The sequence below is a fragment of the Schistocerca americana genome, chromosome 2, assembly GCF_021461395.2.
Source record: "Schistocerca americana isolate TAMUIC-IGC-003095 chromosome 2, iqSchAmer2.1, whole genome shotgun sequence".
NCBI lineage: Eukaryota > Metazoa > Arthropoda > Insecta > Orthoptera > Acrididae > Schistocerca > Schistocerca americana.
Window position 1 is genome coordinate 36,386,134 of NC_060120.1, and position 138,428 is coordinate 36,524,561.

At 43.2% G+C, this 138,428-nt stretch overlaps 1 protein-coding gene across 1 annotated transcript; it reads left to right on the forward strand.

The window, feature by feature from the left end:
* Positions 1-53,467: 53,467 nt before the first annotated feature.
* On the forward strand, positions 53,468-111,290 carry LOC124596175 (UPF0764 protein C16orf89 homolog). Its single transcript, XM_047135213.1, has 6 exons — positions 53,468-53,650; positions 78,700-78,840; positions 91,102-91,382; positions 97,005-97,149; positions 99,046-99,169; positions 111,116-111,290. Exons 1-6 carry the CDS (start codon positions 53,470-53,472, stop codon positions 111,225-111,227), a joined length of 984 nt encoding a protein of 327 aa, XP_046991169.1. The 5' UTR covers positions 53,468-53,469; the 3' UTR covers positions 111,228-111,290.
* Positions 111,291-138,428: the final 27,138 nt, after the last annotated feature.

Consider the following 138,428-nt stretch of genomic DNA (forward strand, 5'->3'; position numbering starts at 1 on the left):
TACCAATATTAGTAAACAGTTCTCATCAGATTTACATTTTCACAAAGGAACAGGAATAATGCCAGACTCCGTAATATTCTGATACTGGGCACCACTAGTAAAAACTATTTACTTGAAGCAGTGGTATTTGGACTTTGGAATTACGAAGGAATGGTCACATTTGCGTTCATCAGCTCAAACGCCTCCCTAGGAGCATTTGTAGAATCCAAAGTTACGTATGGGACACACTTGTACGAAATAAAACTCTGCACTTCGCCCCTCCCCCCCCCCCCCAAAAAAAAAAGGTAGTTCTCCATCAAAGTCAAGCTTTAGAAGCTTTAGTACAAGACATGTAGTTCAAAACGATGATTATCACGCAGACTGCTGTTGGCTCAGAGCAGCAATAGGACATTAAGAAAAGTTGGAATAAAGTAACATTCAAACTTACCTACAGTTTCACACCACACACGCGATAGACATCCGTGTATGATGGGAACATTCATGAAATACTACTCTAAATGGCAGTGATTTATGACTGTTGGAAATTCCAATTCCTGACTGAATTAAATAAATAATTAAGTAGACAGTGTGAAATACTGTGGATCAGGTATCAGTATTAGAGAGGTAATTTACATTTATAAGTTAAGCAATTTTAAATTGCACAATTATGCATTGTGCATAGGAGTTTGTTTAGCTTTGTCGAGTGATGCTGTTTTCCACCTGATGGCAGGAATTTTTTTTGACGGAGGAGTTGCGACCTAGAAACTAGCCGCAAAAAACGACAGATAAACAAAGAAAATACACATAACGGCGAGACGTCTGTTTCAGAAACAAAGTATGTTGTCTTTAAAAACCTAGGCGTCAGCCGGACGTTCAATGTTCCTTCCATCAGAAGTGCACACAGATGATGGGAAGTAAACGATTAAAACTTCAAATTACTGCCCTGCCCGCAACCCTACGCAGATTTCATCTCTGTCGATCGTCTGCAGGACGTTTACGTGCGTTAAATCCACCGTTTAATTTCTGTGCCACATCGTTTCAACACTAAATGGAAGCACTGGAGTCAGCTTCGCTCCTAACACCGTGGAGGTCTGTCCGTGTCTGAGCCATTTGGTTTGGTTTCTTTATGCACTGAAAACGGCTGTTTACCAGAGTACTCAGAGGCGGACAAACTAAATGAGATTACATAGCCACAAAAATTTTTCCGGATCGCCGGTGGCTGCGATGACGCCACGGCGCTGAAGCGATGCTCCCTAGCGGCCAGGTGGCAAACGTAACGTCGATGAGCAAACGCATTTGGCAGTGGGCGGCTTGCGCACCCCTGCAGGCGAGCCACGGGCGATGGCCGCCCCTGAAGGCAGAGCGTGGCGTACCTGCAGAAGCGGCAGCTGCAGCCGTGTCTGGAGCGCCATCCAACCCCACTCCCTTCTCCAGTGCGTGTTCGTCGTCGCCGCAGCCAGTGGTAAGTTAGCTGCATCATAGTTGACAGATGTGAAGACCCAGTCGCTTTGAACAGGAGGAACGTCAAAATCTCGATCTACATACTGTTCATAAGCACCTGTGTCGTACTGTCAACAAACATGTTTACACACAAGGATCACAATTCAGTTTAGTAAAGCAACTGAGATGTCTCGGTGATACAGTCACAAATGTCTTGATAATAACATATTCGCGAGTGCATAAACAGTGCTAGCAACAGCTCTTCTCATTTGTTAGTGAATACAGTAAGATTCTGTGTGGATACACCACTAGCCATTAAAATTGCTACACCAAGAAGAAATGCAGATGATAAACGGGTATTCATTGGACAAATATGTTATACTAGAACTGTCGTGTGATTACATTTTCACGCAATTTGGGTGCATAGATTCTGAGAAATCAGTACTCAGAACAACCACCTCTGGCCGTACTAACGGCCCTCATACGCCTGGGCGTTGAGTCAAACAGATCTTGTATGGTGTGTACACGTACAGCTGCCCATGCAGCTTCAACACGATACCACAGTTCAAGAGTAGTGACTGGCGTATTGTGACGAGCCAGTTGCTCGACGTTTTCAATTGGTGAGAGATCTGGAGAACGTGCTGGACACGGCAGTAGTAGAATATTTTCTGTATCCAGAAAGGGCCGTACAGGTCCTGCAACATGCAGTCGTGCATTGTCCTGCTGAAATGTAGGGTTTCGCAGGGATCGAATGAAGGGTAGAGCCACGGGTCGTAACACATCTGAAATGTAACGTCCACTGATCAAAGTGGCGTCAGTGCGAACAAGAGGTGACCGAGCGTGTAACCAATGGCACCCCATACCATCGCGCCGGGTGATACGCCAGTATGGCAATGACGGATACGCGCTTCCAATGTGCGTTCACCGCGATGTCGCCAAACACTGATGCGACCATCGTGATGCTGTAAACATAACCTGGATTCATCCGAGAAATGACGTTTTGCCATTCGTGCACCCAGGTTCGTCGTTCAGTACACAATCGCAGGCGCTCCTGTCTGTGTTGCAGCGTCAAGGGTAACCGCAGCCATGGTCTCCGAGCTGATAGTCCATGCTGCTGCAAACGTCGTCGAACTGTTCGTGCAGATGGTTGTTGTCTTGCAAACGTCCCCATCTGTTGACTCAGGGATCGAGACGTGGCTGCACGATCCGTTACAGCCATGCGGATAAGGTGCCTGTCATCTCGACTGCTAGTGATACGAGGCTGTTGGGATCCAGCACGGCGTTCTGTATTACCCTCCTGAACCCACCGACTCCATATTCTGCCAACAGTCATTGGATCTCGACCAACACGAGCAGCAGTGTCGCGATACGTTAAACCGCAAACGCGATAGGCTACGATCTGACCTTTATCGAAGGAGGAAACGTGATGGTACGCATTTCTGCTCCTTACACGAGGCATGACAACAACGTTTCACCAGCAACGCCGGTCAACTGCTGTTTGTGTATGAGAAATCGGTTGGAAACACTGCTCATGTCAGCACGTTGTAGGTGTCGCCACCGGCGCCAATCTTGTGTGAATGCTCTGAAAAGCTAATCATTTGCATATCACAGCATCTTCTTCCTGTCGGTTAAATTTCGCGTCTGTAGCACGTCATCTTCGTGGTGTAGCAATTTTAATGGACAGTAGGGTACTTTCTTCACAATATTCAAACCGGACCGCAATAAAGAATTTGTAGAAACATTAGCATGTGTTCCGCATACGCGATTTAGGCCAGGCGCATATTGGGGCGCAGCCGACGGAGGGCAGCACCGGGCACATCGGCGATGGAAATAAGAGTACTTGGTGACAGTGTGTTCGCGCATATTGGGAAGCAGTTTCCATTGTCGCGCTCAGCCCGTGATAGGACGTTGCATGTTATGGTCACCCGTCACCTTTGTGGCGATGGCGCAGTAAACTGTGTCCCGGACACTGCGTAGTTTGTCCAAGAAAGAAAAATTACAACACAAGAAATTAAAAAGGAAAAAGTTGCCATACTGTATAAATTTTGAACATGGTATACGTGTCACCATTCTACACGGAAATTCCGCTTATAAGGGCCTAAGTCACAGACAAAACGAGATGCAGAAGGAAAGTATTTTAGTCACTATCTGGAGAGGGTACGTGACGAGCATATACTACCGTGTGTGTTGCTTCGCATTCCTCGTGGTGATGTGCTGCTGCTTCGTAGGGTACGAGCTACGGACGGAAGTAACGTAGACTCGGCAACGCGCAATATGAGACACTTATTTTCAAATGAGGTGCTTATATGAAGCAAAGAATGTAAATTCAAGTTGTTGCAATACAACGCAATGGTTCGAAGAAAAATGCCCGCCATTGTGGAAACCCTGATGCTAGCAACAATCGTGAATAGAAGACAATCAACGCGAAGTGCTCTGCAAGGGGCCTACATGCGACGGTCGAAACAAAGGGCCCCAGTTACATTATTAACAGTTTCTCAGTTTCACATGTGGAAATAAAGGATAAACACCTCACCTAGATCAGCTCAGTTCCTTCAACCTTAACAGAAGCTTCTAAAGTTTCTTTTTTTGTGTGTCTAAGTGAAACAGTATTTTTTATTGTGGCTTCAGCACCGAAAAAGAAAGAATTGCAAAACGCGGACAGAAATACGGAAGTTTGGAATGAGAAAGAACAGTTTAAAGGATGGTTAACTGCAGATCCCAAGGACGGTTATCGTGCTCGTTGCCGGGCGTGTGATATTAGTTTGTGTGCTGGGAGAAACGAACTTTCGAAACATGCAAATCGGGATTGGCACAAAAGCCTAGTCCCTCAATTTAATAAACAATTATTACTTTCATCGTCGGAGCATCGTCCTACTACAAGGACCGCAAGTCGTAACCTCGAAGTCTGTGCCAGAGCTGCAGAAATAAGATGAGCGACAACATTTGCTCAGTACTCACTATCCTTGTCAACATATCATGTAGGTGAGCTGAAAACACATTTTTGTCTGTTCTAAAATTGCAGGTAAATTGACTGATATTCTGCAAACTCGCAAGTTTTCATTATTTGTAGACGAAGGCACTGCCATTTATAGTAAAAAAATGTTGTGTGTAGTTCTTATTTTTCTAAACACACAAAATATACAGTTACGCAGTTGTTGGAAACCATAACTTTAGATCCATAAATTGTACCGTACGAGCTCTCTCTGATGCAGACTTCAAACGCTTAAACGAGAAAAATATTTCAGCTGCAGGTGTTATTGCGATGGCTACAGATGTTGCAAGCGGGATGGTAGGGGAAAATTCCTCGTTGATAACGAAATTGAAAGCTGAGGCAGATGAGTCATTCTTTGTTATTAAATGTGTACGTTACTCCTTGCACATTATCGCCAGTAAAGCTGCCGAGAAATGTGAATTATTTAATAAGAAACATAGCATACTGCGTTAGCCACAGCTGCAGAAAACAAGTAACGCCCTCTTCATTACAAGAACTCATGAACTAAAAGAAACATAAAATTTAATACCTGCTGGAACAACGTGGCTAGAATTACAGCATTGTATTTCGAGGAATTTAGAGTAGTGGGAAACTCTGCAACTCTTATTTCTTGAAGCCATGTTACATGATAGTGTGATGTTGGCAGAAATGATAAGTCATGAAATGATCAACGTTTACACAAATCTCGAATAAAGAATACGTTCCTGGTTTTTCAACACTCCAAACGCTATTTTTTGTAATAAGCAGAATTTAATAGCGCAATTACGGCCACAAAGCCAGAAATTATTCAGAAAACTTTCTCAAAACTTTATGAAACGCGTCTCCACAAAAAATGGATAAATTAACCCTCAAACTTTGCTTACATTAGATCAGATATACCTCGGATGTGAACGTAAGAAGTTGTTAAATACTTATACTGAAAATGAAAAAAACATATTCATAATTTTAGGCTACGGTGCCTGCAGTCTTGTCAAACTGCTGTAATCGATGAGATACATAGATTACCAGTATCAGAGCCACTATGCTACGAGATTCAGTTTGTTCAGCCAAATGTTGCTCTTAGCTATGAAAAGAGAACAGACGTAATACATTTGCAAATCCTGTCGGAAAAGTATCAGCATTTTTTTTACCGCATCCTGTCTCATTACAGAAATAATGGAGGTCATTACCATGCTGTTTTGACGAAACAGACAACGGGCTCTTACAAAAAGAATTGTCTGCGGTCTTTCAGAGTAAATTGTAGCCAATCAAAGTTTTTGTAGGACAAACAGTTTTTGACAATATTTCTACACTTGTAAAGACTGTGTTAACATTTTCACATTCAGATGCAGAAACAGGACGGGATTTTCTGTGTGTGTGACACTAAAACAAGAAACGGAATTAAATGCGATTTATACTTCTTAACTTGCTGCTATCACTTAAATCGGCTCAGAACAACGAATATATGCGACAAGCATTTGAATCTGCATAAGAAACAAACGTATGATTTTAATTAATATTCAGCAAACGCAGTCACTAACAGACGTCTTCATGAAAAAGAGGTGAGTGTACGTATTTACACATGCCGAATTTTTGTTAAGTTATTTTACTGCATGACTGTGTTTATTCAGTGTTCATCAAGTTCATGAAAGCTTTACTCACTCACCTGTCTAAATTAGCTACTCTTCCCTATTATTAATTCAATAAGTATAAAATTTCTGCCATCATCACACTATCATCTAACATGGCTTCAAGAAATAAGAGTTGCAGAGGTTCCCACTACTCTAAAATAACAAGGCGTTATTATTTTGTGTTGTTAATTCAGGATATAAAGTAATGATTGTTCCCTTTATTTAGTGGCCGTGCACCCTGATACTGATAGCAACTCGTCGACAGAATTCGGAAAATTTCGTTCTGCTAGTAACTAGCGCCAACCAATGGTATCCTAAACAGCAGTAGCCATTTAGGTTCGTACACACAATGCTCTTTTTCCGTTCCATTTCCAGAAGCGCAACTACATATACACATTTGGGCATGCCTCATTTCCTTGAAATGGAGGCCATGCTTAAGGTGTATTCCTTTCCGGTTTCGCTGGGAATCTCTCGCGCTGTTTAGCAGACGACAGGCAGTCGGGATCCATGAGTGTTTCGTAGTGTAGTGTGTTGAGATTATGCTTTAATAGGATCCATGTGCAATAATGGCTCTTTACTCCAAAGATAGACGCTGAAATTTTATAGATGATTGCAGACAAGGAGAGGTCATATGAAATGACGCTTTAAAGATTGTATGAACAAAAAATTGAGGTTCGATGGTATGAGTGTCAAGTATTAGATTTAGTCTTCGATCATATTGCTGTAAATTATAAGACTCGAAGAAGAAAATTAGAGAAGAAACAGCGTATAAATCTTTTAAAAGTATACGTGGATACGATGGACAAATATTAATGTTGTGGTGACTCAATAGCAAAGCATTCGAAGAGCAAGAAAAGAAAACATGTGATAGGTGCAGCTTCTCAACAGGCTACAGCGCCGATAGAAGAGACAGAAATGAAGGGCATCGATAATGAAAGAATACAGAACCAGAAAACACAACCTCCGTACTACTAATTCTGGTGTGTACAGAATTACCGAATTTATCGAGTATGAGGATGTTTACCAGTACATAATCACTCTTGAATGAAGTTGTGTAAACAACTATCATAAAATTACAATGACCTATTAATAGTTGATTAACTTTTAAAGAACGACTAAGAATCTCCCTTAAGTAGCCGTTGTATTATATTTCTCAGTTTCAGGAATAAATACAGAAATGCGTTGTTTTGAAATGCGGAATAAATCACTCAAACTGGCATATAGGAAGCTGGTTGCCAACTACCGAAATGTTATTGCTAATTTCATTGCTACATTTTCCTAAGCAGATATTCATAAATCTCGCTATGACCAGCTTTCCTGGAAATATGGAAAGAAAACGTCAGTATCACTTTCTATTTCTCGTATCTCTGCTGTTTAGATACGAATCGTCTTGTGTTTACACTTTCTGTCACCTTTCATCACAATAAACGCATCACAAATTGCCGAGCAAAGTAATAGATACTAGCAGACTTTTTACACACTGAGGCAACGTCTAAACACGAGAACGCGCATGCCAACGTGCATTCTTTCTACTAATTTTTGTGCCTGCCCTTTTGTTCCTGTGCGTCAGCAAATTGCGCTCGAAGAAAGATGCATCGTCTGGACATACATTTACTTTGTCAAGGGCTTACTGTTTCACCACGAGTTGTACGTTAGCGGAGAGCATAAGACGCGTAACGGGACTAGAAACCGGTGGTGCGAAAAAATAAAAATCTAGAAAAAGCAACAGTTGCATTCTAACTTAGCCCACGTAATGAGACTAATAGAGTACCACAGATGTACATGAAAGTTTCGGTAAGAATAAAAAAACTGTGTAAGTTTGTGAACTTCCGACTCTTTCAGTTGCAACCAAGACTTTAATAAAATGGCAAAGGTAATGTAAATCACAACACTGGGAGGAGTTGTGGTCTAAATATCAATTGATTTATTCATTCTTAACAACACATGACAAAAGATGGCTAAAGAAATGCCACACAAACATTTTTATTTGACAAACGCTTTCAGTATTATGCAGTCTATGGTTTACAAAGTGATCAACTGGGGATCAACACACCACACTCACCAGAACTATTCGCTTTATCTGACTTCATAAATGTGAATCCGTAGTATGGCCGAAAAACTACTCTACTGTCAAGCACCTATATTCTAGTATTCCATAAAGAAAAATATGTTTCCAAAGAACAGGGTGCTGAGAAGCATATATTAGAGCCCTACGGTGTAGCAGCGAATGCTTTTCCCCTCTGCAGGTCAGGGCGGCACGGCACGACTCGCTCGCTGACTGCAGTCACGGGCAGAGATAATGCTATTAATGGCGTGCACCCGCAAATATGCAAGTACGCAGTCTTGCGTTCAGCTGATTCAGAACGCAAATACTTCCCTATGAGCCTCTGAAACCCCAGTGGATTCCAGTGTACAAGTGGACCCGTTTGCTGTTCTGCAAAATAAATTTGGCTCATTGACGGGGTATGTCAAACGTTTTGATCGCCGACCCACGCATATCTCGTGTGTGTGATGCAAGAAGCAGTACCTCTGACAGTTCAGATGGTGACTGGCACAGGCTCTAAGTGGCATACTAGCAAAGGACAATAGTCTGACCTGCCATTCTTTGCTAGCGAAGCGCCACTACAAGAGTGATCTTCTCTTTCTCTACAGCTTTCTCTCGCAGCTCGGTACCATAGCACATTTGCGTGCTTAGAATATGCCCACCTTAGCACAACCCATTCACGAGCTGGAGCTCAGCGTTCGAGGCTGGGAGAATGCTCTCCTGCTCTGCATACACAGATTTGACCAACAAGCGACTTTCAAAATTAATTGGGAGACAAGGAAAAAAGATTCAACTTCGCACCCTCTTTCCCACACGTTTACGCCATGTCTTTGTTAAAAGCATGACTTGAATGGAACTACAGACCTCGATAAAAAGATCGTTATCTCCCCTGTTGCATCCATTTCGAACTTTCCAAAGAACGGCCGTAAACGTGCTAAAAGCCTCAAGCCTTCACAGATATTTCTTGCAGCAGAGTCTGGACGCCTGGGCGCCACTGCTGCAGAAACTCTCAGCCATCTCATCCGCTTTCTACCTAAGAAGGGCCCATACTCTGCTTTATTGCCAGCTATCAGATCCTACAATGCCACTCATAGCTGTAGCGACTCCTCAGCGCTGGTCAGCCTACCTGGGCGTGGTCGCTGACCGACCGGCGCCGGCGAATGTGTCTGCACAATGAGACCAGGAGACTTAGCTGTCAGCAAACCTTTTCACCCACGTTCTGCAGGAAAAAAGCTCCCCTCTGGTGTCAGCAGCCGTGCGCTTTTACTGCAGGCATTTAACTCGGCGCCCTCTTCCTTCGAACGCAAGTAAAGCCTACCGCTATGCCTTCACTAGACCACACAAGCAAGAGCATTAACTATTGCCAACCATTTCATCATATGAATAAAGTCAGGTCGTATCAAATATAGCAACCAAGTAATAAAGATTACCTTCCCTATGAAGCAGCATGACACTGTATCAAAATTGAGAGTGGCCAGCAATCTCTCAAGTTATTAGAACTGCGGAATATCTTGAAAATCTTGGCAGTGGTACTGGTTGCAGAGCTTATCCTGTATCTGTTTTGTTTTACCATCATACAAGATGAATAAGGTGAGCTTTCAGATTCAAATATTTATTTCCTCAAATATGCATTTCGCAGTTTCACAATATAATAATCTGAAGATTGGAACTTTTTAAAAACCCGAAACCAGTCATCTGAAGAATTAAAAATTTGCATCTGGAAGATAACTTTCTTTCTTTGTATAATGGAGAACATCTGTTCCTCGCCGCACCCTTAACCAAATCTCTGCACTTTCCAAATGCCCAGTGGCCAACAGAGAGCCTTAGATAAAGGGAATAGACAATAAAATTAAGAAATATATATATATATATATTTACTACAAATGAGTGGACATAACAGAGACTCAAACGAAGAAAGAAAGACTAAACTGGACAAGGCATACAAAGTGGAGTGGAATCATTACAACAAGAAGTCTATCTCACAAAATGCCAAGTTACGCCATTACGACATGGTGGTGCTCCCCGAGGCACTATATGCAGCAGACCACACTAATCCTAGGGCATACACGTATCAGACAATTAGAAAAAGTAGAACGGAAAATACTTAGGAAAATATTTGGCGCAACTAACAACAATGGAATATGGATCAAGAAACCTACAGAGGAACTGTACAAACATACGGAGACAATCACAGAAAAGATTAGAAAACGCAGACTACAATTCTATGGACACCTATACAGAATGCCATCACACAGGCTGACCAAACAGATCTTTGACTGGGTAACCACTAGAAACAACAAATGGGTGGCAGAGGCAGAAAACGACCTGAACCAACTCAGCATAACAGCAGACACAATAAACGACAGAATAAAATTCAGAAACATCATTAAGAAAAGTAAACTACATGAGATACAATGTGACAAACGAACAGGCATAAAATGGACCCAAGAACGCAAGCAAGATCACAGCCAGAAGATGAAAGAAATATGGGCAACCAAAAAGGCAATCAAGATGAAGCCGAAGACACAAAGCCGACAAAAAGCATGGACACAGGACCGGAAACAGAAACACAGCGAGTGAATGAGGGAAGTTTAGGCAGCAAGGAAGGCAGCAAAAGGAACTGGCCATGTAGTTTAGTCCAAATGCGCTCTTTAAGGGCAAAACACCAATTATAATAATTACATATATATATATATATATGTATATATATATATATATATATATATATATATATATTAAAAATTAAAAATAGAAATGAGTCTTTTCTGTTTAGAAACTTCTAATGGAGAAGAACCGGAAATAGTGTGTCATTTCCAAAAGAAAGGCTCCATTTTGCTGCGCCTGTTGGCGTCTTTAGTAGGAAGCACAAAATGTTGTATTGTTGCACGTGACGTTGAGGCTAACAGCAACAAGCTTTCCAAATAACATTGTGAATATTTCGTTTGAAAACAGTGACCACTGAGTGTATAAAATTTTCAATAAAGGGAAAATGTTACTACCCAATACGCGATTTTACAGAGATTACTCATAAAAAAAAGTTACGTTACGTATAACTTTATATGTCAGCTTCGTAGTGAAGTGTCCATCTTTTCGCTGTCATACTTATTGTGATATTCGCATTTAAGTAAGACGCTGTACGAAATTCACAAAAATTTGCAATGAAAAGTACGGGCCGTCACGATTTTTTGTATGGTGCATATTACACCGTATGTTGCTGCGAATGAAATTTAGGTAACGTATTCAATTTTTCTTTCGACTTGGGAGGAGGTCTCTATATGTGTCCAATCTCGAGAAAATGGAATTTATGTAGACTGTTCACTGCACGGCTGCCAGAATGAAATATTCATCACATACCTCATATCTGCTAAACCACTAGAGATATACGAGGGTCAGTCAAAAAGTAATGCCTCCTTTTTTTTTTTCTACGTTTAATTGTCAGGAAATTTAAATGCAATTACATAGGTTGAAAACCACAACATTGAGGATCATTTTGTCATTTTTCAATGTAATCTCCGCCCATCTCTACAGTTTTGGTCCATCTTTGAACAAGGGCATGTATCTCAGCACGGTAAAAATCACAGCTCTGCTTCCTAAGCCATTGACGCACGGATGTTTTGACGGCCTCCTCATCTTCAAACTGAATCCCACCATGAGCTTCTTTTAGTGGCCCGAACAGATGGAAGTCTGATGGTGCCAGGTCAGGGCTGTATGGGGGATGAGGCAAAACTTCCCATCCAATTTTGACAATCTCGTCAGAGGTGTGACGACTGGTGTGTGGTCTTGCATTGTCATGCAAAAGAAGAACATCTGCCATTGATTTTGTTGGGCGAACTCGCTGAAGACGTGCTTTAAGTTTGTTGAGGGTTGTGACGTATTGAACAGAATTTATTGTGCATCCCTGCTCCAAAAAATCAACCAGAATCACACCCTCTGTATCCCAGAAAACTGTTGCCATAACTTTCCCTGCCGATCGCACAGTTTTGAATTTTTTCTTCCTCGGCGAGCTTGTGTGACGCCACTCCATTGACTGCCTCTTTGATTCGGGTTCAAAAAAATGCACCCATGTTTCGTCCCCGGTCACAATTTTTTTCAGAAACTCATCTCCCTCCAAACGGAAGCGCTGCAAGTGTTGGGAGGCTATTGTTTTCCTTGCCTCTTTATTCTGATCGGTTAACATTCTTGGAACCCACCGTGCACAAACTTTTGAGTACCCCAATTGTTTAATAATCGTGATCACACTGCCTTTACTAAGAGAAATAATGCGACACACTTCATCTGCAGTCACCCGACGGTCACCACGAATGATGTCATCAACTTGCTGAATGTTGTGTGGAGTCACTGCACTCACCGGCCTGCCGCTCCGCTTTTCGTCAGTCAACGGTGTTTGCCCTTCAGCTTCCTTACAACGACGAACCCATCGTCTAACAGTGCTGACATCCACTGTCACAACACCATACACCTTCTTCAGTCTTTCATGAATGCGTATGGGCGTTTCACCTTCTGCATTCAAGAATTCAATCACACAACGCTGTCTCAAACGAACATCGATGTCGGCCATCTTACAAACTTCTGCTGTGCTGCCACCTGTTGACACAGAAAGTTACTACTGCAGTGAATTGCAGAAGAAGGTTTTAGGAACGGCGCCAAATTCAAATTTTTCACTTAACTTAATTTCTTTAAGTAGAAAAAAAATGGGAGGCATTACTTTTTGACCGACCCTCGTAGAAACGAGATTTTGGCAGTGATAGCACACAACGAGGAGAGTATTTTACTGTATGGTTGACATGTGGAACTTTCTTATCTACGTCGATACAGCTGAAGCTACAGTTTTTATTTAATTTTGTTTTAAACCCAGTACTGTAATTTTTACAAAGGTATTGATAGCTAGAGACAAGAGAATCTGCCGATATGAAAGTAAACGTGAAATTCCTTCTTTTATGTTACAGAAAACTGACACGATGAGATTTTCCTTAAGATATTAACTTCTGTGGTCGCCTATTGCTTATTTAATAACTCACTCTGTATTGCAATTTATACTGTTTTTTGGCATATAAAGCAAAATTAAACAAGACAAATGTAGCTGTTCCTCGTAATTGATGATGCTTCTTCAGATGAGAAGCAGTTAACAGTTCAGACAAAAATCATATGGCAACTTCAGAGGAATCCTGTAAACCAGTGTATCTTTATTAATGAAGATCTGGGACTGAAAATTGCCAAAATATTTTCTTTCTACACCTCAGTTATATTTGACATATGAAAAATTACAGCAAATAGCATGCCGTCTTTCCGTTGCTATCGACGCCAGAGGGTGGAAGTCAATCTTCTTGCTACAAAAATATTTCAATTGATCAGTGATACTGACTTTGACGAATAGTTGGCAAGGCTATGCAAGTCGTCAGTGTGTCCACAGCTGTGAGGGAGTTTTATTGGGTCGGTTCTACAGTCCAGCAAAAATTCAGCAGTGTTCTACTACAATTAACAAATTTGGTTCCCGTGTGTATGTTGACAGCAATATAATAATGCAGAGTGGACAACAAGGCTACAGACATGTGACAGTCATTACTTTATGAATTACTTGAGACTACTCATTAAGCTTGAAATAGATTGTAGATGTATGTAACCTATTTTTAAGAGACCAAAAGACAGTTAAGGCAAAGAAGATCGCCACTTCACTCTGAACGGGTATACGGACAAAAAGATGATACACTATTTGCTGTTACTTATTCATATTTTTTGGATGAAGAAAAGGGTGAAAATCCTTTTGCTAAGTTTCCATTCTAATTGTTAACAATTAAAAATGATGACTTACAGGATCCCGCCAAAGTTCAAAGAGAATGCCGAGTTTTTTTTGTCTGAATAGTAAACCTTTCTCATTTGCACAAGCATTGTCAGTTATGGCTCTGAGCACTATGGGACTCAACGGCTGTGGTCATCAGTCCCCTAGAACTACTTAAACCTAACTAACATAAGGACATCACACACACCCATGCCCGAGGCAGGATTCGAACCTGCGACCGTAGCAGCAGCGCGGCTCCGGGCTGGAGCGCGTAGAACCGCACGGCCACCGCGGCCGGCTTGTCAGTTATGATTAAAGGCTATGTTTCTCTTGTTGATAGGTTTAATTTTGCTTCTTTTGCCAAAACACAGCATGATTTGGACACACTGGTCTTGCAGTAGTTGTTGCGACATAATTCTGAAACAGTTACGTGTTAATCAAGCAATTGACGACCAGAGGTCAGCAGCTTACGGAAAACATTGTTTCAGTTTGCAGTAACACAGTAGAAGAAATTCCATGTTTATTTTCATAATAGCAAATTCTCTTCTCAACAGGTGTCAAAGAGTCTCAAAAAAATTCCAGTACTTGATTGAAAAGATAACATAAAAACTACTATATCACTACAGATAAGAAAGTTCCATATGTTAACCATATAGCAAAATATTCTCCTCTTTAAGTGCTATCATTTGCCACAATCTTGTATCGATATCTCGAATGGGTTAGGATACTGACGGATGTTATGAATATTTCATTCTCGTGCACGTGCGGCTGGAAGTGAAGATCCTAAATGAATTCCATTTTCTCGAGACTGGAGAAAGATAGAGACCTTCCGCCAAGTCTAAATAAAAATTCTATATCTTAGCTGAATTTCACTTGCAGCAAAGTATGACTGCAGAAGAACTTTCTGAGCATGTTCGTTTGGAGCCCGGCACTAGATGGTAGTGAGACATCGACTGTGGGACAACCGGAATAGAGGAGAATGGAAGCATTTGAGATGTGATGCAACAGGCGACTGTTGAAAATTAGGAGATTCTGCACAGAATCGGAGAGCAAAGAAATATGTGGAAAACACTGGCAAAAACAAGGGATAGGATGCTAAGACATCTGTTAAGACATCAGGGGGTAGCTTTCATGGTACTAGAGCGAGATGCAGAGGGTGAAAACTGTAGAGGAAGACAGAGACTGGAATACATCCAGCAAATAACTGAGGACGTAGGCTGAAGGTGGCACTCTGAGATGAAGAGCTTAGCACAGGAGAGGAATTCAGGGTGGGCCACATCAAACCAGTCAGACGACTGACGATTTAAAAAAAAAGTGTAATACGCACCAAATGCAAGATCACACCGACTTTTATTTTCATTGCAACTTTTTTTAACTTCGCGCTGTGTCGCACATTAATTCGAAACTCACATCAAGTATGACTGTTATCGAAATTCTGAGCACTTCATCCTGAAGCTGACATACAAAGCTAAAAGTAAAGTGAACATAATTTTTTTTTACACACTAGTTTCTGTAAAATCGTTTGAGAAAGATTGCACGTCGTGCGCCTGGATTCTGTTAGCGCAGCGCGTCACCAACCGGCGTGTCGACAGCGGGAACAGAAAATCTCGTTCCAGAATGAGATTTTCACTCTGCAAGCAAGTGTGCGCTGATATGAAACTTCCTAGCAGAGTAAAATTGTGTGCTGGACAGAGGCTCGAACTCGGGACCTTTGCCTTTCGCAGGCAAGTGCTCTACCAACTTTTTTTTTTTTTCTTCTCGCTTTCGTTCGTTGCATCTGCTCGGGGCGGACGTCGTGACATCAGTTTTAAGTTCGTTGTTGATCTATTAACTCAGTTTTTTTTATTACAGAGGGCAACTAACACTCTGACCGAACACGGTGAGCTACCGTGCATAGCTGATTATGTGGACAAAGCCCTCATTAACGAACAAGCTGGATTTCGACCAGGAAAATCATGCTGTGGCCAAATCCTGAATCTCACACAGTACATCGAAGACGGCTATCAGAGAGGAGAAGTAGCTGGAGTCGCATTCCTGGATCTCAGTGCTGCATATGACACAGTTATCCATAAGTTGCTTACCCAGGAAGTGTATAATGTCACTAAGGACCACACCCTTTCTACAGGTTGTTTCAAAATTGACTGGTATATTTGAAACGGCAATAAAAACTAAATGAGCAGCGATAGAAATACACCGTTTGTTGCAATATGCTTGGGACAACAGTACATTTTCAGGCAGACAAACTTTCGAAATTACAGTAGTTACAATTTTCAACAAAAGATGGCGCTGCAAGTGATGTGAAAGATATAGAAGACAACGCAGCCTGTGGGTGCGCCATTCTGTACGTCGTCTTTCTGATGTAAGCGTGTGCTGTTCACAACGTGCAAGTGTGCTGTAGACAACACGGTTTATTCCTTAGAACAGAGGATTTTTCTGGTGTTGGAATTCCACCGCCTAGAACACAGTGTTGTTGCAACAAGACGAAGTTTTCAACGGAGGTTTAATGTAACCAAAGGACCGAAAAGCGATACAATAAAGGATCTGTTTGAAAAATTTCAACGGACTGGGAACGTGACGGATGAACGTGCTGGAAAGGTAGGGCGACCGCGTACGGCAACCACAGAGGGCAACGCGCAGCTAGTGCAGCAGGTGATCCAACAGCGGCCTCGGGTTTCCGTTCGCCGTGTTGCAGCTGCGGTCCAAATGACGCCAACGTCCACGTATCGTCTCATGCGCCAGAGTTTACACCTCTATCCAAACAAAATTCAAACGCGGCAACCCCTCAGCGCCGCTACCATTGCTGCACGAGAGACATTCGCTAACGATATAGTGCACAGGATTGATGACGGCGATATGCATGTGGGCAGCATTTGGTTTACTGACGAAGCTTATTTTTACCTGGACGGCTTCGTCAATAAACAGAACTGCCGCATATGGGGAACCGAAAAGCCCCATGCTGCAGTCCCATCGTCCCTGCATCCTCAAAAAGTACTGGTCTGGGCCGCCATTTCTTCCAAAGGAATCATTGGCCCATTTTTCAGATCCGAAACGATTACTGCATCACGCTATCTGGACATTCTTCGTGAATGTGTGGCGGTACAAACTGCCTTAGACGACACTGCGAACACCTCGTGGTTTATGCAAGATGGTGCCCGGACACATCGCACGGCCGACGTCTTTAATTTCCTGAATGAATATTTCGATGATCGTGTGATTGCTTTGGGCTATCCGAAACATACAGGAGGCGGCGTGGATTGGCCTCCCTATTCGCCAGACATGAACCCCTGTGACTTCTTTCTGTGGGGACACTTGAAAGACCAGGTGTACCGCCAGAATCCTTAAACAATTGAACAGCTGAAGCTGTACATCTCATCTGCATGTGAAGCCATTCCGCCAGACACGTTGTCAAAGGTTTCGGGTAATTTCATTCAGAGACTACGCCATATTATTGCTACGCATGGTGGATATGTGGAAAATATCGTACTATAGAGTTTCCCAGGCCGCAGCGCCATCTGTTGTTGAAAATTGTAACTACTGTAATTTCGAAAGTTTGTCTGCCTGAAAATGTACTGTTGTCCCAAGCATATTGCAACAAACGGTGTATTTCTATCGCTGCTCGTTTAGTTTTTATTGCCGTTTCAAATATACCGGTCATTTTTGAAACACCCTGTATGTTCGTGCAATGCATGCTACAGAACAGACGCTACTATGTAACCTTACAATCTAAAAACAGCCGATGGAGGACACAGAAAAATGGACTTGCACAGGGTAGTATCTTGGCTCCAATATTATTTAACATCTATACCAATGATCTTCCCATCAGCCACCAGACACGAATGTTCATATATGCTGATGATGTAGCAGTAGCCACACAGGATAAAACCTTTGAACAAGTGGAGGAGAATCTCACAGGAGCCTTAACAGAACTTGCTACCTATTGCGACGGCAATAATCTCAAACCAAACCCTAGTAAATCTCAAGTATCCGCCTTCCATATTAGGAATAAACAAGCCAAACGGAAACTCCGAGTCATGTGGCAAGGGGAAGAGCTGAAACATACAAACAGCCCAAAATACCTGGGAGTAACATTGGACAGAGCACTTACTTTTAAGCAGCACTGTCACAACACTAAAAAGAAAGGTCTGTGCCAGGAACAACATACTGCGGAAGCTAACAGGTTCTTCGTGGGCAGCTCAACCACATGTTTTGCGCACCACGGGTCTGGTGCTGAGCATCTCAGCAGCGGAATATGCGGCGCCAGTTTGGAGGAACTCTGCCCACACTAAGCAAGTTGACGTCGCCGTAAACGAAACTGTACGTATTGCCACAGGATGCCTCAAACCAACTCTCACAGACATAATTTATCCCATCATAGGCATAGCACCACCCACTATCCGCAGACAAGTAGTCGCCGAGATCGAAAGACCAAAATAAAAGAATGATCCTCGACACCCGATGCATATGCACCGAAAACAACGTATCCGGCTGAAATCCCGCAGGAGTTTCATTGAAACTACTGAAGAGCTCGCCACCAAGCCCGCCGCAAGGCGGCTATCTCTTTGGGAAGAAATGATGCCACACTCCTCAATGGAGCTACTTGAGGAGGGATCTGCAGGATTTCAACTACCTCTTACAACTTGGAGGTCATTAAACAGGCTGCGCACTGGAGTAACTGGGTGCAAATCAAACCTATTAAAATGGGATTACAGTGATAGCGATAGGTGTGAATGCGGAGCAATACAGGACTTGGACCACCTACTGATTTGCCCAGATATGTTTATAACATGCACTAAAGATGATATTTTGAAAGTCAATGACAAACCAAACTACGCTGCTAATTGCTAGGAAGGGAAGATATAATTGGTGCATCCGGATACGGAAGAAGAAAAACCGTGTCGGCACCAACTGAGCTACCCAAGCACGACTCACGCCCCGTCCTCACAGCTTTACTCCGGCCAGTACCTTGTCTCCTACCTTCCAAACTTCACAGAAGCTCTCCTGCGAACCTTGCAGAACTAGCACTCCTGAAAGAAAGGATATTGCGGAGACATGGGTTAGCCACAGCCTGGCGGATGTTTCCAGGATGAGATTTTCACTTTGCTGCGGAGTGTACGCTGATATGAAACTTCCTGGCAGATTCAAAATTCTGTACCGGACCGAGACTCGAATTCGGGACCTTTGCCTTTCGCGGGCAAGTGCTCTATCAGGAGAACTTCTGTGAAGTTTGGAAAGTAGGAGACGAGGTACTGGCGGAAGCAAAGCTGTGAGGACGGGGCGTGAGTCGTGCTTGGGTAGCTCAGTTGGTAGAGCACTTGCCCACGAAACGCAAAGGTCCCGAGTTCGAGTCTCGGTCCGGCACACAGTTTTAATCCGCCTGGAAGTTTCAGAACTTCTCGTTCACTGCGGCCCCGCTGGAAGGCGCTGTCCCACGCCAGTCGGCGCCGCCAGCCGCCTGCCAAGGTGTGCAGCTGCCTCATTGGGTAACAAGGGGATGTTTTCTGCGTTAGGTCAGGCCGCCTCGCGCTGGGCCCTCCTGCGAAGGTAGCCCGCTGTCTTTCTGTGAGCACCGTTTATAGTGAGACGGCAGTGCGCACACATCCTGGCGAAAAAAAAGCTTTCCACAGTTTCTACGAAATTTCGAAAATACAGTAAAATACTTGGGTCGAAGGAAGTCAAATGGGAGCCCTACAGTCTGTAGAAAATCAAAGGGCCCAATACTAAATCAAATTACGAAAAGGTTAACCATAGATACTGAAAAGTAAATAAAACAGGTAAAAGTGTGAAATTATTATAGTAAACATGAGAATATATGGTCATAAAAGTGAGATAAAGTCAAAATAGTTTGGAGATGGGATTTTTTTAAAAAGAGAGAAAGGTTAAGCTGGTGATTTCAGTGTGTCACATGTTCTACATAGTCTCCCACCCCCTTCCCCACTGAAATACAACGCATAGAACGTTCAAACAACTGTGTGAAACTGTCAGAAAAATCCTTCTACATCTACATCTACATCTACGTCTACATGGTTACTCTGCAGTTCAGACTTAAGTGCCTGGCAGAGGGTTCATCGAACAATTTTCATACTACTTCTCTACCATTCCATTCTCGAATGGCGTGTGGGAAAAAGGAACACCTAAATCTTTCCGTTCGAGCTCTGATTTCTCTTATTTTATTACGATAGTCATTTCTTCCTCCGTAGGTGGGTGTCAACTAAATATTTTCTGATTCGGAACAGAAAGTTGGTGATTGAAATTTCGTAAATAGATCTCGCAGCAAAGAAGACCGCCTTTGTTTCAGTAACTGCCACCCCAACTCGCGTATCATATCAGTGACACTCTCACCCCTATTGTGCGAGAACACGAAACGAGCTGCCCTTCTTTGCACTTTTTCGATGTCCTACGTTAATCATACCTGGTAACGATCCCACACCACGTAGCAATATTCCAGCAGACGAATATACGCTTACTGTACATGCAAATGCATATCTATTACATATTTTTTGTTTGCTAGGCTGTACTATACATGTTCCTGCGGTATTTGCCTTTATAAGAACATAACACATTAATGTTATTATAAACATATGGGCTTTTTATTGATAAATTGTTAAATAAAAGTATACATTTGTATGATCGGAGTTAACGGGTTTGCCGAACGCTCGTGTTCCCCAATTACAAGTGTAATGCGCTGCGAATACATAGAAAAATGGATCCCTTATCATTTAGCTACAATATAGCAGGTCAGCAACTGGAAGCAGTTAATTCCATAAATTATCTGGGAGTACGCATTAGGAGTGATTTAAAATGGAATGATCATGTAAAGTTAATCGTTGGTAAAGCAGATGCCAGACTAAGATTCATTGGAAGAATCCTAAGGAAATGCAATCCGAAAACAAAGGAAGTAGGTACACTTGTACGCCCAATGCTTGAATACTGCTCAACAGTGTGGGATCCGTACCAGATAGGGTTGATAGAAAAGATAGAGAAGATCCAACGGAGGGCAGCGCGCTTCGTTACAGAATCATTTAGTAATCGCGAAAGCGTTACGGAGATGATAGATAAACTCCAGTGGAAGACTCTGCAGGAGAGACGCTCAGCAGCTCGGTACGGGCTTTTGTTGAAGTTTCGAGAACATACCTTCACCGAGGGGTCAAGCAGTATATTGCTTGCTCCTGCGTATATCTCGCGAAGAGACCATGAGGATAATAAAATCAGAGAGATTAGAGCCCACACAGAAGCATACAGACAATCCTTCTTACCACGAACAATACGAGACTGGAATAGAAGGGAGAACCGATAGAGGTACTCAGGGTACCCTCCGCCACACACCGTCAGGTGGCTTGCTGGGTATGTGGTGTCTCCGCCAGACACCACACTTGCTAGGTGGTAGCCTTTAAATCGACCGCGGTCCGTTAGTATACGTCGGACCCGCGTGTCGCCACTATCAGTGATTGCAGACCGAGCGCCGCCACACGGCAGGTCTAGAGGGACTTCCTAGCACTCGCTTCAGTTGTACAACCGACTTTGCTAGCAATGGTTCACTGCCAAAATACGCTCTCATTTGCCGAGACGATTGTTTAACATAGCCTTCAGCTACGTCATTTGCTACGACCTAGCAAGGCGCCATTATCAGTTACTATTGATATTGTGACTGATGTACCGTCCAGACCGACGTTCACCACTAATGGATTAAAGTTAAGTATTCCACCAGCTACGTCCGTTTTTCTAAATTCTAATTTCCTTGTCCTGTTCCAGACCTCACGCCAGCCCGCATGAGCTAAAACGCGTGCCTTTCGGCCTCCTCTAGTAACACGGTGTTGGCTCTCCTGCCAACCAAAACAGAGTATGGATGTAGATGTAGATGCAGATGTAGTTCGGATAATTGACGCTCTACTGTACCTCATTTCCTGTCCATTCGCGAATGGTGCGCGGGAAGAAAGATGTCGACAGCCCTGCATGAGGTACGGTTTTCCCTTCTTGATCATACTGCAAGATGCAATATCGCGAAAAATAATGTGATGCTTGTCTCTTCTTGGAATGTACGTTACAGGAATTTTGACAGTAGACCTTCTCGTGACGCAGAACGCTTTCGTCATGGCGTCTGCCGCTGAAGTGCGAAGAGCAAGGCAGTAACGCTCTCACGCTTACTGACCCGAGCAAATGAAGAACCGTGCTGCTTTTCTTTGGATCTTCTCTATCTCCTCCATTAACGCTACCTGGTAAGGGTCTCAGACTGACGGACAATAATCATAAGAGTCGATCAAAAGAGTGTTTTACAAGCCACTTCTTTGTGGATAACTCCATTTCCTCTGGATTCATCGAATGAATCTCAGACTAGCATCTGCTTTTGCTAAGAATTATTGTATGGTTTCATTTTACTTTTGGTTCTTCTTTGTGATGATGCTCAACTTGCGTGTTATTTTGTCTTGAATGTCGGTTATGTTGTCAAAGTATTGAGCCTTCGTCTGAATTGGTCGTTTTGTGGTAGATTCGTGTTGTCAACACCAAGTCATGTCATCCGTGAGGATTTTTTCCAGCAAAGAAATGTCCGCGGTTTGCACACCTGTCGAGTGGCGGCAGGCGTCCACTCGTCGTCGTGCTTGTTCGGGAGTAAAAGTGTGCGGGACAAACTTTCCACACACTTTTGTCCTCTTCAGAACTTTCTGCAGAATTTCTTGAACACTTTATTTAGAGATGTTCCACTCACTGCTCCATGCGATTTCTGACAAAACTATGTTGACACACTACAGCCTCACGCCCACTACTGAACACTGTCTGCTCGCAACTGATTGGTCGAATGACGTCTATTGTTTACAGTTGATAGTTCTAGATGCCACCATAATTACTGTGCCGACGTCATTTATATGCCAGGTAAGCTTTCTGGACGGACGGTGTACACTACGCAAGCCACCATTCGGTGTATGGCGGAGAGTGCTTCTCACACTACCATTTCCCCGGTTCCTGTTCCATTTGTGAATGGTACGAAGGAGGAACGTCTGCTGTCAGTAACCTCGGTATGATTTCGATTATCTCTCAGTTTTCCGTTAGGGTAACTTCGCAAGATTTATGTGGAAAGAAATAATATGTTGTCTGACTCCTTTCGGGCATAAGCTTGAGAAATTTTTACCGTAAACTTCGCCATGATACGCAAAGCCTCGTTTTGTCGTTCCTGAATGGAATTAATAAGCTTCCTTGACCCTCTTCCGACTTTTAAACAAATTCGTGTACAAAATCTCCGCTCTGGTTTGAATATTTACTGTCTCCTCTAGTACTCCCACCCAGTAAGGGACCAAATTTTCAACGGTTACCTACATCACTTCAAGTGAATGAAAGACACAGTTTCTGTAGGAACAACGTTGTCAATATTCTGCTCTGTTCTGGTCCAACGGAGCTTCTGGCCCGTTTCTAATGGCTTCGACCTCGGCGCTTTCAGTTTCTTCCATTCAGTTCATAATAGTTCATACTTCCAGGTTACTTTATCCGTTTCATTTGAAAGGAAAACACGATGCTTTTTTTCAAATATGAGATCTGTTTGAAAGGCAGTGAGACAAAAGTTATCTCACCTATAGAGGTGGTTTAAAGCATGTTTGGTTTTCTTTCCAACATTTACAATAGTCGGCTGCGGCAACCAATATGGACGAATTCGTTTAACCGAGACGGATTCGCTGCTGGTAATACTGCTGCGAGTAACGTTGTTTGCATTGGTTTCCACTCCTCCAAACTCTACAACTTGGGTGATATGGCGCAGCAGCCCTGGTGAACCCAGAGATGTGCATCAGGGTGCCAGGGGCCTACACTTCTGACAAAATTAAAGGAAAACAAAACAAGTTTGCCTGTGATACAGGTACAGTAGCATAGTGCAATGTGGTATAGTGTAGTCAAGTGCAGAATTACAAAACACAAAACCCGTGAGTTAGCAATGGGGCGCAAAACAGTAGTACAGTACCATTCCGGATGAGCATACGAGTATATCTGTGTGCCACACGGCCAAAGGGTAGTACGTAGATTCTTTTCCTCTCAATATGTAATTACTCCTTATCTGTTTGTCTCTATTTCTCATTTTTTCCTTACTAAATACTTCCCCTAAACAGGGCAATGCTGAGACACACTGATATGTTTAACTTTGACATTAATACATTGTGCGTTACAGTAATATATACTACCGATATCTTGCATGCAATATCTGTTCTGTTTTTCTAGCTAAATTACAGACTAAAAGGAAATAGCAAATAAATTTATAGTAAATAATTTCCACAGCTTTTGAAGGTAGTCTGAAGGAGAATTCACACAGCGATGACTAGTATCGAGATTTTTCGTTAGATAAGCTGGGTTAAGATTTGTGAAACTATCCACCAATGAAGTACTTTGTTGCCTTGTGTGCGCTCATCTGCGCGTTTCGGGTTGTTCTAGCCGTGTGGAAACAATCGCTTACCAAATGAGACATCTCGTCTTCCCCACGGAACACAATTTTATCTCCAAGCAAGAATCATAGCCAAATTGGTCGCGAATACTTTTCATGTAGACTGACGGTACTAGAAAATGCACGTCCTCATCATATCTGAACATTGATTGAAGAACTGGACTTTCTATCTGGACACGCCGATGGAAATGTCGTGTGGCTAGGGCCTCCCGTCGGGTAGACCGTTCGCCTGGTGCAGGTCTTTCGATTTGACGCCACTTCGGCACAGGTGTCTACTCATCATAAGAAGTAGAAGGCATGACTCACAGCGGAAGACAGCGGGCCGCCATTTAACAGAAGGCCAGCTTTGTTGCAACCGAGTAAATTATTTATCTTCGGTGCTCCGCCGTTAACACGTGCAGCCGGCATCTGTCTGCAACGGAGGACCATAAGCAGCAAGGTTGTAGTAGGCACTACCCTGGTTGTACCCTGATTTGCTGTACTAGCGAGCTGTTCCAGTGCAGCGCGTCGATCGACCTTCAGGTAACGCCAAAGTCGACGTTCAGCTTGCTTGCACATCAATGGTTCGTGAATCCCTGCAGTTAGACATACTGTGCATTCGGGTTCGAAAGCCCGTGATCAGCTACTTTTTTTCCTAGACGGATTAACAGCTATCTTGTTTTCTGTGGCCGCACACTCCCGGTCCCACTGACAAGGGAACCTCCCCATCGCACCCCCCTCAGATTTAGTTATCAGTTGGCACAGTGGATTGGCCTTGAAAAACTGAACACAGATCAATCGAGAAAACAGGAAGAAGTTGTGTGGAACTATGAAAAAATAAACAAAATATACAAACTGAGTAGTCCATGAGCAACATAGGCAACATCAAGGAGAGTGTGAGCTAAGGAGCGCCGTGGTCCCGTGGTTAACGTGAGCAGCTGCGGATCGAGAGGTCCTTGGTTCAAGTCTTCCCTGTAGTGAAAAGTTTATTTTCGCAAAGTTGTGATCTGTCCGTTCGTTCATTGACGTCTCTGTTCACTGTAATAAGTTTAGTGTCTGTGTTTTGCGACCGCACCGCACAACCGTGCGATTGTTATTGAAGTCGCGAGCTATATTTGCTGGATTCATATTGCCCACGGAACACATCTCACGTATTTAATGCACTCTCGTGCAAAGTAGCGAACAGTCAGCTGCCAGCCAGGGAGCCTCGTTAGCAGGAATACTCTCTCTTCCGTGCGCTGTAGTCGACTGACGTCGTGTGTTTCGATGTTTGTTTAGGTGTAGCGTCCCCATACTACGACGCAGTTGACTCGCATCGGACGGACGGACCGTCAGATAATAACTGTCTGAAAATACAAAATTAAACTTTTCACTGGAGGGAAGACTTGAACCAAGGACCTCTCGATCCGCAGCTGCTCACTCTAACCACGGGACCACGGCGCTGCATAGCTCAAGTTATCCTTGATGTTGCCTATCTTGCGCATGGACTACTCAGTTTGCATATTTTGCTTCTTTTTTCATAGTTCCACACAACTTCTTCCTGTTTTCTCGATTGATATGTGTTCAGTTTTTCAAGGCCTATCCACTGTGGCAACTTATAACTAAATCTGAGGGGGTGCGATGGGGAGGTTCCCTTGTGAGTACGAACTCGCACTTGGAACAAGCTGTTATGAGGCATACGTGGTAGAATATATTACACGTTTAACAAAATAATAATTAAGAAGTCGATTCCCAGCCCCTATATTGTGCAGCTTTTCTACGCTGTAATTATATTTTCTTGTGAATCCTTTCTTGTATAGAGTTTCCTGTTTTACAGTGTTTATGTCAAACTAAGGATGTCTGAAAACTACCAAAATTGAAAAATTAGCAAAAAAAGGAACCACACGAGATTAGTTTTCAGAGTGAACCTTTGGTATCAGGACCAAAACCACGCGACTTGATAAGGAATAAGATTTCGATAAGTTTTTAGAAGTCATAACAGCCAGTATCCTTCTGAGATAAGTGTAGCTTTACGATATTTGTGCCCCGGTGGGTAATAAAACACCCATTACCGGACATTAGCTACCGACGATGGCAGCTGCTACTAGCTCTTACTGCTTGAGAGTAAGACGTGATGTAGGCCTATACAGGGTGGTCCGTTGATAATGACCGTGCCAAATATCTCACGAAACAGGCATCAAACGAAAAAACTACAAAGAACTAAACTCGTCTAGCTTGAAGGGGGAAACCAGATGGCGCTGCCATAGGTCAAACTGCGTTTTTTTTTTTTTTTAATAGGAACCCCCATTTTTATTACATATTCGTGTAGTACGTAAAAAAATATGAATGTTTTAGTTGAACCACTTTCTTCGCTTTGTGATAGATGGTGCTGTAATAGTCACAAACGTATAAGCACGTGGTATCACGTAACATTCCGCCAGTGCGGACGGTATTTGCTTCGTGATACATTACCCGTGTTAAAATGGACCGTTTACCAATTGCGGAAAAGGTCAATATCGCGTTAATGTATGTGGTTATGATCAAAATGCCCAACGGGATTGTGCTATGTATGCTCCCGGTATCCTGGACGACATCATCCAAGTGTCCGGATCGTTCGCCGGATACTTACGTTATTTAAGGAAACAGGAAGTGTTCAGCCTCATGTGAAACGTCAACCACGACCTGCAACAAATGATGATTCCCAAGTAGGTGTTTAGCTGCAGTGGCGGCTAATCCGCACATCAAAAGCAGACAAATTGCGCGAGAATCGGGAATCTCAGAAACGTCGGTGTTGAGAATGCTACATCATCATCGATTGCACCCGTACCATATTTCTATGCACCAGGAATTGCATGGCAACGACTTCGAGCGTCGTGTACAGTTCTGTCAGTGGGCACAAGAGAAATTACGGGTCCATGACAGATTTTTTGCACGCGTTCTATTTAGCGACGAAGCGTCATTCACCAACAGCGGTAACGTAATCCGGCATAATATGCACTATTGGGCAACGGAAAATCCAGGATGGCTGCGACAAGTGGAACATCAGCGACGTTAGCGGGTTAATGTATGGTGCGGCATTATAGAGGAAGGATAACTGGCCCCCATTTTATCGATGGCAATCTAACTGGTGCAATGTATGCTGATTTCCTACGTAATGTTCTGCCGATGTTACTGCAAGATGTTTCACTGCATGACAGAATGGCGATGTACTTCCAACATGATGGATGTCCGGCACATAGCTCGCGTGCGGTTGAAGCGGTATTGAATAGCATATTTCATGGCAGGTGGATTGGTCGTCGAAGAACCGTACCATGGCTCTCACGTTCGCCGGATCTGACGTTCCCGGATTTCTTTCTGTGGGGAAAGTCGAAGGATATTTGCTATCGTGATCCACCGACAACGCCTGACAACATGCGTCAGCGCATTGTAAATGCATGTGCGAACATTACGGAAGGCGAACTACTCGCTGTTGAGAGGAATGTCGTTACACGTATTGCAAAATGCATTGAGGCTGACGGACGTCATTTCAAGCATTTATTGCATTAATGTGATATTTACAGGTAATCACGCTGTAACAGCATGCATTCTCAGAAATGGTAAGTTCACAAGGGTACATGTATCACATTGGAACAACCGAAATAAAATGTTCAAACGTACCTACGTTCTGTATTTTAATTTAAATAACCCACCTGTTACCAACTGTTCGTCTAAAATTCTGAGCCATATGTTTGTGACTATTATAGCGCCATCTATCACAAAGCGAAAAAAGTGGTCCAACTAAAACATTCATATTTCTTTACGTACTACACGAATATGTAATAACAAATGGGGATTCGTATTTTAAAAAACGCAGTTGATATCCGTTTGACCTATGGCAGTGCCATTTCGCGCGTCAACCATAGCGCCATCTGGTTTCCCCCTGCAAGCTAGACAAGTTTCGTTCTTTGTAGTTTTTTCGTTTGATGCCTATTTCGTGAGATATTTGGCCCGGTCACTATCAATGGACCACCCTGCATAGGCCTACTTTGATGTTTATTTCGTGAGATATTTGGCCCGGTCACGACCAATGGACCACCCTGTATACGAAAGAGTAGGAGAGATCGGTGCACAACAGAGGTTACCAGTCAATGCGCACACAAATTTACGAGTGTTACTGGCTAAACCGGTTTCGACACATACGTCGTTTCCAATAGAGGACCCTACGTTCTGACGCAGACATTGGCTAAGAAGTAGTACAGGCTCTTTAAAATGACTTAAGTGTCGAAACCGGGTTACCCAATAACGAATATGTGTGAATATTGACTGATAACCTGTGTTATCAACTTTCCTATGCTCGTACCCTCTACGCCAACAACAAGGCAAATATGAACATATTAGAGGTATCCACAGACTGAAACACTATGGAACAGAGGTAAGCCTACAAATATTCAATGCAGCAGAAACTCTTCAACTGACTGTGAAGGGAAAGCTTGAAAAAATTAGAAAGAATTGAAACCTAAGAAAAATACCTGGCCCCAAAAGCAGCAATGAATCTGAGTAGAGGTCAAGGTCAATTGCAGAACTATCTATGAAAGTTGAAAAAGTAATAGATGTAATGAGAAAAAAGAGATTAAACTTCCATGGACAAATATGCAGGACATAAAAATAAATAATTACTAATCCAAAACCAAACGAGTGCGAGAAGAATAAGAAGGTATGGAAAATGTTGGAATCGACTTGAACACAGTAAGAATCAGAACACTTTTTAAAGAATCAGTAGGAAAGTACACTTTCAGGACAAAAAATATTAAGAAGAGAAGGAACGACACTCTCGCAAAATGGAAGAAGTGTGAGCCCAAAGAAAACTACAGCTGAAAACAAAGTAGCTGCAGCATTGTTGATTTATGGCTATTCGAAATGGAATTAAAATTAAAATCTTGTTTGAGTCTTGACTGGTTACCTCTGCAGTTCAGAAATGGTTCGAAATAATGTACAAAGATATATATTTTTAAGTCGAATGATGTACTTATTCATCGGCAATCCACAACTACTGAAAAGTGGAGTACAGTCATACGGCAGGGAAACTTTTTGCGAAAAGACTGCCTAGAAGAGGCAGTTTCACTTCCACTGGTAGGGCAACACCTCGTAATGCGGCATGAACTGCGCTGATCAGACACGCTTGATCTCCTCTTTCTCTAGTAAAGTTTGAGTGCAAGCACTGACAAGCGTACTATTACTATAGGTTATTCGTCTTGATCTGACTGCAATCTAAGTAAAATTTGGCTCTTTTGTTGTAGGTTGGCAGGAGAGCCAACACCGTGTGACCAGAGGAAGCCGAAAGGCACGCGTTTTAGCTCACGCCGGCTGGCGTGAGGTCTGGAACAGGACAAAGAAATTAGTATTTAGAAAAACGGACGTAGTTGGTGGAATACTTAACTTTAATCCATTAATGATGAGCGTCGCTCTTGACTGTACATGATTCATAATATCAATAGTAACTGAACATGGCGCCTTGCTAGGTCGTAGCAAATGACGTAGCTGAAGGCTATGCTAACTATCGTCTCGGCAAATGAGAGCGTATTTTGTCAGTGAACCATCGCTAGCAAAGTCGGTTGTACAACTGGGGCGAGTGCTAGGAAGTCTCTCTAGACCTGCCGTGTGGCGGCGCTCGGTCTGCAATCACTGATAGTGGCGACACGCGCTCCGACGTATACTAACGGACCGCGGCCGATTTAAAGGCTACCACCTAGCAAGTGTGGTGTCTGGCGGTGACACCACACTTTTTAATTAGGTTGCAGTCAGCTCAAGACTGATAACCTGTGGTAACATATTGTAACAGCTGCTGTGGAAGATGGCCACGCAAACAAATATACAGGGTGATTCAAAAAGAATACCACAACTTTAAAAATGTGTATTTAATGAAAGAAACATAATATAACCTTCTGTTATACATCATTACAAAGAGTATTGAAAAAGGTTTTTTTTCACTCAAAAACAAGTTCAGAGATGTTCAATATGGGCCCCTCCAGACACACGAGCAATATCAACCCGATACTCCAACTCGTTCCACACTCTCTGTAGCATATCAGGCGTAACAGTTTGGATAGCTGCTGTTATTTCTCGTTTCAAATCATCAATGGTGGCTGGGAGAGGTGGCCGAAACACCATATCCTTAACATACCCCCATAAGAAAAAATCGCAGGGGGTAAGATCAGGGCTTCTTGGAGGCCAGTGATGAAGTGCTCTGTCACGGGCTGCCTGGCGGCCGATCCATCGCCTCGGGTAGTTGACGTTCAGGTAGATACGGACAGATAAGTGCCAATGTGGTGGCGCTCCATCCTGCTGAAATTATGGAATTTGCAGCTCTCTGCTAGCTCTGCGAGTCGATTTTCCTAGGCTGCGAACAAATGTTTGCTGGATGCGTGCTACATTTTCATCACTCGTTCTCGGCCGTCCAGAACTTTTCCCTTTGCACAAACACCCATTCTCTGTAAACTGTTTATACCAACGTTTAATACACCACCTATCAGGAGGTTTAACACTATACTTCGTTCGAAATGCACGCTGAACAACTGTCGTCGATTCACTTCTGCCGTACTCAATAACACAAAAAGCTTTCTGTTGAGTGGTCGCCATCTTAGCATCAACTGACGCTGACGCCAAGTCAACAGCGCCTCAAACAAACAAATGTACAACTAAATGAAACTTTATAGCTCCCTTAATTCGCCGACAGATAGCGCTTAGCTCTGCCTTTTGCTGTTGCAGAGTTTTAAATTCCTAAAGTTGTGGTATTCTTTTTGAATCACCCTGTATATTGACAAGCCTTGTATCGTTGTCGTCTTCTTCTTTGGAGCTTAGCTACAAAACGAAATGCTCAGCCCTTTGCATGATTTCACTTGTACAAAACTTTAATATCGTTTCCTGAACCACTTCTGACCCCTCAAGTATGTCCACGTTATTTGGGGCACCATGTCCACAATGAACCGACCAAAGTCAGAAGGTTATTAAAGGCTCGTATGACTAATTCACTAAAATCCACAAACTTAACGATGCGTAAATTCCATTAGTATCATGGACGCTCCTGAAAACATAGACATCCTTACCGTCTCGTTAAACACGCTCGTAAAGCTTCAGTTCACTGAAGTCCACAAACTTTACGTTGCGTGGATTCTAACAGTGTGCCGAAGCCATTGGAAAATACAGCGTCCTTATCAACTCGGCAAACACCCGTAAGTGAGTGGTATTTCCATGTGGAAGACTCGAATGGATCGTTAGAGCATATTAAAAAGAAATTAGCTGGAATCATTTTTAATCTAGTAATTGCCAAAATCGTTCGTAAAAAATATTAGCTTAATGATTTTAAAGCCAATGAAGAAAATGGAGCATTAGTGTTAAACGTTCGTTAACAACGATGTCTTTAGAGAGGCAGACCAATTACGAATCGTGTTTAATATCTGCATCTGTATTTTCTAAGTAGCTGAAAAGTATGAAGCAAAGAATAATTCTAATTATGTAATCTATTAAATTTCATGAAGGTGGCATACTTATACTATCTGATCAAAAGTATCCGAACACCTATTGGTGGACTTTAATGTGGAGTGTGTCCCATTCACCGATATAACGCCTTGAATTCTCCTGGCAACACTTTCATGTATACGATGTCTGAGGAGGAGTGGCTACCCATTCTCGTCTCGAGAGCCGAAACCAGAGATGTAGTGCTGTTAGACGCTGGAGCCCAGAGCGAAACCGGTGCTCTGACTCATTCCAGAGGTGTTCCACTGTGTTCATGTGGGGCGCTGTGCAGGCCAATCCATTTCAGGAATATCATTGTTCACAGACAATTGCCTCACAGGTGCTGCTTTATGACAAGGTGCATTCTCATGGAGTTACAGACACTCATCGTCTCAGAACTGTTCCTCTCCTGTACGCAGTTGACAATGCTATTAACGTCTTCATATACTTCCGCATTTGGGGTTTTATTAAGCGCAAGAAGGGGACCGCACCCTAATCACGAGAAAAACCACATACGGTTGCCAGAACTCTGCCGTGTTCGGAAATACGACCGGCAACTTGCTACGAACCTCATGGAGAGAGCAAATAAATTCAGTTGCCAGTGCTACCGTTGCAGATCAGAAACCGGTAGCATTTCCCCTTGAAACACTAAGAATGATTATCAGTATAACAGTAACGCTTGAAGGAAACGTTAATTTAAATCCTGATTTTATGAGAGGGCCTCACTTTAGTAGGCAATTTAATTATAAAGCTCGGTTACGTACTTGAGTAATAGAGTTTGATCTGCTAATAGCATACGTATATCAGTTCATAAATAACGAACATATATTCCTTAGATCAAAAATGATTCAAATGGCTCTGAGCACTATTGCACTTAACATCTGAGGTCATCAGTCCCCTAGAACTTAGAACTACTTAAACGTAAGGACATCACACACTTCCATGGCCGAGGCAGGATTCGAACCTGCGACTGTAGCGGTCTTATTCTACACTTTTTTGCACTCCAAAGCTCCACTACTACCATGGAAGTTATTCCCTGATGTCTTAATAGCTGACCTATCGTCCTGTCCCTGCTTCTTGTTAGTATTTGCCACATAACCTTTTCCCCTCCGATTCTGCGCAGAACCTTCTCATTCCTTACCCTACCAGTCCAACTAACTTTCAACATTCGTCTGTAACACCATATCTCAAACGCTTCGATTCTCTTCTGTTCTTGTTTTCCCTCTGTCCATGTCTCACTACCATAAAATGCTGTTCCTAAAGTACATTCTCAGAAATTTCTTCCTTCAATTGAGGCCTGTGTTCGATACTAGTAGACTTCTCAAGGCCAGGAATACATTTTTGCCAATGCTAGTCTGCTTTTGAAGTACTCCTTGCACCGTCCGCCATTGTTTATTTTCCTACCTACGTAGCCGAATTTCTTAACTTCACCTACTTTGTGATAATCGATTCTGATGTTAAGTTTCTCGCTGTTCTCATTTCTGCTACCTCTCATTACATTCGTCTTTTCTCGATTTGCTCTCAATCCACATTCTGTACTCATTACACTGTTCATTCCATTCAACACATCTTGCAGTCCTCCACTTTGACCGAAGATAGCAATGTGATCAGTGAATTTTATCATTGCTATCGTTTTACCCTAGATTTTAATCCCACGCTTGAATCTTTCTTTCACTTCCCTCATTGCTTCTTTGATGTACAGATCGAACAGTAAGGGCGAATGACTGCATCCCTGTCTTATCCCTGTTTAATCTGAGCACTTCGTTCTTGGTCTTGCACTCTTGTTGTTCCCTCTTGGCTCTTGTACATGTTGTATATTATCTACCTCCGCCTATAGCTTACCCCTATTGTCCTCAGAATTTCGAACATCTTGCACCATTTTACATTGTTGGACGCTTTTTCCAGGTCATTATATCCTATGAACATGTTTTGATTTTTGTTTAGTCTTGCTTCCATTACTAACCGCAACTTCAGAATTGCCTCTCTGGTGTCTTTACCTTCCCTAAAGCCAAACTGATTGTCATCTAACACACCCTAAATTTTCTTTTCCATTCTTCTGTATATTATTCTTGTCAGCAACGTGGATACATGAGCTGTTAAGCTGATTACGCGATAATTCACAAAATTATCAGCTCTTGTAATCGTCGGAATTGTGTGGACGATATTTTTCCGAAAGTCAGATGGTATACCGCTAGACTCATACATTCTACACATTAACATGAACAGTCGTTTTGTTGCCAGTTCCCTCAATGATTTTAAATATTCTGATGGAATGTTATCTATCCCATCTGCCTTATTTTATGTTAAGTCTTCCAAAGCTCTTTTAAATTTTGATTCTAATACGGCAACCCCAATCTCTTTTATATGCACTCCTCTTTCTTCTTCTATCACATCAGTTAAACGTCCCCCTTCATAGAGGCCTTCAGCGTACTCTTACCACCTATCTGCTCTCTCCTCTGCATTTAATCCCCATTGCACTCTTAAAGTTGCCACTCTTGTCTTTGATTTCATCGAAGATTGCTCTGACTTTTCTACATGCTGAGTCAGTTTTACTGACAATCATTTCTCTTCCGATTTGCTCGCATTTTTCATGCACCCACTTCGTCTTAGCTTCTCCGCACTTCCTGTTTACTTCATTTCTCAGCGACTTGTATTTCTGTATTCCTGAATTTCCCTGAACATTTTTGTACTTCCTTCTTTCATCGATCAACTGAAATATTTCTTGTGTTACCTATGGTTTCCTCGCAGTTACCTTCTTTGTACCTATTTTCTTCTTTCCAATTTCTGTAACTGCCCTTTTTAGAAATATCCATTCCTCTTCAACTAAACTGCCTACCGAGATATTCTTTATAGCAGTACCTATAGCCTCAGAGAACTTCAAGCCTATCTGTTCATTCCTCAGTACTTCCGTATCCCACTTCTTTGCTCACTGAATCTTCCTGACTAGTCTCTTAAACTTCAACGTACTTATCATCACTGCTAAATCGTGATCTGACTCTGAATCTGCTACTGGCTACGCCTTACAATCCAGTATCTGATTTCGGAATCTCTGTCTGACAATGACGTAATCTAACTGAAATCGTCCCTTATCACCCGTCCTTTTCGAGGTATACCTCCTCCTCCTGTGATTCTTGAACAGCGTAGTCGTTATTACTTGCTTAAATTTATTGCAGAACTCAGGTAGTCTTTCTCATCTCTCATTCCTAGTATCAAGCCAATATCCCCCGTAAGCCTCTCTTCTAATCCTTACCCTACAACCGTATTCCACCCCTCCATCACTATTAGAGTTTCATCCCCATTTACGTACTGAGTTACCAGTTCAATATCCTCATACACTTTCTCTATCTCTTCATCTTCAGCTTGCGATATCGGCATGCATACCTGAACTATCTTTGTTGGTGTTGGTTGCTGTCGATTCTGACGAGAACAATCCTATCACTGAACTGTTCGCAATTCACAAGGAATCCTACTCCCATTATACGATTTCCTGCTGCTCTTGGTGTTATCCGGTACTAATCTGACCAGAAAACCTTGTCTTCTTTCTATTTCACTTCACTGACTCCCTCTATATCAGATTGAAATGTCAACACCTTTTACATGTTTAAATACTTTTGTGATACTTAAACAGAACAATTTAAATGTGGAATTATTTGAATTGAGGGTGCAATGTGCTTTACCCTGAAAGTAGGCCTAAATAATTATACTCTTACAGTAACTCAGATTGCCTACTCAGTTGTGTGGCTACCTACTTAACGTAGCTCTGTACCTAATATCTATACTCTGCCTATTCAGCTTAGTGTCGATCCTTTAGACCAAACTTAAAATGTCAGCTGTCTGTTTATCACGATATTTGTGACTATTTCTGCATGGAAATAACTTAATCACATTTTAGGCACCAATTTAACGAATGTGTGTATGTATATGTGTGTGTGTGTGTGTGTGTGTGTGTGTGTGTGTGTGTGTGTGTGTGTGAGTGGGTGGGTGGGTGTGAAATTAACCTTGTAATACTTGGTGTAAACATTGCACTTTATTGCGTTACTGATAAATTTTTGTAGACATTTTAAACGTTGAATTAATGTTGTGACGCTTGAAAAGCATCTTAAAATAATTAAAATGTGGAAAATAATTAATTTGATGTTCCGTGATGCACTACACCAGACGCGGTATGCAGATAAATGTATGAATGCTGCCATCTGTCGGTGACGACAAGCAACAGGACCATATTTTAAAATCTTGTAGAACAGTAGTTAAAGTAAATCTTATTTTCAACAGCTACGCATCTGTATTTCGTTAAGTACACTTCTTAGGCTATTTATGGAGACTATGTTTTTTGCTCATTCTTGTATTCCATAGCGAATGCAACATAGTTTCCAATGAAATTTAGAGGTGCGACTGGCAAGACAGTCAATAAACAATATTTTTTTAGTGAGGCATGAAAACATAGCTGGCAAAATTTTTTTAAAATGTGGCGTTATTTTACGCAGTTTAGACGGAGTTTACATATTCATTTTGAAGTGTGTGTGTGTGTGTGTGTGTGTGTGTGTGTGTGTGTGTGTGTGTGTGTGCAGTTTGCTGGTATATTTTAGATGTGGAAAAAATGCAAACATTATTTTTTAACAAATAAGTCACATTATTTTGATAGTTTTGAGTACAGTGCAAATTTGAATACAGTCCTGGGGGTACATAACGATTAGCTGCTCCATTCTAATGAACAGTAAAATACTGGGATGTGATTGGAGGTGTGCAGGGAGGAGGGGAGGAGGAGCGGCAGGGTAAGGATTAAAAACCACAACTGGGCTAGTTCCACCATCTTGGAATTTCTTTGAATTTCCCACTAACACAACTGCTTTAATTCCACCATCTTGTATTTTGATTGGCTGGAGAGAGCCAGTGGGATGGGTGGGTAGAGCGAGGAGGGGAGGGGGTTGGGCTACATTCGTTACATGAGAAATAGGAGAGGTATGGCATGGCATAGATAAGGGGGGCATGGCTTATGACATCATGAGTTTGCCTCTGCCTGTAGGCAGCCCAATGGCCAAAAGTCAAGACGTTCTGGAATGTATCTTTATATACTATTCACGTTTTAATTCATTTACTAATTATTGAAGAGTCTTACGTGATGACCCTGGAACCTCCATGACTTGTTTCATTTTGTCACTGGGTCACAGTATAACTCTTCAAAACAATGAAAAAAATTTTAACAGCCTATGGCACTCATCTTTGCCGATTCCAATGAAACACGTGGCACTGAACAGTAAAGATAGCTTTCATCACGTAACTGTGTTCTGTGATGATGTGACAACTTCATATTCCTTTTCTTCCAGGAAACGTCTGTCAGGAAAACTGAGTTTTTATTAAAAATAATTTTATGAGGACGAGGTATTTGTATGAGTGCTGTTCGCAAAGTAAGATCCATTTGGTCGCGAAATGGAAGCCACTATCCAAATCAAAAATATTTTATTTGCAACTGTTAGCTACACCTCCCAGCTTCTTCTCTACGTCGTCGCCGCTCCAACTTACACATCTGTCGTCACGTTGTTCCAACTTTCCAATACCCTCGTCATAGAAGGCTTTCCTTCAATTCTCTATCCTGGTCTACAGCTCGTTGTATGTGCTAAAATGTTGTCTTCATAGACAGCGGTTAATGTGAGCAGAGATGGAACTCAGGGGAGCCATTTACGGGCTGTATTGTAGTTGATCGAACAATTCGCATCGAAAACGCTGCAGGAGCATCTTCATTGCCTTGCAGTGTGTGGCCAAGAATTGTCATGAAGAAGGAAACGCATGGCAGTTATGTTATGAGGGCTGCCTGACTGCAGGCGAAATCTTTCACCAGCCCCTCATACTTGATGGGAGACACTACTGTTCTAGGCACCTCTGCAAGCTCACTGTGTGCTCAGAACTGAAAAGAGCGACGTGACGCCATCGATGGGAATACTAGAGGCACTGTCCAATATATCTGTGCAAAGTGTCATAGGATTTTCACTGTGGTTTCCATTTTGCGGCCTATTGGACTTTACTGTCCGAACTGCCCTCATACAATGATACTCTATACAAACTCTAAATTTCCCCACATACTTGTTCTCGGAAAAAATATCAATGAAGGTGCCACGTTACACCTCCACCTATATAATGTTGGTTAAACAATATCGTTAAGGAAAGCACCTTTGCGGGGTTGATTGGAGACTTCATAGTTAAGACAGAACATTTTCGAACCCTGTCAAAGTATCAGCCGTGGTAGATCGGGTTCGAGCCATAGTTTTTCAGCTGTTCTTCAGAGACACAAGCTAAACAGCTGGCTATGTGATCGATATCTGAGTATTGTAGAGGAGGGAGCAGAGGGAACTTTGGAGAGCGGATCTGCGGACAGAGCGGCGAGCACGAGGGTGGCGTGACTGCGGGCAAGGTGCTGTGGTCACCAACACAGGGCGAGCCGAGTGGTACTACTGGGCGCTGAGACAGCCGGTGGATAGCGCGAGGACGGAAGCTGTGTCCGTCACCTGGTTCTCGATTATCTTGTATCACAGTGCGTGTATAGATAAGGCTTCAGCGAGGAGACAGGAACATGCAGCTGATGTTCGACTACGTGTTAAGCCAGACGGTACGTGAATTTGCGGAATCGGCAAATTCAATAACCACTTAAGCGACGTTCTTGCCGTATGATAGTGCTCGCGAACATTATTAAAGTGTAGTACAATTCCATTCAATGCAAGTAGAATATGACTGTCCAGTTAGTGAACTCTTGTCTCACTGTAGCTGACGTTCGGTAATTTGATAAACTATGTCCAGTTTTGATGTCTTGTTCACGTAAAGTCAGAGAGAAAGAGTAACGTTGTCTGAGGTTTGCAGAAACAGACCGGTCAAAGGGGTGGGTTGTGCTTAAGAAGGAAACTGGTTTTAGGTACCAGATTTAGGTTAAATGTTGAGTGCATGTTTTATATGTATTTTTAAATGGGTATATGCGCTTGATATATATACCCATGCGCTTGATCCCCCCCATGAACCATGGACCTTGCCGTTGGTGGGGAGGCTTGCGTGCCTCAGCGATACAGATAGCCGTACCGTAGGTGCAACCACAACGGAGGAGTATCTGTTGAGAGGCCAGACAAACGTGTGGTTCCTGAAGAGGGGCAGCAGCCTTTTCAGTAGTTGCAAGGGCAACAGTCTGGATGATTGACTGATCTGGCCTTGCAACAATAACCAAAACGGCCTTGCTGTGCTGGTACTGCGAACGGCTGAAAGCAAGGGGAAACTACAGCCGTAATTTTTCCCGAGGGCATGCAGCTTTACTGTATGATTACATGATGATGGCGTCCTCTTGGGTAAAATATTCCGGAGGTAAAATAGTCCTCCATTCGGATCTCCGGGCGGGGACTACTCAAGAGGATGTCGTTATCAGGAGAAAGAAAACTGGCGTTCTACGGATCGGAGCGTGGAATGTCAGATCCCTTAATCGGGCAGGTAGGTTAGAAAATTTAAAAAGGGAAATGGATAGGTTGAAGTTAGATATAGTGGGAATTAGTGAAGTTCGGTGGCAGGAGGAACAAGACTTCTGGTCAGGTGACTACAGGGTTATAAACACAAAATCAAATAGGGGGAATGCAGGAGTAGGTTTAATAATGAATACGAAAATAGGAATGCGGGTAAGCTACTAAAAACAGCATAGTGAACGCATTATTGTGGCCAAGATAGATACGAAGCCCACACCTACTACAGTAGTACAAGTTTATATGCCAACTAGCTCTGCAGATGACGAAGAAATTGAAGAAATGTATGATGAAATAAAAGAAATTATTCAGATTGTGAAGGGAGACGAAAATTTAATAGTCATGGGTGACTGGAATTCGAGTGTAGGAAAAGGGAGAGAAGGAAACATAGTAGGTGAATATGGATTGGGGGACAGAAATGAAAGAGGAAGCCGCCTGGTAGAATTTTGCACAGAGCACAACATAATCATAACTAACACTTGGTTTAAGAATCATGAAAGAAGGTTGTATACATGGAAGAACCCTGGAGATACTAAAAGGTATCAGATAGATTATATAATGGTAAGACAGAGATTTAGGAACCAGGTTTTAAATTGTAAGACATTTCCAGGGGCAGATGTGGACTCTGACCACAATCTATTGGTTATGACCTGTAGATTAAAACTGAAGAAACTGCAAAAAGGTGGGAATTTAAGGAGATGCGACCTGGATAAACTAAAAGAACCAGAGGTTGTACAGAGATTCAGGGAGAGCATAAGGGAGCAATTGACAGGAATGGGGGAAATAAATACAGTAGAAGAAGAATGGGTAGCTTTGAGGGATGAAGTAGTGAAGGCAGCAGAGGAGCAAGTAGGTAAAAAGATGAGGGCTAGTAGAAATCCTTGGGTAACAGAAGAAATATTGAATTTAATTGATGAAAGGAGAAAATATAAAAATGCAGTAAGTGAAACAGGCAAAAAGGAATACAAACGTCTCAAAAATGAGATCGACAGGAAGTGCAAAATGGCTAAGCAGGGATGGCTAGAGGACAAATGTAAGGATGTAGAGGCCTATCTCACTAGGGGTAAGATAGATACCGCCTACAGGAAAATTAAAGAGACCTTTGGAGATAAGAGAACGACTGGTATGAATATCAAGAGCTCAGATGGAAACCCAGTTCTAAGCAAAGAAGGGAAAGCAGAAAGGTGGAAGGAGTATATAGAGGGTCTATACAAGGGCGATGTACTTGAGGACAATATTATGGAAATGGAAGAGGATGTAGATGAAGATGAAATGGGAGATATGATACTGCGTGAAGAGTTTGACAGAGCACTGAAAGACCTGAGTCGAAACAAGGCCCCCGGAGTAGACAATATTCCATTGGAACTACTGACGGCCGTGGGAGAGCCAGTCCTGACAAAACTCTACCATCTGGTGAGCAAGATGTATGAAACAGGCGAAATACCCTCAGACTTCAAGAAGAATATAATAATTCCAATCCCAAAGAAAGCAGGTGTTGACAGATGTGAAAATTACCGAACTATCAGCTTAATAAGTCACAGCTGCAAAATACTAACACGAATTCTTTATAGACGAATGGAAAAACTAGTAGAAGCCAACCTCGGGGAAGATCAGTTTGGATTCCGTAGAAACACTGGAACACGTGAGGCAATACTGACCTTACGACTTATCTTAGAAGAAAGATTAAGGAAAGGCAAACCTACGTTTCTAGCTTTTGTAGACTTAGAGAAAGCTTTTGACAATGTTGACTGGAATACTCTCTTTCAAATTCTGAAGGTGGCAGGGGTAAAATACAGGGAGCGAAAGGCTATTTACAATTTGTACAGAAACCAGATGGCAGTTGTAAGAGTCGAGGGACATGAAAGGGAAGCAGTGGTTGGGAAGGGAGTAAGACAGGGTTGTTGCCTCTCCCCGATGTTGTTCAATCTTTATATTGAGCAAGCAGTAAAGGAAACAAAAGGAAAATTCGGGGTAGGTATTAAAATTCATGGAGAAGAAATAAAAACTTTGAGGTTCGCCGATGACATTGTGATTCTGTCAGAGACAGCAAAGGACTTGGAAGAGCAGTTGAATGGAATGGACAGTGTCTTGAAAGGAGGATATAAGATGAACATCAACAAAAGCAAAACAAGGATAATGGAATGTAGTCTAATTAAGTCGGGTGATGCTGAGGGAATTAGATTAGGAAATGAGGCACTTAAAGTAGTAAAGGAGTTTTGCTATTTGGGGAGCAAAATAACTGATGATGGTCGAAGTAGAGAGGATATAAAATGTAGGCTGGCAATGGCAAGGAAAGCGTTTCTGAAGAAGAGAAATTTGTTAACATCCAGTATTGATTTAAGTGTCAGGAAGTCATTTCTGAAAGTATTCGTATGGAGTGTAGCCATGTATGGAAGTGAAACATGGACGATAAATAGTTTGGACAAGAAGAGAATAGAAGCTTTCGAAATGTGGTGCTACAGAAGAATACTGAAGATTAGATGGGTAGATCACATAACTAATGAGGAAGTATTGAATAGGATTGGGGAGAAGAGAAGTTTGTGGCACAACTTGACCAGAAGAAGGGATCGGTTGGTAGGACATGTTCTGAGGCATCAAGGGATCACCAATTTAGTATTGGAGGGCAGCGTGGAGGGTAAAAATCGTAGAGGGAGACCAAGAGATGAATACACTAAGCAGATTCAGAAGGATGTAGGTTGCAGTAGGTACTGGGAGATGAAAAAGCTTGCACAGGATAGAGTGGCATGGAGAGCTGCATCAAACCAGTCTCAGGACTGAAGACCACAACAACAACAACATATGCGCTTGATAATGACAAGAAAAGCTTTATAAATTTTCTACCTTATCGTAAAACTAGTATGCTTAGAGCGTAGTTGTTCACAGCTTTGTAAAAGCCTAGCAAGACAGTTAACAGCATATGAACGTTTTTTATTTCATGAAGTTGAAAATATGATTAACTCGTATTCTACATTAAACTGAAAAGAGAATTTACTTGTGTAGACAATTTTTCGAGAATTAATCTTTTTGCTAAGAATTAAGCAATGCGATAGAACACAGCACAACTGTGGAGCAATGTTCGGTTCTTGTTTCTGTTACTGATGTCAGACACACTTTTTTAAAAGTTTGTATCAACATTCAGTACCCCTTCAGTACGTTCCACTTCCCTACATCCGTATCCTGTCATTGTTCGATTTGTAATCCTTGACTCTTCGATATTACATTTTTATACAAACATATACCACACTGTTACAGAGTAACTTGGTATGCCTGGTAGGGAATAAAGAACTTTCATAACTGCCATAATCATATGTCTGATTCCTTCTGGAAATCAATGAAGTAGTCTTGGCCAGTCCCCTGATAATGACTTTGATTTTTACAAAAGCTCGTTCTACTGTGTTAATGAACCTCGTTCTCGTTCTACGTTTGTATGTGTACGAGAAATCCTCTGACGTCTTCGTCACGGCATGAGTCTTTCAATCTTAGATCCAGAAATTAACACAACGGAACAAAACATTTCTAAAATTCCTGCTCGTCACCTCTGCATGATTGTGGAACCGCATTATGTTCTCATTATTCGATGGTTGGAACTTAAATAGTGGCAACTATTTATTCACAACCGATAGAAAAGAGTTACATCTTTGCACCTGTTACTGTCCTTCAAAGTACTCAACAGAATTGTCTGGAATCCGTTTCCAGCGATGTGGAAGGCGTAGTATACCGTTAGTAGAGCCTGTTCTGTTGATGGTCCGAATGGAGCGGTCTACTGCTTGTCGTATCTCTGGAACAGTTCTGAAGCTAATGCCCGAAGTGGTTCCTTCATCTTAGGAATCAAATCAAAGTCACAAGGACTTAAGTCCGGGGAGAATGGTGGATGGTACAGTAGTTCCCAGTCCCATCGACCGAACAGAGCAGCCAAAGTTTGTGTTATGTGCGCCCGCACATTGTCGTGCAAAATAATGGGTGGGTTGCGTAGAAAGTGTCGCCGCTTCTTTCGCAAAGCTGGTCGCAGGCGATGCTCCAAAAACGAACAGTAATACTGTGCGTTGGCGGTCTGCCGTGGAGGAACGTAGTGCGTTAGGATAACACCGTCACAGCTTTACACGAGAATCACCATCAACAGAACAAGCTCTGATGACGGTATATTACGCCTTCCACACCGCTGGCAACGGGTTCTACACAACGCAAGTGCAAACAAGTAACTCTTTTCTATCGGTTGTGAATAAATAGTTGCCACTGTTTAAGTTGCAACCCTTGTACTTAGAGTACTGCCTGAGCAGCAACAGTCTCCAAGCGTGAGTTGCGTAGAAAAAATGTGAACCTGGTGTATGATCCTAGGTTTCCTTGTGTTGACAGGAAGAGAAAGAGAACCGACGTACCTGGTGCCAGGGAGTGGCACGGTTTTTCCGATACTTACGATCATAGTTGTCATTCGCAGCTAGAGCAATAAACGGACGCGAAAGATGCCTCTGTCCCCACGTTCATATTACCAGGCGGTCTCTGAAAGAATAAAAATTATTTACTTCTGCATAGCACATTCTAACACAGGGAATAATGAAATACACTCTAAGAAAAAAAAGAAAAGAAATGCAAAGAAAACGACGCACTACGAAGGAATTTTCAGGAATGAGACGGAAGTCGTAGATGTGACGTTCATGTACGACAAACAACTGATTACAGTTTCAGAAAAATTGGATGATTTATTCAAGAGAAAAAGTTTCAATTGCTTAGCAAGTCAGTAACGCATTGGTCCACCTCTGGCCCTTATGTAAGCAGCAATTCGGCTTGATATGGATTGACAGAGCTGTTTGAAATCTTCAAGAGGGGTATCGCGCCAAATCATGTCTTTCTGGAGCCTTGGATCGTCAAAATCCCGAGCTGCTTGGACGACCCTGCCCATAATGCTCCAAACAGTCTCAGTTGGGGAGAGATCCGGCGGCCTAGCAGGTCAAGGTACGGTTTGGACAGTAAGAAGATGAGCAGCAGAATCCCTTGCCGTGTGTGGGCGGGTATTATGTTGTTGATATGTAAGCCCAGGATGGCTCGCGATGAAGAGCAACAAAACGGGGCGTAGAATATCGCCGAAGTACCGGTGTGCTGTAAGGGTGCTGCGGATGACAAACAAAAGGGACCTGCTACTAAAAGGAATGATCATCAATCCTGGTTGTCGGGCCGTAAGGTTGGCATTCCATCGCTGTCCGGGGAGTCTCTAGACACGTCTGCGCTAGTCTTTGGGGATCTGTTCGAAGTGGGACTCATCACTCAGTACTAGTACAGTCAGTGAGATTCCAGGTCCTCTATACTGCCTATACAGGACTATTACAAATGATTGAAGCGATTTCATAAATTCACTGTAGCTCCATTCATTGACATATGGTCACGACACACTACAGATACGTAGAAAAACTCATAAAGTTTTGTTCGGCTGAAGCCGCACTTCAGGTTTCTGTTGCCAGAGCGCTCGAGAGCGCAGTGAGACAAAATGGCGACAGGAGCCGAGAAAGCGTATGTAGTGCTTCAAATGCACTCACATCAGTCAGTCATAACAGTGCAACGACACTTCAGGACGAAGTTCAACAAAGATCCACCAACTGCTAACTCCTTTCGGCGATGGTATGCGCAGTTTAAAGCTTCTGGATGCCTCTGTAAGGGGAAATCAACGGGTCGGCCTGCAGTGAGCGAAGAAACGGCTGAACGCGTGCGGGCAAGTTCCACGCGTAGCCCGCGGAAGTCGACGAATAAAGCAAGCAGGGAGCTAAACGTACCACAGCCGACGGTTTGGAAAATCTTACGGAAAAGGCTAAAGCAGAAGCCTTACCGTTTACAATTGCTACAAGCCCTGACACCCGATGACAAAGTCAAACGCTTTGAATTTTCGGCGCGGTTGCAACAGCTCATGGAAGAGGATGCGTTCAGTGCGAAACTTGTTTTCAGTGATGAAGCAACATTTTTTCTTAATGGTGAAGTGAACAGACACAATGTGCGAATCTGGGCGGTAGAGAATCCTCACGCATTCGTGCAGCAAATTCGCAATTCACCAAAAGTTAACGTGTTTTGTGCAATCTCACGGTTTAAAGTTTACGGCCCCTTTTTCTTCTGCGAAAAAAACGTTACAGGACACGTGTATCTGGACATGCTGGAAAATTGGCTCATGCCACAACTGGAGACCGACAGCGCCGACTTCATCTTTCAACAGGACGGTGCTCCACCGCACTTCCATCATGATGTTCGGCATTTCTTAAACAGGAGATTGGAAAACCGATGGATCGGTCGTGGTGGAGATCATGTCATGGCCTCCACGCTCTCCCGACTTAACCCCATGCGATTTCTTACTGTGGGGTTATGCGAAAGATTCAGTGTTTAAACGTCCTTTACCGAGAAACGTGCCAGAACTGGGAGCTCGCATCAACGATGCTTTCGAACTCATTGATGGGGACATGCTGCGCCGAGTGTGGGAGGATCTTGATTATCGGCTTGATGTCTGCCGAATCACTAAAGGGGCACATATCGAACATTTGTGAAAGGCTAAAAAAACTTTTTGAGTTTTTGTATGTGTGTGCAAAGCATTGTGAAAATATCTCAAATAATAAAGTTATTGTAGAGCTGTGAAATCGCTTCAATCATTTGTAATAACCCGGTACAACCGGCGCTCCCTCGATTCTGATAACAGTTCGCCGCTTCACTTCCAAAGATGTGTTCCGCAGCTGCGGACGTCAGGGGAAAGTTTTACACACCCACCACGGCCTATCAGTCCGTAAGCTTAAAGATTAATATCGGCTGCGAAAGCCTACCTTGGATGATCAGTTCCTGTAATATTCTAAACCGATTGCGACAGACAAGACACGGCACTCGTTTCCGGTCCCCGTCAGTTACTTTTTTCCGGCCGCTGTTCTTACGCTGCGTTACGTGCCTCCATGTTGTACACATTCCGTGCAGATATGTTGAACAGTCCGCGTCCATACACAGATAAATCATTCACGGTGTTCTCATGGGTACACACAGGATGTTTCAAAAATGACCGGTATATTTGAAACGGCAATAAAAACTAAACGAGCAGCGATAGAAATACACCGTTTGTTGCAATATGCTTGGGGCAACAGTACATTTTCAGGCAGACAAACTTTCGAAATTACAGTAGTTACAATTTTCAACAACAGATGGCGCTGCGGTCTGGGAAACTCTATAGTACGATATTTTCCACATATCCACCATGCGTAGCAATAATATGGCGTAGTCTCTGAATGAAATTACCCGAAACCTGTGTCTGGCGGAATGGCTTCACATGCAGATGAGATGTACTGCTTCAGCTGTTCAACTGTTTCTGGATTCTGGCGGTACACCTGGTCTTTCAAGTGTCCCCACAGAAAGAAGTCACAGGGGTTCATGTCTGGCGAATAGGGAGGCCAATCCAAGCCGCCTCCTGTATGTTTCGGATAGCCCAAAGCAATCACACGATCATCGAAATATTCATTCAGGAAATTAAAGACGTCGGCCGTGCGATGTGGCCGGGCACCATCTTGCATAAACCACGAGGTGTTCGCAGTGTCGTCTAAGGCAGTTTGTACCGCCACAAATTCACGAAGAATGTCCAGATAGCGTGATGCAGTAATCGTTTCGGATCTGAAAAATGGGCCAATGATTCCTTTGGAAGAAATGGCGGCCCAGACCAGTACTTTTTGAGGATGCAGGGACGATGGGACTGCAACATGGGGCTTTTCGGTTCCCCATATGCGCCAGTTCTGTTTATTGACGAAGCCGTCCAGGTAAAAATAAGCTTCGTCAGTAAACCAAATGCTGCCCACATGCATATCGCCGTCATCAATCCTGTGCACTATATCGTTAGCGAATGTCTCTCGTGCAGCAATGGTAGCGGCGCTGAGAGGTTGCCGCGTTTGAATTTTGTATGGATAGAGGTGTAAACTCTGGCGCATGAGACGATACGTGGACGTTGGCGTCATTTGGACCGCAGCTGCAACACGGCGAACGGAAACCCGAGGCCGCTGTCGGATCACCTGCTGCACTAGCTGCGCGTTGCCCTCTGTGGTTGTCGTAAGCGGTCGCCCTACCTTTCCAGCACGTTCATCCGTCACGTTCCCAGTCCGTTGAAATTTTTCAAACAGATCCTTTATTGTATCGCTTTTCGGTCCTTTGGTTACATTAAACCTCCGTTGAAAACTACGTCTTGTTGCAACAACACTGTGTTCTAGGCAGTGGAATTCCAACACCAGAAAAATCCTCTGTTCTAAGGAATAAACCATGTTGTCTACGCATACTTGCACGTTGCGAACAGCACACGCTTACAGCAGAAAGACGACGTAGAGAATGGCGCACCCACAGACTGCGTTGTCTTCTATATCTTTCACATCACTTGCAGCGCCATCTGTTGTTGAAAATTGTAACTACTGTAATTTCGAAAGTTTGTCTGCCTGAAAATGTACTGTTGTCCCAAGCATATTGCAACAAACGGTGTATTTCTATCGCTGCTCGTTTAGTTTTTATTGCCGTTTCAAATATACCGGTCATTTTTGAAACACCTTGTAAAAACACGGTAACTCCTTTCTGCCTTTCTGTAACGCCTCTACGTCGACCCATGTTACTGCAGTGATGCCACGCAACCAGCGCACACACAGCACGCCACTGCCATTACTGACGTCATCGGTGGAGGGTCACGTGACCGCCTGATACCAGCTCTGCACAACCTACAGCACCCCAGAGCGACCACTGAGGTTCTTTAAGATGATGACTAATACACACACCAAAAAAAGTTTTTTATCACCCCAGTTCCCACAACTCCTGGAGATAGATGTGTTGACTGTGGATATTGTATCACAGACGTAGTCCCTTTGACTGTTCAGAGATGTCACTAAACCAGCCCAAAGATGTAAACAACCACACATGAGCAGCGCCTATTAGACGGAGGGGTCCGACAGCCGATCAGTTCCAGTCATTCCACCATGATGGAGGTACACAGTTCGTGTTATCTGTAATTCAATCATGCCTACAAGGTCAATAGCGTGGTTCGGTTGTGTCCGCATTGTTACTTTGTGCCAGGAAGGGCTCTCAACAAGGGAAGTGTCTACGCGTCTCGGAGTGAACCAAATCGATGTTATTCGGACATGGAGGAGATACAGAGAGGCAGGAACTGTCGATGACATGCCTCGCTCACGCCGCCCAAGGGCTACTATAGCATCCATCTTTGCAACCACGACACATGCAGCGCAGTACAGATGGGCCCAACAACATGCCGAATGGACCGCTCAGGATTGGCATCACGTTCTTTTCGCCGATGAGTGTCGCATATGCCTTCAACCAAACAATCGTCGCAGACATGTTTGGAGGCAACCTGGTAAGGCTGAACGCGTTAGACACACTGTCCAGCGAGTGTAGCAAGGTTCCCTGCTGTTTTGGGGTGGCTTTTTGTGGGGCCGACGTACTCCGTTGGTGGCCATGGAAGGCGCCGTAACCGCTGTACGATACTTGAATCCCATCCTCCGACTGCTAGTGCAACCATATCGGCAGCGCACTGGCGAGGCATTCGTCTTCATGGACGACAATTCACGCCCCCATCGTGCACATCTTGTGAATGACTTCCTTCAGGATAACGACATCGCTCGACTAAACTGGTCAGCATGTTCTCCTGACATGAACACCATCGAACATGCCTGGGTTAGATTGAAAAGGGCTGTTTATGGACGATGTGACCCACAAACCACTCTGAGGGATCTACACCGAATCACCTTTCAGGAGTGGGACAATCTGGACCAACAGTCCTTCGATGAACTTGTGGATACTATGCCACGACGAATGCAGGTAGGCATCAAATCAAGAGGACGTGCTATTGGATATTAGAGGTACCGGTGTGTACAGCAATCTGGACCACCAACTCTGAAGGTCTCGCTGTATGGTGGTACAACATGTAATGTGTGGTTTTCGTGAGCGATGAAAAGGCCGGAAATGAAGTTTATGTTGATCTTATTCCAACTTTCTGTACAGTTCCGCAATTCTCGGAACCGAGGTAATGCAAAATTTTTTTTTGTGTTTGCATTTTGTCCTGTGAGGGTATGAGAGATTCAAACTATGTGATGCACAGGACACATTTAATTATATGTTAACCATATAGTCCGCAAACAAGTGTAATTAATGATAGAAAGCCTTTCATAGAGTGCCAGTGGCTTAATTCGTTTCAAAATTGAAGAAAATTAGACATGTACACTTGATCTGACATTCAGTACTGGCAGTATGTTCTTGTATAAAGTATGACAGCACGATGTTGATTCTTCATGATCAACGATTTATTTTACACCCAAGCGCTATTTTTGCACATCATCCACTTTTAGGCGAACATTTGTCACTACTATTTAGTACTAAGGACAGCTGTATTCCCACATATCGCGTAGTGACAGTGACCTCGGAACAAATCACTCAATTTGGCACCATGTTTAAATGTGTGTCGCCAGAATTTTAGCTGGCACCGCTTAAGTTGTGTGGGGAGACCTGACGTTAGAGTGTAACAGGGGTAGACTTAGAGCTTGAATTATCACCTCGAAAAGATTGAGGTATGGCCACGAAATCCGCTGATGGTGTTATTCCTTCTCTACACATTCGCTCTTCAGTGCATTTCTGCCAATCATTATGACTTGGCGGAGAACTTAACTGTAGAAGTCTGCATTTTTGCTCTTCAGTCCCACCCTCAAAATCGCCTCGTCGTCTTTCTGGAAATACACGGGGGCAGGGTGGTCAGCTAAAATTTGATAACCCAGAGAAGCAGTACGTGTGACTATGCAGAATGAGCTTGAACGTTGTCGTGGAGCAAAACCACTGGCTTGGACATCTTCGCTCGACTTCGTTTTGGCGGCATCCCGTGTCCTCGTCATGAGATTTCACTAGTATCCGCCTGTGCTTGTTTGCCCCTTGTGACCGTAATCTGCTAGCAGAACGCCATGGTATTCCCATAAAACATTCAGTATCATCTCGACCAGTGGTAACTGCATCTACGCCTTTATCGGCTGTGGTGAATTGACATTTTTCCATTGCTCGCTTTGCTCCTTTGACTTGGGACCAGCACTCGTCTGTGGTGACGAGGCGGCTATGGGCGTAATCCAGATTAGCCTGACACAGTTGCAATTTCTCTCCTGCTGCCTCGGTTTCATGTGCGTTTTGAATAACTGATATGAGCAGTCGCGGAACCCAGTGAAGGGCGACTTTTGTCACGTCCAGAATGCCGTGTAAAATGCTGAAACTGGTCCTTCACTGACCTTTTTTCCACTGTCGGCTCGATTGTGATATGCCTGTGCCCGAGCGCTAAGGTCTATCTTGCTATTCCTGCTTCTGCATAGAGACAGAGGCTCTCCCATGTAGTTCTTTGCCGGACGGTGTGGCCGAGCTCTTCTAGGCGCTTCAGTCTGGAACCGCGCGACCGCTACGGTCGCAGGTTCGAATCCTGCCTCGGGCGTGTATGTGTGTGATGTCCTTCGGCTAGTTAGGTTTAAGTAGTTCTAAGTTCTAGGGGACTGATGACCTCAGATGTTAAGTCCCATAGCGCTCAGAGCCATTTGAACCATTTGTAACTTTATGTTTTCGAGGAGCCGCGCGGGATTAGCCGAGCGGTCTAAGGCGCTGCAGTCATGGACTGTGCGGCTGGTTCCGGCGGAGGTTCGAGTGCTCTCTCGGGCATGGATGTGTGTGTTTGTCCTTAGGATAATTTAGGTTAAGTAGTGTGTAAGCTTAGGGAATGATGACCTTAGCAGTTAAGTCCCTTAAGATTTCACACACATTTGAACATTTTTTTGTTTTCGAGGTGGCGGTTCGAACATGAGAAAAGCGTATTGGTGACGTGAGCAATACGTCTTCCGGTGTGGAGTTCAAATTGTCTTTGGCTAATCTAACGAGCGAGAAGGTCAGGTGCGTGGGTGGGTACCGACTGCGCGCGGAAAGGTTTGCTGTTTGTCCAACTGTGCGACGGCAACTTCAGCATTACCTCAGCAAACAGGTCGACTACGATGAGGTATGTTATAACAAGACGTCTGCGCTCGAGTATTTTATTTGCTACTTCGTACTGTTCGCACTGAAATGATGCTAGGACTGTTACTGCCCTATTCCTTGCAAGTAAGTAGCAAGTTACAAACGGATTGTAAACTTACTGTGGAGCAGCCGTGTGAGACGTTTCACAGGGCTTTCGGCCTGGATTTTCAGAGAGCGCTTTCACACATAGTATATAACTTTGTTTACGGTGTCGTCGAAACATTAAAATGAGTGATATAGACAGGCATCGTCGGTCTAACAAGGAACTTGAAAAACATGATCAACGTATACAGGAATTGATTTTAAAGTGCAGGAATGAAACTACGACCGTTTGAATAAATTAAGAAGCGGTTCTTATTATTTTCGTGAGCAATGAAAATAGTTTCCGTGCGCATTTAAAGACGTTGACGAGTGCACCATTATGGGCATGACTATTTTATCAATCATCTTTATCCATAACTACACTGCCGGCCATTAAAATTGCTACACCGCGAAGATGACGTGCTACAGGCGCGAAATTTAACCGACAGGAAGAAGATGCTGTGATATGCAAATGATTAGCATTTCAGAGCATGCACACAACGTTGGCGCCGGTGGCGACACCTACAACGTGCTGACATGAGGAACGTTTCCAACCGATTTCTGATACACAAACAGCAGTTGACCGGCGTTGCCTGGTGAAACGTTGCTGTGATGCTTCGTGTAAGGAGGAGGAATGCGTACCATCACGTTTCCGACTTTGATAAAGGTCGGATTGTAGCCTATCACGATTGCGGTTCATCGTATCGCGACATTGCTGCTCGCGTTGGTCGAGATCCCATGACTGTTAGCAGAATATGGAATCGGTGGGTTCAGAAGGGTAATTCGGAACCCCGTGCTGGATCGCAACGGCCTCGTATCACTAGCAGTCTAGATGACAGGCACCTTATCCGCATGGCTGTAACGGATCGTGCAGCCACGTCTCGATCCCTGAGTCAACAGATGGGGACGTTTGCAAGACAACAACCATCTGCACGAACAGATCGAAGACGTTTGCAGCAGCACGGACTATCAGCTTGGAGACCATCGCTGCGGTTACCCTTGACCCTGCATCACAGACAGGAGCGCCTGCGATGATGTACAGAACGACGAACCTGGGCGCACGAATGGCAAAACGTCATTTTTTCGGATGAATCCAGATTCTGTTTACAGCATCATGATGGTCGCATCCGTGTTTTTCGACATGGTGGCGTAAGCACATTGGAGGCGTGTATACGTCATCGCCATACTGGCGTATCACCCGGCTTGATGGTATGGGGTGCCATTGGTTACACGTCTCGGTCACCCCTTGTTCGCACTGACGGCACTTTGAACAGTGGACGTTACATTTCAGATGTGTTACGACCCGTGGCTCTACCCTTTATTCGATCCCTGCGAAACCCTACGATTCAGCAGGATAATGCACGACCGCATGTTGCAGGTCCTGTACGGGCCTTTCTGGACACAGAAAATGTTCGACTGCTGCCCTGGCCAGCACGTTCTCAAGATCTCTCACCAATTGAAAACGTCTGGTCAATGGTGGCCGAGCACCTGGCTCGTCACAATACGGCAGTCACTACTCTCGATGAACTGTGGTATCGTGTTGAAGCTGCATGGGCAGCTGTACCTGTACACGCCATCCAAGCTCTGTTTGACTCAATGCCCAGGTGTATCAAGGCCGTTATTACGACCAGAGGTGGTTGTTATGGTTATTGATTTGTCAGGATCTATGCACCCAAATTGCGTGAAAATGTAATCACATGTCAGTTCTAGTATAATATATTTGTCCAATGAATACCCGTTTATCATCTGCATTTCTTCTCGGTGTAGCAATTTTAATGGCCAGTAGTGTATTATGATATAGCTTAGAAGTAATGGAGAGTGCTAAGTCTCTGAAAATGGGATGGAATTTGCTGCAGTGCGACCGTTGGTTTTCCCCCGCTTGCAGTTAACTTCAGCATCCGCAGTGCAGCTATTTCGAAAAGTGGCCGAAAGAGCAGTTGACCACTTCAAGAGCAGGTGAAATTTGGTGTCTGCGCGCAGTCGGCATCACCCGTGACTTGTCTCCGAAGCTATACTGCAGCACGGTGTTGTTTATACGGCGTCTTCGGTGTACCCAAGTGTGCGCCGGCTGCCGCGTGCCTACGTCACTGGCAGGGCTGCGCAGGCGCCGGCTGCGCACGGAGGACGCGCCTGCCTCGGCCGCAGGTGTCGGCAGGTGGGACGCCCGCCCTCAGAAGCCATGCAGACGCGCAGCCAGCTGATTCTGCTGGCGCTGCCGCTGCTGCTACGGCCGGGCGCCGCGGCGGCGGCGGATGAGCTGCAGCAGCGGGCGCTGCTGGCTCTGTCCGACGCACTCGCCTACCTGGAGGGCCAGTCGCAGGCGCTCCTCGACTCCGTGTTCGCCGTCGCCATCGCCGACGGTAAGCTGTCTGCACACCAAAGAGTCCCCTTTTTTTCCTCCTGCTGGTTACGCAGCCACCGCCTGGTGTTTTAGGAATGTTATAGTATGTTGGAAGGTAAGGTTACTGTTGGGTTGGCAGAAGAGCCAACACCGTGTTACGAGTGGAGGCCGAAACGCACGCGTTTTAGCTCACGCAGGCTGGCGTGAGGAGGAAAGGACTATACTGACGTGTGGTCTGGAACATGACAAGGAATTAGAATTCAGAAAGCGGACGTGATTATTTTGATACTTAACTTTAATCCATTAATGATGAACGTCACTCTTGACGGTACATGATTCACAATATTGTCTGTTCAGAATTCATTCTAAATACTGAATATGGCTCCTTGCTAGGTCGTAGCAAATGACGTAGCTGAAGGCTATGCTAAACTATTGTCTCTGCAAATGAGAGCGTATGTAGGCAGTGAACCATCGCTAGCAAAGTCGGCTGTACAACTGGGGCGAGTGCTAGGGAGTCTCTCTAGACCTGCCGTGTGGCGGCGCTCGGTCTGCAATCACTGACAGTGGCGACACGCGGGTCCGACGTATACTAACGGACCGCGGCCGATTTAAAGGCTACCACCTAGCAAGTGTGGTGTCTGGCGGTGACACTACAGTTACATTTAATCGGAAGCGTCGTAGCTTTTCTTAAAAAAAAAAAAAACTATGGTATTTCGACGAAGGAGAATTCCTATAACAGTAGCTAGTGGTTGATGATAACTTATTAACAGTGCAAAAATTCCGTCTGCTGATTTCCGTAGAGTGTAAATGCGAAGAGGAGGAGGAAGAGCAGATTAGCGTTTAACGTCCCATCGACAACAAGGTCATAAAAGACGGAGCACAAGCTCGGATTAGGGAAGGAAATCAGCCGTGCCCTTTCGAAAAATCATCCCGGCGTTTGCCTCCAGCAATTTAGGGAAATCACGAAAAACCTAAACCAGGATGGTCGGACGCGGATTTGAACCGTCGTCCTCCCGAATGCGAGTCCAGTGTGGTAAATGCGAAGAATTTGTGACTCATATCTCCTGCTGTTTCTCTAACATATTCGCAGTAAGTATTTCAGAATAAAATTCCGTCGTCAATTGCACAAGTATCTTTTTCTTTCGCTTTACCGGCTTCAACAGATTAATCTGTCATCTTCAGAAACTTACAAAATTTGGGATATTATAAATCAGTAGAAATTGGCTATGCATTTATGTAAACTATAAGAAGTGTGTTACAGAGACTTACTTACTGTTAGTATTGATTTAGAAGACGTCAATATCTTCTACATAGAACCATAATACTGCGACATGTCCAAAATGTACATAATTTGTATGATAATTAAAAGCACAGACTGATAATTTGTAGTAAATGAATGACACTTATGTACATAGGGAAGTTGTGTTAGCGGCAAGAAACACATATAAAAGCACGTAGAATCTATAAGTAACGTATATAAGTCAAGTTATATACGATACATTTTATATATGTTCCTTGGTGTTAGCACACAGAAACTTAACTACGTACATAAATGTAACTTATTTACTGTAAATTATCAAATTGTGTTTATAATTATCACAAACAATACGAGTATATACATTTTTGGACATTTAATGGCGTTATACTTCCGTGAAGACGATATCCTCCGTGGTTCAAATGGCTCTGAGCACTATGGGACTTAACATCTGAGTCGTCAGTCCCCTAGAACTTAGAACTACTTAAACCTAACTAACCTAAGGACTTCACACTCATTCATGCCAGAGACAGGATTCGAACCTGCGACCGTAGCAGCAGCGCGGTTCCGGACTGAAGCGCCTAGAACCGCTCGGTCACAGCGGCCGGCTACAACCTATTTTTCAGGTCTGACGACAGTACTTTGACATTTTAAATTTATTCTTTGGAGCGAATCTTACCACAAATAACCTTGTTGCTGTTTAGATTATGTTGTCTCGAAATGTCGAAAAAATATTTCGGCACAGTTTTATTTTTGCCATAACTGCAACACCTCTACATATACACCTACACTCTGCAATACAGCGTGTACTTCCCGCTCCACCAGTTACTAAGGCTTTTTTCCGTTCCATCCGCGCATGGAAGGCGGGAATAATGACTACTGAAACGCATCTGTGTGTGGTGTAACCAGCCTGGCCTACGCGACACGTAGGGGGTTATAGCACAGAGTGGTTATAATTAAACTTTCGCTACTTGAGCCAGTGTAGATGGAACCACCTTTATAGGAAAGATGTTCAGACTGAGCGCTGCAGGATTTGCGTTTTTGGAAGTTTATGTTATGACTTGCGGTTAGGTGCCAGTACTGGCACGGCGACATAGGGCTGAAACAAGTATCAGCGTGCATTACAGTTGCAGACAGCCAAAACTGGTCTGGACAATACGAGCAGGGTTTTACTCGTAGGGCTTTTTTTATCAAAACAATAGCAATACTACTGGTGCTCTTCGCGAGTATAGACTCATTAACGGAACACGGAGAGGCCCTCTTTCCGCACGGGGTTGAAGAACATCATTCAGAAGTCCGAGTTAACTGCCGATTTGGGAATTGCTCCTGGGAGAGGCCAACGGCGAACTGCGCCACAAATCGTTGAAGAAGTTGCTGTTGTTATGGCTGAGAATGCTGGACGCAATGTGCGATCTTCCAGCTTCGTCACTGCAACTGAAAATTCCGTGATCCTCCGTTCGAAAAGTGCTACGAAAGAACTCTAGTGCGGATCCAGGCCATCGTGGTCGCAACATTCTGCAACGCTTGTAACCAACCTTAAACGTAAACATGGTACGCAGTTAACAGAGTTACTCTTTCACATACAAATGAAAATGTATTTCTTTCAATGATGTATTCGTTATTTCACTTCGGCAAGTCCTTACACATGTTTCCACGAAGTTTCATTGTCCTTTGATCACTGGTTTTTCGTGGGAGCCCTCTGTAATAGCGATACTTTAATTGTAACCTCATTGTATATTCCTTGGTTCCTTACCTGAAGCAGCTGGTTGCTCAAAATTTGCAGGTAGGATTTCACGAGACAGTTGGCATCTGTCTTGAAGTCTCCCAGTTCTCCTACATCTCCATGAAGCTGTCATGTGATTTAAGCAAACCTGTGACCATTGGCACTGCCCTTCTGTGTATACGTTCAACAGCCCTCGTCATTCCCATTTGGTATGCGTTCCATACACTTAAGCGATAGTCTAGAACGGGTCTCACGAATGATTTGTAAGCAATCTCCTTTGCAGACTGATTGTCTTTCCACAGTATTCCACTAATGAACCGAAGTCTGCCACCTGATTTACCAACGATTGAGCCTAAGTGATAGTTCCGTTTCACATCCATACAAATTGTTACACCCAGATATTTGTGTGAGCTGTAGTCATGGCCTCACTGACTATTTGTGCACTTTTACAGCTGTGCAGCTAAAATATACAGCAATAAATAACAAGCCCCTACACCCTTCCATGGGACACACTGTGACGTTACTTTTACGTCTGTCGGCGACTCTTCATCCAAGATAACAAGCTACGTACACTCTGTCAAGAAATCTTCAGTCCAGTCACAAATTTCGCTTTATACCCACATACGACCGCACTTTCGACGAAAAGCGTAGGTTTGGTGCTGAGTCAAGAAATGCCAACTGCCTTAACCTAAGGCTTTCAAGCAATCGTGTGAGAAAAGCGTATGTTAGGTTTCGCATGACGGATATTTTCGGAATCCACACTGGTAGGAATGCTTGAGGTCCTCCTCTTGGTGATTTTTTTTTTACATTTGAGCCCAAATTTTCTGAGGTTTATGACTTTCTTAAAGTTTCCTTCTATTTTTATAAGAGTAATTCGACTTGCGTTTTACTTCACGCGAAGAGAAAGGAAATGGAGCTACAGGTAGGTTTTAACACCTCCGACAACGCACTCGTTACAGAGGGAATACAAAGTCCGATAGGAGAACGATGGGAATGGAAATTGGCTATCTTCTTTTCAGTGGAGCCATGTCAATATTTGTGTTAAAAGATCTGGGTAGCCACGATAAATCTAAATCGGGATGCATGGAGAGTGATTCGAGCTCCGAACCTCCTGAACGTGAGACGCTGAACGAGAATGGGCCAATTTGTCTAGTCAGTCTAAACAGATTCCTGCTTGTGCTGGTCAGCACTGACAATACAGTCACTGAATAAAAGGTTTTATATTTTCGCCTGCCATTATGAGTGTTCATCAATAATCTGAGTCAGCGTCCACACTATTCTTATAAAACTCTTCTCTCTAGCAACATTCGCATTTAACACGAATAAAAAGTGAATAGTTTAGACGGACCTGTCTGCAGCGCCTTCCACACAGCTATAAACGAATCTCTCTCCACGACCTTACATAATGTGAGCAGGTGCCTAACTTCCTCAATTGCAGCATGAACTCGCTAACTGCTCATTAACAACAGCACTTATCGTGATGTAAAAAGTTCGCCCAATTATAGTCACAAATTATTTATTCCTACTGTGTCACATTTAATACTTCCATTATTCAAAATATTGAATCGTCTACTACTTGAACATTACAGGTTGAACTGACAGCTGAATAATTTTTGTGTATTAAACGAAGTAAATTATATAGAGGTATGTGCTACGCAGTAAAGTGACTTACAAGCTGGAAATAATAAACGACTTCTGAAGAGATATGTTGAAAACAACACCACTAAAATATCAGCGTCATAATTATGTAACGTATGAGGCCATATTCAAAGAAATAGTTCAAAGTTCTCTAATGGGTTTAAATGTTGTTTCACGATTATTCCCGGGAATTTGTGTGCTGCTGCGTACTTCGTAATTGCGTTATTTTCTAGTACTTGCCGGTTAGAAATCAAAAATCGCTACAAGTAACGGTGTAGTCTGTAAAATTAAATGCTTTTTTCGTTGCGGATGCTACGTTTGATCCACAAGACTGGGTACAGTGTACTAGAAGTGAGCGTCTCGACGGAAAGTGTCCTCTGTAGACAGGATATGACTCTTTGTGTTGTTCCGGACTTACAAGCGTCGTATTGACATGGGTCACAAGCTATACAAAATAAAGGAGTAAGTTGGCTATCTGATTCGGCTGCATTTTCCGAATGAGTCTAATTACGACCGTAAGAGTCACATGAGACGATTCTTTTATTGTGTGACTACTTTTGTGTTCATACACGCAACAGCGCAGCAGTATTGCACTCACTGTCTCTTTATCGCCATACGCGTTGTTCACAGAAAGCAGCCAGTGTGTGATGTTACGCAACAACGCGAATCCTTCATGAGAGATTCCACAAATAAGCTCGTGTTTGCTGCGGCGGGAATCAGATGGTTACCGTTCTCTAAGCTGACATGGTGCTCCGGAAAAATTGCCGACCATTGCGGGCTGGTGCGAAAATATTTTTCCACACAAGCGACGTATCTGTCGCATCCCCCCCTACTCCCAGACATTAGTTGCCTTTCCTTGGGCTCTTGTTAAGACCTTTAAAAATAGATCTAAATGTTTTGGTCTTGGAAACAGATTGTGTTTCCCTCTGAAATAAGTAGGAGTAAGTTTTGTACCTAGAGGACAGTGTACCTAGAAACACACGATATTGTTTGGACGTTACTTCAGACTACTAAATTACAGGTCCATATGCAGCAGGATTTTGGAACATATATCGCGTTCGAACATTGTGAATAACCTCGAAGAAAGCGGTCTATTGGCACACAATCAACATGGGTTTAGAAAATATCGTTCCTGTGAAACACAACTAGCTCTTTATTCACATGAAGTGTTGAGTGCTATTGACAAGGGATTTCAGATAGATTCCGTATTTCTGGATTTCCGGAAGCCTTTTGACACGGTACCACACAAGCGGCTCGTAGTGAAATTGCGTGCTTATGGAATATCGTCTCAGTTATGGGACTGGATTCGTGATTTCCTGTCAGAGAGGTCACAGTTCGTTGTAATTGACGGAAAGTCATCGAGTACAACAGACGTGATTTGTGGCGTTCCCCAAGGTAGTTTTATAGGCCCTTTGCTGTTCCTTATCTATATAAACGATTCGGGAGACAATCTGAGGAGCCGTCTTAGGTTTTTTGCAGATGACGCTGTCATTTATCGACTAATAAAGTCATGAGAAGATCAAAACAAACTGCAAAGCGATTTAGAAAAGCTATCTGAATGGTGCGAAAAGTGGCAGTTGACCTTAAATGACGAAAAGTGTGAGGTCATCCACATGAATGCTAAAAGGAACCCGTTAAACTTCGGTTACACGATAAATCAGTCAAATATATAGGCCGTAAACTCAACTAAATATCTAGGTATTAAAATCAGGAACAACTTAAATTGGAAGGAACACATAGAAAATGTTGCGGGGAAGGCTAACCAAAGACTGCTTTTTAGTGGCAGGACACTTAGAAAATGTAACAGACCTGCTAAGGAGACTGCCTACACTACGCTTGTCCATCCGTTTTTAGAATACTGCTGCACGGTGTGGGATCCTTACCAGATAGGAATGACGGAGTACATCGAAAAAGTTGAAAGAAGGGCAGAACGTTTTGTATTATCGCGAAATATGGGAAGGAGTTTCACAGAAATGATACAGGATTTGGGCTGGAAATCATTAAAAGAAAGGCGGTTTTCGTTGCGACGGAATCTTGTCACGACATTCCAATCACCTACTTTCTTCTCCGAATGCGAAAATATTTTGCTGACGCCGACCTACATAGGGAGAACGATCACCACGATAAAATAAAGGAAACCAGAGCTCGTAGGGAAAGCTATAGGTGTTCGTTCTTTCCGCGCGCTATACAAGTTTGGAATAATAGAGAATTGTGAAGGTGGTTCTATGAACCCTCTGCCAGGCACTTAAAGGTGATTCGCAGAGTATCCACGTAGATGTACATGTAGTGATTTTACTGTCATAGGAAAGAATGCACAGTAGAGACCACCATAAGCACTTACCACCGTTTTCTCTACATGTTCTGTTGTTGTTAGACATGAGGTTGTGCTGTACATAGCAACTGTAAGTATTTTACGATCTACACGTATAACTGCTGAACAATACATAAAACTGTTGGAATATACTGTTAATTCTTCTGGTGCAGGAGTTTATGGTGAGAAAAACGCTATGCCTTTTTAGAACTATTTATATAACATGAGAGCAGTTAGCCACACTTTCTCGGTCACGCTCCACCCTGTACCTTGAAACAGAAGAAGGTCTTTTATCGAGCAACATGTGATGCTTGCAAACGAAACTGAGTTTGAACAATGTCTTAACAATTTTACCTGTCTTGAAAATGGACATTGTATTAGTTTTCAATAGCTTCTGTTTCGAAATATATTTAACTTGTAAGTGGTTGCTATTAGTAGCTTACTTCTACTTACTTTCGCTTAACATAGTGATTATTGGTGTGGTAGCAGAAGAATAGTGAAACAGGTAGAGCAGTAAATCGTAGCATTGATAAGATTTTCTCGACTGCAACAATTTTAAATTTCGACCGAAAACTTGTTCCTAGGTGCATGGTAATATTACACCTTTGAACATGTTTCCACATTTGAAAAACTCTTAATTTTTCAGAGTAATTTGTGTAATGGCAGAAATTGACTGCATGACATAAAAAGTGAATGCCATAATTTAAAAAAGAAGTAAGAAAATACAGTGTGTTTCAAAAAGAATGAGCTGATTTCAAAACTCCATATTTATTGATAAAAACATACAACAAACGTGGTATAATTGCAAAATACTCAGAAAATCATAAAGTTATAGCTACGCTAAAACGAATACTATATGTGTTTGCCATCAGCAGCACGAACAAAATATAGACGATAGTCAGATTTGTCATAAACTTTTCACAATGTATCTGCTTTTACAGAAGTTATGGCAGCTGTTATTCTGTTCTTCACTTCTTCTATGCAACGAGGTAAAGGGGAGATGAACACTCTTTCCTTGACACATCACCACAGGAAAAAACCGCATGAGGTCATGTCTAGCGATCTTGCGACGCCAAGAACGCAGGAGTCCACAAACCAAAAGAGTTTGCACTAATTGTACTCTGTACCGTTTATACATCAAATGACGCCTTAATACACACCATACAGTCATATGAGGCATTGCCAGTTCTCTGCTTGCGCGGCGAGTAGACTTTCGTGGTCTCTGCTCAAAAGAATTTGGATGCAGTTGGATCAGTGCCCATTAAAAGCACGCTCGATGGAAACCACTAACTCAGTCTTTGCAAACTGCAACACACAAAACGATTTCTGTTGAGCGGACGCCATCTTACTCTTGACTTACTGTAAACTGAAAAGACACATTGACTGACATATAACGGCGATTTTCTCAAACTTTCGGTCACGTTGATTCAAACACACATATTTCCTTGCTCGCACGTCCCATGTTTCGTAATTATTACAGTCCAAAATCAGGTCATTCTTTTTGAAACATCCTATATAAACTTCCGTTACAGCACTAGCTAGAGGCGAGAGTCTGAAGAAGTGGCTGGTTCAAATGGCTCTCAGCACGATGGGACTTCCAGAATGGGATTTTCACTTTGCAGCGGAGTGTGCGCTGATATGAAACTTCCTGGCAGATGAAAACTGTGGCCCGACCGAGACTCGAACTCGGGACCTTTGCCTTTCGCGGGCAAGTGCTCTACCATCTGAGCTACCGATAAATATGCTTAAAACTTTTATGTCTGCAACTGAACAGGAAAACATAATTTTTGTTTGATACGAAAGAGAAGTAAATAAATTCATGTATATCGCCATCTACATCTACATATACGTTCAATAAATCAATATGAAGTGCATAGCAGAGAGTACGTCCCATTGTACTCTTTATAAGGGTTTTATTCCCTTTACATTGGCGTACGGACAGCAGGAAAAATGACTGCTTAGATGCCTCTGTGCGTGCTGTAATTAGTCTAATCTTGTCTTTGCAATCCGTGGGGGAACGATACATAGCGTGCTGTAGTATATTCCTAGATTTAACAGTTCAAGTCGGTTCTAGAAACTTTCTAAGTGGGCTTTATCGGGGTAGCTTGCACCATCCCAAGCTACAGCCAGTTCAGTCCTTTCAGCATCTTCGTGACTCTCTCCCATGGGTCAAATGAACCCTTGATCATTTGTGTTTACCTTCTTTGCATCCGTTCAATATCCCCAAAAATGTTCAAATGTGTGTGAAATCGTATGGGACTTAACTGCTAAGGTCATCAGTCCCTAAGCTTGCACACTACTTAACCTAAATTTTCCTAAGGACAAACACAAACACCCGTGCCCGAGGGAGGACTCGAACCTCCGCCGGGGCCAGTCGCACAGTCCATGACTGCAGCGCCTGAGACCGCTCGGCTAATCCCGCGCGGCTCAGTATCCAGTGTTAGTCCTATTTCGAATGGTTCGCACTCACTTGAGCAATATCCTACCAAGGGTCGCACGAGATTGTTGTACGCTGTCTCCTTTGCAGACTGGTTGCATTTCGCTGGTCTACCAATGAACACAGTTTGCCACGTGCTTTACCTACGACTGAGCCTAAGTGACCGTTCCATTTCATATTCCTACAAAGTATGACATCAGGGAACTCACATGAGTTGACAGGTTCCAATTGTGAATCATTGATATCATACACTGAAGCGCCAAATAAACTGGTATAGGCATGCGTATTCAAGTAGAGAGAAATGTAAACAGGCAGATTACGGCGCTGCTGTCGACGACGCCTATACAAGACAACAAGTGTCTGGTGCAGTTGTTAGATCTGTTACTGCTGCTGCAAGGGCAGATTATCAAGATTTAAGTTAGTTTGAGCGTGATGTTGTAGTCGGCGCACGAGCTATGGGATACAGCGTCTCCGAGGTAGCGATGAAGTGGCGATTTCCCCGTACGACCATTTACGAGTGCACCGTGAATATCAGGAATCATCAGAAAAACATCAAATCCCCGATATCGCTGCGGCCGCAAAATGATCCTTCAAGAACTGGACCAACGACGACTGAATAGATTCGTTCAGCGTGAGGGAAGTGCAACCTTTCTGCAAATTGCTGCAGAGTTCAGTGCCGGGCCATCAACAGGTGTCAGCGTGCGAACCATTCAACGAAACATCATCGATATGAGCTTTCGGAACCGAGGGCCCTCTCGTGTACCCTTGATGACTGCACGAAACAAAGCTTTACGTCTCGCCTGGGCCCGTCAACACCGACATTCCGCTATCGATGACTGGAAACATGCTGCCTGGTCGGACGAGTCTCGTTTCAAAGTGTGTCGACCGGATGGAAGTGTACGGATATGGAGACAACCGCATGAATCCATGGACCCTGTATGTCAGCAGGGGACTATACAAGCTGGTGGAGGCTCTGTAACGGTGTGGGGCGTGTGCAGTTGGAGTGATACGGGACACCTGATACGTCTGGATACGACTCTGACAGGCGAAACTTACATGAGCATCCTGTCCGATCACCTGCATCCATTCATGTTCATTGTGCATTCCGACGGACTTGGGCAATTCCAGCAGGACAATGCGACATTCCAAACGTCCAGAAATGCTACAGAGTGTCTACAGGAACACACTTCTGAGTTTAAACACTTCAGCTGGCCACCAAACTCCCCAGAGAACAACATTATTGAGCATATCTGGGATGCCTTGCAACGTGCTGTTCAGAAGAGATCTCCAACTCCTCGTAATCTTACGGATTTATTGACAACCCTGCAGGATTCATGGTATCAATTCCCTCCAGCACTACTTCAGACACCAGTCGAGTCATGGCACGTCGTGTTGCCACACTTCTGCGTGATCGCGGGGACCTTACACGATATTAGGTAAATGTACCAGTTTTTTGGCTCTTCAGTGTAGTTTATTGGGAGAATTTCAGGCAACGGTTGTTGATCTGTAAACGAGGCTGCATATTGGACACTAGTGCAACCCATAATTGAGTACTGCTCGGGTTTTTGGATCCGCGCCTGGTCGAATTAAAGGAAGACATCGTAGCAGTTCAGAGACGAGCTGCTAGATTTGTTACCGGTAGGTTCGAAAAACACGCACGTATTATGCATATATATATATATATATATATATATATATATATATATATATATATATATATATCTGCGGGGGGGGGGAAGAAAAATAAAAGGGCTGGAGCTAATGATATTAGCTGCATCAGGACTTTATGCGAAATCACCGACGACGAGTGAAAATGTGTGCCGAATACAGAAGGTTCTACTGAAGGGGGACGTTGATGAAAAACACATACTATTTGAAAAATGCATCCACAGTTTTGGAGATATGTCAATGAAATTTTGTATCACTCTTTGTATGAAACTAACACATTTACATATAAAATCCTTTGATTATATATATTCAACTTATTTAAATAAAATTTGAAGTTTTATTTTCAAAAAATAATGTATGTCCCTTTTTCTCAGAAAGTATTCAAGAGATTTCTACAAAAATTTCTCTGTTTCATCTCTTTATATGTTGTAAGATTCTGTCACGAGGTTTTTGTAATAGGTGAAATAGGAGATTTTCATATTTTTTAAATTATAATCACACAAGTACAATTTTAAATTCATGCAAAATACTAAGCACCTTTCCCCATATCTCAGCTTGCAATCAGAATTTCAAAATTTGCTCTTGAGACGACGTTTATTAGGTTTACAGAAATATGCGTACAAAATTTCATAACTCTAGCATTCATAGAATCTGAGGAAAATGTACATAAACTTTAAAAAACAAGCTTTTCAGGAAACGCAATTTAAAGTTCAACCTAACTTTTTTCCCTTATGTATTTTTAGGGCATCGTTTACTTGTGAGTGAATTTATAGACTCATTTGGATTTTGGGTTTTACCATCATCATACTTTTTGAGAAGTGCAGGATCGGCCAAAGATAATCTATAAATCCAAAGAGTTTGTATCACGGCCTTCTAGATGCATCACGCCCATGTTTGGTTGAAAGTAATACACAGAATCGTTGTTCGCTGAGCTGGTATTGAAGTGCTGCTTCAAACTGTGGGCGTGGCAGGGAGGCCACGTCACACTTTTAATTAATTTTCAACATTGAAACTATGGGAACATACTGTCCACGAGTTGTACTAACAAATAAAAAATAAATTGAAAACTGACGTTTTTGGTCAATTTCGTCAACGTCCCCCATTAATGGGCAGTTGCCTAAACCCCTGCACCACCCAGGCACAATGGTTATCGCAATTGTGCGGAATATCTCGGCACACTATATAAATGATTCACCTCGCTGGGCGGGTGCACATTTACGCTCGACCTCGGACGGAAATCTAAAATTGGGGAACACGGAGGACGTGGACGGGGACAGCAGATAGGTGGCGCTGGGTGGCGTGCCGAGACAGTCTGCGCAGCTGCGATGAAGTTTGTGTCCGGGTGGCGCAGTGAGCAGGACATCCTGGGCTAGAGTCCCAGTGAGGCAGATTTTTTTTCCACTCGTCACTACTGATTCCGCATGAACTCCCGATGCAGCTGATCTCATTAGTTCCATTCCTCTCCTTTCCTTCTTCCCCCTCCACCTTCAGTTTACATAATATCTATCACAGATGTGGATTCCACGTGATGGCTATTCTTACGCATTCGTATATTACGGAGGTGCTTCGTGACCTCAAATGGAAACCCCTGGAGGGGGGGGGGGGGGGGGGGGGGGGAAGGCGACGTTCTTTTCAGGGAACACTACTGAGAAAATTTAGAGAACGGTTACTTGAAACTGAATACAGAACGATTCTGCTGGTGCCAACGTACATTTCGCGTAAGGACAGCAAAGACTAGAGGAATTAGGGCCCGTACAGAAGCATACAGGTAGACGTTTTTGTCTCGCTCTATTTACTAGTGGAACAGGAAAGGAAATGACTAGTACTGGTACAACGTACCCTCCGCCACACACAGTACAGTGGCTTTCGGAGTAAGTATGTAGATGCAGCTGTAGATGTAGATATGCCTGTATGTACTTCTACATCATATTTTTGATAAAAGTGATTTCTGGTAGTCAAATATTTGATAGTCCAATCAGTCTACGACACACTTCACGCATTATTGTTTTACTGGGAGAGACTTGTATATTAAGTTACAGTACTCACTTAACATAAATGTAATCGAGCTGTGTTTGCGGTCATTCGGTTTGTAATTTCATCAGCGTCAGAATCTGTGATATAAATTGAATTGCTGGATTTACAATACGCTCTTTCTCTGTTTGGGCTAGGTGTAATGGTTGCATTACTGTCACCAATGTGAGCATGGAATCGCCCTGGAAAAACTTATGATCTACACATTGTCTATTGTTTCTTCAAAAATACCACTGTTGCAGGCAGTTGTTTGTTATGAAACGCAAGTAATATACTGACATGAGCCCTAGAATAATTACTCATAGGCCTTTAGGAAGTCACACCGCTTGAAATACTAATTTCAGATACTTACTTCCTACCTCAACATACTCTGGAGAGGATTCTCTATCATCTACAGTATACAATTTTAACCCTGACTGTTTGGAACAACCGTGTCTCACAAAATTTGTTATTTTCCTTTTTGGTAGAAACGCATTAACTTTTTCAGAAGCGTAGATATGTTTGAGTATTATTTTTAAATTTTACGTGTTCTTTAATTTCCTAAGTTACTCTTATATTCACACAAACCTTCACATTCTATAGTTCAACAAAGCTGATGGTGCATTCGGCGCCAAAAACGTTGCTTAACACACATGCTTATGGCTTAAAAATGACTCCCCATTACTTTTATTCCATTTATTATTACTTCCTAAACAACATTATCGGCGTGTAACTACGAGAAAGGTCCGCTTGATATGCTTGTGCGTTGAATTCTTACGAGAGATCGATGCTCCTCCGGAATCGCTGTGAAAATTTTACCACGACTGACTCTCGAGTGCAATTGCCTCTTACCTCAGCGACAGCTTGATTCGTTCCCGTCTCTAGTTCCACTCTGCGGAGAGCTCGAAATGAATAGCAAAGCTGCCCATGTATCACCGTAACACCTGCTGGCACCCGAGTCTTGGGTCTGCATTCTAAATTCACGCCTTGTGTCTACAACCGGGCAAGTCGGGATATATACGGCGTGCTGTAACTATTGCTTATACGACACGCGATATATTGTACATGCGTATAAAAAAGGTAGCTGCTATCGTTACATGGGCGTAAATTTACACAGTCCATTAATTTTCGGTTAATATAAACTCAATCTTTTAACTTATTCTTCACTAAATCATGAATAGCTGAAAATGTATACGTGACTTTGCATATTTTATCTCCTCTCTTCAGCAGCAATTTTCTTGCAAGTATATTTCAGTTCGTAGAAAAATTATACAATAACAACAATGTAAAAATCATTCGTCTCTGAATTTTATAAAAACGAATTATTTACTCGTCGTCACTTAAATACAAACCGCAAAAGTGCTGTGACTCAGTTTACAAGTGACAATTATTTGTGAAACACTGCTAACGCAATAAAAAAATATATTTTTAAACGAAGAATCAACCGAAGTTAAAAATGCTTTATTTTGATGTATTTTTTTCCCTACCCTTAACAGCAAATACACTTGATTTTTACACATCACAGATGGCAACCCAAGTAGGGAAGCAGTAACAGCAGACTGATTCGTGAGGAGAGCGTAATGACTTCGTGTGTGAAGCAGTCATTGGATATAACTTGAGTAACGAATTCATCTGAGACAGTTCAGCCCTTTTATTTAGGCCCACGTCGACTCTTGGTGGCGTGATTGTTAAGTGCAAACGAGAAGAAGCAGTCATATCTGTAACAAGACGAGGCAGTTCTCACGCACTGACGCACAGGAATCGATCAGCGTTGCGGAGGATGGTGGTAAAAAAATTGCGTGAAATCAGCGGAAGGAGTCATTAGTGAGTTCCAAAGAGCTACCAGTGGTCCAGCTACCACAGTGACTGTGCGTAGGGAGTTAAAGGGAATAGTGCACAATGGTCGAGCAATTCCTTACAGGCCATATATTTCTATAGTCAATGCTAAGCGACCTGCTGTGGGCTGAGGCCCCAAACACGTCTGTGAGCCTGTGGGAAAGTCAGAAGGACGTCAACATCTGCAGACGTTAACAGCGACAAATCGTCTGCGGTCTCCCGCCTGAACGACGCATTACACGCTAATAGCTTTTCCGAGACAGTGCAGCACATGACCTTCACCGTTTCTAACAGTTTTTTTCTAACAGTTTCTCTTACCTTTAACAGCAGTAACCAGGCAGCAGACTTCCCCATTTAATGAAGTGGATATAAGTTCAGATGTTTTTAGCTAACGTTACCGATTTGTGGCGTACGCCATTGTAAACGTTTGTGTGTTATATACAGGGTGTTTCAGATGACACGTATGCCCCTGTAACTTACAAAATAATAGGTGACAGGAAAATTTATTGTGGTAGGTCCACATATGAAACGTTACACTTTCTGCGGGGCTATCAACATAGTTTACTGATTTATTTTCCAGAGACTTACGAGGCGTGTTTTTTAAGTAAGTACCGTTTTGAAATTAAAAAAAGACGTGCTAAGATATCTCAATAATTTTATTTTTACATGAAAACTTGTACCTTAATCTACGCACTGACGCCATTACAGTCTGATTCTTCCTCGTTTACGTTGTGTACTGAGTGTTTAAGATGCCTCCGACAATCGTGAGTCCCGCCGACTGTGAGGTACGGGCTGTTATAAGATTTCTTAGTACTAAAGGCCTAAAGGCGATCGATATTCATTGTGAGATCTGTGCAGCTTACGGAGAAAAAATTATGAGTCACGGAATGGTAAGAAAGTGGGTGAGAGCATTTAAAGATGGCTGCACAAATGTGCATGATGAACAACGGACTGGGCGTCCTTCGGTCCTTAATGAAAGTTTTGTGCAGGAAGTGGACAATAAGATGAGAGAAAAGAGACACTTTACGATTTTCTCCTTGCGGGAAGACTTTGCGAATGTTTCTCGTACTGTTTTGTATGGCATTGTGACCGAGCACTTGAATTACCGAAAACTGTGCGCACGTTGCGTACCGAAAATGTTGACGGATGTGCACAAAACCAAACGTTTAGACAGTGCATTGACTTTCCTTGAGCGGTACCACAACGACGGTGATGATTTCTTAAGCCAAATTGTTACGAGTGATGAAACATGGGTGGCCTACGTCACACCAGAATCAAAGCAACAGTCCATGGAAGTTGAGCAAGGGCATCGTTTTGTTGCAAGACAATGCCCGTCCGCATGTGGCGAATCAGACCAAAGATCTCATCACATCTTTTCGATGGAAAACTATAGATCATCCTCCGTACAGCCCCGATCTTGCGCCCAGTGACTACCATCTGTCCCTGCACAGGGCGGTCAGCGTCTTCAAGACGATGACGAAGTCAAAACAGTGGTTAACAAGTCAGGCGGCAGACTTCTATGAGGAGGGTATTCAAAAACTGGTACAACGTTATGACAAGTGCCTCAGTATTAACGGAAATTATGTAGGAAAGTAGATCAAGGTACAGGCTTTCGTGTAAAAATAAAATTATTGAGATATCTCAGCGGTCTAAGGCGCTGCAGTCATGGATTGTGCGCCAGATCCTTGCGGACGTTCGAGTCCTCCCTCGGGCATGGGTGTGTGTGTTCGTCCTTAGGATAATTTAGATTAAGTAGTGTGTAAGCTTAGGGACTGATGACCTTAGCAGTTAAGTCCCATAATATTTCACACACATTTTTTTTAGATATCTCAGCACGCCTTTTTATTAATTTCAAAACTGTACTTACTTAAAAAAAACGCCTCGTACAGCAACCAGACACAATTTTTAAAGAGAACATTAGTTTTTCCTATTATGTAGCTGCTGTATTTAAATCAGTTCTGTACAAATCAGTTTAAAACACATTTCTATCGCGTGGGAACTAGAAACTTTCAGAAACTTAGGGGTGGATGCAACATGCTGTACATAATACTTGGCTACGCGCTGAAGAATGTTCTGGTGGCGGAATGTTGACGTAAGCTAGGTGTTCCAATGTGAGCCCGTGTTCCTGAGTGCACAACGCAATGCGTCCTCTAAATGACCTGCTGACGAGACGTAACGTCGACGGTGTCACGGAGCGACAAGCTTCGTCGATGTGTCATCTGAAGTCATTTGTGGTTGTGAGCTCGGTGATACAAACACGACTCCTTGGATATGTCCTAAAAAACAAATCTACTTGTGTTAAATCGGTCGCACGTGCGCACCATTCCTGAGGACCTCGGCACCCCAATCATCTTCCAAGGAATCGTTGTCCAGTTTCTGCACAATATCACGCACAGAACAGGATGGGTGACCATAGTGCTGCATCCTCATATGACCTCCAGTGTCTAGATAGGCATTTTCAAAGGCAGCACCTAAATTTCGACGATGAAAGGTCGGTACAACTCACCTGTCAGTCTCTCTGCGAAGTTGTATAGACCGATGATTTTATCCCCAATAATTCCACAACAAGCAGTAATGGCCGTTATTGATCGACGGAACATACCGACCTAGGATTTTCTATGGCCCAGTAATACGTATTATGACGTTCACTGCACCATTGCTTGTAAGGCGTCCAGAGTGAAATTATCCAAGGCCCCTTTGCAGAAAGTAACTCTCTACATCTACATCTACATCTATACTCCGCGAGCCACCTTACGGTGTGTGGCGGAGGGTACTTATTGTACCACTATCTGATCCCCCCTTCCCTGTTCCATTCACGAATTGTGCGTGGGAAGAACGACTGCTTGTAAGTCTCCGTATTTGCTCTAATTTCTCGGATCTTTTCGTTGTGATCATTACGCGAGATATATGTGGGCGGTAGTAATATGTTGCCCATCTCTTCCCGGAATGTGCTCTCTCGTAATTTCGATAATAAACCTCTCCGTATTGCGTAACGCCTTTCTTGAAGTGTCCGCCACTGGAGCTTGTTCAGCATCTCCGTAACGCTCTCGCGCTGACTAAATGTCCCCATGACGAATCGCGCTGCTTTTCGCTGGATCATGTCTATCTCTTCTATTAATCCAACCTGGTAAGGGTCCCATACTGATGAGCAATACTCAAGAATCGGACGAACAAGCGTTTTGTAAGCTACTTCTTTCGTCGAAGAGTCACATTTTCTTAGAATTCTTCCTATGAATCTCAACCTGGCGCCTGCTTTTCCCACTATTTGTTTTATGTGATCATTCCACTTCAGATCGCTCCGGATAGTAACTCCTAAGTATTTTACGGTCGTTACCGCTTCCAATGATTTACCACCTATGGCATAATCGTACTGGAATGGATTTCTGCCCCTATGTATGCGCATTATATTACATTTATCTACGTTTAGGGAAAGCTGCCAGCTGTCGCACCATGCATTAATCCTCTGCAGGTCCTCCTGGAGTACGTACGAGTCTTCTGATGTTGCTACTTTCTTGTAGACAACCGTGTCATCTGCAAATAGCCTCACGGAGCTACCGATGTTGTCAACTAAGTCATTTATGTATATTGTAAACAATAAAGGTCCTATCACGCTTCCCTGCGGTACTCCCGAAATTACCTCTACATCTGCAGATTTTGAACCGTTAAGAATGACATGTTGTGTTCTTTCTTCTAGGAAATCCTGAATCCAATCACAAACCTGGTCCGATATTCCGTAAGCTCGTATTTTTTTCACTAAACGTAAGTGCGGAACCGTATCAAATGCCTTCCTGAAGTCCAGGAATACGGCATCAATCTGCTCTGCTCCGGTTGAAATCCTCGCCAAACAGCATTGCTGACAGGTGGTACGGGTGAAACTTGTGACCCTGTACTGTATGCCACACAGGCATAAATAAGGCTGATAGCAGTGAATGCGGCAACGTCTCGTAGGCTGAAACGAGGATCCTGGTGTATTGCATCTACAATAAACACCTCCATCTCTTCACTTCTCCCTGTTCTTCATCTGTTACCGCCGCGCCTTCTCAAACCACTTGTTTGCCGAAGTCAGTGTTCAGCACTTAAGAACGTAATGGCATCCGGAACTTCTCGACCAGGATGTCTCACAGCAAACGCAGTGGCTGCTTCATTAGCATCACGTCGGCATTCGCCGAGCATCAGCAACATGTCAAAGTGCTGGTTGGATGTGTATGCCATTTTTATTCGACGCCGGTATCTGTGGCGCACTGAACCCGTTTGTTTGTGCGGTATGACCTGCCGCGTATATGACAGTGTAAGGCGACGGTCAGCAATCCCATCCATAGGCCGTTTAGATGAAGCGTTGTGTTGTGATTTCAAGAACTTGGGCACACATTTGAACCCGCCAGCAGAACATTCATCTACGCACAGCCATTTCCCGCCTGTCACCCATTGTTTTGTAAGTTACAGAGGTGTACATCTTATATCAAACACACTGTATACACTGGGAATAATTTTTGGCATAATAGCGCACAGATTCAAAACTTAATGAAAGATAGTTTTTATCATTAATGCCAGAGCAATTAAGGCCGACATAGATTTACTTTTAAAAACTTATTTTCATTGGAATTCCACATTTTCACACTGCAATTAGTTTCAGCTTACAGTTAGTACCTAGTTGTAATGAAGCTACGTACTTTATCGAGAAATGAAAGAAAGAAACAATGTTGTGTGCCCACATGGCAGATTAAAGTTGTGTTCTCTAACTCTTAAATTTCATGCGTAATGTTCTTACCTACCGAGCTGTTCAGACACTACATTGAAAATTTGATAAATTAAAACGCTGAAGAGCAAATTAATAACTGACGGAAGTATGTCCGTCTTACAATAAAGTATAATTTCAAAATTTGCGTCAGCCAGCCCTCGAACCTGGTTCTTAATAATCTGGAAAGAAGGTTGAACAAGTCAATACAATCTTAAAATTCGTGCCTCATTCCTCCGTCATTCATTAAAACAGAGACTGTATTAATTTTTTCTCTTGGGTATAGTTATTTTTAAAATATTTTTTAAAACACGAGGTACCGTTATCAGTACGCCACAAGCGCTACACTTGAAATTTTCTCTCGACGGAGAAGGAATCGATTAGAATGAGCCAGGTACGGATGCATACTAAGGGCACTTCATCTCAGGTACAGTGGTTTGGGCTCTAAGTTGTGGAGGTGCTTCATGGTAAGGATATGGGCCATTAAGTGGAATAAGAAAAGGGCTACGTATGGATTAAACAGTTTCTGGTTCAAATGGCTCTGAGCACTATGGGACTTAACATCTGTGGTCATCAGTCCCCTAGAACTTAGAACTACTTAAACCTAACTAACCTAAGGACATCACACACATCCATGCCCGAGGCAGGATTCGAACCTGCGACCGTAGCAGTCGCGCGGTTCCGGACTGCGCGCCTAGAACTGCTAGACCACCGCGGCCGGCAAACAGTTTCTGTATCGGTCCCTTGTTTATTACTCTAATAAGCGCATCAGTGTCTCTCGCTGTTATTTTCGGTTGGAAAATAAGGAAAATTACATTCATTGTAGTGCTTAGTAATGCACATATCGCTTTTTGAAGGCTGGAAACCAAGTATTAAACACACAGCAATATGTCACCATCAGTCACCTGCCATGCTGCTAAAAAAAAAAAAAAAACCTCCTGTGTTACTTAGTCCCACAAAAAGAAAGTAATTTTTGTTATTTAATATGTGAATATGATATATAACGCGTATAAGGATGGCAGAAAGATGAGAGCAAAGCCTGTGTTAATATGTTGAAGACTTCTGGGACACGTTTTATGTTCACGCATTGTGGCGGTTCTGGAGACCAGAAAATTCTCTGAATGAATCAGTATGGACAGTGCGAAACCCCACTGACGCCGTCTATTCACGAGATCCAGAAGGCAGCAGATACCGGCACCAGGTTGATGCTGTGTTCCTTCATTTCTGGATGTCGTTTGATACGCTACCACATAGTCGCTCAGTGAATCAAATACGTGTCTACAGAATATCTGACCAACTTTGTGTTGTAAACGTTTGTGAAGAGTTCCTTGCAATGTTTTCCGGGAGGAATGGTCAATATTTATGGATATGTCATGAATTATCATTCGAAGCAAGCCCGCATCTCGTGGTCGTGCGGCGGGGTCAGGAATTTTCTCTGCCTCGTGATGGCTGGGTGTTGTGTGCTGTCCTTAGGTTACTTAGGTTTAAGTAGTTCTAAGTTCTAGGGGACTTATAACCACAGCAGTTGAGTCCCATAGTGCTCAGAGCCATTCGAACCAATAATGTATAGTAAACACGAGCTCTAAAATGCATATCTTAAGAGGTATGGGCACTTCTTCATCTTTGATACGTGAAACAAATCTCTTCTATTGCAAGCTGTTTGCTTTCAGTATTTTGAGAGGTGGTAATGTGGACCAAAACAGGAAAAAATTCAATAAACATGGGCTCTAAAGAACATACTTTAAGAGCTGTGAGCACGTGTTCATCTTTGCTACTGTGAAACACATCTCTTCTACTGAAGAAGTGCTCATAACGGCATTTTAGGGCCCACGTTTACTGGAATTTCTTGTCGTTTACGTACATACTACCTCTTCCAAAAATATGGAAAGCAAAGAGCTAGCTGTAGAAGAGGTTTGTTTCATGTATCAAAGATGAAGAAGTGCCCATAGCTCTTAAGGTATGCATTTTAGAGCCCGTGTTTACGATACCTTTTTTCTCCGAATGAACTTCCTGTCCTATCCCTGAACGTTGACCACTCCTTCTGGGGCAACCTGCAGATCAGAGCATGTCATTCCTAACAGAGGCAAAGCTTCCTCCAAGGGAGTCCTATAGTGCCATTACCGTTCACAATATTTATTAACGACCTATCAGATAACGTCGGAATCCTCACGAGGCTGTTCCCGGATGTTGTCTTCGTATAGAGAGAAGTAGCAACGCTAGAAAATTGTAGCACAACGCAGGAAGACCGAAAGACGATTGGCACTTGTGCAGGAATTGACAGTTGATTCTCAGAGTAAACAAATATATTGTGCACAAATAGACGGAAAGATTCGTTATTGATTACACGATTTCCGAACAGTCACTGGAAGCAGTCACATCCTTTAAATATAAGGGATTATGCGTATGGAATGATTTAAAGTGAAACGGCGTAATAAAATTAATCACAGGAAGGACAGATATCAGACAGAGATTTACTACAAAAATCCTCAGGCAGTGTAGTCCACCCACGAAGGGGGTAACTTACAAAATTCTCGTTTGATAGATAGATGAAAACTGTTCGTCAGTCTGAGATCCTTGACAGAAAATAGTAAAGACCCAAAGAAAGGCAGCGCGTTTCGTCACGGTTTCGTTTAGTTAGCTAGCACCCACAAGAGAGTCGTTGTGCATCATGATGTGGTTCTTCTTCTTCTTACTTTCTTCCTAGGCTAAAGCCTGTTTCCTTCAGTACCCGGCGGTCTACCCTGAGGTTGTCGCTGCATATTTTCCTTGGATGGCAATATTTCTTTGACCAGTTCGTGATTTATTTCTTACGATTTTCACAATCTTCCATTTGTCGATCTGGTCTATGTGTTCGTTCCACTCAAGCTTTCTCTTATGTACCCATTCACTGATGGAGCGAACGTTACATACTTTTCTAATGCTTTCACTTCTCTAACTCTCAGTCTTCCCTGTAATCCTTTGCAGAATTTTCATTTTCGTTGCTTCCAAAAGTCTTTTTTATTTTTCCGGTCTTGTCTCAACTGTGTTTATTGTACTTGGTCTTGCTATTCTTTTGTATTTCTTGCCTTTCCTACATACTTGTTTTTCCAAATAGTATCATTTAAACACCCTGCCACTTTGTTTGCTATTTCTATTTGTTCTCTAACATCCTTTCCTACATTGACACTGCCGGACAGTTCAATACCATGACATTTAAATGTCATTACCTGTTGAATAATTTTTCCATCGTCTTCCAGTTTGTATGCAATTGGTTCCACAGATATGGGTATACATTTGATTTTTTGCGTGTGTGTGACCATGTTTAGGTTTTTGGCTGCCACGATAAATATATGTAAAGTCTCTGCAGGTTATCTTCCCTGTTTGCCAGCAGAACTGCATCATCAGCATAACAAATGATTTTTATTTTTACGTCCCCCCATTCTCTAATCACTACCAATCAATAACCTCTTTATCCCCTCGTCCATGGCTACTTCAACAAGAGAGTCAGCTTGTGTAATACCACTATTAACTGCTGTGTAGCTAGTTAACACGAAACCCGTTTTTGCCTAGATATGGTTAACTTTTAAAATTCCAAGAGTGTACCTTCGTAGAACAGTCAACCAATATATTGCTTCCTTTATTCGAGCTCGCTTAGAGGCTTACCAGCAATCGTTCATCCTGCACACCATTCACGATTGGAACAGGAAACGAGGGGGGGGGGGGGGGTGAGGAGTTACTGTGCTACACAGAATTCTCTCCGTAATATACCATAAGGTGGCTTGCAGACCACTGATGTAGATCGTGGGCATAGGGGTACATACACTCCTGGAAATTGAAATAAGAACACCGTGAATTCATTGTCCCAGGAAGGGGAAACTTTATTGACACATTCCTGGGGTCAGATACATCACATGATCACACTGACAGAACCACAGGCACATAGACACAGGCAACAGAGCATGCACAATGTCGGCACTAGTACAGTGTATATCCACCTTTCGCAGCAATGCAGGCTGCTATTCTCCCATGGAGACGATCGTAGAGATGCTGGATGTAGTCCTGTGGAACGGCTTGCCATGCCATTTCCACCTGGCGCCTCAGTTGGACCAGCGTTCGTGCTGGACGTGCAGACCGCGTGAGACGACGCTTCATCCAGTCCCAAACATGCTCAATGGGGGACAGATCCGGAGATCTTGCTGGCCAGGGTAGTTGACTTACACCTTCTAGAGCACGTTGGGTGGCACGGGATACATGCGGACGTGCATTGTCCTGTTGGAACAGCAAGTTCCCTTGCCGGTCTAGGAATGGTAGAACGATGGGTTCGATGACGGTTTGGATGTACCGTGCACTATTCAGTGTCCCCTCGACGATCACCAGTGGTGTACGGCCAGTGTAGGAGATCGCTCCCCACACCATGATGCCGGGTGTTGGCCCTGTGTGCCTCGGTCGTATGCAGTCCTGATTGTGGCGCTCACCTGCACGGCGCCAAACACGCATACGACCATCATTGGCACCAAGGCAGAAGCGACTCTCATCGCTGAAGACGACACGTCTCCATTCGTCCCTCCATTCCCGCCTGTCGCGACACCACTGGAGGCGGGCTGCACGATGTTGGGGCGTGAGCGGAAGACGGCCTAACGGTGTGCGGGACCGTAGCCCAGCTTCATGAAGACGGTTGCGAATGGTCCTCGCCGATACCCCAGGAGCAACAGTGTCCCTAATTTGCTGGGAAGTGGCGGTGCGGTCCCCTACGGCACTGCGTAGGATCCTACGGTCTTGGCGTGCATCCGTGCGTCGCTGCGGTCCGGTCCCAGGTCGACGGGTACGTGCACCTTCCGCCGACCACTGGCGACAACATCGATGTACTGTGGAGACCTCACGCCCCACGTGTTGAGCAATTTGGCGGTACGTCCACCCGGCCTCCCGCATGCCCACTATACGCCCTCGCTCAAAGTCCGTCAGCTGCACATACGGTTCACGTCCACGCTGTCGCGGCATGCTACCAGTGTTAAAGACTGCGATGGAGCTCCGTATGCCACGGCAAACTGGCTGACACTGACGGCGGCGGTGCACAAATGCTGCGCAGCTAGCGCCATTCGACGGCCAACACCGCGGTTCCTGGTGTGTCCGCTGTGCCGTGCGTGTGATCATTGCTTGTACAGCCCTCTCGCAGTGTCCGGAGCAAGTATGGTGGGTCTGACACACCGGTGTCAATGTGTTCTTTTTTCCATTTCCAGGAGTGTATTACTAATAGTGATATGGTGTGTTCGGCAACAAAGCAATAGTATAATGAAGCCATAATTTATAAAAAAAAATGCAGAAGTTTCGAGTGGGAAATACATGTGGCAGTTGATGTATGTGAGTGAGTGCCTGTGAGAAAGTCTGAAATTCTGTGTTTCTTGTGTCTTCACCTGTTAGATAAACTCCACAGAGATTCATTGTGTGTGTGAGCTGTGGTGTGGTGGTGTCTGCGCAGGGCAGCTGCAGGACATGGTGGAGGCTGCCCGCGACGCCGGCCTCAGGAGCACCCTGCAGCACCTGGAGGCGCGAGCCGCCGCCTTCGTGCGCGACAGGAGCCGCCAGCTGGCCCGCGTCGCCGACCACGCGGGCGCGCAGAGTAAGTGCTACGCTGACAGACTAGCCAGTAAGAGCGACGACTCTGTAAAAATGAGATGTGGGCAGTTCTCTACTAAACATTTTGAGGGAATTTCTGTAGGGGCTACGAAGTCAGCATAGGGAGATAGTGTCCACTCCTGTCACCTGCTCCTACAGGGAGTTTATTGTACGAGCCACTTGAAAGATGATATAAACGCTTAGGCTCAAAATTACGGAGACTGCAGAGCACCCTAAACTGATATTTCAGATAAAGAAATGAACAAGAATTTTTTATGTACTTTTCATGCGCTATCCTTAAAGGTACAGCGGGGCTGTTCGAGTAATGACCCACTGGAGAGGCATGGCCTTTTCAGACAAACATCAGTCGAGTTAATGGCGGGGCAAAAGGGGTGCCAGTTCGAAATATAGCATGGATGTAATTAAACTTTCGCTACTTCAGCCAGTGTAGACGGAAAACTGTTTACCATATGGGAACCCAACTTTGTAACTACAAATATATGTATATGTAGGTCAAAAATGGTTCAAATGGCTCTGAGCACTATGGGACTCAACTGCTGAGGTCATTAGTCCCCTAGAACTTAGAACTAGTTAAACCTAACTAACCTAAGGACATCACAAACATCCATGCCCGAGGCAGGATTCGAACCTGCGACCGTAGCGGTCTTGCGGTTTCAGACTGCAGCGCCTTTAACCGCACGGCCACTTCGGCCGGCATATGTAGGTCAGTACCCGACATTGCGCAGGTATGTATTCACTCCAGCTGAGAGTGTTATTCCACTCGTCTATCAGCCCAGTTCCACCTCCTCCATCTGTCTGTCCATCTTCTCCTTCCCTCTTTCTCTGTCCACCACCTTCTCCCACATCTCCATGTTCATTTCCTCCTCTTTCCTTTCTATGTCCATTACCTCCTCCCACTCTCTTCGTTTATCTTCTCCTACCATCTCTCTGCCGATCCCTTCTTCCCCCTGTGTTTGTCCATCTCCTTCTCTCCCCTTTCTCTCTTCGTTTCCTCCTCCTCTTTCTGCCTGTCTCCTCCTCCCCGTGTCCATTTCCTCCTTGCCCGTCATTGTCCATCTCCAAGACCTCAATGCGAGGCTGGTGGTTCTTACCCTCACAGTATTTCTCTCCATATCGTAAACAGCTTGTGTACCAAATTTGTTTCAGATTTGTTCCAGGGATTTATCGTGAGCTTTCTACCCATGTCTTTACTTACTCTCACACATGTCAAATATATTTGACATATTTCTCAGTTTTACACTTATTTCACTGCTATCTCTAGCGAATTTCACTTGCAGTTTCATTTTCACACAACTCAAACTCTATCCATCTCTTTTTCTCTCCCCTATCTCTGTCCATTTCCTCTTTCCCCTCTTTTTTGCGCTTCTCCTCTTCCACCCTTCTTTCTTCTTTTTCTCGCCCCTACTTCAATAGGGGGCTGGTGGTTCTCACCGCCATGGTATTTCTTTCCAGATTGTAGCTAATATGCGTACCAAATTTGGTTGAAATCGTTCCAGGGGCTTAGGACGAGCTTTCTACCCGTGACTTTGCTCGCACACACACATGTCAAATATACTTAACATATTTCACACGAATTTTTACACATATTTCATTGGTGTCTTTATCGAATTTCACCATGCAATTTCATTTTCGTGTAGCTCAAAGTTTATGGCGTCGTATCTGCTTAACTATGTGTCGCACAATGATATATTGTTGTACGTACATTCAGCGGAAGATCTGGATACTATCTGTGAAAAATGTTCGAATAGAGTTAGTAGTAACATAGTAATAAATTTAAACGTCTTACATGATGCTGCAGTTTTTCACGCATATCACTGTTCATGACGTCATATCTCCTGAACTATACGTCTCACAATGACATAATGTTGCTGGTACATTCAGTGGATAAAAGTCGCGGATACAGTTAGCAGTAAAGATGTAATAAATTGAAAAGTAATACTTATATGGCAGTTTTACTGCAAGAACTGTGAAAATGTAGTAAGCGAAAAACATTTTCCTGTCACCATTTTGTGGGAGTCGTCAGCGAGAAGAAGTTTCGTAAAGATTTGAAATTATGTGTAAAGTTTGTTGCAAGTTACTAAGTGCTCTCATTTTCAAATACTGGGAGTATGGATATACGCGTGTCTTGGGCTACACTGCTTTTCGCCCTATGATAGGTAGGTGGTTCTTACCAGTCTGTGCATTACAGTTGCAGACAGTGAACATGGCTCTGGAGAAGGTGAGTAAGGCTCTAGTCGTAAAGCTGTTTTGTCAAAACAACAGCAAAACTGCTGCTACTCTTGGCGAGTACCGGCGCATTAAAGGAACGCGGAGAAGTCCCCTTTCCGCATTGTGGTTGAAGAACATAATTCGGAAGTTAACATTAACTGGCGATTTGGGAATTACCCATGGGAGAGGCCGACGGGCAACGGTGTCACAAATGGCTGAAGAAGAAGTTAGTGTGGCCACGGCTGAGAATGCCGGACGTAATGTGCAATATTGAATCAGTGCACAAGCTGTATCACCATAGCTCAACATTCCATTGTCCACCGTTCGAAAATGCTACGAGCAGTTGTGAAATGGTATCGGTATAAACATCCAGTCTGTCGTGGAGCAGATGGTCGTCATACGTGGTACAAAAATATCAAACGCAATTAACATACGTTATCCTCTGATGTGGAAATTAAAATGTGTTTCTTTCAATGATTTATTCTTTTACCTTCCGCGAGTACTTACAATAGTTTCCACGAAGTTTCATTGCCCTACGATCAATCGTTTTTCATGGGGCCCTCGCAAGTAGCGGAAGTTAAATTATAACCTCCCTGCACTTGGAAGGGAGCTGTGAGTTCAGTATTTGCCCTACAACCTAGGGAAACCTCCCAGAAACTTTTGCCAGGACCAGCGGATGGGAACTGTTTTTAATTTGATTCTGGGACATTATTTCCCAGACAAAAAATATGAAATCTAAGGTATATATAGATTCAGTTGTATCGACGTGTGTAGGGGTTCAGAGAGACATCGATGTTTCTAGTTGCAAGACATCGATGTATCGATGTTATTTTGAACAATGTTTTATATCTATGTTTTGTATGACATTTAGAACAATGCCCTTGTTTATCAACTGCTATTCACAGTTGAGGATTTCATGATTCTTTGCTGTTTTGATACTTGTTTGTGAAATTGATGACCTAAAAACTGAGTATGTCTGCGATAAATTGATTGGTTAACAGAAACTTAATCTACTAAATTTGTGAAAACTATGAATTGGTGGTTTAATCTTAATTCTAGACAGGTAAATAAATGCATTCTTTGTTGCTCATTATAGATTAGTTGTTGTTAGAGTTTGTAATACAATTATTCCTCAAAATTACTCAATTATGAACTAAATTCTAGTGCATTCCTCTCTTACTCCATGAAATATTTTATTGTTTCGTTTCTTACATATAGTGATGGATAAGTTTGTATATTCGAGTAGCGTATAAAAAAAATTACTACAACGGCTCGTATTAGGATGACATTTGGCACGCAAGAAGACCATGAGCTGGACAAATGAGTTTCCCTGGGGTATTTCCGACTGCCGTGAGCAACTGAGTTATCTGTAACTAGTTAATCCAACTAATGGCCTACCTGTCTGCCTGTAAATTCCCTGTATGAATCCCTTAAAAATGGTTTTCCAAAAGATACGATTATACTCTAGTTGAAAAGTGAATTAAGGGAACAAATGAGAAGGTGGTTTGAAAATCAAATGTAGCTCGATTATGGGACTGCTTTCTGCGTGGGTCTCAAGGTTTAAGTTATCACACTTTAAAGTGGTCACATACTTAAATGAATTCGCAAAAAACGGCAAAAATATCAGTAATAAATACGACATACGACTCTTCCGACGAGTCAGGAAAAAAGATAAGACTATTGATATATGGAAGTATAATAAACATATAGTACGATACATAGGAACATAAAGTTCAGCTCTTTGTCATTTACAATTGAGACCGAAGTTCAGATATATATTGGTTCACTGTTGCTCCGATAACTCTAAATCCTATTGGCATGTGGGAAGATGTAAAATCTATGTACCCGGGGCTACATAAGTAAGCCATGATAATTACCAGTTGTAAGAATATCGATAATAACTCAGCAATGTAACCGTTAATTCAGTTAATGAACAGTAAAGTACAACTTCAAACCCTAAAAATGAAAAAAAAATACTGATTACTGATCACAGCGATTATGTTGTTATATACTGTAATTGTGTTGAGATTTGTGTTAGTTAAAAGTTTATAATAAAAATATAGAACTGTAATCTGATGTCATTTTATCTAAAATTGTAATAGTAATTAGTTGATTTCTTTCACATGTACACTTCATAGTGCGGTAAAAACCCATAAAGCAATAGTTTTTCCTCGAATTAAAAATTCGAAAAACTATCAGTCTTATCATACATCGATGTTCCCCTCGGAACATCAATACATCAAACTATTGATGTTTATCAGAACGATGTATGTATCGCTAGACGCGTGCAATGTGAGAGGTTCATTCTATGCAATGTATGTCAGGCACATATTTATAAACTGCAGTTAATTACGAACAACTGTGCGCAGCATGACATTGTTGGCGCTACGTTGAAAAACAATAGACAAACGACTGTGCCGAATACTCGGTGAAATTTACGATCATTAACAGTTCGTGACTGATTGTCAATATCGAGCGTTACTCATCACCAGAATTTACGGATATGCATGTAATGTAAGGTGCAGCCACATGTACAGAGAAAAATTTCGCAGTAGACTTCGTCCAAATAGCAATAAACCAGTGAACACCCGATTCTTTAAAGACTCAAACTCCAATGAACAACACAGCTTCTAAAATCTAATAACAAGTGAGTTAATGTGTTAAATATTTGACGTTAAACATGTAAGCGAGAAGAAGTTAGGGAAAGGTTCGAAGTTACGTTTAAAGTTTGTTGGAAGTTCTCATTAGGAAACACTGAATGGATATAGTCTGGGTAATTTGCGCTCCATTTTAAGCAAAAGCTAATTTTTCACGCCTCTCGGTGTTCATGACGTCATATCTCTTGAACGCTTTGTTGTAAAGTGATTTAATTTTGGACGCACGTTCAGTAGTATGTGTGGAGGCAGTCTAAAAATTTGTTGTGAATAGTTAGTATTAGTACAGAAGTAATAAATTAAAACACAATGTCTGCTGCTAACATTTTACTGCGTGAACAGTAAAAATGCAGTGAGCGATAAAGATGGGTGTCAGCGAGAAGAAGGTCCCTAAAGGTGAAATTGTGTGTAAAGTTAATTGCATGGTGTCAAGAGATCACACTCTCAAATACTGGATGAATGAAGGCTGCCTCAAAGCAAACACACACTTTCTAACTGTAATGCTTGAAAATCAAATTCTTGTTGTCTCTAGAAGCCTCTGGATAGGTAACCTGCAACAGGTTCTGAGTTTCGGGATGTACCGGCTGTGTCGTCAGGTGCATTTTCGTTGATGTTTCGGCAGTTATTTGCAATTTCGTTATTCCAATATGTAGATTGTATCAACCCAAACGAATACAGCGTATCACGCATTTCACGCGACACCCAGCGTCGACGGAAAGCGTCTCCGTGTTTCCCATAGCACTAGACTAATTTGGGGTCGCATTATCAAATGGGCACGTAAAATTCCACTTTAAAAATCATTTTGTTTCCAAACGGCACCCAAACTGACGCTTTCTGTCGACGCTGGGCGTCGCATGAAAGACGTAATGATCAGTATTTGTTGTGGTGACATTATCTACATATAGCAAAAACTAAATTGCAAATATCTGGCGAAACGCTAGAAAAAATGCGCATCACGACTTTTAAGAGAGACACCCTGTATATGACAGTAGCCTGTGGTATTATTGGCTGGGAGACCCCATCTGGGGTAGTACGGTCGCCGGGTGCGTCTTTTTAAGTGAAACCAGTTAGGCGAATTGTGGGTCGATAATGATGAAAATGATGTAACACAGTACTCAGTCCTCGAGCGGATAAAATCTCTTACCTAGTTGCGAACCGTACACTGAACGAACTATTATTTAAAGCATTTTCTCATTGATTACAGTTACACTAATGGCCATTAAAATTGCTACACCAGGAAGATGACGTGCTACAGACGCAAAATTTAACCGACTGGAAGAAGATGCTGTGATATGTAAATGATTGGCTTTTCGGAGAATTCACACAAGGTTGGCGCCGGTGGCGACACCTACAACATGCTGACATGAGGAACGTTTCCAACCGATTTCTCATACACAAACAGCAGTTGACCGGCGTTGCCAGGTAAAACGTTGTTGTGATGCCTCGTGTAAGGAGGAGAATGCGTAACATCACGCTCCTGACTTTGATAAAGGTCAGATTGTAGCCCATCGCGATTGCGGTTTATCGTGTCGCGACATTGCTGCTCGCGTTGGTCGAGATCCAATGACTGTTAGCAGAATATGGAACCGGTGGGTTCAGGAGGGTAATACGGAAAGCCGTGCTGGATCGCAACGGCCTCGTATCACCAGCAGTCGAGATGATAGACATCTTATCCGTATGGCTGTAACGGATCGTGCAGCCACATCTCGATCCCCGAGTCAACAGATGGGGACGTTTGCAAGACAACAACAATCTGCACGAACAGTTCGACGACGTTTGCAACAGCATGGACTATCAGCTCGGTGACCGTGGCTGCGGTTACCCTTGACGCTGCATCACAGACAGGAGCGCCTGCGATGGTGTACTCGACGAAGAACCTGGGTGCACGAATGGCAAAACGTCATTTTTTCGGATGAATCCAGGTTCTGTTTAGAGCATCATGATGGTCGCATCCGTGTTTGGCGACATCGCGGTGGACGCACATTGGAAGCGCGTATTCGTCATCGCCATACTGGCGTATCATCCGGCGTGTTGGTATGGGGTGCCATTGGTCACACGTCTGGGTCACCTCTTGTTCGGATTGACGGCACTTTGAACAGTGGACGTTACATTTCAGATGTGTTACGACCCGTGGCTCTACTCTTCATTCGATTCCTGCGAAACCCTACATTTCAGCAGGATAATGCACGACCGCATGTTGCAGGTCCTGTACGGGCCTTTCTGGACACAGAAAATGTTCAACTGCTGCCCCGGCCAGCACATTCTCCAGATCCCTCACCCTCTGAAAACGGCTGGTCAATGGTGGCCGAGCAACTGGCTCGTCACAATACGCCAGTCACTACTCTTGATGAACTGTGGTATCGTGTTGAAGCTGCATGGGCAGCTGTACCTGTACACACCATCCAAGCTCTGTTTGACTCAATGCCCAGGCGTACCAAGGCTTTATTACGTGAGAGGTGGTTGTTGTGGGTACTGATTTCTCAGGACCTATGCACCCAAATTGCGTGAAAATGTAATCACGTGTCCGTCCTAGTATAATATTTTGTCCAATGAATACCCGTTTTTCATCTGCATTTCTTCTTGGTGTAGCAATTTTAATGGCCGGTAGGGTATATGCAAGGGGCAACGACCAATAACAAACTGACAAACGTAAGTTAATTATACCATACATTGACGGAACACAAAGCTGGGAACATCACAGAAGAGAAATACAAGAGTAGAAACTGGCAAGCGGTATGGATCAATACTCAGAACCAACATTTGACAACGAGTGTGGGGGTCCAGCGGTACACCGCCCGGACTTCCCATATGGCAGCCGGCTACGCTGGCCTTTTTTTTTTTTTTTAACACAATTTTATTTATCATTCGTCCGCATAACTTACATGATTATTAACTACTCCATGTAAATAACATAATTATTCTTTAACATAAAGGATATTTGTCTTTAATATTATTACTAAATACAACTTTTCCTTGAGACAATGAATAAAAAATTGGCACATTCAGCTTCATAGTTTATCATCCGTTTAGGTTTTCGATGGTCTGGTACGAGGTACGCACAAAAGTCCTGTTGACTCTTTTCCTCATTAATGAACGGTCAAAAAATTCCCCTTTGAGGGGGTTGCTGCAGTGTATATGCAACGTAGAGCGACTCCGTTGTGGGTATATAAACACCGACATGATGGGGAGGAACCCAGGCAATCACGGTAGGTCGGCGCCTTCCGGCTCCTTGATTTCTCCCTTACCATCTGCGCTCGTCCTGTCCACCTCTCCCCCACCCTCACCTACCTTGGGCTCACCACTGACCGACACCTCACCTGGATCCCTCATCTCCACCCTATCCAGTCCAAAGCCCACAATCCCTTCCGTCTCCTTAAACTCCTCTCTGGCCGGACATGAGGATTGAACTCCTCTACCATCCTCCACACATACAAATCCTTAATCCATCCCATCCTCTGTTATGCCAGTCCTGCCTGGACATCCGCCCCCCCCCCCCCCCCACCAAATTGTATAAGTCCCTCCAGATACTCGAATGTCATGCACTCCGCCTCGCATTCCACATATGCCTCCTGTCCCCCATGCAAATCCTCTGTGACGTGATTCCTTTCCCCCATCTGCTCCTTTTCCTCGAACATGTCCACTTCCTCTGCATCTCCTGCCAACTTGATTCCCCTCATCCCCTGGTTGCTCCTCTCCTCTCGAACCCCCACCCACTGCCACGACATCACCATCCCCCCTATCCTCCACCTCTATACCCTTCATCTCCTCTCCGCCCCCCCTTCCATCCAGTTTTTTCTCCACCTACCCACTCCTTGAACCCATTCTCTCTCCCCAGGTCCTTTTTCTTTCCCCTTCACTGCCTTCCCCACTCCTTGTCGCTTCTGCCCTGCCCCCCTTTTCCTGTGTCCTCTCCCTCCATCGGCTCTCCCCTTTCCTCTGCTCCCCCCTTTTTTCCCCTCATCAGTCCGGGTCCTCCTCCCCCCCCCCCCCAATCTGCCGCCGTGTCTCCTCTATAGTTCTGTTTTAAGTGCATGTTCAGTGTTGTGTATCCCCTGTCATTGTTGCGAACGGACTACATACTGTCGCTAGGTCTGCTTTTAGAATGTTGCGAAGAGAAAGCAAACTGTCGCCTTGTTTTTTCAATTGTACCTGTCTATATACTCTGTGTTTTAATCAGCATCACCGACCCTTTGTTTTTATATTCTCTTTTCAATTTTTCACCTTGCTCCAGTTTTAATCAGACGCCGTTTTATCGCCTGTTTTTATTTTTATGATATCTCCTAATTTTGTTTTTAACTTTTCTGTAGGTTGCAGAGCTGCATGTTATGCTGCTGCCAGCCCCTCGCCCCCCCCCTTCCCCAGCCTCAGCCCTTCTGAGGGGAATCGAAATCCAATAAAGGACAAAGAAGGGAGGGACCAGTGCAGCGCTAGTGTAGTTGCGACGTGCGTGCGATAAATGCGGAAACGTGAACTATGAGGCATTATTACCAAATGCGTCCGAACAGGACTAACGTGTTTTTACTATTTTCTTGTCTGCCAAAATAAACACCATTAGCCATCTGTCGGCCAATGAAGAATGTGTATGGGAGAGCTTGTCTGTCGAAAACCACCGTTACAGAATGGTGTGCGAAGGTGTGTTGCTGCTTCATGATAACGCGCGTCCCCATATCACAAATGTAAGGCAATAATTACGCCAACTCATACGGCAGACACAGGAGCACCCGCCCTCTAGTCCTGATCAGCCCCCATGCGATTGCCACACCTTCGGCCCCCTAATAAAGGCCTTGAAGCGTCGATGATTCCTGAAAGACAAGGCTGTGCGGCAGGCAGTTGCAGACTTCTTCGCGCAGCAGACACGGAGTCTTACCAGACAGGTGTCTTCGACCTGATGCATCAGTAGCATGAGTGCTCCCGATGATTTCGCCGATTGGCGTACCGACTCTGGAGTGTACGCCCTTCGAATGGAAGCTTTTTGATGCCCCCCTATAACACACAATATGATAGTTTAGACAGTTCACTGCGTTCCTCTTCACTCTGGAAAACCAGACATCGATTGGGTTGAGTAAATCTGCTGTTGTTACTGTACAGGGTGCAATCCACTTGATACTCGGCAGCACCGTTCCTATTCCATTCAATGTTCCTTCCTCGTTTGTACATGTAAATCTATGTTCTTCACTGTCGATAAGATTACATGTGGAGCGCAAGAGCGAATCGGTGAGGTATATTGTGTATAATTTGGAATTAGTTGGAATTTTACTATTGATGGCGGTGTACCGCTGGACCCCCACACTCGTTGTCAAATGTTGGTTCTGAGTATTGATCCATACCGCTTGCCAGTTTGTACTCTTGTATTTCTCTTCTGTCATGTTCCCAGCTTTGTGTTCCGTCAATGTATGGTATAATTAACTTACGTTTGTCAGTTTGTTATTGGTCGTTGCCCCTTGCATATAGCCTACCGGCCATTAAAATTGCTACACCAAGAAGAAATGCAGATGAAAAACGGGTATTCATTGGACAAAATATTATACTAGAACGGACACGTGATTACATTTTCACGCAATTTGGGTGCATAGGTCCTGAGAAATCAGTACCCACAACAACCACCTCTCACGTAATAAAGCCTTGGTACGCCTGGGCATTGAGTCAAACAGAGCTTGGATGGTGTGTACAGGTACAGCTGCCCAAGCAGCTTCAACACGATACCACAGTTCATCAAGAGTAGTGACTGGCGTATTGTGACGAGCCAGTTGCTCGACCACCATTGACCAGCCGTTTTCAATTGGTGAGAGATCTGGAGAATGTGCTGGCCAGGGCAGCAGTCGAACATTTTCTGTATCCAGAAAGGCCCGTACAGGACCTGCAACATGCAGTCGTGCAATATCCTGCTGAAATGTAGGGTTTCGCAGGGATCGAATGAAGGGTAGAGCCACGGGTCGTAACACATCTGAAATGTAACGTCCACTGTTCGAAGTGCCGTCAATGTGGACAGGAGGTGACCGACACGTGTAACCAATGGCACCCCATACCATCACGCTGGGTGATACGCCAGTATAGCGTTGACGAATACACGCTTCCTATGTGCGTTCACCGCGATGTCGCCAAACACGGTCTCTGTAAACAGAACCTGGATTATTCCGAAAAAATGAGGTTTTGCCATTCGTGCACCCAGGTTCGTCGTTGAGTACACCATCGCAGGCGCTCCTGTCTGTGATGCAGCGTCAAGGGTAACCGCAGCCACGGTCTCCGAGCTGATAGTCCATGCTGCTGCAAACGTCGTCGAACTGTTCGTGCAGATGGTTGTTGTCTTGCGGACGTCCCCATCTGATGACTCAAGGATCGAGACGTGGCTGCACGATCCGTTACAGCCATGCGGATAAGATGCCTGTCATGTTGACTGCTAGTGATACGAGGCCGTTGGGATCCAGCACGGCGTTCCATATTACACTCCTGAACCCATCGATTCCATATTCTGCTAACAGTCATTGGATCTCGACCAACGCGAGCAGCAATGTCGCTATACAATAAACCGCAATCGCTATAGGTTACAATCCGATCTTTATCAAAGTCGGAAACGTGATGGTACGCATTTCTCCTCCTTACACGAGACATCACAACAATGTTTCACCAGGCAACGCCGGTCAACTGCTGTTTATGTATGAGAAATCGGTTGGAAACTCTCCTCATGCCATCATGTTGTAGGTGTCACCACCGGCGGCAACCTTGTGTAAATGCTCTGAAAAGCTAATCATTTGCATCTCACAGCATATTCTACCTGTCGGTTAAATTTCGCGTCTGTAGCACGTCGTCTTCGTGGTGTAGCAATTTTAATGGCCAGTACTGTAAATTGTGGAGAGAGATCAAGGAATGGTTACAGTAAGGAGGTTCAAATGGATGTTAGTTGCAGGAGTTACTACTCAGAAAGGAAGAGGCTTGCATAGACTAGACTAGAATGGAAACTGCATCAAACCAGTCTTCAGACAGAAGATAACAACAGAATTTATCTTCGTTTATTTATTTATTTCACGAACAAGTCTAGATACTCATTAACGGTTGGGGTATGAGATTTCATCAGTGTTCCTTCCCCAACTTCTAAAATCTTTTGCTTTTAATTTGTGTGGTAACAATAAGATGAAGGAGGTATCCCTAGATGTTAATGAATTAAAGTGGTCGAACTTACGTCATTTCAGGGGTCAAGGACTATGCTAAATACACCCAACAGGAAGTGGTGGTGTCGCAAGTCGGATGTATACGACAGACTTGGCTGCGCTTCCAATGTTTATATTCGTATTAGTTTCGAAGATGAGGTGTCGTGCGACTTAGAACAGCGCTACCACGGCCCAGTGTGGGAGCAACCTGATCAGCAGCGAGCACGCGTGTTGCAGTGCTGCAGCTCGCGCAGCCACGGCTGTGGCGAGGCCTGGGTCGGTACGGCACGACGCCGCTAGAGGCGCCAGCGCAGCCAGGCGCGCTCACCGCCAGCTCACTGGCGAGCCTGCTGGTGCAGCGCTGGCCCTCCGAGGCCGACTCCGACCTGTGCCTGCGCGGCCTGCTGGACGGCTGCGGAGTCTCCGGCGGCTGCTGGAGGGTCGAGACCAGCAGCGTGCCGGTCCCCAGGGGCTACTCCACCACGCACCGCCTGCTCTTCTACTCGGTCGCCTGGAGGGTAAGCTCTACTTTCCACGCATTACCACTTTGAGGACTGAGCGCGAGTGTGGACGCTCAACCGGCTGGTACTGAGCGATTTCGCAGTTTTTCTGAATTTTCTACAGCAGATTCTATATCATAGAAAATAGATTGCTCTTTTGCATTTAAAAACTACGTCCATTCTCTTCCGAGTACTGCAAAGAAATAAACATTTACGTTAGTGACAAGGGTTGTATATTAATTTGAGAGCATGCTGTTTCCACAGTGGAAAAAAATTTTTTTTGGGTTTTAGGACCTCTGAGGGACATAGGATTGAAGTTGTTAGTTTTAAATGAATAACTGTTGAAATATGAACTTCTACACTCCTGGAAATTGAAATAAGAACACCGTGGATTCATTGTCCCAGGAAGGGGAAACTTTATTGACACATTCCTGGGGTCAGATACATCACATGATCACACTGACAGAACCACAGGCACATAGGCACAGGCAGCAGAGCATGCACAATGTCGGCACTAGTACAGTGTATATCCACCTTTCGCAGCAATGCAGGCTGCTATTCTCCCATGGAGACGATCGTAGAGATGCTGGATGTAGTCCTGTGGAACGGCTTGCCATGCCATTTCCACCTGGCGCCTCAGTTGGACCAGCGTTCGTGCTGGACGTGCAGACCGCGTGAGACGACGCTTCATCCAGTCCCAAACATGCTCAATGGGGGACAGATCCGGAGATCTTGCTGGCCAGGGTAGTTGACTTACACCTTCTAGAGCACGTTGGGTGGCACGGGATACATGCGGACGTGCGTTGTCCTGTTGGAACAGCAAGTTCCCTTGCCGGTCTAGGAATGGTAGAACGATGGGTTCGATGACGGTTTGGATGTACCGTGCACTATTCAGTGTCCCCTCGACGATCACCAGTGGTGTACGGCCAGTGTAGGAGATCGCTCCCCACACCATGATGCCGGGTGTTGGCCCTGTGTGCCTCGGTCGTATGCAGTCCTGATTGTGGCGCTCACCTGCACGGCGCCAAACACGCATACGACCATCATTGGCACCAAGGCAGAAGCGACTCTCATCGCTGAAGACGACACGTCTCCATTCGTCCCTCCATTCCCGCCTGTCGCGACACCACTGGAGGCGAGCTGCACGATGTTGGGGCGTGAGCGGAGGACGGCCTAACGGTGTGCGGGAACGTAGCTCAGCTTCATGGAGACGGTTGCGAATGGTCCTCGCCGATACCCCAGGAGCAACAGTGTCCCTAATTTGCTGGGAAGTGGCGGTGCGGTCCCCTACGGCACTGCGTAGGATCCTACGGTCTTGGCGTGCATCCGTGCGTCGCTGCGGTCCGGTCCCAGGTCGACGGGCACGTGCACCTTCCGCCGACCACTGGCGACAACATCGATGTACTGTGGAGACCTCACGCCCCACGTGTTGAGCAATTCGGCGGTACGTCCACCCGGCCTCCCGCATGCCCACTATACGCCCTCGCTCAAAGTCCGTCAACTGCACATACGGTTCACGTCCACGCTGTCGCGGCATGCTACCAGTGTTAAAGACTGCGATGGAGCTCCGTATGCCACGGCAAACTGGCTGACACTGACGGCGGCGGTGCACAAATGCTGCGCAGCTAGCGCCATTCGACGGCCAACACCGCGGTTCCTGGTGTGTCCGCTGTGCCGTGCGTGTGATCATTGCTTGTACAGCCCTCTCGCAGTGTCCGGAGCAAGTATGGTAGGTCTGACACACCGGTGTCAATGTGTTCTTTTTTCCATTTCCAGGAGTGTATTTTATTAATAATCACACAGTTACATTGGCTTTTGTATGAAATATTTCGAAACATTTTAGAAAACAAAGCATTACGTCACAGTTTTCACAATAATGTCGCGTGTCTTTCCTTGAAACTTTACCATATGTGGCCATGCTTGTTTCTGCCCATACTTTACACCTTCTCTGAGGCCACTTAGACAATTTTGTGGGTGGAATTAATTTTAGAAAATGTCTTTCGCTTAGTCTGTTGATGGGTGAACTATTCTGAGAAGTGCATGAGTATAAGAGGCCACCTTTGTGAACCAAGTTCTCTGCTAACTCTGTAATGTAATTAACCAGATGTTTGCTTGTATTTCGCGACGTTTTGTACAAAATGTGTGAATTTACAGTCATGAGCATGAAAATGCGAAAGAAATTTTTTTCCACCGCTTTAATTGTTTTCGTTCAAAAGGATAGTACGCCATTAGCTGGTCGCTATGATCCACACCAGTTTTTTTACTATTGTAGTCCAAAACACAGTCTGGCTTCATTTTTTCCACCATTCCAAATTTAGTTTTTACACTGACATTTGTTGCCGTTATTTTATGCTTTGTCGTCAAAAGAAAAACGTCTCTGTTGTCCTTCCATTTTACAAACAGTAAGTGATCTCGTCTGCGAAACGAAAGTTCATTTTTTTTCGATTTCTGGCCAACAAGATCCCTTGGTAGGCGTTTTCTATTTTTCTGCACAGTACCAACTGCCTTAGTTCTTTTCCCCCACGAATAATCCAGTAAATCAGGGCTGGTGTAGAGTCGGTCCATGTATAATGTGTGACCTTAATTATGAAACGAATGACACAATCTGTCTACAATGTGTAAAATGCTTTTATCGGCATTAGACTGTTTCCCAGAATAAATTTCACAGCTCAGGACGTACCCACTTTCACTTTCACATAGCATAAAAAATTTTACGCCATATTTATTAGGCTTATTTTTCATATACACTCTAAAACTCAGTCTACCACGAAAAGGGCAAATTCCTTCATCTATAGTAATATTTTCGCCTGGCTTGTAAGCCTTTCCACTTTGGGTCACGCATCTGTCGAATATAGGTCTTACCTTATGAATAGGATCGTGACATACCTGGTTTTTAGGAGTATACGTTGCGTTGTCTACGAGATGTACCATTCGTAGAATTGACAAAAACCTATCTCTTGGCAGACACTTTGCCGCAAATGAGGACTGCAACACGGGATTTGTTGACCAGTAGTCAGACAGTTTTGGTTTCTTGACTAGGCACATATGCAAAATAATACCAAAAAATTTATACAGTTCACTGAGTTTCACTGTTGTCCACTTACGCCACACTGACTGAGGCTCCAGTTTTCCTATAGCACTTACGTGTCTATTGTCATTCTAGCGTAGCGGTTTGCTTCTCGTTTGATCAGTCTCACCAGTTCTTCATCGAAAAAGTACGTGAAACAATCAAACACTGAAGAATGTTGGTCAATCCCATCTTGAATTCCACAGGATTCAGAAAAAACAGGAAGCTGGGGAGTGATTGGATCGTCATCTGTCCACTGGCCAGAAGAATATGGCAAATTGCAATGACCAGTTGTGTTTGTTGTGACAAAGATGTCAACAGCCTCATCCTCAGGTCTTCTTGACGGTTCACCGTCCGAGGGATCGTTTTCATCTATAAGAAAATTCGTAAAAATTATCTTTTTTCTGACCAGGAATCAAACCACAGAATTACGTAAAATTCGGACAAAAAATAGCTTACCTTCACTAATGTCAAAATCTGCAATTTCTTCATCTAATTCTGAACCACTATTGTTCAATGAAAACTCTATTTCTTCATCTCGCAAGACCATGACGAAAATAAAGCGTAAAGCTATCAGCCGAAAACAATCTAAAGTTTCGAACTGCCGCGCGCCTGTTGTAAGTCGAGCGTGAGCGCGGCAAAGCAAATGACTCAAAATATACTCCTGTACCACCTCCAACAGTGACATATGCTGCCATCTATAATTTTTTCTTGGTACTAGGGTAACCAGAGAGTACTTTTAAACCTACAGAATATGAAAGTCATGCGCTGGGAGTCGTTAACATCGCTGGTAATCGGCCGACGTAGGAGCTACGTAGATCGTCTTTTTGGGGTACTGTCGGACCGGCGTAGGAGCTACGTCGCTCGTCTCGAAAGTGTTAATTGTATTTTCCTATTTCAGTTTCGATCTCTATTGGAGGGGGCTGTGTTCATCTATCATAAAACACATTTCTTTCTTTATTGATCATTTACTTCCCACTGCACGGGTTGAGTGGTGGCAGCAACCGTGTTGATGCTCTTCAGTCAACTGCTTTTAAAATATATACATCGTCATCGCCCTCTTATATACAGTGATTGGGACTGTCTGTTCCGCCTTCACACGTTTACGCTGAGGTGACAAAAGTCATGGGATACCTCCCAATATCGTGTCGGAACTCCTTTCGCCCGGTGTAGTGCAGTAACTGAGCATGTCATCGACTCAACAAGTCGTTGGAAGTACCCTGCACAAATACTGAACCCCTCTGTAGCTGTCCATAGCTGTGAAAGTGTTGCCGATGTAGGATTTTGTCCACGACGTAACCTATCGATTATGTCCCATAAATGTTCGATGTGACTCATGTTTGGCAGTATGGGCGGAAAAATCATTCGCTCAAATTTTCTAGAATGCTGTTCAAACCAGTCACGAATAACTGTGGTTCGGCGACGTGGTGCATTGTCATCCATAAACGTTCCGTCGTTGTTTGGGAACATGAAGTCCATGAATGGCTACAAATGCTCTCCAAGTAGCAGAATATAACCATTTCTAGTCAATGATTGGTTCAGATGGATCACAGGACCCAGGCCATTCCATGTAAACATAGCCCACACCGTTATGTAGCCAGCACCAGCCGTGTTGACAGATTGGGTCCATGGCTTTGTGAGGTCTGTGCCACAGTATAACCCTACTATCAGCTCCTGCAACTGAAATCGGGCCACAATTTTCCAGTCGTCTAGGGTCCAACTGATATGGCCGCGAGTCCAGGAGAGGCGCTGCAGGCGATGTCGTGGTGTTAGCAAAGGAACTTGCATCAGTCGTCTGCTGCCGTAATCAATTAATCCATTAACGCCAAATTTCGCCATTTGTCGTACGTCTGCAGTTATTCAGGTTGTGTTGCTCGCATGTTAGCACTGTCAACTCTAAGCAAAGGCCACTGTCCTTGGTCGTTAGGTGAAGGCCTTCGGCCACTGCATTTGGTAAGTGGTAATGCCTGAAATTTTGTATTATCCGTACATTCTTGACCCCTGTGGATCTGGGAATACTGAATTCCCTAACGAATTCCGCATAACAAACTCAAAATTGGCTTACTGAATAGAAGGCACTGTACGTGTATTGTTACTTGTATCTCATACTTTTCTTATATCTGTGATAAATTTTGTATTATATGGCAGTTTGTTGTGTAGTTATATCCCTTTGTGGAAGCTTTCTTTTCGGGAGCGGCCAATGTTTGTACAGTAACGTTTTCAAGATGTACGTACAAGGCTTTCGTATAATTTAGAATAATCCATGCACCGATCTTTAATTCTAACAGCTCTCTTTCGTTTTAGTAAGAAAGGGTTTGAAGCAGAAAATGTGTGTATTTTTGTGAATTTCACATGACTGTTCAGTTCTCAACCAATGCCATTGTACTAAAGACAAGCGTAAGTTGCGCGCGGGTCATTTCATCTTCATCTCCATCCATATAGCCTCCTTCAGCCAACACTGAACTTTCAATCAATGTGACGCGTTGCACTATCTTGGTAGGAAACTACCAGTACGTCAACCGTACCGCTTGTCTGCTGTAACCAGCGTGCCTTCACAGACCATTCCCTTTCAGCTCGGCTGCGCCAACGCCACGTCCTTCGCTGATACGGACTGGGGCAGCCGGATCCCTGAGCTGTGTGCCAGCATCTTGCTGGACGCCGAAGAACTCGCCGCGGGCGGCTACCTATCACCCACCAGGGACCTCTTCACCGAGCAAAGTAATCAAGACATTTGAACAGCTTATAGTGTGCAGTGTGACTTAATAAGCGTTGTCCACAGTGCAGCATGAAACTGAGCTGAGCACCAGAGCAGAAGGAATTTCTGGTTTGGAAGAAGATAACACCACAGCAGCAGTTCGTAACAACAGGCACGAGGAAAGAAATTTTGGAACACCCAGTACTTCACATGATTCACACGGTGCTCGTGCCTCGTTGTTGACCTCTATTGAGTATTGCTAAGCGCCGGGCGCTACACGAGGGCAAAACGACACAACACAACACGATAGTACATTCCGCACGATCACTACATGTATACTTCGCAATCAGTCTCACAATGTGAGGGTATAGTACTTCGGGTGCTACAATAAATATGTGAGCACATTCTTATTGTTAAATCAGATGTGTATGGAACTTCTTTGTGCGCAGATTACACTCCAGTTACAACACATTGTCATTAATCTGCGTTTCACAGATGGAATATACGAGGGCGTACTGAAAGTAATGCCTCGGAATTTTTTATGTGAAAACTCTTGAAGTTTCTTAAACAAACAGACGTTAGTAACATTCTACATATTTATTCTTCATGTCTAGATATTTATTTCTCAATATAATTACTCTGGCGGCGTATACATTTCTCCCAACGAGAGACCAGTTTCTCGAGACAGTTACTGTAGAATGTTTGACATTGCTGACGGAGCTACAACCTCTCCTCTGCTTGCAGTGCTTCATTACTATCGGAGTGAAATCCTCGAGGGTGTTCTTTAAGTTCTGGAAACAGATGAACATCGGGTGGGGCCAAATCGGGACTTTATGGAGGATGATCTATGACAGTGAACTCAAGGCGTCGGACTGTTGCAGATGTTTCAGCGGTCGTGTGTTCCGTCTTTGTCCTGCTGAAGGAAAGGATACTCCATGCGTCCACGAACCCTTCGAATTCGAAACTCGATTACATCACGCTGTTTCTCGTACACAGACATGGTTATGTTACACGTTGCAATTCGGAGCCCTGTAGCGAGAGAGAGTTGCAAATATGTAGACATGAACAATAAAAATGTAGAATGTTAATAAAAATTTATAAAGCCTTAATTGTTTTCGCAAAAAAATGGGAGGCACTACTTTCCAGCATGTCCTCGTACATTCAGTTAACAATGGCGTACCTTGGTTGTTGACTCAGAATTCATTTGTACACTTTCTCTCAAGTACTATATTTCCGCAAGACGCTGTATGAACGTAAAGCACAGGGATAATGCTTCGGAAACTGAATAGAAGACAAGGCATTTAATTTAGTGGAAGGAAGGAGGAAAAGAACATTAGAGTTGAATGTCCCATCAACAACGAGGGGATGGAGACGGTGCACAAACTCGAACTGGACAGAAAATCAGCCATGGCCTTTCAACAGGTGCCAACCTGTCAGTCTCCATAATTGAGTTATATAAACTACAGAATCACTAAATCAGGACAGCTGTATGGAGATCTGAAGTCCGTTGAACCTTTGCACTATCTCTCTCAATCCTGTACTGAATTGCTATGCTGGATGTTGTAATTTGTCCTTGTATCCAGCGTTTCTAGTCACTAAGAAAAGGACACTAATTTATTCGTTCAGCTTCTACTGTAGATAAATAACAATTTATATTTGAAGCTGTTGCTCTAGAAACTAGATTTATTTTTTAACCGACAAGAATATTCTTTTGTACTCTGTTGAATTCTGGTCCCGTAACATATCTTGTGCCTATTACTTGGGATACAGAAATTTATTCAGAACCAAAACATATTCGTGGTTTGATTCTTCTGATATCCTGTGGGCCAAATAGTAGGCTTTATTCATAAAGTTGAATATCATCTGCAGTTAGTTTACGTTAGTCCTATTACAACAAACTATATTTTTCTCTGTTCCAGTTGTCCTTTGTGGTTTAGAGGGATTTAAAGAATTTATAAAACCTTCGTGGCTGGAGAAGATACTATCATGGCAACGACCATTTGGCTGTTACGGAAATCTGCATAATTCTATACTACGCAAAAGGTAAGTAAATTTCTCGCAGTCGGTTGGTAAAATAAAGTAAATGATGGGGCGTCCTTTGATGGAGAACCCCAGAGCCGTAAAACATACATCCGAAAACGGCGCTGTCAAAAGTTATAAGCAAGGAACTGTCTTCCCCAACACCTCCCCTCCATCGCCCTAACATAAACAATATGAACTCATAATATATATACAGGGTATCACAGTCCATTTCTAAGAAAGGACGGACAGATTTACATAACATAATTATGATGTACCAGCAGAGTACCCAGTGTTGCCCGGGTAGTGCTTATTCCAACCCTGTGTTACGGCTTCTGCACCACTTGTCAGCAGCAGACACAGTGGCTGCGCCACAGACTGAGACAGCGTGCAGTTTTACAATTATTTATTGAACTTTCTTTACAATTTCTCCCTCGTCTTCGCTGCCCAGCCCTGCGGATCCCTCCGCCTGGCTGCTGCTATGTAGATTCTCTGGTAAAGCGAGCAACGCGCGCCGCTGATCGCACTGGGGAGCCTCAGGCCACCAGTGCTCCGCTGAAGACAGGATGCCCCGTGGTTGAGGTGAACTCGTCGCCGTGAGGTCAGCTGCCGACGCCTGCTGCACCGGCGGCTGGGAAGCCGTCAGTCGCGATGTCCGCGAGCTTCCGTCATGGACGGACCACAAGCCGTGGGGCCGGGTTGCCGTGAAGTCCGGGCGTCAGTCCCCGGTGGCGCCTGTGACCAAGACCGCGCTGCGGCCGGTCCTGCTGCAAGTTCTCGCTGTAGTTAGTCAGCCATGGTGCCGACCTAACTTGGGCCGACCTCCAGAGCCGAAGTTGACATCTGGCGGCGAACGGATGACTCCTGCGAGCTGGAACAGACTTCCAGAATCGTCACCTACGAGGACTGAACATTCGGACACGGACCACGTCCGTCCTCAGATCCCAACTGCTTCCTAATTACTTCTGTCTGTTGCTGCCTGCGTTCCACTATTTATATCCAGCAGAAGGACGCTTTTTACCCTCAGTGGTAGCTTTTTGTTATTACTCCCGGAGTATATTGCAGCGTAACTTAGCGTGCTGGCCTCACTTCCCCTTACTCAGCACCCTCCAGGCTTCGCTCGGCGCTCGGTCCGTGTGCGTCTTTGCGTCAGTCTGTTGGTAGACTGCTGCTGTCAGCAAGGCTATCTGTGCCTGCCTATTTCGCAACGCCTCGGTCGCCGGCGTGCCTCTGTTTTGCCATTCTCCACTGCGTGAAGCAACGCTTACTACATGTGGCTGCAACACTTGTGTTAGTCCATTTCCCCCTGTCCATTACCCTTACCCCTCCCTCCGTTAACCTCCTCCATTCCCAGTCTCTCTCCATCTCTTTCTGCTCTTCTGTCTGTCTATCTCCTCCTACCCCTTTCTCTGTCTATCCACTTTTCTGCCCTCTCTCTGACCATCTGCTCGCCCCCTCCACCTTGTCCATTTATTCCTTCCCCCCTCTGTCCATCCCCCCCTCTGTTAATCTCCTCCTCCTCTCCCTCATCTAATTCAATCTCATGATGCCCTCTCTATTTCCATCCCCTTCTCCCCCCTTCGCTGTTCCTTTCCTCCTTCCTCTTCTCTCTCTTCTTCTCCACCCGCTTCCTTTCTGTGACTATTTCCTTCTCTCCCCTCTTTCAGCCATCGCTTCATCTTCCCTTTCTCTATCCATTTCCTTCTTCTTCTCTCCCTGCCCATGTCCCCTTCTCATCTCTCGGTGCCCCTCTCTTCTTACCCTCCGCCACCCCATCTCTGTCCATCCCCTCCTCCTTCTTTTCTCTGCCAATCTCCTCCTGTCCCCTCTGTCCATTTCCTCTTCGCCCTCTTTCTATCCATCTCTTTGTCTCCCCCCTATCTGTGCCCATTTCCTCTTCCCCTCTTTTTCTGCCCTTCTCCTCCTTCAGCCATCTTTCTTCACTTTCTCGCCTCCCCCACCCCAATAGGAAGCTGGTGGTTCTCACTGTTACACTATTTCTTTCCAGATTGTAGTAATTATGCGTACCAAATTTGGTTGAAATCGTTTGACAGGGTTTAGGATGAGCTCTCTACCCGTGACTTTGCTCCCACAAACACATCTCAAAAACATTTCACATATATTTAACATATTTCACACATATTTTCACACATATCTCACCTGTATCTTTAGCGAATTTCACCATGCAATTTCATTTTCATGAAGCTCTATGTTTATGATGTGGTGTCCCCTGATCTGTCTGACGTACAGTGATGTACATCATGCTACATCCAGCAGAATATATGGACACTGTCTGCGAAATGTGATGCGACTAGAGTTACTAGCAAAAAGTTAATAAATTTAAATGCCATGCATGATGCGGCTGCTTTTAACGCACCTCAGTGTTTATGACGTCATATCTCCTGAACCATGTGTCGTACAATGGCATAATTTTGCTGGTGCATTTAGTTGTGTATGTTAATACTGTCTGCAAAATGCGTCGGGAATACAATTAGTTCTAAAGAAATGACAAATTAAAACGTCGCCCTTCATGCTGCAGTTTTACTGAGTGACCAGTGAAAATGTAGAAAACAATATTTTTTTTTTCCGTTCATAATTTTGTGAGGGTTGCCAGCGACAAAAGTTTCGTAAAGGTTTCAAATTATGTTTAAAGTCCGTGACACGTCAATAAAGCTCTCATTCTCAAATGCTCGGTGAGTAAATTCTTTTTCGCGCCTCTTTTTCATCCTCACCTCATCCCTCAGATAGGTGTACCAGGTGTGGTTGAAATCGGTCCTGTGGTTTAGGAGGGGATACGGAACATAAATACATACATACAATCGTACGTCCATTTTTATAGTATGTGTCGATTTCTGTGATAATTTGCGCTGTTGTTCTTTTCCATAAAAAACGATATAAGAAATGTGGTTGTTGTTAGTGAAATATTCCGCAATTCCTTGGTTATTTGAAAAACGAACACCAACAACAGCAACCATCTGCTTACTCTTCAGCATGTTCCAAAGAACTGCAAACGTTGCCGCTGTTCATCCTCTGTTAAGTAGGGCAAGTAAACAGTTCCTTTTCCCTTCCTGTGCCTCTTCCCCAAGATTTTTGTTTTCCCGGATCTTCCTCTTTTGTTGGCTGCGAAGTTCAAACCTTGTTTCAAAGCTAGACAAGGGTTTACAAATTTTTCCATCATTCCAGCGGTTGTGTCTCGTCAGACCACTTTTACCTTCTCCTATCTTTTTATTTCATTCCCAAAGACCCAGAAAGTCTGATATTTTGACTTCCACTTAAAACTGGTTGACGGTATTCTATACGCTGATGAGCCCAAACTATATGACCACTCCCTGCCACGAGACAAAATAGCCGCCTGATGGATTTGCGTGAACTGACACGGTAAGGAAAGCACACTCAGGTGACAACAGTCATGAGGTACTATGACACCTCTACGTACGTTGTGCCAAATATGACGTTAACGTACAATAAGTGTTACCCTCCAGGAGGAATTTTGAAGTTTGACAGTATGTTTACCTAATGGACAGACAGATCAAACATGAATTTCGCATAAATGGCAATTAGTAGAAAGACTTTAATTTTGGATGGTAAGAAAGTAGTGAAGTTCTCGTGAATGAAATAATAAACGGTCGCAAGCCTAATTAGGCATAATAATTTGAAACATGACGTTCAAGGAATTCAGATATAATTTTGCAAAAGGGACTTTCATTCTTTTTCTCTTTGTGAAGTCCAATGAACACACACGACCACCAGACGAACTGAACAGTGTGTAGCAGTAGTTATCATTTGCATAAATTGGCAATCACAGAAAAATAAATGGCATTTTACTCCTATTGATAACAATTACTATCTCAATCATTAATTAATTCAGCACCAAAATGTTATCAAATGTTAGTCACGAGACTAAAATTGGGCATGGAAAAAGTCCTGGTTTAACTAACACACACACACACACACACACACACACACACACACACACACACACACCACAAATGCAAATTAATAACACTGTACAAACATTTTTTTACCCTCTCTCATTTATGGAAATACTTCAGATTTCTTTAGCAAAAGCAATATTTAGTTTAACTTTCTGGTAATTGAAAAAAATATACTGGGGCCCATAAACTGTCACTTACTCTGCAGGCAAATGCTGTAATTATTTCAGAGACAAATTGCATTACACTAATGTGGATTTCTAACACCACTTAAATTTGTTTATATTTCAACACCATATAGTAATTTATTCAACTGTTATTCTCAAATAAAAATTCAGAAATTAGTTCATGGTAATAGTCAAAGCAAAAATCTAATTTCCTGTAAATCAAATTATGTGCCTTTTTCATTACCTGTGAAGCGGGTGGTTTACCTAGCAACGTTTATACACTTCAACACTGAAACTTTAGCACATTCAAATTAGAAACAATTCAATGGTTATTCAGAAACAGGATACTCGATCTTTTGCAGGTTTAGGATAGGACCCTAAAACGGTTTTACGATCAGGACAATTTCAAAGTTCACATACATGTTTTTATCACTTGAATTACAATTGAAAAACAGCACACACAAACATACTGGTCCATACTAAGATACATATCTGATTTCCTGATGTTGGCGGAGCAGTGGCGCAATAGTAGTGGCAAGCACATGGCGGCTATCTGGTCTTACCTCTTGCTGTTTAAGGCTCTTTTCAAATTTCTTCTTGTCGACGTATTAATCATTTTAGAGCCATTCCATAATACAAGAGCACCATATTACAGCCGAAACCACATCCGAGGCAATTTTAACATAAATCGGCTTCCGAATGCCTCATTTGGCACCCACGGTATTGACTGTATAACTCTTGGCCACTAACTGCGTAATGTGCTCCTCACTTGCCGCCCAGATTGTCCGCCAATTTCACCTTTTCCCTCGCGCCACACCACTTCCGCTTAGATTAGATTAGATTAATTATTCATTCCATAGACCCATAAAAGAGGGAATCCTCCTGGGTGTTGAACATGTCAGATAAACACATTACAAAAATGTAATTAGAAAAACTTGAGTTTCATTAATTTTAGTGATCCTCAGTTAATAAACAGTAAAATTATGTACATGAATTAAATTTAAACTTCTAATATTTACAGGTTTAATACTTACATCTGCTTTCATTAAATCCATCATTCAGACATTTGCAGTTTCTTGGCTATTACAACCAAGTATTGTCAAAAATTAAGGTATAATAAATTTTCATTAAAATGGTCTACTGCACTTGTTGAGAAACTCATAGACGGAATAGAAGGAGTTGGCCACCAAAAATTCTTTTAAATTATGTTTAAATTGTGCCTTATCTGAAACTAAACTCTTTATGCTTGCCGATAACTTATTGAAAATATGCGTTGCTGAATACTGGACTCCTTTCTGGGCAAGAGTAAGTGATTTTAAGTCTTTATGTATGTTATTCTTATTCCTAGTATTGATACTGTGTACTAAGCAGTTAGTTGGAAAAACATATATATCATTTACAACAAACTTCATTAAGGAATAAATATACTGAGAAGCTGTGGTTAATATGCCCAATTCTTTGAACAGGTTTCAACATGATGTTCTTGGATTTACACTACTCATTACTCTTATTATACGCTTCAGTACTCTAAAAAATTTTTCTCTGTTTGTGGAGTTACCCCAAAATATGATACCATATGACATAATGGGGCGAAAATAAGCAAAATATGCTAGTTTTTTATATTTATATCTCCTATGTCTGACATCATTCGTATTGCAAACACAGACTTGTTTAGGTGCTTTAGCAGTTCGTTAGTATGTTGCTCCCAACTGAATTTATTATCAAGTTGTAATCCCAAGAATTTTACACTCTCAACTTCTCCTATTTCCATGTCATCATATTTTATACACATACCAGAAGGATATCCCTTGGAAGTTCTGAACTGCATATAGTGGGTCTTTCCAAAGTTTAATGACAGTGAAGTGACTATGAAACCCCTTAGCGGAGGGTGTTCCCTACACTTTTTCCTTCCTTATAATACAACTTCCCTAAGTATGAACCAGTTTTCTACGTACAATTTCTCTTACATAAACAGGCATATTTTATAAAGTTTCATGATTTAAACTCACTGTTAAGGTTTTTCAAAATATCCATCACAAACTTCCACTTCCCTTTGGCAATTGAAATACATTACTCAGTAAAGACCAAACATTTCATAGTTACATGCATAAAATTACACAGTATAAATTGGAATGAAAGTAAATCTAACCTAATCTAATCTATTTTTAATCGATGTTAATGTTACAGTACCTCCTAACATTGTGTCGGATCTCCTTTCAACCGGTGGAGTGCTGCGACTCGAGGTGGCGTGGACTCAACAAATCGTGGAAGTCCTCGGCAGAAACACTGAGCCATGTTGTTCCTATGGACGTCCATAATTGCGAAAGGGTGGCCGGCGCGGGATTTTGTACACGAAATCACCTCTCGACTGTGTCCCTTACACGTTCGATTGGATTCAAGTCGAGGGTACTGAGCAAACAAATCATTTGCTTGAACTAGCCAGAATGTTCTTTAAACCCGTGACACGGTGCATTGTCATTCGTAAAAATTCCATCGTTGTTTGGAAAAATGGTCCATGAATGGCTGCAAATGGTCTCCAAGTAGCCGAACATAACCATTTCCAGTCAATGGTGTGTTCAGTTGGACCAGAGGACCCAGTCCATTCCAGGTAAACACAGGTCGCACCACAATGGAGCTACCACCAGCTTGCACAGCGCCTTGTTGACAACATGGGTCCATGGCTTCGTGGGGTCAGTGGCACACTCGAATCCTATCATCATCTCTTACCGACTGCAGTCGAGATTCATCTGGCCACGCCACGGTTTTCCAGTCGTCTAGAGTCCAACCGATATGGCACGAGCCCAAGAGAGGCGCTGCAGGTGACGTCATGCTGTTAGCAAAGGGACTCGTGCCGCTCGTCTGCTGCCGTAGCCGCTTAACGCCAACATTTGCCGCACTGTCCTAAAGGGCACGTTTGTCCTACGTTCCACATTGATTTATGTGGTTATTTCACGTCTGTTAGCACTGACAGTACGCCTGCTTAGCTGGGTGGTAACGTGCTCGCCTCCCATGCAAGCGGGCCCTGGTTCTATTCCCGGCTGGGTTGGAGATTTTCTCCGCTCAGGGACTGGGTGTTGTGTTGTCTTCATCATCATTTCATCCTCATCACTGGCGCTCAAGTCGCCCAATGCGACGACGAATGAAGTAAGACTTGCACTTGGCGCCTGAACTTCCCCGAATAGGGACCTCCCGGCCAACGACGCCATACGCTCATTTCATTTCGCTTCAGCACTGACACCTCGCTGCTCTCGGTCATTAAGTGGAGGCCGTTGGTCCCTGCGTTGTCTGTGGTGAGAGGTAGTGCCTGATATTTGGTATTCTCGGCATGATATTGACACTGTAGAAGTCGAAATACTGAAATCCCTAACTGTTTCTAAGACCAATTACCATTCCGCGTTCAAGGTTTGTCAATTTCCGTCGTGCAGCCATAATGACGTCAGAACGTTTTCACCTGAGCGGAAATAACAGCTCCGTCAATGCACTGCCCGTTTATCCCTTGTGTACGCGATACTAGTGTCATCTGTATACTCGTATGTGTATATGACTGACTCATGACTTTGGTCACCTCATTGTACACAATGTAGCAGGTACGAGTGGAGACTCATCCTAGCGACGACACGGGCCGGAAATACATCGACATAAGCGGCTTTGGTATAATGCATAGTGTTATGACCCTGCGACGGGGCACGAATTTAGCTGATCAGCTGTTCACGTTCTGCTGTCGTAAGTATTTATGCAAAGTGGTTTGAGGACGGCGAGACACGAGAAGGCGACAAGACGTCAGTACCTCATCACAGAACAGGCTCCGTACTGCAGCACAGGCGGCGATTTGCGGCAGACATGGAGACAGAGCACAATATTGATGTAGGAAAAAACTTTCGGCCCACACCCTTCAGCGCACACTGTTGAATCTGGACCTCCGCAGCAGATGAGCCCTCCGTGTTCCCACGTTGAACCAACGAGATGATCAATTACGACTGAAGTGGAGACGGGATCGTCTACATTGGATGGCGGATCAATGGAAAAGTGTCGCTTGGTAGCATGAATCATGTTTCTTGTTATACGAGGTCGATGGTCGTGGTCGGACACGCCGTCGTTCAAAAGAATGATTGCTCGAAACATGCACTGCGTCATGGACAAAGACAGTTGGGAACAGTATTTTGTTATGTGGGACATTCACCTGGGCTTACATGGGACCAGTGGCAGTAACTGAAGGCACTTTGACAGCAGTGGAGTACGTTAACGCTATAGGACGCCACCTGCATCCGTTCATACTTTATGCCCTCCCCGAGAGCGAGGGCATCTTCCAACACGATATCTATCCCTGTCACAAGGCCGGAATCGTGCTGCAGTCGTTCGAGGAGCGTAGGAGTGAACTCATGTTGATGTCTTGGCCACCAGATTCGCCTAATCTGAACACGATGGAACACACCTGGGGCACTGCCGGGTGGCACTTCTGCACCCATTAAACGCTGGTCCCTAGTTCACGGAAACTGCGTGGCCCAGCATAGGCTACTGAGCACGTGGTCGTGTTAAGTAGGTTGGAACTTAATAGTGGCAACCATTTATTCACAACCGATACAAAAGAGTTACATGTTTGCAACTGTTACTGTCCTTCAAAGTAGTCACCAGCGTTGTGTAGAACCTGTTGCCAGTGATCTTGAAGGCGTGGTATACCTTCATCTTCGTAGTCAAATCAAAGTCACAAGGACGTAAGTCCGGGGAGTATGGTGGATGGTACAGTACTTCCCAGTCCTAGCGACGGAACAGAGCAGTCACAGCTTGCGCTGTATGCACCCGCGCATTGTCGTGCAAAATGATGGGTTCCCGCTTCTTTCGCAAAGCAGGTCGAGGTGATGCTCCAAAAACGAACAGTAACACTGTGCTTTGACGGTCTGCCGTGGAGGAACGTAATGCGTTAGAATAACACCATCACAGTCGTATACGAGAATCACCATAACTTTCACCATATTGGGGCTCTGACGCACCTTCGCCTTGTGCGCCGACCCATAACGACGCCATTCGTGGCCCGTGTCTCATCCAGTGTTACGATATGGCGTAAGAAAGCGTCTCCTCCGCGCTCATAGCGCTCCAAGTGCGTCTGAGCAGCGTCGTAACGCATCCGTTTCTGCATTTCCGTCAAGTCATGCGGAACCTATCGTGATGCAATTTTTGGCATGACCAGGCATTCCTTCAGGATGCGAAGCACAGTCATACGTGCTAGTCCGGTTTTGTGAACGATCTCACGAATCGTATTGCGTCGATCACTGTCCGCTAATGCGGCAACAGCATGCACTTCTTCTTCAGCTTCTTCAGAGACGCTAGGACGACCTGCCCGATGCATGTCTGCCACAGTTTGCCGATCTACGTTGAAGGCTTTTACCCAACGTGCCACTATTCTGTACGGCAATGCCGATTCCCCGCACGCTTCTTGAAGACCTTGATGACACTGTCGTGCTGTACGACCTCTGGCACATCCAGTCTTGATCCAACTCCGTTGTTCCTGTTTCGAAAACATAGTGACACCGTTACGTTAGACAGCTCGCTCGCGAGTGACTGTGCTTCCCTCGATTGTACCCACGCCGGTGACGTGGGACGGGCGAGTCCATTTGCTCAGAGGTAAGGTAGGTATGTCAACAACGTGTGCTATCAGTGACAATAGTAGATTCCATTGCATAGTGTGTCCACAGCAGAGTTGCCACTATTTAAGTTCCAACCTACGTATATTGGCTCGGTGGTGTTTGTCTATAATGAAAAAAGTTATGGAAGTATAAGGGGCTATCAAAAAGTTTCTGTTCGAAGGTCGTACAGTTCAGAATCGGTATGTTAATCAGAAAAAATCACCAAGAGTGTTGAGACACTTCATCCCACCCACGCAACATGAGGGAGATAATCGTTTGGTAAAACACGGTGTTCTCGTGGGTGAGGAAATCCGTAAGAGCCTGTTGCACATTCTCGTCCGACAGGAATCGTCAGCCCTTCAACGCTTTTTAAGGGATAATCACACGAGGAGAGATCAGGAGTACAGGACTATAGGGCGGGTGCTCGTCTGTATCCCACTTTGATTGGCGTAACTTCCGCATTACACACCTACGATATGAGAAAGTGCGGTACCGTGAAGCAACAGCACCACATGCCGTCCCTTTCAACAACAGTGTTTTTCGACTGACATGTTGCCGCATACACATTCTCCGTTCTCCGAAATGTCTACGGGTGTTTGCCCTTCAGCAGCCAAGAAAAGAATAACAGCACATTGGTCTTTGTTTGTTTGGTAATAATGTCGCCACAGTCCGCCTCCGTAGCGCAGCGGCAGCGTTACCGCCTTCCACGCAAGGGGGCTCGGGTTCGATTCGCTGCAGGGGACTACGTGTTGTGTCCATCATCATCATTTTCATTATCACTGACACGCAAGTCGCCGAAGTGGCGTCAACTAAAAAGACTTACAATACAGCGGTAGAACCCCGAAGGTGATATCCCGGCCAATAAATGCCATACGATCATTTCATTTCAGTTCACGTTTCCGTATTTGCCGCAGGCACCTCACAAAGAAACGAATACCACACTAATGCCTTGCCTACATGTCGGTGCCCATATACCCTCATCGAAGTCGCGCTACGTTCCGTACAGGGTGTTCGGAAATTCCCGTTACAAATTTCTAGAGAGCGGTTCTAGGCGCTTCAGTCTAGAACCGCGCGACCGCTACGTCGCAGGTTCGAATCCTGCCTCGGGCATGGATGTGTGTGATGTCCTTAGGTTAGTTAGGTTTAAGTAGTTCTAAGTTCTAGGGGACTGATGACCCCAGCTGTTAAGTCCCATAGCGCTCAGACCCATTCTGAACAAATTTCTACAGCTTGCAGAGGGAAGTAAATATATAATATTTTGAGTAGCAGCCCATGTCCGGGAAAGTACCCTTTCCGTTCTTCGACGGTTTCAATTCAAACGTTTAACTCATCCACTTCTGCTTGAGGAATTGAATTAGGCGTGACGCAGTACAATTATTAGGTACCAATTCGAAAGGAAAGATAACGAAACATCCGTTTATCACTTAAGTACATTTGTTTGTATTAACACTTAAACTTTACATGTTTTCATTATTCCAAAACAAAAAAGAACCAACATTTTGTACGTACATAACAGTACCGATGCATTACAACAGCGCCTCGACGTAGCGACAACAATGTCGCTACAGGCGCTGTACCTACTACGAAGCATGTTCTGGTACACACTCTACATCGCACTTGGTGTCTCATAAATTTCTAATGCAGCGGCCAGAACTCGTGCCAGCAAATCCTCCTCTGTCCCTACAGGAGTCTCGCAGCAAGGCAGGCGTCAAGTGACATCAGCACGTGAATGTCTGACGTAGTACTCGTTATCCTGTCTACCCTACTGCATACTGGGACAAGCAACTCTTGAGATTTTTTTCTTTCCCTCAGCAGACGAGGACGCGTTACACAACCTGAATTGAAATCGTCATAGAACGGAAATGGTACGTTTCCGGACATGGGATCTTGTTCGAAATATCATGTAGTCATTCCGCTCTACTAGCTTAGAAGTTTGTAACGGGAATTTCTGATGATCGTGTATACACTGCAGCAACGCCCTCGAACTGAACCTCTTTGATCACCCTTTATAATGAAAAGAGTCTTGTATATTTGCAGCAATAAACTACAGTGGACTGTTTCAGACTCTGATTTCTGTGTATGGCATTTCAGCTCTTCGTTACTTACATGTCTCAAAACTTTCGTCATATGGCCAGCAAAGGATTCATATAGGAGTGTAGCTTATATATTTTAAGTAATACTGTAGCGTAAGTTATAGTAAACCACAAAATGTGTTAGTATTTCAAAAATTGTGCATTTTCATGTTCACAGGCGACGGAAGAGGACAGACATCGCAGGAGACTACGACTGTTCGATGCACTTCACTGGCTTAGCCGTCAGTGGAATTACGCTGTTTCTCCGTGACATGATAGAAACGAGATAACCAGAGACTATATTGTAATTTCTCTTTAAAGAACTTAATAAAACTTCGTTGAAATAATTAAAATATTTGTGATCATTGTATAAAATCTCTACATATTCTCGCCAGACAAAATGTTAGCCATTTAGCGTATCAAAGCCACTAGTTAAGAAGCAACTGACGAAACTTTTGAGAGTGTGGACTCGCGGTCAGAAAGTCTAAGGAGGGTGTACAGTACAATATCTGTCTTGTAACATGTGGCGCACGACCATTGTCACGCAGTGACTAAACGGACGGATTGGCTACGCGAGAAAAGTCGTGTGTTAGGTATCGCAAATGTTTCATCGTAGATTGATAGACATAAAAAAGTAAAAAATGGAAAAAATCGGTGCACCACGCAGAAATTATCCGAATGCGACGAAAATCAGTAGATGTGATGTACATGTAATGACAAACAAATCAGAATACTAGATGATTTATTCGAGAGAAAGAGCTCTACAAACTGAGCCAGTCAATAACATGTTGCTTCCGCAAGCAGTTATTCGGCTTGATATTAACTGATAGAGCCAATAAAATTGTTCTGGGTTTGAGGCCGCATTGTCATCTGTAAAATCCCGACATTTCGGCGACTGTCGCAAGGCGCCTTCCTCAGGGTGTATTGCCGAAACGTCGGGATTTTACAGATGACAATGCGGCCTCAAACCCTGAAGAATTTTGTTGACTGTGACAACGGCCGCGGAAGCCTACGTTTACACTTAACTGATAGAGTGGTTGGTGTCCTCCTGAGGCACAGCGTGCCAAATTCAGTCCAATTGGCGAGGTTAGATCATCAAAAGGCAGAGTTGGGTAGAGGGCCCTGCTGGTAATGCTCCAAACCTTCTCAGTTGGGGAGAGACTGAGCGACTTTGCGGGGCAAGGTACGAAGACAAGCAGTAGGAACTTTCACCACGTGCAGGCGAGCATTATCTTATGAACTATAAGCCCAGAATGGTTTGCCATGATGGGCAACAAAATAGGCCGAGGAATATCGTCGATGTACCGCTGCGCTGTAAGAGTGTCGCGTATGACAACCGCAAAGGTCCTGCTATGAAAAGAAATGGCAAGCTGGACCATCACTCCAAGTTGTTGGGCTGTATGGCGGGCGACAGTTAAGTTGGTATTCCACCTCTGTCTGGAGTGTCTCCAGATATTACTGGTCATTGGGGCTCAATTCGAAGCGCGTCGCATCACTGCAAACAATTCTATTCCAGTCATTGAGACTCCAGGCCGAAGACGTATCTGAAGATGCTCCAGACACCGGTTGGGTACCAACCTGACAGTCTCCCACCATACAGCCTGATAACCAGAAGTGATGGTCTGGGGCGCTGTTTCTTTTCATACCAGGACCCGTTTAGTTCCCATCCGCGGCATCCTTTCTGCATAGCGATACGTTGATGATGCTCTTTGCCCCATTTTGATGCCCATCATGGCAAGCCATCCTGGGCTTACATTTCAGCAACATAATATCCGCCCCTATACGACGAGAGTTCCTACTGATTGTGTTCATGCTTGCAAAACTCCAACTTGGCCAGAAACGTCGCCGGATCTCCCCCAGTTGAGAATGTTTGGAGAGTTATGGGCGCGGCCCTTCAACAATCTCAGGAGGAGCCTGACAATCTAACGCTGCAGTTGGACAGAAATTGGCAAGACATCCCTCAGGAGGACATCTAACAACTCTTTATCAATTAATGCGAGGCCGAATAACTGCTTGCATGACGACCCGAGGTGAACCAACACGTTATTGCCTTGCTTAAACTGAAAAGCTCTTTCTCTTGAATAAATCATCCACCTTTTCAGAAACTGTAATGATTTATTTGCCTGTACGTTTAAATCACACCTACCGATTTTCGTCCCATTCGGATATTTCCTTTGTGCTGCGTTGTGTGTGTGTGTTTGTGTGCGTGTGTGTGTGTGTGTGTGTGTGTGTGCGTGTGTGCGTGTGTGTCTGTGCTAGAGTGTATGTATTGTCAATGGCTACAAGAATATCAGAATCGCAACTGAAAAGAAGGACAGGGTATACGGTTAAAAATAACTTTGTTACGAGGCAGGGATTGCAGTAGCAAGTCAAGGAGCGAACGCCCAGTCAACTCCGTCTCGAGATGACATCTGTCTTCCAAAATAATAATCCTCGCGTCCGCTGACCTACAACCGAGGGCTCAGAAGAAAACTGAATATCGGCATTCATACATTTGGACTGTCTGTTTAAGTCGCTAGAATTGATCCTCTCTGCAAATACGGAGGATCATTTGTAACAATGCACTCGGTGTCAGGCATAGTTACACGCAATCTGACCAAACTATGCGACTTTATATTGCGAAAGTGGTTCGATACTGGTGTCTTTTACATTCAGAACAGTGTCCAATCCATGCCACATTTATTATCGAAATTCGTGTAAATGTCACACACTATCAGGACAAATGTGGCAGATTTCTTTTTGTCTGGCGGGCATAATTATACTTCTCAGTCATATCAACAAATATGTTGATGGAAACAAAGTAATGTAATATGACTACGTAATGTGTCGTGGCGTATTAATTCATTATATTCCTGTCGGGTCTGCAGCCGAGTCATACAGTCAGTTTGTGTAATCTGGCTGCAGACCCTGCAAGAAAATAAGAAGGTAATGTGAGACATGCCAACTATAAAGTACAACAATCCACGAAAGGAAGCTTTACGATGTATGGCGGGCTAAATCTCCCTGTTTTAATTTCGTAGTTTTGTAAGAGGTGATATTAAAACTGAACAGCTAACACCGTTATGTGCTCATGATAGTTCATGGAGTAATTTCAACGTCACTGCACGAAACATTTAGTGGTTTGTCATTTCTGTTTGTCAGTTTGAACATTTGCAGTTGCCAGGCTACAGGTCCCATTCTGCTGTTCACAATGCTGAACAAGCAAGTTGGGACTTATCCCCTCCAATTTCCTCCGCTTACTCTGGAATTCGTGCTGCCGGTGATGCTTCCATGCCTCCAGCCTTTGATAAGCATCAAAGAGAAAGTGCACAGGCAAGCCTGAACCACAACAATATAAGGCACTAAAATGTTGATCGTAGTATCAAAACTGGAGGAAGAAGAAGCTTAATCCCTTGGAATGTGATGTTAAAAATGAAGAGGGCGTATAACAGCGAAGGAACCAGGAAAAGGCAGCGTAGTTGGATATCTGCTGTCGCTTCGCGGAAATGTTAACTCGGTCCCGGAGGAGAGCAGTAGAGGGAAGATACTTGGGTAGACAGAGATTGTCATATGTGGGACTGATTATGAAAGATGCTGGGCGTAACGGATATGCAAAATAGGAAATATTTGCATGAAAAGAAAAGATAAAGTATAGCATCAGACCCGTCAAGACACAACACTGGAATAGCTTAGAAACACATTCCATCCTCGTATCGACGACTGCAGCAGCTGGATACATCCTCATAAACACGGAATGGGCACCAAGCAGTTAACCATGGTAAATAAAAACAACAAAAAATACACTGATTTGATGTGTTACTGACATTTTGTCTGATAACTGTTTAAAAGTTTCGTTCCTCAGCAAGAACATATCCAGAATCTGAGTTGGGGAGGAAGGGGCAGCGAAATAGGTGGGAACTCATATTAGTTTCATGGTGAATCGCGAAATAATTTTGAGATTTCATGACGAATGGTTGTGGGTGCACTTGCTTACTAGACAGCATCTATTACATGCTCCACCTTTCTTCAGAATGTTACTGAACCGACTCATGTGTCTGTGGGCAGCACAGGAGGCTTGTTCGGCTTACAAAGATTATTTTCCTAGGGGAAGGCAGCTGTCCGCCATCCCAGGAACCCCCACTCCCCCACCCACCCCCCGCAGCCACCGCCGCTGGGTAGGCCCATGTTCAAAACCCTTACTATACCTAAGCCTTACTATGGCTGAATAGTAGTGTAGTGGCGGTGTCACTCCACTTTTGACATCAAATTGATATGCAAATTAATTAAATATATCAATTAATCAGCCCCACCGCCGACTATCCCCGCCGCAGACCACACCCACCCCTACATCCAGATGACGTCACGTGTTTTTCTCAGCCTGCACGTGTGAACCAGACCCTCCCCCTCCCCCAATCTACCCTCTTGGCCGGAATTTCGAATTTTGGCAGGAATTTTGAATTTTAGTGGGATTTCTTTGTCCCAGGGCTGTGCTGACATTCCAGCAACCCCTCTCCCCTCCCCGCCCAGGGGTTGGCGGGAAATTAAAATTGGCGCTGTCCTTTCCGAAACTCGAACCCTGGTCCTCATGGGCGGAAAGCCCAAGGGCACCCCCCCCCCCCCCCCCAACACAATTAAACCGCCAGACATGCTTGGAATTGACGAATAATTAAAAATGGCGGTGTCCTTTCCAGGACTTGAACCCTGGCCATCCTGAACGGAAAGACCAAGTGCATCCCCCAACATGTGGAAACTGTCCAGATGCGGGAGAGAAAAGTTTGGCTAGAGTACTCTACCTATTTTGGTCTGGAAACTGATGCAAATATCGATCCTAATTACATAATTAATCACAGACATTGGACCTAATTACACAACTATATGCATAGCGCTACACAAGGACGGCATAAAAGAGCAATACAACTCAAAAACTAACGTTACCATACAATGGTGTTATGCTGCAGGGAAAAAAATTCGCAAACCACTCGAAACTAGTGACAGACACACTCAAACTCTACCCTATACCAACAAGCTGGCGGGAAAAAGGCAAGAGTGGAAGATGCCATCTTTATTCTTTTTTGGTGGGAAATAAATTCCACTGACGAGATGCTGGTGTTGGACAGAGAGGGGGTTAATAAGTGTATTATCTGTAAGCATACAGCTGAGGCCAGTATTTATAGTTGTTTGACACCAGAGTTCGCTACAGGTGCCTGCTCAAAACCATACTGCAGCCCAGGTAATCGTAGCCAATACACGATACCACAACTGATGGAAAAAAATGCGTCACAGATTTAATTACTTTCGAAATTGTCGTGAAAAATCCAGCATCCGTAATGAACGGGTCATGATGCATCACATATACTGGGGAAAATCGTCGTTCTAAAAGACTGAAAAGGGGGCGGTACTTGAATGTGCGTTCTCCTCGATAGGCGTCCACAAACTGCCGAAAATCGAGGCCCTCTTCCTCCCTCCCTCCCTCCATCCACCTACGGGGAGGGGACAGGGGTTTCTTGAAACAGCCGGCTGCTCTGCCTACCGCCTCGCAGCACGGGCAGGCCAAGTCTGCACTCGGCTTTCCACCATCTGGCCGCCGCCTTAAGCCGATGGTCTTAGACCATGCAAAAGGGAAATTTAGTAGCATAACTCCACCCATCTGGAGAACGCTCCAGGCGGCTACTTGAAAAGTTGGCTGCTTGCGAAACAGAAAGCCCCTTCCGTTTGAGGCGAGCGTTCCCTCACGCCAGCATCCCTCAGATCCGTGATAAATGACTGCTATCCCGACCGAGGGAGAACCACGTCTGTTAGGGAGCTCATCCGTCATTCTGTGCTGAACTATTTAACATAAACGCGACTCCTACAATAAAGCAACTTGTCCTCGTTATTTCGAAACTTGTCATCAGAGTAAAGAAAAAGCGAGAATTTGAACTCCAAAGAAAAAATAATAATAATCTATCTTAAAGGCTAATGTAGGTCGCTGTCTGGTATACTTTGGTGGATATGTTCGATAATTAACAATGAATGAAGGTACTGTACAGTCATCTACTTACATTCACGATGGTTCAAATGGCTCTGACCACTATGGGACTTAACTTCTAAGGTCATCAGTCCCCTAGAACGTAGAACTACTTAAACCTAACTAACCTAAGGACATCACACACATCCATGCCGGAGGCAGGATTCGAACCTGCGACCGTAGCGGTCGTGCGGTTCCAGACTGTAGCGCCTAGAACCGCTCGGCCACACTGGCCGGCACATTCACGATGGTACTCTAGAAGTAGTAGACGGGCTGTTTAGCAACGATACAGAAATTGGTAAGCATGCTACCGCGTCATTGATCAGTGTTGAAATTACGATAAAATTGCTAAACTTGATCGCACTATCAGCTATGCTGCTTATTATTACAGTTCATCAACGGTGTCTTTTCCATCCCAACAGTCCACTGGTACGCTGTTGATTACCACATAATGTGATTTACAACATGCGGTGTCTAGTTTCCTGGGGGAGACAATGGACCAAACGTGTTAATGTCAGTTTAGATAAACTCCCACAACATATAAACTAATTTCAAACGTTTGATTACTTTGCAAATAAGTTAATTTGTTAAAGCTACATTGACGTCTTCAACTTTTGTAGTCCTGTCTTCCTCATTTGCGTGTAATATTATGGTATATTGATAATTTTTAGTTATGGACTGTCTGACAGCAACTGAAATTTTGTTTTATTCAGTTGCTGTCAGACGGTCCATAAGTAAAAATTATCAATATACCGTAATATTGTTAAAGCTAGTTTCTCATGCATATCAATAGGCCTATATTTAAAGTTTTTTTACTTGTTCGATGTCGATGAGGACCATTTCACTTGAGATCCGTGTTTTTACATTAGTACATCTGTTTTCTTTGGTAAACATTTATCGTGTATTAGTGTTTCCTGTCGTATTCTAAATCTTGGAGAATCCCTTCACTGCGAATCTACTGCAACGAGAAGTATATCTAATCTAATGTAATCATCTATGACGTCATATGCCTTGAACTATGAGTCATACAATAATATAAATTTGCAGGTGCATTCAGTGTTGTGTGTGGATACTGTCAACAGCGTTAGTAGTAAAGAAGTAAAATTTTAAAACGCCGTGCCTGATGAAGTCTGATTGCATGAATAGCGAAAATTTAGTAAGTGACAAACCTTTTCCTTTTCATTATTCTGTGTAGGGTATCAGCGAGACAAAGTATCTAAAAGTTGTGAAATTGTATGTAAAGTTTGTTGGGAGTCTCTAACTGCTTTGCTTCTTAAAATTTTGCGCACTATCAGATACACTGCCTCAAGACTATACTTAGTTTCTAACTTTAGTACTTGACTTCCTGTGAAACCTATAACGTACGATTGTACCTCTTAATGAGGAGGCGATGACAGCATTTTAAATTTTTAATTTCGGTCAGTAATTGTATGAAATTTACGGTAAAATACAGGGAGCGAAAGGCTATGTACAATTTGTACAGAAAGCAGACGGCAGTTATAAGAGTCGAGGGACACGAAAGGGAAGAAGTGGTTGGGAAGGGAGTGAGACAGGGTTGTAGCCTGTCCCCGATGCTATTCAATCTGTATATTGAGCAAGCAGTAAAGGAAACAAAAGAAAAGTTTGGAGTAGGTATTAAAATCCATGGAGAAGAAATAAAAACTTCGCGGTTCGCCGATGACATTGCAATTATGTCAGAGACAGCAAAGGACTTGGAAGAGCAGTTGAACGGAATGGACAGTGTCTTGAAAGGAGGATATAAGATGAACATCAACAAAAGCAAAACGAGGATAATGGAATGTAGTCGAATTAAGTCGGGTGATGCTGAGGGAATCAGATTAGGAAATGAGACACTTAAAGTAGTAAAGGAGTTTTGCTATTTGGGGAGCAAAATAACTGATGATGGTCGAAGTAGAGAGGATATAAAATGTATACTGGCAATGGCAAGGAAAGCGTTTCTGAAAAGAGAAATTTGTCAACATCGAGTATAGATTTAAGTGTCAGGAAGTCGTTTCTGAATGTATTTGTATGGAGTGTAGCCATGTATGGAAGTGAAACATGGACAATAAATAGTTTAGACAAGTAGAGAATAGAAGCTTTCGAAATGTGGTGCTACAGAAGAATGCTGAAGATTAGATGGGTAGATCACATAACTAATGAGGAGGTATTGAATAGAATTGGGGAGAAGAGGAGTATGTGGCACAACTTGACTAGAAGAAGGGATCGGTTGGTAGGATATGTTCTGAGGCATCAAGGGATCACCAATTTAGTACTGGATGGCAGCGTGGAGTGTAAAAATCATAGAGGGAGACCAAGAGATGAATACACTAAGCAGATTCAGAAGGATGTAGGCTTCAGTAGGTACTGGAAGGTGAAGAAGCTTCCACAGGATAGAGGAGCATGGAGGCTGCATCAAACCAGTCTCTGGACTGAAGACCACAACAACAACAATTGTATGAAATACTGAAAAATCAAATTTCCATTGCCCCTGGAATTGATATGGATGGCTGTACCAGCGGCACCAAAGCGGTTAAAATTTATTGAAATTGGGAGGAAGAAAGCTGAGTAGATAAAAATATTACACTGCCTGGACTAAAGTGAAGCACCCAAAAGACATGGTGGTATGTCGAAGTAATTTCATTCCCATACACAGCATGAGTGGGTATGTGAATGATTATACTGTACCTGCAGCCCCTGGCGAGTCTACACACCAGCAGCAGCAACACACAAGATTACTTCAGTTCTTTTGTTTCGCGTACTTATGTGAAGAAATGATCCGCATTTGTGTATTTTTCTGTGTTAAGTAGTGTGTACTAAGGTACATAAGTATATGGATAAATTTCAGTTCATTTGCATTGTGGGAGGTGACTTTGGAGGGCACTAAAGGAAGAAAACACAAGTAACGCCTTCCGATTCGCAGGTCCTGGCCAATCGACGCTTACCTGACAGTGAATCGTGGACAGAGGCGGTGGACGGTGTCACGTGTCTCTGGGTGGAAGTCGAATATTTGTATTGGCTGCAAAGTTGTTCCCCATACACTTTAAAACAGGTCTGGGGTATTGCTCACCATTGAAATAACATCTGAGCCACCACGGGTGCCTCGTTTGTTGGGAGCTGAGCTCCATAAAAGTCCTGAACAAGTGCAAAGGGTGGGTTTGGTTTTGTTTGTCATTGGGAGCTCCAACGTTAGGCGGGTGATAGTGTCCCTTCGAGAAATGTCAGGCAGGTCGGGGAACAATGTCAGTTTACTCTTAGTTTGCTTGCTGGTGGGAAGGGGGAGGGGGAGGAGGAGAGGGAGGGGGTATAATGTCCACTCTGCCAGCAGCGATTGAATGCACTGGATGCATATGGCTGTAGATCGTGGTTATGTCGGCATGAATGACGCCTGCCACTTTGGTTCAGAGACCATCCTCCGTTCCTACAGGGGGCTGTCTGCTTTGCTGAAAGCTATCCTCACATGAATGTCGGTATCAGATCTAGCGTTCCTAGAACTGATCGCCCTCGTCTGCTTTGGAGCCGAGTAGAAGGCCTAAGCCAGAAGTTCAGGCGACTCTGTGGCGATCCTGGATGCGGATTTCTTGACCTCCGCTATCGGGTGGAAAGCTGTGGGACTCCCCCTCACCCTTAAATTATCACACAGGCGCTACATGCGGGGAGCGGCTACTAGGGCAATGGAGAATCTTTGGTCTGCACATGTGGGTTTGGCTGGCTCTGAGCACTATGGGACTTAACTTCTGAGGTCATCAGTCCCCTAGAACTTAGAACTACTTAAACCTAACTAACCTAAGGACATCACACACTTCCATGCCCGAGGCAGGATTCGAACCTGTGACCGTATCGGTCGCGCGGTTCCAGACCGTAGCGCCTACAACCGCTCGGCCACCCCGTTTCTTAGGATAGAGGAATCCCTCCATAGGCCCGACAATTTAATTAAAGAGAGTAGTACTCATCATGGCAGAGTGGTGATAGAAAATGTTAATGTAGTGTTAGTTAACTGCAGGAGAATCGATGGCAAGGCCCCAGAAATAGTCTCTCGTACAAAAGGTAACAATGCCCACATAGAACTAGGGACAGAAACTGGAATTCTAAATTCAGATATACCACAAATATAGGTTGAACGCCAGCGATCATAAGACCATTACACGATCACTGAACATGGGTGTAAATGTAAATATAGGGAAAGGCAGGAAGATAGTTCTGTTTAACAAGAGTGACAAGAAACAAATTTCAGATTACTTGAGCAGTCAACAAGAAAATTTCATCTCCGGCATTGGCCACTTTGAGCATGAATATGCAAAAGTCATGAGTAATGTTACAATACGCTATAGACAGGTATATTGTGAAGGATGGGGAAGTCCAGCTGTAGCTAGACAGCCGTTTTAGAAAGCTACTGCGAAACAAATAAAAACTGAATGAAGCCAAAATTAGCCGAGGGCTTGGTGCGTTCAAAGGGTTCTAAAGTAAAATTCTATCTACCGCCACGATAGAAAATTCGAAGAAGCTTTGGTTTTATAAATCAATAAATGGATCGAGATGATCTGTCCAGGCATTCTGCAACCATAATGACAACGAAAAGGAGGATGTCACAGAGATAGCTCAAATACAAAAACTCTTTTTCCAAAACTGTTTCACTGAGGAAAATCACAAGGCAATTTATACTTTCAATTTTTGCACGAACATCAAAATGATTGGTATCGAAATAAGTGACGAGATAGAAAAGCAACTGAAATTGTTCAACAGAGGAAAGCCCATTGGACCTAACGGGACAACAATACGATTCTACATAGAGCATGCAAGAGAATTTGCTCCTTTTCTAGTAGCAGAGTGCCATAGTTCGCTGGAGAAGCGAAGCTTTCCTAATAACTGGAAAAAAGCGCAGGTCATTCCTTTTTTCAAGAAGGTCATAGAACATATGCACAAAACTATCTGTGGCGTCGGTCCGTTGCAGAATTTCAGAACTTGGTTTTACGCTCACGCATTATGATATTTCTCGAGACCAAAAGTTTCGCCTGAAGCATTCAGCATGGATTCCGAAAAAAAAAAAAAAAATAACGATCATGTGAAATTCAAATCACTTTGTTCATCCACAAGACCCAGAAAGCAGCAGGTAGGTTGACGCTGTGTCACTTGAGTTCCGCAAGGTGCTCAACACAGTTACACACTGTGGGATAATGAACAAAATACGAGTGTATGGAACATCGAACTAGCTCCGTGTCTGGACTGGAGCGTTTCTAGATGGAGAACATAGCATATCATTCTAAACGAGGAAAAATCTTCAGACATAAGAGTTACTTCGGGGGTATCCCAATGGATTGTTATTGGGCTATTTATTTTCACAACATATGTAAATAAGCTAGTAGATAACGTCGGAAGTTCCGTGAGTCTTTTTGTGGATGATGCTGTGTAGCCTACTGAGGAATGCAGTGCTAGGAAATTGCTGCGAAATGCAGGACGACCTGCAGAGGATCGACGTTTGGTGCTGGGACTGACAGCTGACCCTCAGAATAAGCAAGTCTACCATATTGTGCATGAGTAGGCAGAATGACCCAATGCTGTATTATTACATGAGTTCAGAACAATAATTGGAAGCAGCCGCATCCATAAAATGTCTGGGAGTATGCATTCAGAGAGATTTAAAGTCAAATTGCACATAAAACTAATGACAGATAATGTAGATTCCAGAGTAGTAGGACAATGGGGACTCTGGTGCTCAGTTAAAGTATCCGCTGATAATCTACACTGCAATCACTAAAAAATACAATAAGGCACTGGTCAGAAATTCAAAAACACAAGGTGGGAGTGTGATAAACTAAAAAAATGTAACATGGTGGTGATAAACCGAAAAAATGCAAGATGATGGAGCTAGCTCAGTCGTGCTTTGCACTCCCTTCCCCTCCCCTCTCCAGCCAATAACAGTGTAGGATGTTAGTGGGTATAAGAACGAGGCGGCCAATCACAATGTAACTGAGCCACGCACGATGTAGTTGTCAGATTACGTAAGCTTCACCTGAATTGTGTAAAAATGATGTCATGTTCAAAGATATTTGTCAATACTACAATATTTCCATATCGACAAATGTGTGAGTTTCACTTGAATTGTTGCCATAGTCATTGTGTGTAAATTGGCACCTTCATATTTAATGTTTTGATACATGAGTCTTGTTATTTACACATCTACTTAAAGTCTGTGTCGTATATCAAAAATGTAAATGTTTTGACTCTTCTAGTATAATATACAGGTTAAGATATGCTTGACACCTATCACATGCGTATATATTCCTGTTATTCCCACATCTATAAAATACATAAGGATATTCACTCTATTGGTCTAACATACAGATTCAGATTTGCTTGATGCCTAAAACATGAGCATGTACTCTTGTTATTTCTACATCTACAAAACGATAGTAAAGAGAATAAGAATATATGCCAAGAACATTTAAAAGCCTATCTCATGCAAATGTAATCATATCCTGAGCTGGTTATCTGATCAAAAAATTCTGGTCTGCTTTGTATATATTTCATGGGAGCTGTTCAAAAGAAAATATTCTTAAGTGCACAGCAGAACGGATGCGGTAACTGTCACATCTTTCAATATAATGGCAAGTTTGCATGTTACCTGCAACAACAGTACAGCTTTCATATCAGAGACATGAATCACCTGCAGTGACTAGAAATACAACAGTATATTCCTTTTCTTGGGAGAATTATGGACCCCGCTGGAACTGGGCATAGAAGAGATTTGATAGTAAATACTGAAAATTAGTGCCAGACTCGGATTGAAACCCAGATCTCTGCTTAGCGTGAGCGGTTGCCTTAACTGTGTCAGTCATCTGAACATGCTTCCCATCCATCTCCGAATTTCAGCTTGTCACAGGTTAGTAGCGTCCACTGTTCATTCACCTACTTGCTCACAGTGAGCCCTTTATTCCTGCAAGAGGCTTGGATCCTGTTGTGCATCCACATTGAAGTTATTGAGGCAGTCATGTCTAGCAACTATGCGTAAAGAACTAAGATTCAGAATGGAAGGGAATACTGCATAAATATCAATTGATCACATTGTAATGATTAGTCATTGCATTCAATCTCATCAGCAAAATACCTGGGGATGAAGTTTAGCAACAATATAAGGTAAAACCAGTTGTATAAAAAGGGAAAATAAATAGTTCAGCCGGGCGGTGTGGCCGAGTGGTTCTAGGCGCTTCAGTCTGGAACTGCGCGACTGCTACGGCTGCAGGTTCGAATCCTGCCACAGGCATGGATGTGTGTGATGTCTTTAGGTTAGTTAGGTTTAAGTAATTCTAAGTTCTAGGGGACTGATGATCTCAGATGTTAAGTCCCATAGTGCTCAGAGCCATTTTTAAACAGTTCAGTTATGTGAGAAACTGTATCACATCTACACACCAGCCGTTATACTATGTGGGAACACTGTTCCATGAAATAATATCACTGGGTCCCACACAGGGAACTCTTTTACAGGCAGTTAGGCTGGTGAATTGGTTGCATTCAATTTGTTGTACAGCTATGATTATACTGTCAATAAAAGCGTTGTACACAGTGTATGGATGAAGTGATTATCCATCATACTTGTTTCCTGTACCTGTGGATCCACATTGGTGATTCCCAGCAATCTTGACCGCATGCAAATTTCAAAATTCCGGACTACAGCACAAAAACAATGCTCTCGGCATGCCCACATTGTGCTGCTTGATCATCACCTATGGGCAATGTTTCTCAAGCCATGATGTAAGCTGTTATGGATAACAACCAACGTACAACGCGTGCGATAAAAGGTGACGGTGTCGCTGTCCTGGACAGTGCTCCGTTAATGTGCAACACTGCTGAACAATGGAAGATAAGAAACTATATACTTCACAATCAAGCATGGGTCCCTGTTACTATTGCAAATTGGACTACACCCATGCCACATCACTCCAACCAGTTCGATCTGTGTTCAGTTGCTTTTGAAGAGACCTCAACCAGGTAATGCCTGAATCTGGTCACTCTGCAGCCAGCTACATCGCCTTCCACCTCATCCAACACACAGCATGATGTGTTATCTATGGACAATACTTGCTCAATTGCTCTTAAGCTATGAACATTGTCTTGCCAACCTATGTCACAAAATTTGTTACCCTACAAAGCCACTTGGGGGAACATCCTTACACAATAAGTGATACCATCCTTTCCCTCAGCAGTCAACAGGTATGACACTGTGAAAGCTGCACTGCTCAGCACCTTCTACATACACAGGTCTACAACACTTGCTGTTGATCATTTGTTACACAAAGTTTCAATCTGATTCCACCTGTCTGCTTTGACCCACGATGTAATGGTGTTGTGGTGTGATGTCATTTGCCATGGTATTTTTTAGTTGGTGCATTGTTGTATTTGATGGCACCCTCTGGTGGTGGGTGTTGGGTTTTACATATGATACTAGGTTCATTTCAGTCTTGGTTATCACCATGGTGACACAGGTTTATTTTTTTGTGTATGTATGTGTGGGGGGGGGGGGGGGGGGGGGTTTGTTGCTAAGTTATTTTTATTTTTGTTTTATTCTAAAGTAATTCTGATGTTTTGGCTGTTTTGTATTTATGATATTTCGGTTGTGTTTTAATTTATCTAATGAATATGGGGGTTTCCAAGTTGCTGGGGTTTTGTTTTAGGTAGTGTTTTGTGAGTTATGTAGGTGTGTGAAGTTTCTGATAGTGCTCTTTTTATGTTTGGTTTGCCGATAGGTATCTATTGCAGATGGTATTGTAGTCTTTGTTTGAGCTATATAGGTCATCTGAAGTGTACAGTTCTTGTCGGTTTTGTGGCTGCAGCATCATGTTGTAAGCTGAGATATTTTATAAAATTTGTTTTGGGATGGTGTGGTGTTTTGTATTGTTACATATTTAGCTTGCCCCACCTTAAACCCCCATTTCTTGTGATTGTTCTGTTAGTATCATTTTATTGTTGGAGTGAGATGTTCTTGTGTTGTTTTAATTTTTGTCCACGTTTTTGGCATGTGTGTCTGGTCCTGGCATTGTTCCCATTCTGCATTTTGTATATGCTTGAAGTAGGTGTTTCTGCCACATTGATGACATCATGGGTCAAAGCAGATGAGTGGAATTGGACTGTTCCCTAATTCCATGTGTTATGTATGCCACTTGGAAGTGTTATATTTCATACATTATATGCCTGTAGTTCTTGTGTAAGTTATAGGATACAAGTTCTGTGTTCCATACTGGCAGGAAAATTTATAAATACCAATAAGAAATGAAAGACATGTTCTAATTTCCCAAATGTGAGAAGCTGAGAAATTGCTGGCTCACTTAATACCCAGAAACAATTTTGTGCTACACACTGTTTAAGTGTAAGTAAAAGATGATAAATTTGTAATGTTTTATTTGTTTCCACTGCATATATTTGCAATTGTTTTATAAAGTATATAAGTATATATGTGTAAAGGACCAAGGTCATTGGTTACTTGATTTGGCACCATAGCCGACAAGATCAGTATGATTTGAATATATGAAGCTGGTATCTGTACAGATACCATTGGTGACCTTACAGCTCTCAAAGAATGAAATTACAATGAAATCAGACCTTTAGCTGCTTACAGGTGTTGATAAATATCAACGGGGATAGTATAAAAATGTGTGCCCTGACAGAGACTCAAACCCGAGACCTCCCGCTTACATGGCAGATGCTCTATCTGACTGAGCCACCAAGGCCACAGAGAATAGTGCAACTACAGGGACCTATCTCTGGCATGTTTCCTGCGAGACTCACACTTTCCAACTTAACTGTTCACACACTACATTTGTAGTGCTCCTACCATACTATACTCATTCATGGCAGTAAATCAACCGATTCCCATAAGAGTTTGAGCAATGTGAGTGCATCTGCACTCAAGAAGGTCATTGGCCGGTAAACCTTGTCTGTATAAACATGGTATATGTTCTTTCGGACATGTAGTGTGTGGACAGTAAGTTGGGGAGCGTGCCAGAGATAAGTTCCTGCTGTCACACTATTCTCTGTGTCCTCGGTGGCTCAGTCCGATAGAGCATCTGCCATGTAAGCAAGAAGTCCCGGGTATGAGTCCCAGTCAGGGCACACATTTTTCAACTGTCCCCATTGATATTTATCAGTGCCTGTAAGCAGATAAATGTCTGATTTTTCATACAGATCAGTAGGAACCTGGCTGCAGAATGTTTGTCATTAAAGACACTGTTCAGTCAGGGGATAGTTCTATCAATTCTTGTTTTGTTGTAATAGATTTGTCACAAACATTTCATCTGAAAACTATTGTTTTGATAGCATGCTACTTTAAGAAGAAAACAGGACATATTTTAACTGTAAATCTCAAATGACTGAGGATAAAAAAAGGGATGTGTTCCATCAGTATTTCCTGATTGTACATTCTATTTGTCATCACAACTGGTTTTCTGGGAATTTCCTGATGGAAAGCAAATTTGTCTGTAAGCAGCTTAGCTTCAGCCAGCAATGAATATAAGTGTGAAATCTGCTGAGCAAAATGAAAGAGAAAATAAACTTCCAAGAATATCTCAGTTAATGAGGGATGGGGTGCATTGAATTAACATTTCTTTGTTCTGGACTGTCTGCAAAAAGACAGACAGTGTAATTTTTGTTAACGCAGACACACAAGGATCTGCACCTCAGTTGTGTTATTCTGTCATTATTAATGGAGAGTTGAAAGTTTCAGTTTTTATAAAGGAATTTTTTGAAACAACTTGTCGAACATTTCCAGTGACAGTAAATTGTTATCATAATATTGAAATTATACTAAAGACTGACAAACATACCTCTCCAGATCTTGAATGTAAAAAGTACTCATTAGGATAATGCAAAGTACTGGGATTTTAGATATGCTTCTACATCTACATCCATTCTCTGCAAACCACCATGAGATGCATTGCAGAGCATACATTCCATTGTACCAATTATCATGTTTCTTTCTGTTCCATTCACATATGGAGCACAGGAAGAATGATTGTCTGAATGCCTCTGTGCATGTAGTAATTATTGTAATTTTATAGTTGCAGTACATCCCTACAGTAATCATTTAAAACCAGCCCTAGAAACTTTGTTAATAGACTTTCTCAGGATAGTTTACATCTGTCTCCTAGAACCTGCCAATTCAGTTCCTTCAGTATCTCTGTGACACTCTCCCATGTATTAAATAAACCTGTGGCCATTCGTGCTGCCCTTCTCTGCTTATGTTCAAAATCCCCTGTTCATCCTATCTGGTATGGGTCCCACACACTTGAGCAATGTTCTAGGATGGGTTGTATGAGTCATTTGTAAGCAGTCTCTTTTGTAGACTGATTGCACTTCCCAAGTATTTTACTAATAAACCAAAATCTACCACCTGCTTTACCCATGATGTGATCATTCCATTTCATATCCCCACAGACTGTTACACCTAGGTATTTGTATGACCTGGCCAATTCCAGCAGTGACTCATTGATATTACAGTTACGAGATATTATGTTTTTTCATTTTGTGAAGTGCAATATTTTTATTTTCTTAACAATTAGAGCAAGATGCCAATCTCTGCACCACACTGAAATATTATCAAGATCTGACTGAATAGTTATGCAGCTTCTTTCAGATAATACTTCATTATAGATAACTGCATTGTCTGCAAAAAGCCTGATTTTACTATTAATATTGTCTGTAAGGTCATTAATATACAATATGAACAGCAAGGATCCCAACACACCTCCCTGGGGCACACCCAATTTACTACTACATCTGATGATGACTCTCCATCAAAGATAACATGCTGTGCTCTTCCTACCAAAAAGTCCTCAATCCAAACACAAATTTCGCTTGATACCACATATGATTGTATTTTTGACAATAATCGTAGGTGTGGTATTGAGTAAAATGCTTTTTAGAAATCAAGACTCACTGCATCTACCTGCTTGCCTTGATCCAAAGCTTTCAGTATGTCATGTGAGAAAAGTGCAGGTTGGGTTTCACATGATCGATGTTTTTGAAAACCATGCTGTTTGGCATTGGGTAGGTCATTCTCTTCAAGACACCTCATTATGTCTGAGATCAGAATATGTTCTAAAATTCTTCAACAAATCGATGTCAGGGATATTGGACAGTAGTTTTGTGGATCACTTCTACTACTCTTCTTGTAGATAGATGTGACCTGTGCCTTTTTCCAAGTGAGAGTAGTTTTTTGTTAAAGGGATCTACAACAGATTATAGTGAGAAGAGGGACTAACTCAGCTGCAAATTCAGTATAGAATGTGACAGGGATTTGATTGGGGCCTGGAGCTTTGTTCAGTTTTAACAATTTCAGCTGTTTCTCAACACCACTGGCACTAATACTCGTTCCATTCCTTTTCAGTGGTACAAGGATTAAACTGAGGCAATTCTCCTGGTTGTTCTTTGTAAAGGAACATTTGAAAATGGAATTGAGCATTTCAGCTTTGCTTTGCTACCCTCAGTTTCACTTCCTGTCTCATTTGCTAGGGACTGAACACTAACTTTGGTGGTACTAAGAGCCTTTACTTATGACCAGGATTTCTTTGGATTTACTGAAATGTCATTTGACAATATTCTGTTACAGTAGTCACTGAAGGCATCACGCATTGTTCTCTTGATACCCAAATGTGTTTCATTCAGCATCTCTCTATCTATAGCCCTACACTTTATTTTATACTTATTATGCTGTAATCTCTGTTTCTTTACAGTGGCCGTATACCATGGAAGTACCATCCCATTGTGAACTGTTCTACTGCATACATACCTATCCAGTTGCTTACTGAAGACTCTGATGATAAAGAGTTTTTTTTCAGTTTGTAAAGTCCTTCATACATCTTGTGAGTAGCAGGCACCAATTAAGATACAAATCAGAGGCCTTGCTGTTTTTCTCTCTTGTGCAAATTATACCATTGGTTGTCTACAGGTTTATGGGGGAATCTGGAAACTTGCTAATTCCCCATCCCAAGCACAATTCCTTTTCATCTGCCTTTTCCAATAATGCCGCTACAGAACTGACAGCCTTGGATTATTTGTGAGCTCCTTTGGTGAAGCAGTCATTGCTTTTCTTCTTGACTTTGTCTACATCCATTCAAAAAATTATTTTTGCGTGTAAATATTTGCTGTAAGATATTTCCTTTGAACTGGGACATGTTGTTGCTTTGAAGTGATCACTTGGTAGTCATAAAATGCATTTAACTAGTATACCACAATTTTTTACTAGTTCTACATGTGTTGGATATGCTTGCAGCACATTTTTTGGTTTTGTGTGGACGGATGTGGTAAAATTTTGTTGTGATGGTGTGAAAGAACATTTGATATGCATCAGTTGTTGCCATTTCCTGTAATCCAGGCTGCCAATGTACTGCAGATAGTGCTATTTGAAAAGCATTTAATGTTTCCTTATTTATGACCCTTTCTGATAATATGTAATTAGAAATCCAGGAAACAACTGGTTGCTTATTAACACTCTTTGTATGAAGTTTCATAACTAGCCAGAGTTAAATGGGTCACCTGCAACTGCTAAAAACCTTGCTGTGGTGAGAACAGACAGGGGAGGAATGGTTGGTTTTCCTGATTGGTTTTCTTGTACTGTTGCATTTTAAGTAATTTTCTATGTGCTTTTTGTTATTGGCTTCATTGATTCTTGCTTCATCCTGTTCCATAACTTGCATTCTGCTGAACAAGTTAAGATATACCTTAACAGCCAGATGAAGGCACTGCAGGCTGTTCAAGTAAAGTATACAAATAACACATCATGACATGAGAAAAGTAGTTGATTTCTTTTTAAGTCACTGCATTCCTTTTGTAATATCCAGTTGCCGTTCTTATATACTACTTCAGGCTAAGCATTTATGTAATCTCACTCATTTTAGAGATCATCGTCTGTCTACACACTGGTATAGTTAGAAACTAGTTAATATGAGGAATAGTATAAGCTGAAAGTTACATACCTCAGTCAAAAGACTCTGATAAAATATGGGGATGGCTTTTAGTTTGTTTTGAACACCTTGGGATTTCTGATTTGCTGCCTGATGTCTTCGAGTGCCATGTTAGATTTTTTAGTGAAACTATGCTGGCAACTTTTTCTCTGTTTCTGCTTCAATTATCTCCCAAATATTTAAAAGGAAAAGTGGATTCATATCATTGTAAGAATATTTTTTTATCTCCTGTGTGTACTCAGTAAACTTCCTCTTCTTGTACACATAGTAAATTATCACTGAATCATGTAGCTCAGTCAACATTGTGATTTTGAGAAACTGTACTTTCTCCCTTCTTTAACTAAACATGACTTACAAAGATACTTCAGTGCTGCCCTGTGACCATCATAGTCAGATAAACCATTCACTATAACAACTAAAACAATCAATTTTTGACAAAATAATTTAATTGGATGGATAAAAAGTCCATTTGCAAAGTGGTGGCAATTACAGCCCTCTTTCATGTGTGTGTGTCCTACTGCCACTTGGTGAGTAGGTTTTTTTATCTATCCAACTAAACTATTTACTATGGAGCTCAGCTGGGATTACAATAAATTATTAATCACTCTTGTACAATGTCCTTTATATTGGATATATTACATGGGAATGAGACTAAGTTGAACAACAATGCCCTCCACCAGTATCTTTAAGTACATTCAGTACTATCCAAGATGAAATCAATACTGAAAGAAGCACACAAAGTGACTTCCTAGTTATTTCTGCTAAGTATTATTAGTTCTTTACATTTGTTCAATTTCTATGATTTTCAAATGATGTTATGTTACACATAATACACAGCTGTAGAACTACCTTTGATTTTTCAGTTACTTAAATTATATGAGAAGCTCATCTTTCTTGTGTATCATATTTGTTATGTTTCACGAACAAGTCTAAATTTATTTTGGTAAGGTATTCCACAGAGTTAAGAGTGTGTTTAGTTTTATTTCAGTGATATCTGCATTGTAATTTGTTCACCACTTCCTTCATTTGACAATGTGCTAACAATGAAATGTGTGACAAGTTTTCTGAATAACATACGTGTCAATATGTGCAGTCTTTGCTCACAGATGAGTGTGATATAGCTTGCTTTTTAGGGTGTACCCACATTAATCAATCCTGTTCTAGTAACAGTTTCTGTTCTGGGAAAGAACAATAAATCATGTAGTTATTTCTTGATCCTTCTATACTGGATGCTGGTGAAGAACTAAACTTTTTGCATGATGTATGTATGTTGAGTGATTTTTAATCACATTTGTTTTTCTAGTATTTAAAAAATAAAATATTTTGTCTTCATTTTAATAATCTTCTGGTATACAGAAATAGCTTTGTTTCTATAGTGAGACAAGCGTCTCAGTATCTTGTCCTGTATCACTGTGTGTGTTTGCATTTGTCTGACTTTTTGTAATGGTTTACTGGTTCATATTGTCATACAACTTTTTGTGTGGAAGAATAAATTTTCATTCACTCTGTCACTCAAAAATGTTCAGTATTTCTTATCATTCCTATCAGATTTTTGAGTTTCCAGGATTTTTATTTCAAAGAGCTAGGATCATTTCCCCCCCATGAACCATGGACCTTGCCGTTGGTGGGGAGGCTTGCGTGCCTCAGCGATACAGATAGCCGTACCGTAGGTGCAACCACAACGGAGGGGTATCTGTTGAGAGGCCAGACAAACGTGTGGTTCCTGAAGAGGGGCAGCAGCCTTTTCAGTAGTTGCAAGGGCAACAGTCTGGATGATTGACTGATCTGGCCTTGTAACAATAACCAAAACGGCCTTGCTGTGCTGGTACTGCGAACGGCTGAAAGCAAGGGGAAACTACAGCCGTAATTTTTCCCGAGGGCATGCAGCTTTACTGTATGATTACATGATGATGGCGTCCTCTTGGGTAAAATATTCCGGAGGTAAAATAGTCCCCCATTCGGATCTCCGGGCGGGGACTACTCAAGAGGATGTCGTTATCAGGAGAAAGAAAACTGGTGTTCTACGGATCGGAGCGTGGAATGTCAGATCCCTTAATCGGGCAGGTAGGTTAGAAAATTTAAAAATGGAAATGGATAGGTTGAAGTTAGATATAGTGGGAATTAGTGAAGTTCGGTGGCAGGAGGAACAAGACTTCTGGTCAGGTGACTACAGGGTTATAAACACAAAATCAAATAGGGGGAATGCAGGAGTAGGTTTAATAATGAATAGGAAAATAGGAATGCGGGTAAGCTACTACAAACAGCATAGTGAACGCATTATTGTGGCCAAGATAGATACGAAGCCCACACCTACTACAGTAGTACAAGTTTATATGCCAACTAGCTCTGCAGATGACGAAGAAATTGAAGAAATGTATGATGAAATAAAAGAAATTATTCAGATTGTGAAGGGAGACGAAAATTTAATAGTCATGGGTGACTGGAATTCGAGTGTAGGAAAAGGGAGAGAAGGAAACATAGTAGGTGAATATGGATTGGGGGACAGAAATGAAAGAGGAAGCCGCCTGGTAGAATTTTGCACAGAGCACAATATAATCATAACTAACACTTGGTTTAAGAATCATGAAAGAAGGTTGTATACATGGAAGAACCCTGGAGATACTAAAAGGTATCAGATAGATTATATAATGGTAAGACAGAGATTTAGGAACCAGGTTTTAAATTGTAAGACATTTCCAGGGGCAGATGTGGACTCTGACCACAATCTATTGGTTATGACCTGTAGATTAAAACTGAAGAAACTGCAAAAAGGTGGGAATTTAAGGAGATGGGACCTGGATAAACTAAAAGAACCAGAGGTTGTACAGAGATTCAGGGAGAGCATAAGGGAGCAATTGACAGGAATGGGGGAAATAAATACAGTAGAAGAAGAATGGGTAGCTTTGAGGGATGAAGTAGTGAAGGCAGCAGAGGATCAAGTAGGTAAAAAGACGAGGGCTAGTAGAAATCCTTGGGTAACAGAAGAAATATTGAATTTAATTGATGAAAGGAGAAAATATAAAAATGCAGTAAGTGAAACAGGCAAAAAGGAATACAAACGTCTCAAAAATGAGATCGACAGGAAGTGCAAAATGGCTAAGCAGGGATGGCTAGAGGACAAATGTAAGGATGTAGAGGCCTATCTCACTAGGGGTAAGATAGATACCGCCTACAGGAAAATTAAAGAGACCTTTGGAGATAAGAGAACGACTTGTATGAATATCAAGAGCTCAGATGGAAACCCAGTGCTAAGCAAAGAAGGGAAAGCAGAAAGGTGGAAGGAGTATATAGAGGGTCTATACAAGGGCGATGTACTTGAGGGCAATATTATGGAAATGGAAGAGGATGTAGATGAAGATGAAATGGGAGATACGATACTGCGTGAAGAGTTTGACAGAGCACTGAAAGACCTGAGTCGAAACAAGGCCCCCGGAATAGACAATATTCCATTGGAACTACTGACGGCCGTGGGAGAGCCAGTCCTGACAAAACTCTACCATCTGGTGAGCAAGATGTATGAAACAGGCGAAATACCCTCAGACTTCAAGAAGAATATAATAATTCCAATCCCAAAGAAAGCAGGTGTTGACAGATGTGAAAATTACCGAACTATCAGCTTAATAAGTCACAGCTGCAAAATACTAACACGAATTCTTTACAGACGAATGGAAAAACTAGTAGAAGCCAACCTCGGGGAAGATCAGTTTGGATTCCGTAGAAACACTGGAACACGTGAGGCAATACTGACCTTACGACTTATCTTAGAAGAAAGATTAAGGAAAGGCAAACCTACGTTTCTAGCATTTGTAGACTTAGAGAAAGCTTTTGACAATGTTGACTGGAATACTCTCTTTAAAATTCTAAAGGTGGCAGGGGTAAAATACAGGGAGCGAAAGGCTATTTACAATTTGTACAGAAACCAGATGGCAGTTATAAGAGTCGAGGGACATGAAAGGGAAGCAGTGGTTGGGAAGGGAGTAAGACAGGGTTGTAGCCTCTCCCCGATGTTGTTCAATCTGTATATTGAGCAAGCAGTAAAGGAAACAAAAGAAAAATTCGGAGTAGGTATTAAAATTCATGGAGAAGAAATAAAAACTTTGAGGTTCGCCGATGACATTGTAATTCTGTCAGAGACAGCAAAGGACTTGGAAGAGCAGTTGAATGGAATGGACAGTGTCTTGAAAGGAGGATATAAGATGAACATCAACAAAAGCAAAACAAGGATAATGGAATGTAGTCTAATTAAGTCGGGTGATGCTGAGGGAATTAGATTAGGAAATGAGGCACTTAAAGTAGTAAAGGAGTTTTGCTATTTGGGGAGCAAAATAACTGATGATGGTCGAAGTAGAGAGGATATAAAATGTAGACTGGCAATGGCAAGGAAAGCGTTTCTGAAGAAGAGAAATTTGTTAACATCCAGTATTGATTTAAGTGTCAGGAAATCATTTCTGAAAGTATTCGTATGGAGTGTAGCCATGTATGGAAGTGAAACATGGACGATAAATAGTTTAGACAAGAAGAGAATAGAAGCTTTCGAAATGTGGTGCTACAGAAGAATGCTGAAGATTAGATGGGTAGATCATGTAACTAATGAGGAAGTATTGAATAGGATTGGGGAGAAGAGAAGTTTGTGGCACAACTTGACCAGAAGAAGGGATCGGTTGGTAGGGCATGTTCTGAGGCATCAAGGGATCACCAATTTAGTATTGGAGGGCAGCGTGGAGGGTAAAAATCGTAGAGGGAGACCACGAGATGAATACACTAAGCAGATTCAGAAGGATGTAGGTTGCAGTAGGTACTGGGAGATGAAAAAGCTTGCACAGGATAGAGTAGCATGGAGAGCTGCATCAAACCAGTCTCAGGACTGAAGACCACAACAACAACAACAACAGGATCATTTTGGACAGTATACAAATTTCTACAGAATCAATTTGATCATTTATACAAATACAACTGTCCCAAAAAAATTTTGAGCTTACATTACATTTGAAACTTGTTTTAATGTATTCAGTGTTTCACATATTAAGCAATGTAGGAAGAAAAATTGCAGGTTGAGTGCCTTAAGATGAAATTAATACCACTCTCACAGAATTTTCAGTCAAGGATATAAAATTCAGACAAATGTTTCATGTTTTAAGATTATTACAGGCCTGGAAAATCAGGAAAGTAATAGATCTTGTTGTGTTTTTTGGTTTGATGAAAACTGTCTCAGGAGACGCTACGTTGTATCAAATGACATGGGTTTCCTGTGCAGTCAACACATTTTGAATGGGAGACAAAAATTTGCTAAAATGACCCAGAAAATAAATTATTATGTTCTGTAGGAGCTCTGTTGCTTGATTTCAAAAGGGAATCATCTGTTTATTTTTGCATATGACTTATCTTCTACTGCAACAAAAGGTTAATTCCCAAGGCACAAGAGAAATAATGAATTTTAAATTACAGTTTGTCTTCAGGAATACAGTAAACTGTCGAAAAAATTGTATGTACTCACAGACCATAGATCAGTTCTTTACAGTATTTTATGTAATGGTATAAATTTCCTTAGCTTAATTACAAGGTTATGCAAGAGAAGAAAGGAGCAGATCTGAAGCTCCTGAAGCCCATATAGTTGCAGTGTGGTTCAATTATCAGTGTGTGACATTACCAGGGTGGATGCAGGCCTATAGTCCAGTTGGAGTTGCCACCTCATGCACTCCCTGGAGGAACAAATCCATCACATTATTTATGAAGCTTTAAGCGTCAAGACTCCATTGCAATTATGGTGTCACCTCTGCACACAAATTGGCCTTCACCTCATGTTTCACTATAAGTTATGGACTCTATGGGTTGTGAAGCTCCCCTGCAAGTACCCCTATCACAAGCACTCACCAACCAGAATACTACCAGCAAACGCAAATTGACATGGACAAATGAGATGCAGTAATTTTTGATAGCATTAAGGACTGCCTTACCCATGACATGACGTTGGCGTATCCCCTTCCTGGCACATAGCTCATCATAAAATCAGACAAGAGTATACCACTGTCAAAGCTTTGCTACAACAAGAACGATTCAGATACTCAACTCAACTACAGAGCAGCCACACTGTTTCTCTGCATGCAATCTGGTGTCATCACAGACAGCGAGTTATTGGTGACTGTAAAGCATTACACCACTTGAGACAGGACATGGAAGGATGCTCCCTGATTATCCACACTGATCATCACCCACTTACCGACTCTTTTCGAAACCCAGAGGATAATGACATTTGGACTACGTTGCCCAATTTACCACGGTCATCTGCTACGTCAAAGGTACAGAGAACGTTATAGCAAATTATTTTTCACATCAGCAGGTTGTCATCTACCACTGAATATGATCAGTTCACTGATGCACAACAACACTAAGAACAGCTATAATCCCTCATTCATGACAAGTCCATGAACCTATGGATTGAATCTCACCCTATTATAGGGGTGACCCAAAATATACTCTGTGAAGTCTCACAAAATGGGACACACTTCCTCATAACAGCAATGATTATGCCATATCATATTTGAACAGTTCAATGATTTAGCACACCCATGCATTTGCCGAACCACTCAGCTAGTGACCAACATGTTCAGGTGACCTAATGTAATGAAAGACTGTAAACTTTTGGCTCGCACATGTACCCTGTGTCAAAAGAGCAAAGTCTTACATCATACAGAATCTCTCATAGGCCATTTCCAGAGCCTGAAAGGGCACTTTCAGCACAAGAATATTGACCTCATCGGTGGACTACCTGTCTCTGATGGCTACCGCTATATCCTCTCGGTGATCAATCAGGTCACACAATGTGTAGAATCAAGAGCAATAAAAGAAGTAATCACTGACTCTACCACCAATGCATTTATTGAAACATGGATCTCACACTTTGGTTGCTAAATATCTATTACAACAGACTAGGACAGGCAATTTGAGTCTGCTCTCTTCCCAGAACTTTGCTATATGGCAGACACTTCTCACTTCAGAACTCCAGCATATCATCCTCAAAGCAAAGATTTGGTTGAGTTTTGGCACTGCACAATAAAAGCAGCCCTCATGTGCCATGGACGACTATGGGCTGAGGTGCTTCTGTGGATTCTTCTGGGAGTTTCAACAGCACAAAAACATGGCCTTGGAGCCTCCTGGCTGAAATTCTGTAAACTTAGATGCTATTACTCCTTGCAGACTTCACATTTCAAGAACCATCACCTGCATCCCCAGACCTACCAGACTTAGTTGCACATTTTAGGAGCCACATGGAACACCTCTGTGTACCACCATCTGTTCCAAACTTGTTGCCTAAAGTCTTTGTTCACAAAGCACTCACAGACTGTGAATTCATAATATTAAGAACCCCTACACCCTCCCTAGTCAGGCCCCCATTAAGTGATCCAAAGAGATGACCAAATCTTCCACATAGTAATATATTAAAAACTTAGAACCACATCAAGATGTCTCTCTGAATGACAACATGTGGCAAAACGTACCCTCTCTTGACACTTGCTTATTCTCCCACTAGCAGTGCCATATCATAAACCTTTGTTCTA

Excerpts from the sequence above, each read along its gene's own strand:
- LOC124596175 (XM_047135213.1), top strand. The coding sequence starts at position 53,470 with ATGCAGACGCGCAGCCAGCTGATTCTGCTGGCGCTGCCGCTGCTGCTA. Across the intron at positions 91,383-97,004 it reads TCTACTCGGTCGCCTGGAGG|CTCGGCTGCGCCAACGCCAC; the intron begins GTAAGCTCTACT and ends ATTCCCTTTCAG. Across the intron at positions 99,170-111,115 it reads AATTCTATACTACGCAAAAG|GCGACGGAAGAGGACAGACA; the intron begins GTAAGTAAATTT and ends TCATGTTCACAG.